Source organism: Hevea brasiliensis, chromosome 8, assembly GCF_030052815.1.
Source record: "Hevea brasiliensis isolate MT/VB/25A 57/8 chromosome 8, ASM3005281v1, whole genome shotgun sequence".
NCBI classification, from domain to species: domain Eukaryota; kingdom Viridiplantae; phylum Streptophyta; class Magnoliopsida; order Malpighiales; family Euphorbiaceae; genus Hevea; species Hevea brasiliensis.
In genome coordinates, this window is record NC_079500.1 from 16,269,507 (window position 1) to 16,413,685 (window position 144,179).

At 33.4% G+C, this 144,179-nt stretch overlaps 3 protein-coding genes, 1 long non-coding RNA gene, 1 other non-coding gene and 1 pseudogene across 9 annotated transcripts; 4 read left to right on the forward strand and 2 right to left on the reverse strand.

The window, feature by feature from the left end:
- The first annotated feature begins 9,975 nt into the window (after positions 1 to 9,975).
- Positions 9,976 to 26,952, forward strand: LOC110652518 (nucleobase-ascorbate transporter 4). Of its 2 annotated transcripts, XM_058151391.1 has the most exons (15): positions 9,976 to 10,485; positions 11,084 to 11,187; positions 11,272 to 11,454; positions 12,282 to 12,382; positions 12,486 to 12,561; positions 12,857 to 12,916; positions 13,866 to 14,053; positions 15,112 to 15,208; positions 21,176 to 21,262; positions 23,036 to 23,143; positions 24,367 to 24,425; positions 25,539 to 25,630; positions 25,762 to 25,839; positions 26,290 to 26,450; positions 26,548 to 26,952. In XM_058151391.1, exons 1-15 carry the CDS (start codon positions 10,053 to 10,055, stop codon positions 26,797 to 26,799), a joined length of 2,079 nt encoding a protein of 692 aa, XP_058007374.1. In that variant the 5' UTR covers positions 9,976 to 10,052; the 3' UTR covers positions 26,800 to 26,952. The 2 variants fall into 2 exon arrangements, with proteins under 2 accessions (XP_058007374.1, XP_058007375.1); XM_058151392.1 differs by lacking the exons at positions 12,282 to 12,382; positions 12,486 to 12,561.
- LOC110652519 (uncharacterized) lies at positions 16,337 to 20,681 on the forward strand. The gene is made up of 2 exons (XR_002494440.2): positions 16,337 to 17,103; positions 18,910 to 20,681. It is a non-coding gene; the product is annotated as an uncharacterized LOC110652519 (long non-coding RNA).
- A 7,402-nt stretch (positions 26,953 to 34,354) lies between the features above and the next one.
- On the reverse strand, positions 34,355 to 35,591 carry LOC131182076 (classical arabinogalactan protein 9-like). Its single transcript, XM_058150713.1, has 2 exons — positions 35,366 to 35,591; positions 34,355 to 34,560 (listed from the first exon to the last, which is right to left on the reverse strand). Exons 1-2 carry the CDS (start codon positions 35,589 to 35,591, stop codon positions 34,355 to 34,357), a joined length of 432 nt encoding a protein of 143 aa, XP_058006696.1.
- Positions 35,592 to 42,427: 6,836 nt separating this feature from the next.
- Positions 42,428 to 42,534, forward strand: LOC131182618 (small nucleolar RNA R71). The gene has a single exon (XR_009150881.1). It is a non-coding gene; the product is annotated as a small nucleolar RNA R71 (small nucleolar RNA).
- An 8,449-nt stretch (positions 42,535 to 50,983) lies between these two features.
- On the reverse strand, positions 50,984 to 61,412 carry LOC131169094 (nucleobase-ascorbate transporter 4-like). Of its 4 annotated transcripts, none has more exons than XM_058151393.1 (14): positions 61,055 to 61,412; positions 60,714 to 60,817; positions 60,446 to 60,625; positions 59,667 to 59,767; positions 59,505 to 59,580; positions 59,274 to 59,333; positions 53,107 to 53,291; positions 52,862 to 52,958; positions 52,642 to 52,728; positions 52,486 to 52,544; positions 52,114 to 52,205; positions 51,826 to 51,903; positions 51,442 to 51,602; positions 50,984 to 51,331 (listed from the first exon to the last, which is right to left on the reverse strand). In XM_058151393.1, exons 1-14 carry the CDS (start codon positions 61,401 to 61,403, stop codon positions 51,128 to 51,130), a joined length of 1,833 nt encoding a protein of 610 aa, XP_058007376.1. In that variant the 5' UTR covers positions 61,404 to 61,412; the 3' UTR covers positions 50,984 to 51,127. The 4 variants fall into 4 exon arrangements, 2 of the variants coding, with proteins under 2 accessions (XP_058007376.1, XP_058007377.1); XR_009150615.1 differs by having other exon boundaries at positions 51,184 to 51,331; positions 52,114 to 52,194; XR_009150614.1 differs by having other exon boundaries at positions 51,184 to 51,331; positions 51,442 to 51,648; positions 52,114 to 52,194.
- A 36,952-nt stretch (positions 61,413 to 98,364) lies between these two features.
- On the forward strand, positions 98,365 to 132,565 carry LOC131182314 (nucleobase-ascorbate transporter 4-like; annotated as a pseudogene).
- Positions 132,566 to 144,179: the final 11,614 nt, after the last annotated feature.

The window sequence follows — 144,179 nt, forward strand, 5'->3', positions numbered from 1 at the left end:
GACCATAACTTGAGTTATACAAATCCAAATGATATGATTCAAAAAGAAAAATAAAGAAATGATATAGAGGAACAACTTCCATTGAGGAAATGTAGCCAAATAATAACCAAAAATTGCTTAATTTGATACGTAAAGACAAGACGGTAAAGCTAAAGCTAAAGAAAAGTTCTTGAAATAAATTATTGACTTATCCCTAATAAGTCACTGCATGCTAAATTACATGAAACAGATATGTGGGACCCACTTTTCCCACTTTGCACTACAATGTGACATGAAATCAGTTGATACATAAAACGTAAATTACCTAAATGGTTTGTTAAACATATAAGTCATATAAAAATACACTTGAAACCTATGTTTCCATCATATATGAAATAACAATACTATGAATATGTATAGTATATGACATTACAGATGCCACTGTGCCTAATTGTATTTACGGCTTTAATGACCGCTCGGCCTTGTGCTCGATGACGGTTGTATACAGGATATTATATGCCTGCCCACTGGCCTTGTGCCTGACAGACAATTGTATACAGGATATTATATGCCTGCTCGCTGGCCTAGTGCCTGATATGACAGTTGTATACAGGATAGAATATTCCCGTATATCCAATCTTTATAAACTGTTATAGGTTAGTTGGGCACAAATATGAGTAATGATTCTTAAATTTAATTTAGTATCGAAAGATCACAAATATGAGTAATAGGCTGTAAAAATCAATTGATTATATTAAGTGATCCCAGTAAATTAATATGCTCTTATGGAGCAGCTAAAGTTATGAAACGACTTATAAGTAATAAGCTTTAAAAATTAAATAATTACATGAAGAGACCACTGATATGACTTTAAAGACAGAGAAAGAAATAAATGCACAGATAAGATACTGATAATTAAATTATTTCCAAAGTACAATTGAAATATATAATTGACCTAGAATTATGAAATTTCATATATTATTGTAATTTTAAATCATTTAGTTATTCTACCTTAAGATTATGCACTACTAAGCAATTTGCTTAGCGTGTTGGATTTTCCATCGCATAGGTACTAGAGACCAATAACCGCCACAGTAGTGCTCTGTCTACTTTTTGATGGCATCTGCTACAGTCCATAGTCACCTTAGCAGTGTTTATTTTGGTAGGGTCCATATGTAATTAGGTTTTGCATTTTGGTTTATGTATAATGAAATGTATATTAATTTTGAACATTGTAATTAAATGAATTTATATTTTAGATTGTAAATAAAGCTTGTAATTTTTGTATATAAATTTTCATATGAATGAATTGAATTTTATTTTCTTGAAATGATATGATATGGTACATGGAAAAATGATACAGCTATGAAATTGTTTTTAACAGGTAACTATTGAAACCCACCAGATGCATATAAATCAGAGGAGGCTTTGCCCGAATTTCCATATAAATAAATTGTGATAAAAAAAAATATTACCAAATGTTTTCTACAAAGTTTAAAAATTAACAATGGACACGACAGGATAAGATAGGGTGCTCTGACACCGAATGTGTACTTCTTGCTCGGCTTTACTGTAGACGGGTGAGGGGTGTTACAATACTTACATTTTAATGCTTTTTAATAAATTATCAAATTTTCTTAAAAAAGATTAAGAGTAATATATTAATTTTAGTCAAATATAAATTTGATTGAAAGAAAATTTTGATTTCACATTTTAATAAATACAAATATAATACATACAAATATAATACAATAGAAATATATATGTATGTGTATTACATGTTTAATTTTTTAAAAAACACTTTTAATATTTAACTCTTTATAATTTATATACACTGAACACTTTATATAGTTTAATTACTTATTAATAGCAATATAATTGAGAATTAAAATGTGTATAATAGAGAAGGACAAAGATAGATAGTGAGAAATAATAATTGTCGGTTCAAAATCTTAATATTAAGGATGTTTTTGTTAGTAGGTAAAAAAATTAAGGATTAAATATTATTTTATAAATTTTAACTTTTAAAAAAGTAATTATTAAATTTGTCTCCCAAACATCTCAAAAAACGGTATAAATATTTTTTCGTTTTGATAAGTGAAAGTTTTATTAAAAGCCAAAAAGTGAGTAAAGGAGACTGAGATAAACAAAAGGTAGAATGAGATAAACAACTGCGAACCAAAACCAAAACTTGTCAGACCTAAAAAAACAAAGAGAAAGAAAGCAGGAAAGAATAGGCTGCTCCAAAAAACTCCCTAGAATAAAGGAAAACTACCAGAAGAGATCAAAACTAGAAATATTGTCGTACCTGTGAGATAACCAAAACCAAGACTACAATGGAAAGAAAACAAACTATTAGCTCAAGGAGTAATAAGGACGAGTCCGCCTCTCAGGAGAAATAAGGATGCCGTGTTTTTAGGCTTGAGTAAAGGAGTGATAAGGTGAATTCTGTAAATATTGTATATTTGAATGAGTCTTTGTGGTTGAGATTCTTTGGGTAATTCGTTCCCTTCCAAGTGATAGTCTTCATTATTTTTCTCCTCCTTTTCAGCAACCTCTGTTATTATTCTTTTTATTTAAGCTGAATGTATACTGTCAATTGGATCATTGAGGTTTCACATTAATAAAATTACATCTTCTTCACTTTGTTATCTTGGTATCAGAGCCTCAACGATCTGCTCACCATGGCTTCTTCTCTGAATGTAGCCAATTTTGTTACCTTAAAGCTCAAACAATCAAACTATCCTCTGTGGAGAGAACAACTTTTGAGTTTAGCTGAAAGTCAGGAATTGTCGGATCATTTGGTTAATGGCTTTCTGAAGATCGAAATTCGTTACCCCTCCCAATCCAATTCCGTAAAACTATCAACCACAAGAATCGGACATCTTCAAGGCATGGCAAAAGTCGATAGATTACTTCGTGGGTGGATCTATGGCACCCTTAGTGAGGAATCACTCGGACTTGTCATCGGACTAGAAAAGCGATTCATACTGTTTAGAGTGCATTAAAAGATGCATATGCACAAGATTCTCAAGAGAGGGAATTTACCCTCAGACAACAATTGACCTATTTTCGCAAAGATGAAAATCGGTCCATCACTGAACATCTGCGTTTGTTTAAAGAACTCTGCGGCTTTAGCGCTATCGGGAAAAAAGTACCCGATGAAGAAAAAGTCTTTTGTCTCCTTACGATGCGGGACCCCAAGAAAGCGTTTACTACGACGATGCTTAAACCACCGCGACCCAATTTTAATGAACTGGTCTCTCAACTTAAGAATTTAGACCAGCGACGAGTGTGGTTTTCCACACAGAACGAATCTGGTCTTGATCAAATTTCGCATGTGGCTTTTTATGGAAATCAACAGAATTCATCCAGTAATTCCTCGAATCGGCGTCCTAGATTTAATTCCCAAGGGCGTGGTTTTCAAGCCCAACAAACGCATAAAACCCTTTTCCAAACAAAGAGTCGAATTCTTCCAAACGGCTACCTCACCCGGCTGGTCGTAGAAGAATGACACCAGGTGAGCAGTGTATAAGAACAAAGTGTGTCAATATCGCAATGAGAGATGGTCACATCGCGAAGATTTGTTGGTGGATTCCACAAGAAAAACAAAGCAGCCCTGCTCAAGCTCTTTCGGCACTCACATTGGATACTGATGTTGTAGATACTGACTGGGTTGCAGACTCTGGTGCATCGAATCATATGACAGGTAACAAAAATCTATTCCATAAACTTACTGACTATTATGGACCTGATTCCATAACCATCGGCGATGGAACGTTTCTATCCATCGATGGTGTTGGAATGACGTCTATAGAACAGAAGCAAAAATTATCACTTTCAAATGTCTTTTATGTTTCGCTCTAAAAAGAATTTACTTTCTATAGGCCAATTAACAGATGATTATCCTGTGAATTGTGAATTTTCTAATGTTTCTATTTCTGTTAAGGATCGACAGACGGGACAGGTACTGCTACAAGGGCCACGGAAAAATAACCTTTATATCTTGTCAGGGAATCCGAAAGCATATTTTTCCAATCGATTTAGGTCTGGAACAGCAGACATATGGCATCAACGATTAGGACACCCTCAACCTTCTGCGATTTCTATTTTGTTTAATAAGAACCTTATTGATGTTAAAGGTTCCTTGCATTCTAAATTTTTATGTGATAGCTGCCAATTAGGCAAATTGAGCAAATTTCCATTTAGTTTGTCTTCCAATACAAGTACCTATTTATTTGAAAAAGTTCATTGTGATTTATGGGGACCAGCCCCTGTTTTATCTTTTGCCAAATTTAAATATTATGCTTGCTTGGTAGATGACTATTCTAAATACTCTTGGCTTATACCACTAAAGAAAAAATCGGATTTCTTTGTTGCTTATAAAGCTTTTGAACAGTTTGTGCTAAGACAATTTGGGAAGACCATCAAGGTTTTCCATTCCGATGGAGGAGGTGAGTTTTTGAATAATGCTTTATCTTCACATTTTCTTTCACAAGGTATTAAACATCAAGTGTCGTGTCCTCAGACACCCGAGCAAACAGGTGCTGTCGAACGACGACACCGTTTTATTCGTGAATTAGGATTGACGATGATGTATCATAGTCATGTGCCATTGTCTATGTGGGTCGATGCTTTTCAAACTGCTGTTTTTTTAATAAATAGGTTGCCTACTTCTGTGCTAGGGAATGAAACACCATATTTTAAATTGCATGGAACTCATTTTGATTATAGCTCCTACGTGTCTTTGGTTCTAAGTGTTTTCCATATATATGGGACACAAGAGGTCATAAGTTTGATCCTAAGTCTTGTTTATGTGTTTTTATAGGGTATAGTGAAAAACACAAAGGTTACAAATGTTTCAATCCCAAAACTAAGAAAATAATAATATCTCGACATGTGAGCTTTGATGAAAATGTTTTTCCGTATAAATCTGCATCTCCTAATAAAATGTTTGTTGACAAGCTTATGGATTCTTGGTTACCATCTGCTGAGATTACTGATTTTCCACTAAGTTCTGAAGAAAGTGCAGGTCCAGATGTATTACCAGTTCCTATACCAGCAACACATGACAATCGGACTATAGGAGATCATGAAACAGAATCTGATCCTACAAGTGAGTCTCCACTAGCAGCTCATCATTCACACTCTCGATCTTTGTTCAAGATGACGGATGCATCTAGAAACAGGCTGAGCAGCTGTCTCCACCTCCATTGTTTTTGTCAAATAGAGTTGAAGACACAGTTCAAAATTCCTTAGCAGTAGAGGACGTTGTTGGTAAACAAGTTGTTGCAATTGAATCAGACTCGGTGTTTTTGTCATCTCCAACTAATACTCATGTACCTGGTACTTCTATGATTGATGATACTGTAATCAGTCTACCAATAGTTCATACGGATCAAGAAGAGTTGCTTCACAAGTGCATTCATCATCTTTGGCTGAAATATCACCTGAACAAGTTCAGACGAAGCATTGCGACCTCGACATTCGATGGTCACCAGTCACGATCCGAATAGTTAAGCCAAACCCAAAGTATGCTTTACATGTGTCTATATCTCCTGATATACCTCCTGAGCCTAAAACTGTTAAGAGTGCTCTTGCACATCCAGGTTGGAAACAGGCTATGATAGAGGAGTATCAAGCTTTACAGTCAAACCACACTTGGGAACTTGTTCCTAGACCAGCGCATGTAAATATAATAGGGTGTAAGTGGGTTTTTAAAGCTAAAATAAATTCTGATGGGCATTTGGATAGATTGAAAGCTAGACTAGTTGCCAAGGGGTTTCATCAACTAGATGGTGTTGATTACACGAAACCTACTCCCCTGTTATTAAACCAGGAACCATACGCTTAGTTCTTTCTGTGGCTTTAGTGAAAAATTGGCCAATTCGCCAATTAGACGTGAAAAATGCATTTTTGCATGGATTTATAACAGAAGATTTATATATGGATCAGCCACCTGGAATGAAAGATCCTAATTATCCTAATCATGTTTGCAAATTACAGCGAGCATTGTATGGTTTAAAACAGGCTCCGAGAGCCTGGTTTAATAGGTTGAGTATGTTTTTAATTGATTATGGTTTTTTTGCGCTTTAGTGATCCATCCTTGTTTGTCATGCATACATCGACAGGTGTATTGGTTTTATTAATTTACGTGGATGATATGTTGTTAACAGGATCGTCTATGGCTCTAGTTCAGAATTTTTTGCAGGTCTTAAGCAAGGAGTTTTCCATGAAAGACCTTGGGCCATTGCATCATTTTCTAGGCATTCAAATTCAATCGACTGACTCTGGGTTACAATTGAATCAAACCCGTTATGCCTATTCAATTTTGGAAAGAGCTCAGATGGTGGATTGTCAACCGATGCCCACTCCACTTGTTCAGCGACACGATGCTGTTACAGACCCGACACCAGTAGCTGATCCCACCTTCTTTCGAGGGCTTGTGGGTTCGTTACAGTATTTGACACTAACCCGACCAGATTTGTCCTATAGTGTCAACTATATTTCTCAATTCATGCACAGTCCAACTTTGTCTCACTTAAAATATGTTCGTCGTATATTACGATATCTCAAAGGAACAATACATTTTGGCTTATTTTTTAAAAAAGATACCTCACTTGTTCTTAGTGCATTTTCTGATGCAGACTGGGCCGGATGTCCAACCACACGACGGTCTACTACAGGCTACTGTACTTTTCTTGGTTGCAATATCATTTCCTGGTGTGCCAAGAAACAACACACTGTTGCGCGTTCTAGCACTGAGGCCGAGTATCGTTCCATGGCTCACACTGCAGCCGAGCTTACTTGGCTTGGATATCTCTTACAGGACTTGCAAATCTATCCCAAGCAGCCGCCTATTTTATATGGTGATAATCTTAGTGCACTACATTTAACAGTCAATCCAGTATTACATTCACGCAGTAAGCATGTTGCTCTTGACTATCACTATGTTAGAGAGCGTGTTGCTCAAGGGGTTTTGATCACAAGATACATTCCCTCAGCATATCAAATCGCTGATATATTTACGAAGTCCATGACAAAGGCTCGCCTAGCACAATTTCGACGCAAACTATGTCTCCACCCTGGACATAGTTTGAGGGGGGATATTAGCTCAAGGAGTAATAAGGACGAGTCCGCCTCTCAGGAGAAATAAGGATGCCGTGTTTTTAGGCTTGAGTAAAGGAGTGATAAGGTGAATTCTGTAAATATTGTATATTTGAATGAGTCTTTGTGGTTGAGATTCTTTGGGTAATTCGTTCCCTTCCAAGTGATAGTCTTCATTATTTTTCTCCTCCTTTTCAGCAACCTCTGTTATTATTCTTTTTATTTAAGCTGAATGTATACTGTCAATTGGATCATTGAGGTTTCACATTAATAAAATTACATCTTCTTCACTTTGTTATCTCAAACTACTGATTGATGCCTCGGAAGAGATTCATATCTTCTTGAATTTGCTTAATGAAAAACTGTGCCATTACTTCGTTAAGCTTCGAAAAGATTCAACCCAATTTCTTCCCCACAGATATTGTTCCCACGCCTCTTATTTTGGGTCCAAGATATGTTTGGCAAAACTATCCAAGCGTAACGATCTTCTATGAGCAGCATTCATCCTGCTAATATCACTATCAGATGGCCGAAGAACTTTGCTTCTTTTTTTAGCAAAATTTATTTTTCTTCCCTCCTCGAGATAATTTTAGTGACATACCAAGCAAATCAGCGACAAGTTTCTTCCGTCGCCTCTGCTTGAGGAGGCGTTATTTTTTGATGTAGCCATTGTGATTAGAAGATGAAGGATGAACCTGCTTTGAGGAACTAAAAGGGACAAGGGCTAAGTGATTGTGGGCTGAATCAGAAAAAGTACGAGAGGGTGAGGGGGATGAGTTTGTTATTGGAAGTAGCTCTAAAAGGCCAGAGCATTCTGGGGCCCCAAGTCCAAAATCACACAAAACCGAGTCCAAAGAAAAACACTTGCATTATTGCATTTCATTGCAATATACTCAATTTTCGAAAATTTTAATTATTGTATATTTTTTTAACTTGTATCGTTATTTTTAAAAATATTAACTAAATATAATTTGGAGTTTGTTTGATATTGCTATTAAAATTGTTATTAAAAAAATATTTTTCTAAATATATTAATAAAAAAATATTAAAAAATAATTTAAAATTAAATTTGATAAGATTTAATAATAAAAATATTAAAATAATAAAATATTTTTTTAAACTGTTTGATTAATAACATCTAAAATGATTTATTTTCTCAGAAAAATAATTTTGGCAGCTAGGCATAAGCGCTCTTAGAAACCACTTTAAATTCTTAGCTAATCAATGTGGGATCCTTTTCTCAAATTAAGCTAACTTCTCTCTATCTTGGGAGTTCACTCGTCGCTACTTATTCTTACAATTGGGCTTATGCAAGTCAGGATTTGGCTTTGAGTACTGTGGTTTACAATTGGCGTCAGCCGCTTTATCTTGTTTCTTGATGCCTATCCCTTCATTATAGGTTTATTAACTAATTTTACATAATTTTTAATTTAGAGTGATTCTAATGCAAATTGTAATCACTCAAGTTTAATAATCTTAATTAACTTACAAATTAGAGTCAAATCCATAGTTCAGAGCTCAGACTTAGGCCTTTATAAACTATTTCAAATTTCCTGTTGAGTGGGATTCTTCTCCAAACTAAGCTTAAGCACAGTAACACTTCTCTCTGCTATAACTACTATCACTATTCCCATTTGGTAACTATTACTGCCTATCACTGTTGCCATTTATCTATTCTATTGTCGCCACTACCATCATTTTTTGAAATTTTCTAGTTATAATTATAATCATGTTATCACTGTTAGCACTTTATCATCACCCTTGTATGTCATCATTTTCATCATGAATAAAGTAAATATTGAAATAAAAATATCTACATTATATCAATTATATGTATTTTTATTTTATAATTACATGATTGATTGATTATATTATATTATATCATATTATATTATATTTTACTAAGTCACTAAAATGAATATTATTGTAATAATTATAAAAATTAAATGAAAAAATATAAGAAGTAAATGAGTTATTAAAGATGAATGTCATAATGGAAAATAATTATAAAAACTGCATAAATTAAGTACTGAAAATTAATTAAAAAAAAAAAAAAGAAAGTAAGTGAAGCAAAGTTGCAATTTTTCATAACACTAAAACATTGACACTATTCAATTATATGCAACTTTGTACGACAGACAATCCTTTCACAATAAAATATATATATTTGAATAGACCAAATAAAGTGTTTAAAGTGGACTTATTATTTAATATGTAAATAAAGTCTATTCTATTTTAGAATTTGCCAATATTCGATACTGCACATATTTTAAAAATTAGTCTATTTGAATAATTTTATAAATACTCTCTATATTATACTTTAAATATATCAATCTAAATATTATTTTAAATTCTATTTATATAAAGAAATTTTTTACTAATTAATTTATAAAATTAATATTTAATTATTTTAAAATCCACCGTGTTGGAATTTTTTTATCGAATGAAGTGAAAAAATATTATGCAAAGTTGCAAACATTCCCTTAAATGTGTGTCCACATATATAAATTTCCATATTTAATAAGTATATATAAAAAAAAATTATTAAACTAACTTAATTTTTTTAAAACTTTCATTAATTGATTTATTAAATTTATTAAAAACCATTAATTTTATTTTTAATGACATCTTATTTTTTGAAATAATTTTTAATCATATCTTTTAGTAATAAATTAATTTTAAACTTTTAAATTTAATTTTTAGATCTGTTTTTTTTAAATAATTTTTAGATCACTATATAAAATTTTGAATTTAATTTTTCTTTTTAGTCCACCTAATAGAGACTGAGACGTGTACATTCTTTACATGTATATATATATATTTTTTTTTACATTTTTTATTATTTATTTATTTATTTTTCTGCTTGACTCCCTCAAAATCCGCATTTCGTCTTTTGGTCTCTGCCTCATGCCTCTCCTACTTCATCTAAAAGTCGCCCGTACGATACACTGATCATTAACACAAAAATGGAAGGCATCGATACCTGCATCCCAAACTGCCCTTATTGCCAGTATAGTCCAACACTTTACTACTTCTCTTTCTCTTCTTCTCCTTCTCAATGCCCTAATTGCCAAAATAATTGGTTTACATCCAACTACGGCATCCCCAGCTCTTCTACTTACGCTTATGAATCGCCACCTCCACCGCCTCTTCCACCTCCACCTCCACCTCCACCGCCTCCTCCACCTCCTCCTCCACCTCCACAACAACAACAATCATTGAAACCTCCGCCACCACCACCAACACGACCACAGCAAGGACGGCGACCACCGCGACGACCGTCCAGAACAAGAAGCCAGATAGATGCAGGTCTTGCAGAGCAATATCGAAAAAGACAGGCTCAGGCGATGCCCCGTCTAACTGAAGTTGACATTCCCATCGGAGATAATCCAGATTGGAGTAAATTTTCTCTCTCATTCTTAATAAAAAAAATTTTCTGTGTATATTTTTTTTAATCACCTGATTATTAATTTCTATACACAATGAATGCCAATACTCAACTTGATGTATTTATGAACAACAATTTGTATTTTAAAGGAAAAAAAACTCATTTGGTGGATTTGTTAATCACGTTATTAAATAGGGATGCATAATCTTAGTTATTAGTTTAATTGCTAAGTGGATATGATCTCATCTTATTATCAATTGTTGATAATAATATGTAATTATCTACATCTATTAATATGGGCAATAATTGTAATTAATTGGTGAAGGAAAATAAAATATACATATCAGCTTTATATAAATATATCAATGAGTAATACTAAAAAAAATATATCAACTATTAAAAATTATTTATTTGAATGCTGACAAACATAAAATATTTATTTATTTTTATTTTAAAAAAAATATTTACATTATTTTTACTAAAAAAAAAAAAGAAAAATATTTTTAAAGAAAAATGATGAAAAATAATATCTTTTAATTAAGAAATCATTCACTACATGTTCACTCTCACTTACAATAATACGGATCTCAACCGTTCATTTGATTGCAGGAGATCCATCACTTTATCTCATGGGATTGCAGTTTAGCATAGTGATCGTCTGGACTGCTATGATCATTCCCTCAACGCTTGCGGCGGTGATGGGTGGTGGCAATGTAAACAATATTATCATGCACGTAATTTTTGATGGGAAAGCATTGAATTACTGAAAATTGATATCTTTTTCTATTGCAAATCAGGTTGAGAAAGCTGAAGCAATCCAAAGTTCGCTCTTTACAGCAGCGATAAACACGTTCTCGCAGATTTTGTTGGGTTCTCAACTTCCGGTGGTGATGCAAATATCCGAAGCTTTCATCATCCCAGCAATCTCCATTGCTATATCAACTAATAATAAATTTAGTGCGAGACTCACTCCTCGTCAGGTTAGTTGCCTATTTTGTCAATGCTATCTATCTATATCACGTACATAGAGATGGCATTTTTTTAATCCAATTTAAGTATGTTTAATTGGAAATGATGCATAATTTGTTTAGATTTATACTAAATTAATAATGTTTTATCCATTTTAGTCAACTTGATCATCCCAACTTGAAAATTTGATCCAACTCGCTTGAATTTGATATGAATATTAAATTGATAAAATTTATATATGAAGTTTTTTTTAAGATAATAATAATAATAATAATAATAATAATAATAATAATAATAATAATAATAATAATAATAATTCATCATAACAACGGATCCCATAAATCCATTGTTAATACTTTTATCGACAAAGTGTTTAATAACATATTAAAATTTATCATTACATTTTAAAATTAACTTTAAATTAGTGAAAGATTATGATTGCCACTAATATACGTTAGATCGTTGAATTCGGTGCTAAAAATCCTTTTTTTTTTATAGTTACCTATTTACCACATTTTAACCTATAGAATATCTGTCTAATTAAAGTCCTCACTTGACTTTAAATTTTTAGGCCGAGAGATGTATGTCCACTTTTATTTAATTTGTGGCACATAGTATTGTTTTTCCCTGCAACAGAAAGAATAGTGCACATAGGATCCCTTATCAAAAGGAAATAGACTTGAATTCAAAATTTTCCACTTTGATAATAAATATATTAAAAAAAAAAATCTAACGTCAATTAGGTTATTAAGAAGCAGTGCATATGGTTTAATTAATATATATTGTTGTGCTCACATGGCGTTTGTATTTATTTTTTGTGGGTGGTCCTGTGCATTAGATGTTTAAAAGATCAATGAGACGTATACAAGGAGCAAGTATTATTGGGTCCTTCCTTCAAATCATCGTTGGTTTCTCTGGTCTAGGGGGGATTTTCGCAAGGTGGAATATTTTGTAATTTATTCAATTCATCAAATAAATTTTAGTGGAATTTGGGATTTTTTTTTTTATTAAGAGCTTTAATTTGGATTTCTTATGATGCCAGCAAGCTTACCATTCTCTCTTCTATTCCTCTCGTGACTCTCACTGGACTTGGGCTTTATGACCGTGGATTCCCGCAGGCAAGGCCTATGCTTTATTCAATTGGTTTTTTTTATAAAATAGACATAATTTTTAGGTTCCTTCCATAGTTATTTTATTTTTAATTTAATTTATTTTTTATTATTAAATTAAAATTTATCCATTCATTCAATGATAATCATTAATAAAATAAAATTTTCTTTATAAAAATTAAAGTTGTGTTTTGTTAGCTGGAATATAATATTCCATCCAATTGCATGTTAATGTTGCAGTTTGTTCCATTAATTTGAAATTATACAAGATGTGATATTTCTTCAATTGGATTGATGCTTGTAGTTGGCAAAATGTATTGAAATTGGACTCCCAGCAGTGGCTATTGTGATTTTCTCAACCCAGGTAAGTTACATGGTTTATTAATTTCTTATTTTCTAATTTCTAGGGGTGAGCATTTGGTTCAAACAGAACCAAATCGAACCGAATAGAATTAAATTATAAAAATCGAATTTTAAATTTTAGAAATCGAACCGAACCGAAATGGGTGAAAAATCAAATCGAACAAATCGCTCTATTTCGGTTAGGTTCGGTTTAAACCGATCGGTTTTATTTTTTATTGATTTTTTAATTTAGACTTGATTTTCAAGTTATTTGATCTAATTTTAACTTTAGTTTGAACCTAATAACCATTAATCAATAAAATTAAACAATTAATATATATAAAATTAAATATAATTCATAAATTTCCCATAAAAATAAATCAATTCAAAAATTGATTCGATTTAATTTAATTCGATTTGAATATATAAATTACTATTCAGTTCGGTTCGATTTAATCAATTTTTTTTCTTTTCAAAATTAAACCAAACTGAAATAATCAAAATTTTTATAATGTAAAATCGAACCGATTGAATTTTAAAACCTAACCAATTGAACCGAATTGATTCGGTTCGATTTTTCAGTTTGAACTGAATTCTGCTCAGCTCTACCAAGTTCTCTTGTAGTTGGATCTATCCTGTAATATGTAAGAATCAGATTTTTTTTTTCTTTTCACAATTTGTTTAGGCAAATTATATTATTCAGGTAAATTGTCAAAGTATATTTTTATAAGTAAAAAATTTATTAATTATAAGACTAGAAAAAAATTTAGCATAAGTTGCTGACTAAATTGGGTCGTTAGGCCATCCCATGATATTCGACTCAGATTACGACATATTAAGTGAAAAAACCTAATAAAATAAAATAAAATTTACTTGAATCCAAAACATGAATTTTCAAAATTTTTAAATTTATTTGCACAATGTAATATTTTGGGTTACTTTTCATATAGAAATTCATATTATTAATGCAGTTCCTTCCCTATATTTGGAAACCAAAAAGACCTATGCTTGTTCGATCAGTTGTGATCACGATCTCGATTGCAATTGCATGGACCTTTGCAGAAATTTTGACCGTGGCTGGTGCATATAATAATGCATCTCAAGAGAAACAAAATAATTGTCGCACTGATCGTTCAGGGCTCATTCCTGCTGCACCTTGGTGAGATCAAATTTACCAACTACAACTTGATTTTCATTCTTGCTTTATCTTCTCACTTTACATGTTGAATTATACATAAAATTGTTCCCTTCATATAATAATTTTTTACTTTGTATAAATATATAGTCGGTGTTAAAAGTAAAACAAGAGAGTTTAAACCTAGCTACTTTGTTTCCCTAAAATTTGAAGCTGCAACCATGAATTTGGCTTACCAAACTTTGACTATCAACAAGATTTCAATTAGTTAAAGCAGCATGTACTAGCATAGGCAATTATTCTTTATCAATTTTTTTTACAAAGAGAAAGCAGAGGGAGAGAGTATTAAACATTGAAAAAAAAAAATTAATTTTTACTAAATTATCTTTTAATGTAATCTTAAGTAGCCAATCAAGGGATAACTTGATTAGTCTTCCTTCATCTTTAAGGTGTAAAAATCGAAGTGAACTTGAGTTCGATTCAACAATCTATTTTGAGATTATTCACGTTTATAGTGAGAAAAAAAGTTTATCTTTCATTTGTGTCTATCAATTATTATTCAGCGTATTATTTCTTTATTAAATAAATTAAAAAATTAATTTGTAGTATGAACCATTTTACTGAGCTATTCTATGTGGAAACTTGCAATAATAACTATTATTTTTGTGACTTGAAATTTAGATATGTTTTTTATGGAAATTCGAATTGTGATTCAACCGGAAAGTTTCGCGTTGCTACCTGATTGGGATAAAAAAGTGAGATTTGTGGTGGTAGCGGAAGGCATGGGCCTATAGAGTAATATTGTAATATTCTATCGTTTGTGATAGAGTTGTAAGATATTCAGAAAACACACTGGGATTAGAGTTTGAGAGTTATGAGTGATTGTATCTTACTCTTTTCATCATAGTGAAACTTTTTTTCTCTTATCTTGCCTGTGGGTGCAGACCTTGCGGTTAAACCATATTAAATCTTGTACTATTCTTCTTCTCTTTTTATACTGTATGATTGTGCAATTTATGGGTGCGCCTTAGATTTACATGCTGATCATAATAATAACATTTTGCTACAATTAATATATACAGGATCAAGGTACCAAATCCATTTCAATGGGGCTATCCTACTTTTGAAGTTAGAGATATCTTTTTAACGATGGCTGCTTCATTTGTTGCCACCATTGAGGTTAGATATATATATTATGAGCATTTCCTTAATTTATTTTATATACATCTTATACTATGGTTTGCCAAATCACTCATTTAGAGAGAAAAAAAAAGCAAAAAAATATAGCTTTTTTCTTAAAAAAAAATTGTGTACAGTTATTGGAATTGCTCCCATAGGAGTCTATATTATTTATAAATTAATGTTAATAAAAGGTTTATTAAGAATGGATTAATAGGTAGGGGTGAGCATATTTCGGTTCAAACCGAAAAATCGAATCGAACCGAGTCAATTCGGTTCAATCAGTTCGGTTTTAAAACTTAATCATTCGGTTCGATTTTACATTATACAAATTTTGGTTATTTCGGTTTGATTCGATTTTGAAGAGAAAAAATCAGTTAAACCGAACCAAATAGTAATTTATATGTTCAAATCGAACCATATCGAATCGATTTTTGAATTGAATTATTTTTATGAAAATTTATGAATTATATTTAATTTTTTTTATATATTAATTGTTTAATTTTATTGATTAATGGTTATTAAGTTCAAACCAAAATTCAAAATTAGACCAAATAACTTGAAAATTAAGTATAAATTAAAAATCAATAAAAAATAAAACCGATCAGTTTAAATCGAATTGAACTGAAATAGAGTGGTTCGGTTCGATTTAATTTTTTACCTATTTCAATTCGATTCAATTTCTAAAATACATAATTTAATTTTTATAATTTAATTCGATTCGGTTCGAATCGAATACTCACCCCTGTTAATAGGTTTAACACTACTCATTAATGACGATGGTATTCGAATCTCACACCTCCCTCACCATTTAGTTTTCAAACTAAATATAATTAAGAAAAGGAAGAGGAAGACGAAATATGACATTGTATTTTGTTTTTCTTAGGCTTCCAATTTTTGGGTTTTTGATTTTTTTTTTTAAATTTACTTTAAAATATTTTAAATTATTGAAAATACAAAAATTATTTTTAATTAATTAAGAATAAAAATTAATGCTTTAATTTTTTTAATAAAAATTAGATTAGATTAAATTAAATTTAAAATTTTATGTTAATTAGGACGCAAAAATTAATTGAGCATTTTATCAAGCAAAGGAAGAAAAGAAGAAGATCACAAGCTGCGGTCGAGCTATTAGTTAACTATTTGTAATGTTATTTAAAATTAGTTAGCTAGTTTTAGAACTTAGTTAGCTAATTTTGTTAATCAGTTAGCTTAGCTATCAGCTGTGCTTTTCTTGTTAGCTCTCTTTCTTCTTCCTCTTTTCCTCGTGTATGAACATCAGAAGGATATTCTAATCGATGAGAAGCACATTTTCATTCTAGCACATCTTTGTAATATGGTGTCAGAGCTAGAGATCCAAATCTAGAACTATAAATAGTTATTTTCTGCCTTTCTTATTCTCAAGGCTTTACCGTTCATCAATGGCGGCAATTTCCTTTATAGCTACTGCAAGTCTATTAGAAGATGGTACTTCACTCTGTTATCTTTATCATTCAGAAAATCGGAACTCAGTAGTAGTAATTACCTGAACTCATCTCAACCAATTTTCTATCAAGGAGGAGATCTAATCAAGGGTTTCTTGATGGTACAATTTGTAAGTCTTCACAGCATCTCCCATGGATTCGTTGCAATTATCTCTTTGCAGCATGGTTTCTAAGATCTGTTTCCCTTCGTGTTGCTTCAATTTGGGGAAAATTGCATCAAAGTTTTTTAGGGAGGTTTCGGGTCTATTATTCATCAAGTCTCAGATGTTACTACGTATTCAGTTTCAAGAAATATTGAGGACATAATCTAAGATAGCTCTAGTCTTAATCCATTTAAAGATCAAGTTCACATGTTGATGCTGCTTCTGAACAATCAAATTACTTCATTTTCTTCTCAAGTGAACGTGGCAGGTATAAATTCTTCCATTTTTTCTACAGCATCTTCATCAATTTCACATAAACTTTTTCATTCTCAATCTATTGTATATCCTTGGATTGTGGATACTAGTGCCACAGATCACATAATTTTTTCCAACTCATTGTTCTTAATTCAATTCCTGTGTCTAATTCCTTTGTGTCTTTGCCTAATGGAGTAAAAGTACAAGTTACTAAAATGGGTACAGTACAATTGAACTCTTTCCTTACTCTTCATAATGTCTTGCTTATTCCATCGTTCACCTCTTCATAATGTCTTACTTATTCCATCGGTCACGTTTAGTCTATCGTTTGTGAGCAAGTTAGTTCTGTCTAAAAAGGTATGTTTCATCATTCTGTCTCACTATTGTTTTCTCCAGGCCCTTTCATCATGGGAGACAATTGGTCTAGCAAAAATCAAGGATGGGTTATTTGTCCTGTCACAAGAAAGTATTAATCAAAGTATTTGTCATTCTTTTCAGTCTAATACAGTTTCTTTTGAAACCTGGCATCACAGGTTGGGTCATCCTGCTAATGATAGACTAGTTACTTTATAGTCCTTGCTTTCCCTTTCCTCTAAAAATTCTTCCTTTCCATGTGATACTTGTCCAAAAGCAAAACAAAGAAGATTATATTTTTTCTCCCTAACATATTCCTAGTACTTCTGGTCCTTTTGAGCTTATGCATATGGACATATAGGGCCCTTATTCTCAAAAAGATATTATGGAAATCATTTCTTTTTGACTATTGTTGATGACTTTACCGAAAATGTCTGGACTTTTCTCATGAAGTCAAAATATGAAGTCTCTTTTCTTGTTCCTCAATTTCAAAAACATGTTGCCTCAGTTTCAAGCTTCCATCAAACAGATATAATTGATAATGGGATTGAATTCCTTTCACATTCATTCTTTGCCTCTAATGGCATTGTGCATCAAAGTTGTCTGTATACCCCTCATCACAATAGTATTGTTGAGAGGAAATACCAGCACATCCTTAATGTTGCCAAAGCTTTTTTTTTTTCATTCTCATCTTCCTCTCATGTTTTGCGGTTTTGCTATACTCACTTCTCCATATCTTATCAACAGAATTCCCATGGCCAAATATCAGAATAAATCACCCTTTGAACTTCTATTTCACATAACTCCATATTCTCATCTTAGAGCTTTTGGTTATCTGTGTTTTGCCTCTAATCTCATTGCTCATAGAAGTAAATTTGATGTTAAAGCCAAAAAGTGTCTCTTTGTTGGTTATCCAATTGATGTTAAGGGTTATCTTTTGTATGAACATGATTCAAAGACTTGTTTTGTTTCAAGAGATGTAGTCTTTCATGAAAGTGTCTTCCCTTTCTCAACAATCTTCTTCTCTTATGTCTCCACCTAGTTCTATTGTTCCAAATTTAGTTTTACCAACTGTTTCTATTTTTCCTTTATTAAATACATCTGTTTCTAATTCCTTTCCTCTTATTTCTCGGTCAACTTCTAGTCTACATACCATGTGTGATCATAATGTGTCTGATTTGTCTTATTTTGTCCCTACTTTAATGGAACCTTATCTACTGTTCCTGCCTTAAGAAGGTCTACTAGACAAGTTAGATTACCAGTGCATCTTCATACCTATCATTTATAATTGAAATCAGGTCAAATTCTTCCATCTTCTGTATCTTGTCATACTTCTTATCCTATTAAAAATTACATTTCCTATGATAGATTGTCTCCTCATTACAAGTCTTTTATTCTTAATTTTTCTTTCACTTTTGAGCCAACTTCATATCACCATGCTGTTCAATTTGATCATTGGAAACAGGCTATGAAGGATGAACTTGATGCTTTAGAATAGAATAGGACTTGGACTATTACTCAATTGCCTATAGGTGCCAAATCAGAGGGTTGTAAATGGGTTTACAGTGTGAAGTTTAAATCTGATGGTACCATTGATAGGTACAAGGCTAGACTTGTGGCCAAAAGGTACACATAGAGGGTTGGATTTGATTACTAAGAGAATTTTAGTCCTGTTGCTAAGCACACTACAGTTAGGACATTTCTTGCTCTTGTAGCCATTTCAGTTGGCACCTATCTTAATTGGATGTTAATAATGCTTTTCTGAATGGGGATTTCTGAATGGGAGCTTGTTGAAGAAATTTACATGGATCTTCCTCCTGGTTATATACCTTTGGAGGAGTATGGTGGTGATGGCTCAAAGTTAGTTTGCAAACTTCAGAAGTCTTTATATGGGCTGAAGCAGGCGTCAAGGCAGTGGAATATAAAATTTACCGAAAGTTTACTTAATGAATGGCTTTATCAATCTAAATTTGATTACTCATTGTTCACCAAGTAATATGGGGATGGGTTTGTTGCACTTCTTGTATATGTTGATGACGTCATTATTGGCACTGGCAATAAAGGGTTGATTGATGAATTAAGGGTTAGTTTGAGTTCATGTTGTAAGTTGAAAGATCTTGAGAACTTGCAATATTTTCTTGAAATTTCGAGATCAACTAAAAGCTTTGTAATTTCTTATAGGAAATTTATTTTAGAAATGTTGGAAGAGTATGGATTACTTGTGGCCAAGCCTATCTCAATTCCAGTAGAACTGAATATCAAACTTATGCATGTAGAAGAAAAATTACTTGTAGATCCAATTCTTTATAGACAAATAGTTGGGAAATTGATGTATGTTATATTGACAAGGCTAGATATTGCCTATGGAGTTCATGTATTATCTCAGTTTATGGATAAACCAGTTGAGATACATTTAGATGCAACACAAAAAGTTCTCAAGTATCTAAAGAATGCTCTAGGTCAAGGCTTATTCTTGTCTTTGCAGTTTGAAATAAAGTTGACAGCATATTCAAACAGTGACTGGGCAGATTGTTGTGAAACTAAGAGATCGTTGACTAGTTTTTACATTTTTCTTGGACAATCCTTGATCAGTTGGAAGCCCAAGAAGCAATCCGCAGTTTCAAGAAGCTCAGCAGAGGCAAAGTATAGATTTATGGTAGCTACAACTTCAGAAATATTATGGTTAATTGCTTTATTATCAGATTTTAGAATTCAAGTTCCTCAACCTGTGTACTTGAATTCTGATAGCATGTCTACAATACATATCTCCAAGAACCCTGTTTTTCATTAGAGAACAAAGCTTATTGAAATAGATTGTCACTTCATCAAATACAAGGTGTTGCTTGGAGTTGTTAAACCAGAGTATTTGAAGTCAAGTGAGTAGCTAGCTGATTTGTTTACAAAGCCATTGCGTCCTTTCAAATTTAGGTATCTTTTGAGCAAGTTGAACATTAGCAATATATATGCTCAACTTAAGGGAGAGTATCAAGCAAAGGATGAAAAGAAGAAGATCGCAACCTGTAGTAGAGCTATCAGTTAGTTGAAATAGTTAGCTACTTGTAATGTTATTTAAAATTAGTTGGCTAGTTTTAGAATTTAGTTAGCTAATTATGTTAATCAATTAGCTTAGTTGTCAATTGTGCTTTTCTTGTTGGTTCTCTTTCTTCTTTCTCTTTTGCTCTTGTATATAAACTTCATATGGTTATTCTAATCGATGAGAAGCACATTTTCATTCCAGCACATCCTTGTAATACATTTGATATAAATTGAAGGGGGAAAATGAACTTTATGTGTAGTTATATATTGTTTTTTTTCCCTGCATGATTTTCCAAAAATGAACTGTAGGGTCAATAAATATTTTTTTGAGAAGATTTTATAATATTTTTGAAGAACATAAATTTAGTGTTTCATGTCCTGAAAAAAATATGAATCTTCTTTGCTATGTAGATAATGGATCCATATGGTTGTAAAATAACATACATATATACTGAATGCACCATACAAAAAATTATTTCATGCACTTGAAGCACACCCTCCGGACTTAGAATCCATAATTTACAGAGTAATAAAAATTTTAAGAATGGAAGATTTACTATTTTTTAGTAAATCTGAAATATTCTATAATTAACCTAATTTTTTTTCTTCATGATTTTCTTTTATGCCTGCCATTTTGGCTATTTCTCTTTTCTTTGGCTTTTCCCTTTTATTGATAAGAGTTAATGTTAATGCAGTCCATAGGAACATTTTCCACCTCATCAAGATTAGGGGGAGAATTTCGTGCAAAACCCCCAAAACTCAATGGTCCAATTGCCATACAGGTGACTTGTCAGAACTATTATGCTTTCATCCATTATCATCATGCTCATACTTGCTATTTGTTTGTAACTAAATATTTTTCTTTCAGTTTTAATGATTTACTCTAAAAAAAATTGAAAATTTTTATTACACTCATGATATCTATATGATATATCTATAAGTTTTTTAAAAATACACTACAATAAATGTTTAAACTAACAATAAAAAATTTTGTAGCGATATTAATTTTGTTGTTATAAAGTTAACATATAGTAACAATTACCGCTAATGATACATAAAAAAAGACATGACAATAATTGTTGTTTATTATTGTTATCATTGATAAACTTTTGACAGCAATAATTATTGCTGTTAATAATTTTTTTTTTTAGCAATTATAATTTTTTAGTAGTAATATGCAATAATTTTTATATTGCTGCCATAAATTTATGGCAGTAAATTTTATACTTTTAACAGTAATATATAAATTGTTACATGTTACTACAGAAAAAAATTGTAATTGTAGATATTATACAATAAAATTATGATTGCTAAAAAAAAAATTATTGGCTGCAACAATTATTATTGTAAAAAATTTATCAATGATAACAATATTAAATAATAATAATTGTTATATTTTTTTATTTACTATTAATAATAATTTTTTACATTGCTATTATATGTTAACTATATACCAGTAAAATTAATGTTGCTGTAAAATTTTTAATTGCTAACTCTAATATTTGTTATAGTAATAGTGACTTACATGTCCTTTAAAAATACTTTATTTATTTAATTAAGTGTCAATTTATCTTTTATTTCCCTTTTATATGTTTCTCTATTTTTTTATAATTATTTTATTTATGTTTTTTAAATACAATAATTTATCAATATATAATTTTTATTTTTTAAGTTTATTTTTTAATTATTATCATATAAAATTTAATTCGCGCACACATATATTTTATATAATAAAACCAAAAAGTCATAATCAATTATAAAACTAAATTATTAAATAATTTTATTGAAAAATATACTATTATACAAACAAGTAAATATTATCGCCCACACTTGACCTTTTTTAAAATAACAAATTATCTTTTTTATTAATGTTTTATTTCAACCATTATCATAGAAACTATAATGCTTAATCTACTATTGCAAATTCAAAAAGTGTATATATAACCTAAGATATTGTATTTATAACAAAATTATTATATTGTATTAATTATTTTATTAACATAAAATTAATTTACAATATTTTTTAAAAAATAAATATTAATATCCGTGCACCATGCCAGCACCTAACCAATTTTATTTTAACCTATTACACCATTGCTGTCTATTTTTGTTAATTTTTCTCCCTATTAATTTGTCTAGCTCATTGATAGTCATGCAATAAATATTCAAGTTTCAAACACTAAAGAAAGAAAATATATTGAATGAATCCATTTATGAATTATAAAAAATGTTAAAAAGCCACCAACATATTAGGTGCAGTAGTAAGATTTACTGCACTTTTAAAAGAAAAACTCATATTTAATCTTTTGAGAAGGTATTGTTGAAAGGGATAATGAATTGTAAAACGAGCGTAGAGAGTTACATTTATATATTAAAAAAAAAGATTATAAATAATAGAAAAAAATTATAATAATTAAGTCAAAAGAAAATATTAGGATTGCAATATGGATGTTTCGTAATTAGTTTAATTTATTTACCACACCTTTTCTATTTGGAACAGTTTGATTTTGCTTGTTTTTTTCTCATTTTGTTGATAAGACTTTATGTTTTTGCAGACTACTAAAAAAGATGTTGATAAAAAATATTCGTCGATAGCAAAGAGAAAGTATAGGAGTGCACTACCTATTTCGCCTGATCTACTCCGTTATGCTATTGGCTTACAGGTACCAAGTGATCTTTTTATTTTTATTTTTTTTTCTTCCTTAAAGACTGTTTAGAATAATTGTATTTTATAAAATTTTGTGAAAAATATTTTTAAATTTAAAATTTTATATTTACAATTTAAAAAAAAATAATTTTTAATCCTGTAGAATTGAACGTTATTATTAAAATTTTCATAAAAATAGGTGAAATTATCAAACAAATTTCACAAAATTTACCACACATTTTTATAAAACTATCCATATTTTCATATTTTATTTTTTTTTTCTTTCAAAAAACTACATTTTTCACCCTCAGCTTCATATCATCATTCTTTTCACTCACGAAGCCCATTTTTTCACCGTCATCTATTTATCTTTGTATTTTGACATTTTTTCTTTTAATATGACTATGGGGTATTAATGCATTTTTTAATAATAGAGAATAAGTCATAAGGAAAAAATGTGTTATTGATAGATATTATTTTGTCATTCTAAATTATTTAATTTACAGAGTGGTAGATATTATTTTAAAGGTTATAATATATAAAATATGAGTATATTATGTATCTTAAAAAAAAAAATTATATTAAGCAAAATTAATATAATTATGAAATTATTATTTATTTTATAAGATTAATATGTCAAGAATATTTTACGAAATAAATGTAAATGAATTGAATTTTCAATTCTGTATTTATTTCAAACATGATTTTGTGGAATTCAATTCAAATATTACCTCTGTTCATTTGTTTTATAGCATTTGGACTTTGTAAGTAATTAAGAAAATAATTTAATACACTCATTTTTATAAAAACATACTTGATTAAATTATTCTTTATCTCACTTAGAAAATTATATAAATATTTATTATATTTAATATAAATAAAGAGTAAAATTAAAAAAAAAAGTTAATACTTTTTATTTTTAAATGTGATAGTGAAAAATTTAAATACGACAAATAAAATAAGAAAAATTATATATATTTTAAGTTTCAGCATATACCAAATATGAAATTCACTCATCTATTTAGAATTTTTTTGCTGCAAGTTGAATTCTAGCATGCCAAAAAGAGAGGTTAAGATAGCCTTATAAAAAAAAAATTTTTATTCAATGCTTAAACTGATTTACTGTGACTCTGAGGTAGTAATTTTTCTTTAATAATTCTCATCACTAGGCATTTTGAGATCTTTCACATTCTGTTCTCGATTCAGCATCACTTATTATAACTTCTCATGAAATTTCAGGGAATTGGAACTTTATTTGATGCAGTTTTTGGCATGGGACTTGGTTCCACTCCTTCAGTGTAAGGAATAAACTTTAAATATCCAAAATATAATGTTAATTATTATCTCCCTCAATTTTTATTTTTTATATTTAAATTTTATATAATAATTAAAAAAATAATTAAATTATTTATTTTTTTATAAAATATATTAATAATTAATTAAATTATTTTTTATTTCACTTAAAAAATTATATAAATATTTATTATAATATTAAATAAAAAGAAAGAGTAAAATTAAAAAAAATTAATACTTCTTAATTTTTTAAATGTAACAAATAATTTTAAATAAAAAAACTTAAATATGAGAAGGTAATATTTTCTAACGTGGAATCCCATTCATACTTGTAAATAGAATTGTGGATTTAAAAGTCCATCGAGATTAAATTGAGTGACAATATATATATATATTTTTTAAACAAGGTTATTTATTTATTTATTTATATGGAGGAGAGAGACTTTATTTTACTGACACGTCAATTTGATAATGAAAAATTTTTATTGGAGTGATTTAAATATGCATTAAATTAAAATTTGAAAGATTTTAAGATATATACAAATTAATGTTTATAGAAAATATTGTTATAAAATTAATGGACAATGACTGAAATTAATCTCTTTCTTGTAAGGACTCTAAAAATTTTTGGCCTATCAACTAAAAAAAAAAATTTAAATCATATCATATTTTGATAATTTTACAAATTTCTTTTAATTTTGGCAAAATTTTTAAAAATTATTGAAATTTTATTCAATTTTTACTGATTCTATTAAAATTTAAAGAGTTGAATAAAATTGGGAAAACACGATTTGATTTTTTTTTTAATTAAGAGGCCATTTTTTTTTATGAAGATGTTAGGTCATGCAATAAAATAATCTGAACCAATTGATCAAATTTATCTAAACAATTTGCACCGATCAATTCTAATTCTTTATAGAAAGGATTTATAAATAAATCAATTGATCGCTTATTTGTTTTGATTAAATCGGTTTAATTCATCAAGATCGGTCTAGTCTTACGTCTATGGTATAATTAAACCGTAGCTTTTGTAAGAGGATTTTCTATTCTAATGCTCTTATCTTAATTTGAATATTAATTAATTAGGTGATTGAATATAATTTTGATGGTGGCTGCAGTGACCATTCTGGTTTAGTGGGATTAACAAGGGTTGGCAGCGTAAGGGTCACTCTCGTATCAGCAATTTTCTTACTTCTCTTTTCCACACTAGGTGTAGTACTTCCCACCAAAGTACATATCTTGTATATTATCATTAGCTATCTCTGTTTTATACTGTTATATATTTTAATTTGTTCATACAGTACTGTTTGATCTAATTAGATGAGATAACATCTTTAACAGGAAAACTCACAGCTATTCTCGCTTCTTTACCTTTGTCAATTGTGGCATCTCTGCATATCGTCTTCTTCCCTTATGTGGGTATGTACCCCTTTCCGCGTTTTAGCCAAGACTGTAGTTGAATTTCATTTTTAATGAGTAATTAAGTAAAATAAGCTTTTATTTCATTTTTTTTTTATATATTTTGGAAACATTTAAAGGAAATAAGAATAATTAATCTTTGAACCCTTAATATCATGCATTATAAATCCTTAAATCATAATTATTTTCATAATGATTACTACTAAACTTCAATTTATATGGGTCTAATTGCTAATTTTCTTTTTTTAGAAAAATTATTTACTATTAAATTTGCACGAGAATTTCAACTACTTTTTCACATTTTAACTAAATCATGACAGTAATTTGCCACACTGTACTGGGGAACAAGTCTAGTTGCCCATGCTTTATACTTTCCTATCACATTATGTTTTTATCTTATTTTTATGTATAATTACTGAACTGAGACAGATTTGTTGGGTTAATTAACAGTTTCAACAGGGCTTGAAGATCTCTATTACTGCGAATTGGATAGGTACAGGTCAAAGTTCATTCTAGGCATTTCTCTCTTTATGGGTCTCTCTATGAATAAATACTTCAATAATTATGATTTATTTTCTGGTCAAGATCTTCCTCTTTCTAGATCCTCCTGGGTGAGTATTCAATTACAGATGCCTATTGAAGTTCATGTAACATATTAAGGGACTCGAACACTATAGATTTTTCTTTTTTTTTTTTTTTGTGTTTCAGTTCAAAGAAATAATGCAAGTAATTTTCTCATCCGCATCAACGACTGCAACTATATTAGCTTTCCTTTTTGATCTCCTAACTCCCAAAGAGAAGCTGAAGAAAGAGAGGCCAATGGCGAGGAAGGAGGAGGAGAAGAAGGAGGACGTGGTGGAGCCGTTGAGGCCGCTAAAGGAGGATTGGAAGATTTATACTGCTTCAACACGTTCAAGCTGGTCAACCTTAGGGATTCGTCGTTCTCGTATGAACGGATAGACTTTTATAGTTTGTTGTAATTCTGTTTTTGTTAGAAATTTATAGACGCTAGAAAGGCACACTTAAATGGTGTCAAAAGGTAACAATGATGCCATTAAAATCATCGCTTTGGCTGTGAGATCTTTCAAGTTTCAAATGAAACCAATTAAATCACATATGGTGTCAAAAGGTTATTACTTTCTACATTCTTAGTTACTAGTTTTCTTTACTCTTCTCTTGTATCTTCTACATTAATTACACTATCAATCATACATCTCCACCACCATAGAAGCAATTTCCTCCTCCACTGTGGCTGCCTCTAATTATTAGGAACCTCTCTCTCTGTTGACCCATCTTGTGGTGTCTCTTGACATTAAAAACTATTTCACTAATGAAAGGTGCTCACATTCACCAACTATTGGCTATGGAAATTCTTATTCCTTTTAGGTGAAGTAAAAAAGAGAAATGTAGAAATTTTGATGTTTCGGAAAAGTTTTTGAGGGTAAAACAATCTTTAATAAGTAATCATGGTTGATCAAATGCTAAATATTGTTTTGTTCTTAATGTTTTAGGTTGTATGTATTGCATTTCGCCTTTGTTTAATTTAAAATGGATAAAAAATTAATTTAATCTTTGTATTTGACATCAAACTTAATTGGTAAAATGTTCAATTTAACTTCTGTACTTATTGAAGAAGTTCAATTTAGCCCATTTTTAATTTTTTATCTAAATTTACTCAAAAATTTCAATTTTAACTCAGTTTAACCCAAAAATTAAAATTGATGGGCTAAATTTGTTGATTGCTTGATTTGAATTAAAAATTAAGAAGTTCAATTTCTTAATTTTGGAGCCAAATTTCTTGATTTCTTTATTTAAACCTAAAAATTAAGAAGCTCAATTTTTTCATTTTATTAATTTTTAAGTTAAATTGAGCTTAAATTGAAATTTCTGAGTTAACTTATGAAAAAAATTAAAAAGAACTAAATTGAATTTTTTCAATAAATACATGGGTGTAATTGAACTTTAAGCCAAACTTAATTTAACGCATAACAACTCTTATTTTTAGCAACAATTTATTAATATAAATTAGGAAAACTTAGCATAGACAAGTTCAATTACACCCTGGTCAATCGACCAACCCCATACACTCAAACCTAAAACTTAGCATGCTAAGTGCAAAAACCTTACAAAAGGAAATACAACCAAGATCAAATAGAGTTCAGCTACAAAAATGAAAATAACGTTGCAACAATAGCTCAAAACCAAAGCATAAAGAAAACCCAATCAGCATAAACAAATAAATAAAGTCCCTGGCATAAACTAGCATCAAAACTAAGCACATCAATGCCCACTATCAACAGCCATTATGTAGTATCAAAAATTCTAGAGAAAAGCCTCATCCTAGCAACATCAACCAAGGACCACTCCAAAGATGACTGGATATTTCATGAAACAAATGGTCCTGCAATCAATATATGTATAATATAAAGGAGTGGACAAACCCAATTTCAGTTTTGCTATTTTTTGGTTACCAAATTCAACCTTTACTTTACTTCTTGTACACTTAAAAGGTCCTTGATTTTGGAATAATTTTCCTTTCAAATTCTGTTTCTTTTTTCTTATATATGATCATTGGAGCCAGCAGATATCTAGTTAAAAATAGAGAGTTTGAAAATTGTATGGTCATTGCTGATTCCTTGACATATTTCATATGATTATGAAAATTCTGCAAGGAAGGTAAAGAAACTAAGACAAGCCAAGACAAACCAAAGTAGTATTAGTATTATGCTATAAATGGCTTCCACTTGTATTCGAATTTGAGACTTCACAGCATTGGAGACAACTCTAATATCACCAAGCTAAATCTCATTGATAGATATGTATTATTAGTATTATAGTATTTGGGCATCTAACTCATAGTACATGGCGTGGAGATTTAAACTTAACAATTCCAACATTTCAAAAAAAAGTAGATATTAGTTAATAAATATAATAATATTAACAAAGTGGGCTAGACTATTCGTGTAAAATAGCAAATATATAGCATTAAAGACATGAAGCTTTCTAGATATTCTTACTTTTACTAATGTTTTATTTGCAAATGACACTCTTATTCGAAAGAGCTACCTGTAGAGAAGTTCGGGCAATCCTCAATATTCTTTCTAGCTATTCTGAGGCAACAGGGCAAAGAATCAATTATCACAAATCTTGTATTTGTTGTAGAAAGCATACTAAGTCTCAGTTTAATCTAGCTATGATGAACCTAAAGTAGATGAGTGCTGAGGACAAGTGTCTTGGATTGCCATTATTTTGGGGAAGATCAAAAGTGTAAGCTTTGAATTTTATCAAAGAAAGAGTGAAGGCAAAAACTCAATCTTGGAAACAAAAGCTATTGTCTCAGGTGATGTGGCCCAACCGCAAGTGCACGGGTCGTACAAGTAATACAGTAAAGATATCGTTCCCACGAGGAGTTGAGTTAATGATTGAATTTTTGATATAAAAGTTGACTAAATCGAAGTATTTTTGAAATTAAAGTAATGAATTGATGGGTATTGAGAATGTGAAATCTATATGTGCAAAATTAATATTCTATTCATCAATGTATTAATTAAACTAAAATTGCATCAAATTGAAATAGGCAAGTTCAAATATGGCAAGATTCTAAAATGGTAAGCAATTAAATTCAATTGAAAATTAGCAATGATAAAAAGGCGATTCCGGAGTTCGGGATTTCATATTCGAGCTATTTTGGGATTTTTAATTGGTTATCCAATCTTGTGAAACTAATGGGTTTTAAGGAGATTAATTATTAAATCCTTTGAATTCCCTTTCGAGTGAGACAAAGAGTGCCTTAATCAATCTAATCCTACTTTCGTGGACTTAGAATTAATTAAGACCCATTAAGTTCTTTAATTAATCTGTGAATCCTCTTAATCCTTAGCCTATTTCTAGGTCTAAGTTAATTAAGTCCAATTTCTTGATTATCTATCACAAGGTCTTCTCCTTTCGGTGCTTCAACCATGGATTAAGAACATTACTTAATGGGATCCTACACTAAGCATGTCATTAAGCACACAAGAAATGAATAAAACTCATTAAGACCACAAAATATGGATTACCCAATCAAAATCCACAAAATATCTCAAATATTACAACCCTTACTCCAGAATCAAAGGTAAAACTACTCACTATCCATAATGCTTACAAGATATATTGAGTTTAAATGGAAATAAAGCTTTAATCTAAGCTAAGGAATAAGAAATTAAACACTAGAAATATAGAAAAATGTAAAGAAAGAAAGAAATCTGCGAATCTTGGTTGAAAATGGTGTGGAAGGTGAAAGTGACTCTTCAAATTCTGCCTCTCCTCTCCTTTCCTTTTCTGCTCCTTGTCTCATCTTTTCTAAAATGGGAAATGAGACTATTTATAGCATTTTCTGACATGGAGCCCTAAAATGGTGTGTTCTAGGAGGAATTTTCTGAGGGAATCTTCTGCCAGCTCATTAATCAAACATTTATGGGACTGCATAAGTGGACTGCATAAGTTATGCAGTCCCTTATGCGATTTTACTGGTTACAGTTCACTTATGCAAAACTGCATGACTTGGTGCATAGGTTATGCACAATTCCGTGAGAGTGCATAAGGGAGGCGTGAATGTGCATAAGCTATGCAGTCTCCTTATGCACATTTCGGCAGGTATTGGAACAGTGATTTTTCTCCTTATGCAGATCTGCATAGCTTATGCGGCAAGTTATGCACAATTTGTTCAATGCATATTTCAGCTTGAAAACTTGTTTTTGACATCTTTGGCTGTAGAAGTCACTCCTCAATGGCAAAATTTCTCTTCAGTCCTTCAAAAACACCATTTTTCCTACAAAACAAAGTAAAAATTATAAATTAATCCAAAATTGACAATTATGAAAAAAAACTAACTAAATAACTAATGAAATTAGCTAAAAATGACTAATAATCAAATAAAATGGTTATGAAATTAGACCTAAATGACTATGCAAAATGTATGCATCAAATACCCCCAAACTCAAGCTTTTGCTTGTCCTCAAGCAAACTTTAAAATGTGGTGAAAAAATTTTAGGGGTGCCTTATCCAAAGAGCTATGAAAATCACCTATTAAAGTAACTTAACACCCTTTTAGCCATACCAGCAATCCATATACCCATCCTTCAAAATGCAAAGAATTTAATGCTTATCCAAGCTTTCACCGCTTAGCCATCAAGTCAATTATCATTCAAAATCACCAAACCAACCAATCAAAAGAGAGAGTCATGCTCAAAAGGAATTCTAAGACAATCAATAGTCAAAGTGTCTCTATATGGAATGATGGAATTGAATGAATGAATGAATAGCTTTCCAATCCCATAGGCAAATTCCCTACTCCCATCTCCACTAATGTAGCAAGTACTATCAAGAGATCAAAGGTCTTTTTAGGGATGTAATGGGGCCATGGGGTTCAAAATGAGGCTAAGAAGAAGAATGGGTAAAAAGGATTCAAAGCATGAGAATATTTTCAATCTTAACAACATAAGGTACACTTTTTATTTTATTATAATTTTTTCTTTTTCTTTTTTTTTATATGGAGGAGAGAAGTACACAATGAGAATTGTCAAGTGCTAGCAAAACACATAAAAATGGAGGGACATTTTGATACTTTAAACTTGTATTTTGCATTTTCTTTTGATGATTGTCCCTAAAAATGCCACCCCCAAACTCATTTCTTTTAATACTTTGGGTGGATTTCTTTCATTTTGAATGGCAATAGTGAAAAGCACATATACTAGCACTTTTACAAGATGACAAGCACTTCTTCTCCCTTTTATTGTATATTTTTTCTTTTTTTTGTTATTTTTATTTTTATTTTTTTTAGAAAGTGTACCTAATATTCAATATTATTCTCATGAAAAGGGTTGGAGTGTTTGGTTCATTGGTTAGGTAGCAATTCGGATTTCAAGAAAAATCAGGAATAAAAAGGCTCAAAGGGGTTTGCAAGGGTCAATTTTAATTAGGAAAAGGGCCAAAGGTTTAAAATAAGAAGGTTTAAATCAAAGAATGCCTAATCATCTCTCTTTTCAAGTACAAGCTGGTATTTCGCCTTGAAAGGTTTAGAAAATTTGTTCTAGGATTGGTGAGACATCATTTGACTACCTTATATCCAATAACTCCCTCTAAGCATTCCAATCTCCAAAGGACTAGTTGGGTGGCTTTTTGGCTAAGAAGATATAGGCAAGGGATAGACACTTCAAAACCTTGCACCTCTTAGGAAACTTTCAATCCACAAACCCAACTAAAAGGTGAGTCAAATTACTCTCATAGGCACATTTTTCAATACTTAAGGGATTTGGCAAAAGATTTTAATGCATGATGCATGATTTCTAAAATGAGTAATGCATTAACTAAATGGAGGAAGTCTATTTGTCTATTTGTGTGTAATGTGTACAATTTGTCTATTTGTATATGTGCTATGTGATGTATAATGCGTATGTAAATGTGTAATGTGTGTGTAAATGTGTTATGTATATGTATATATGGATGTGTATGTAAATATTTACAATATATGTAAATGGAATGGGATGAGATGCTCTTATACTCAAAATGTGAAAAATAAAGCAAAAATCAAAATGCACCCCCAAACTCAAAATTAGACATTGTCCTCAATGTCTCAAGCAATGTAATATCAAAACTCAAAGCAAAGGGAATAACCAGGATTAGTGAAAATTAAGAGCAAGAAGAAAGAGTTACCTGGTATGGAGTAGAGGAGAATTCAAGATATAAAGGGATGCATAAGAAGCTGCACAGGTTATGCAAAGTAAAGTGCTGTCCAGAACATGTGCATAAGTAGGGTGCATAAGCCATGCGGTTCTGCATGAGTGGCAATATGGGTTGCATAGGCTATGCAGGACATTTGCATAAGAGGATTACTGTAACACCCTAGGCAAATCCCACATCGACAAAACACGGGAGAGATGATGGGTTCATAAGTTGATAGTTCGTAACCCCTATTGACGCGTTTTAAAACCGTGAGGGCTTCAGCCCAGAGCAGACAATATCACTAGTGGGCCAGGCCATTACATTTGTGGTATCAGAGCCGCTCCGCGTGCAACCTTGAACGATGGTGGGGCAAACCTCGTGAGGGCCGAGTCCCATAAGAGGTGGATTGTAACACCCTAGGCAAATCCCACATCGACAAAACACGGGAGAGATGCTGGATTCATAAGTTGACAGTTCGTAACCCCTATTGACGCATTTTAAAACCGTGAGGGCAAATGTAATGGCCCGGCCCACTAGTGATATTGTCCGCTCTGGGACGAAGCCCTCACGGTTTTAAAACGCGTCAATAGGGGTTACGAACTGTCAACTTATAAATCCAGCATCTCTCCCGTGTTTTGTCGATGTGGGATTTGCCTAGGGTGTTACAATCCACCCCCCTTATGGGACTCGTCTCGAGGTTTGCTCCACCATCGTTCAAGGTTGCACGCGGAGCGGCTCTGATACCACAAATGTAATGGCCTGGTCCACTAGTGATATTGTCCGCTCTGGGCTGAAGCCCTCACGGTTTTAAAACGCGTCAATAGGGGTTACGAACTATCAACTTATGAACCTAGCATCTCTCCCGTGTTTTGTCGATGTGGGATTTGCCTAGGGTGTTACAATCCACCCCCCTTATGGGACTCAGCGTCCTCGTTGAGGTTTGGCCCACCATCGTTCAAGGTTGCACGCGGAGCCGCTCTGATACCACAAATGTAACGGCCCGGCCCACTATTGATATTGTCCGCTCTGGGCAGAAGTCCTCACGGTTTTAAAATGCGTCAATAGGGGTTACAAACCATCAACTTATATACCCAGCATCACTCCCGTGTTTTGTCGATGTGAGATTTGCCTAGGGTGTTACAATTACAGCCTGTGCAGTTCTGCATAAGTGGCATAAAAGGGTTGCACAGGCTATGCAAAATATTTGCATAAGGAAATTCATAGCCTGTGCAGTGTATACAAAAGCTGCTGCATGATGATTAGCAAGGGGAAATGTACAACTAGCATTAGAAGCATTGAAATGTATACAGAGTATGGGCAAATATGTACAAAAGGGCAATAAGTGCAATGAAAATCAAAGAAAACTAATGTAATAGCTATCCAATAAAACTTCAAGAAAAACAGAATTTAAAACAAACTAATTCAAAACAAACAAACATAATTCAAAACAAACTATAAATGTTTGAACATATTTACAAAGGAAAAGTCCTACAAGTTTGAACAAAAGTAAAATAAAAACTAATCTAGTTCTATTGTTTTGCCCTTGTCCAAGGATGTTGCTAAGGGGCTGGTAGCTGCTGGTTGCTGTCGAAATGATGGTGCTGGAGGAGGTGATGGCGGTGGAGGTGGCATTCCCAGAAAGATCATGAGTTGCTTCACCATCTCCTTCAATTCTTTTTGCTTGTCCCTGGTTTCCATGACAAGGTCAAAGAGTTGATCATGACGATCCTTGAGTGTATCAAGACCAGTGTCAAGCTTCCTATCCACAAAGTATATATCATCACTAAGCCTTTCAAGATAGGTGAATAAGGCTTTAGTGTTGAATGCGGAGAGGGGTGGATGAGGAAGGTTCACTTGTAGGAGGTGTGGGCGAGAAGGCTGCTGGGGTCTCTGTGCATCGAGGGGTGGGGTAGGTTGTAGAGTCTTTGTGGGGTGATGGGAAAGGTTGGGCTTCTGGTTGTGCAATGGGCTCAGTTTCTGCTGCAGGTTGTGCAATATCAGAATGTGGTAAACTGAACCCTGTTTTAGATAGGTGTGCAGCATCAAAATATAAGGTGTCCACAAGTCTTTGGTATTGGGTGCTCTTGAGTTAAAACCAAAATGTTTGGCTATATGTGATTATGAGCCCACCCAAGACAATGTCACCTATGGATTTTGTGGCAATATGCAACACATGCTCACAAAAGAAATAACCGGGAGAGACTTTGACCTTGTGGAAAGCACACCATAACATGAATAATTCAGATTTCCCAAAGCACCAGAACTAGTCCCTCTGCCTAAAATAGTGCTAGCAATCAGCCTATGAATGAACCTAAGTGCAGGGTCAAGTATTTGAGAGGTTTTTGATCTGCCAGCAGAGAAAGTCTGAGGTTGGTTTGTGATGATTCTCCAAAATTGGGCAGCATTCCAAATACCCTTATTTGCTACCTCTACCCCAGTATGTGGCACTCGAAATAGCCCATCAATTGCAAACCCAAAAATGCTATGAAATTGGTCCAATGACAGCTCTCTATTTTGCCCCAAACATCTAAATTTCATAATTGGCTGAAAATCTACATCATGCAATTTCAGGTTGGCAGAGAATGAGGAAATAAATTCCAATACTAAGGCTGGGTAAACAATTTCTTGCTTGTGCACAAATTCCATCCAACCCATACTATCAAGGTAAGCAACCACATTGTCAAATAAACCAAGTGACTGGAGAGAGTCCACAGAAATATACCTAGTGGGTTGCACTTTTCTTTCCTTAAGTCTCTTAAAGGCTGCCTTTTGAACTGCATCAGGAAGAGGCCAAGGGAGTTTTGAAACTAATGAGACTGCTGACATTTGCTTTTTGCTGGAAGAGGGTGATTTGGCTTGTGTGGAGGCTGAGGTTTTGGGTTTTTGGGTGGTGGTTCTGAAAATGGGGTGGGTGGTTCTTTGCGTTTGGATAGAGGAGGGGCAGAGGATATTGGTCGCACAGATTTCGACCTAACTTTCCGCTTATAGGTGGTTGTGGGAGGTGGTGGGGGTGTCGCTTGTGGAGGGGAATCGGGATTGGGAGGTATCATTGACAATGGCGAGACCTCGAGAGGAGAAGCTGGACGGGAATGGGGAGGCGACTCCATGGTTCTTGATAGTGAAGATGAAGGAGATGAGGGCGGAAATGAGAATGCAGGGAGAAGTTAGGGTTTATCCGACGAAAATGCGAGTGGAGAAAAAGGGTATGCCGGAATTGAGGTCGTGGGGGAAAAGGGGTGAGCAGGGATATCGGGAGGTGGAGGAGGGAAGAGAAAATTGCCGAAAAGAAATTTGATTTGAATCGGGTTTGTGTAGAAACTGCATAAGTGAAAAGTGATTTATGCATAACCTGTGCACTCTTTTATACATGTTTCAGAATGATTTGAACTTCAGAGAAATAGCTCATGCATAAGTGCATAAGTCATGCACTGTCCTTATGCACTGTTCGGCAAGTTTTGAAATCTTGGGTTGGTGGTCATGCAGTTGTGCATAAGTCATGCACCTTCCTTATGCACCTCTCGGTGGGTTTTGGTGTTTGGAAAATGTGGTTATGCAGTTGTGCATAAGTTATGCACTCTGCTTATGCATGTTTCGGTGGGTTCTGATTTTTATGGAAGGTGGTTATGCAGAAGTGCATAGGTCATGCACTCTACTCATGCAGGTCTCGGCAGATTTTGGTGTTTGGGGTTGGTGGTTATGCAGAAGTGCATAAGTCATGCACTCTCCTTATGCACCTCTCGGTGGGTTTTGGACTTTAGAGAAATAGCTCATGCAGTAGTGCATAAGTTATGCACTCTGCTTATGCACCCCTCGACAAGTTTGGAGATTTTTGGGTTTCTGGTTATGCAGAAGTGCATAAGTCATGCACTCTGCTTATGCACCCCTCGGCAGGTTTGGAGATTTTTGGGTTTCTGGTTATGCAGAAGTGCATAAGTCATGCACTCTGCTTATGCACCCCTCGGCAAGTTTGGAGATTCAGAATTTTTGGTCATGCAGAAGTGCATAGGTTATGCACTCTGCTTATGCAGACTTCGGCAGAGAGAGAAAATGAAGAATTTGAAGTTATGCAAATGTGCATAAGTCATGCACTCTCTTATGCATGTTTCAAAAGATATGAATTTGAGAAAATTAGGCTATGCAGAGTTGCATAAGCTATGCACTCTCTTTATGCACTTGCAATAAAGGTGAAAAATGGCAAGAATTGTGGTTATGCAGGATTGCATAAGCTATGCAGTTGCTTATGCACAATTCAACAAGATTAGGATTGCAATGGAACATGAATTGCAAGTGTGAAAAATACCCTAAAATGAAGAAATATAATTCTATGAAGCATAAATCATGAGAAATTTTTACCAAAAACACATTAATATATACAAAGTTCATCAAAAATGCATCACACAAGCATGTAGAAATGGATCCTACATAAAAGACCTTTGAGAACCATGCCATTTTGACTCAAATTCTGCAAATCAACATTTAGCACAATAAAAACTCAATAAAATCTGCATAAAGTTGTATCTATTCACAAATGATGAAATGAACTCTCCAAGTTTTGCCAAGAAAATGCAGCATACCTACCTTGAATCCCACAACCCAAATAAGCTCAAAACTACAAAATTGACTCACTTACTACCATATTAACATTAAAAGCAGATATACTTAAAAGTTACACACCCAACCTCACCAAGAACTTAAGTAATCTGCTGCAGACATCCTCTTTGCTGCAGAATGTCATTTTTTGCTCTGCATAAACCAGGTAGCAACTCCTGCACAGGTTATGCAGCAAAAACCAATCAGTTTTTGGGAGAGTTTGAAGGACAAAATTTTCAAGTTAAGAATCACTCCCCAGCAGTTCACCAACCTTCCTCCATTGAAATACATCTACAAGGGACAAGATTCATCAATGTCAAAAATTGAATTTGGGGAGATTCAAGATAAAAACAAAAGCAATGAAAATGAAAGTAAATCAGCAAAATAAAAATAAAAGGACTTGGGATGCCTCCCAAGAGGGCTAATTTATAGTCCTTAGCTGGACTCTTCATGAATTTCACTGAAAAAGAGGTGAGGGATTGGAGAGCTTGTAACAGCTTGCTCCCTTTATCGGGTCTCCAGTTATGTAATGTTTCAATCTATGCCCATTGACTTTAAAATTCCCAGATTTTTCACTCCAAATTTCAATTGCTCCATAAGGGAAAACCTTAGAAACTCTATATGGACCAGTCCACCTTGATTTAAGTTTTCCAGGGAACAATTTCAATCTTGAGTTGAACAATAAAACTGAATCACCTTCTTTGAATTCCTTTTTCCTAAGATGCTTATCATGCCATACTTTGGTTCTTTCTTTGTAAATACGGGCACTTTCATAAGCATCCATCCTGAGTTCTTCAAGCTCATTAAGTTGCAATAGTCTTTTCTCACCAGCTTGCTTAAGATTAAAATTCAAGGTCTGAATGGCCCAATATGCTCTATGTTCTAGCTCCACAGGTAAATGACAAGACTTACCATACACCAACCTAAAGGGAGTAGTTCCTATAGGGGTTTTGTAAGCTGTCCTATATGCCCATAAAGCATCATATAGTTTGATAGACCAATCTTTCAGAGAATTGTTCACTGTTTTCTCCAAAATATGCTTGAGCTCTCTGTTAGAAATTTCAACTTATTCTGAAGTTTGAGGGTGGTATGGGGTAGCTATCTTGTGCACTACACCATACTTCCTCATTAAGCTCTCAAATTGCTTATTACAAAAATGGGAACCCCCATCACTAATTATAGCCCTAGGAGCTCCGAATCTGCTCAAGACAAATTTCTTTAAGAATTTCACTACCACTCTAGCATCATTAGTTGGAGTTGCAATAGCTTCCACCCACTTTGACACATAGTCAACTCCAACTAGAATGTATTTATTACCAAATGAAGGAGGAAATGGCCCCATAAAATCTATTCCCCAGACATCAAATAATTCTACTTCAAGAATACCATATAGGGGCATTTGATCTCTTTTTGACAAATTTCCACTCCTTTGGCATTTATCACATTCTAACATAAATTTCCTCACATCCTTAAAAAGATTTGACCAAAAGAAACCAACTTGCAAAATTTTACTAGCTGTTTTAGAGATTCCAAAATGTCCTCCATAATCAGAAGCATGGCAATGATGCATAATACTCTGTGTCTCCTCATCAGGAATACATCTTCGAATTAGACCATCACAGCATCTCCTAAAGAGTAAAGGATCATCCCATCTATAAAATTTCACCTCATGCAAAAACTTTTTCTTTTGTTGCCATGTCATTCCTAGAGGTAAGACTCCATAAGATAGATAATTCACAAAGTCTGCATACCAAGGTAATTTAGCAACAAGAGAGAAAAGTTGTCCATCCAAGAAAAACTCATCAATAGGGATTTCATCCAATTCTTCATCATCCAATTTCAGCCTACTAAGATTATCAACAACTACATTTTCAGCTCCCTTCTTATCTCTAATCTCCAAGTCAAACTCTTGTAGCATCAGAATCCACCTAATGAGCCTAGGCTTAGCCTCCTTTTTACGGAGTAAATACCTGATGGCTACATGATCTGAAAATATAACCACATTTGAGTCAATAATGTAAGGTCTGAACTTTTCCAATGCAAAGACAATTGCTAGAAATTCCTTTTCAGTTGTTGCATAATTTGTTTGAGCCTCATCCAGTGTTCTACTAGCATAATAAATAGCATAAGCCTTTTTGTCCTTTCTTTGACCAAGGACAGCCCCAATTGCATAGTTGCTAGCATCACACATAATTTCAAAAGGTAGGCTCCAATCAGGTGGTTGCATGATTGGTGCAGTGATAAGAGCTTGCTTCAACCTGCAAAAGGCATCCAAACACTCTTGGTCAAATACAAATGGTGTGTCATGACTTAACAAATTAGACAAAGGTTTAGCTATTTTAGAAAAATCCTTAATAAAGCGTCTGTAGAACCCAGCATGTCCTAGAAAACTTCGAATTCCTTTGACATTGGTAGGAGGAGCCATCTTCTCTATCACTACAACTTTGGCTTTATCAACCTCTATTCCTCTGTTGGACACTAAATGTCCAAGCACTATCCCTTCCTGAACCATGAAATGACACTTCTCCCAGTTTAACACAAGGTCAGTATCTGCACATCTCTGCAAAACTTTAGAAAGGTTAGCCAAGCATATATCAAATGAAGATCCATAAACAGAAAAATCGTCCATAAAAACCTCCATTATGTCTTCAATGAAATCTGAGAAGATTGCCATCATGCACCTTTGAAAAGTGGCTGGTGCATTACACAACCCAAATGGCATCCTTCTATAAGCAAAGGTTCCATATGGACAAGTGAAAGTGGTTTTCTCTTGATCATTTGGATGGATAGGGATTTGAAAAAAACCTGAGTATCCATCTAAATAGCAAAAGTAAGAATGCCTAGCCAATCTTTCTAACATCTGATCAATGAAGGGAAGTGGAAAATGATCTTTTCTAGTGGCAACATTTAATTTTCTGTAATCTATGCACATTCGCCAACTAGTCACTGTTCTGGTGGGAATTAATTCATTATTTTCATTTTTGACCACTGTCATTCCACCCTTTTTTGGAACAACATGTACTGGGCTTACCTGGCATCATGCGAGATAGGATATATGATCCCTGCATCAAGCAACTTCAAAATTTCCTTTTTAACAACTTCTTTCATATTTGGGTTCAACTTTCTCTGATGTTTAATAGATGGCTTACAATTTTCTTCCAAACTGATTCTGTGCATGCAAGAGTGTGGGCTTATTCCCTTAATGTCATCTATGGTGTATCCCAAAACTTTCCTAAATTGCCTCAACACTCTTAACAACTTATCAGCCTCTAAAGTACTCAAGTTTGCATTTACAATTACTGGATAAGTGTTATTAGTGCCAAGAAATTCATACCTGAGCTGAGAAGGAAGTTGCTTAAGTTCTACCTTAGGTGCATCTTCTTCCTTGAATGATGATTGCTTAGATTCTACTTTTTCCTTTTGTGTGAGTTGAAAGACTAGAGCAGAAATGAATGGTGGACTTCCCTCTAGATGTTGAGCATATGCAGCCACATGAGGGTTGTCATAGTCTATGCCTCCTCCATGAACCAAACAATTTTCAAGTGGATCTTCCGGATATCTTTTTCTGAAGTGTTCTTTAACCAGCTCATCAATGATATCAACTCTCAAGCAAGTATCAGCTTCAGAATGATGCTTCTTCATAGTGTTATTAATATTGAAAACCAATTGCTCTTCACCAACTCTAAGAGTCAATTTTTCTCCTTTGACGTCAATCAAAGCACCAGCTGTAGCCAGGAAAGGCCTTCGCAAGATAATTGGAATATTAGAATCCTCCTCCATGTCCAAGATGACAAAGTCAACAGGTATATAGAACTTCCCAACCTTTAGAGGCTCGTTCTCCAAAATCCCTTCAGGATACTTAATTGATCTGTCAGCTAACTGAAGAGAAATGTGGGTTGGCTTAAGATCTCCCATATTGAGCTTCTCATAGATGGAGAGGGGCATGAGGCTAACACTAGCCCCTAAATCACATAAAGCTTTTGTAGAACATGATTCCCCAATGTGGCATGGAATTGAAAAACTCCCTGGATCTTTGAGCTTTGGAGGAAGTTTCCTTTGGAGGATGGCACTACATTCTTCTGTCAAAGCTACAGTTTCATGGTCTTCAAGTCTCCTCTTATTTGAGAGAATCTCTTTTAAGAATTTTGCATAAGAGGGCATTTGTGAAAGAGCATCAACAAAAGGTACATTGATATAAAACTTCTTCAAGACCTCTAAAAACTTTCCAAATTGCTTATCAAGCTTGGCTTTTTGAAATCTCTGTGGAAAGGGAAGTTGTGGCTTGTAGGGTTCAGGAGGTATATACTTCTCTTTCTTCTCTTCAATTTTCTCTTTACATTTTTCTGCACTCTCTTGTTTTTCACTCTCATCAGTTTTTTTCTCATTTTCTCTCTTCTCATCATTTTCACTCTTCTCGTGTTTTTCACTCTCCTCATTATTTACAACTTTCCCACTTCTTAAAGTAATAGCTTGACATTGCTCTCTTGGGTTTTCTGGTTGACTTGGTAGTTTTCCAAAAGATTTAGTACTTGAGGAAGACGCTTGTTGTGCAATCTGATTTTCCAGCATTCTGTTATGTGTTTGCATCTGTTCTAGCCTTGCTTTCATCTCTCTCATCTCCTCATCATGCTTATTTTGATTAGCAAGAATCTGTTGCAATAAAGCTTCTGTGGTGGAACTTTGTTCTTGCTGTTTTGGTGGAGGATTCATAGTTTTCTACTGAAAATTAGGCAATGGTTGCCTATTTTGCTGATATGGAATTCCTTGTTGCTGTTGTGGTTGAAAATTCTGATTTGGAACTTGACTTTGCTGATTTCCCCATGAAAAGTTGGGATGATTCCTCCAAGTTGGATTGTAAGTTTGAGAGTAAGAATTTCCCATTTGCTTGTTTCCATAATTACCTACATATGCAACTTGCTCTCCATAATCTACTCCACAGCTGGTAGTTCCCTCTGCATAAGCCACTTGTTATGAACTTCCAGATGATGATGATGAACTAACCAACATACTTAAGTCTTCCATCTTCTTAGCCAAGACATTTGTAAGTGCATCAAACTTTGCATTAATCATGTTGAATGGATCAAGGTCATACATTCCAGCAGCTTGCCTCTTTTGAGTTGGAGCTGGTCCTCTTGGACTACTCCAAAGATGAGTGTTCTTTGCAATTTTCTCCAATAGCTCATAAGCTTCATCTTCATGCTTTATAATAAATTCTCCTCCTGTTTGAGCATCAATTATCCCTCTGATTGCAGGAGTAACATTTGTGTAAAAATTCTGATTTATCATCCATTTCGGAATGGCATGATGTGGGCATTATCTCTCTAATTCCTTCCATCTCATCCATGACTCATAGAGAGTTTCATCTTCTCTTGGTCTGAAAGCTGTCATTTGATTCCTCAATTCTTGAGTTTTTCCAGGTGGAAAATATTGTGCAAGAAATGCATCAGTAAGTTGCTCCCAATTTGTAATGGAGTTGTGAGGTAAAGAATCAAGCCAATCCAATGCTCTATCTTTCAAAGAGAATGGGAATAGCTTTAATCTTGCTGTATCATCAGACACTCCAAGTTGTTTTTGCATGTCACAGATCATAGCAAACTTCTTCAGATGTGTGTGTGGATTTTCAGAAGGATGTCCTCCAAATTGAGAATTCTGAATCATTTGAAGAACTCCAAAATCCATCTTGTAGCTATTTGCATCAATTCTTGGTCTTGCTATGCTCTCTCTCAAGTCATCAAAACGAGGAAAAGCATGATCCATCATATTTCCCCTAGGCACATTAGCATTAACAACTTCTTCACCTTGGGCTGCATTTTCATTGTTTTGATCATTTCCAGCATTAACACCAATTCTCATTCTTTCATCAGCCATGACTTCTTCTAATTCAGTTTCTCTCAAGGCTTCTTTTCTTTTTCTGGTTTCTTTCTTGTTGGCCTTACAAAATTTTTCAATTTCAAGATCAAACAATAAGGATGTGTCACTTGTGCTTCTAGCTCTTCTCATAAAAGATTAAAAGTACCTGAAAAAGAACAAACAAACACAAAATGAAAATATAACAAAATAAAACTAAAAACAACTAAAATAATCAAGAATTCAATCTTAAACAAACAACTCCCCGGCAACGGCGCCAAAAACTTGATGTGGCCCAACCGCAAGTGCACGGGTCGTACAAGTAATACAGTAAAGATATCGTTCCCACGAGGAGTTGAGTTAATGATTGAATTTTTGATATAAAAGTTGACTAAATCGAAGTATTTTTGAAATTAAAGTAATGACTTGATGGGTATTGATAATGTGAAATCTATATGTGCAAAATTAATATTCTATTCATCAATGTATTAATTAAACTAAAATTGCATCAAATTGAAATAGGCAAGTTCAAATATGGCAAGATTCTAAAATGGCAAGCAATTAAATTCAATTGAAAATTAGCAATGATAAAAAGGCGATTCCGGAGTTCGGGATTTCATATTCGAGCTATTTTGGGATTTTTAATTGGTTATCCAATCTTATGAAACTAATGGGTTTTAAGGAGATTAATTCTTAAATCCTTTGAATTCCCTTTCAAGTGAGACAAAGAGTGCCTTAATCAATCTAATCCTACTTTCGTGGACTTAGAATTAATTAAGACCCATTAAGTTCTTTAATTAATCTGTGAATCCTCTTAATCCTTAGCCTATTTCTAGGTCTAAGTTAATTAAGTCCAATTTCTTGATTATCTATCACAAGGTCTTCTCCTTTCGGTGCTTCAACCATGGATTAAGAACATTACTTAATGGGATCCTACACTAAGCATGTCATTAAGCACACAAGAAATGAATAAAACTCATTAAGACCACAAAATATGGATTATCCAATCAAAATCCACAAAATATCTCAAATATTACAACCCTTACTCCAGAATCAAAGGTAAAACTACTCACTATCCATAATGCTTACAAGATATATTGAGTTTAAATGGAAATAAAGCTTTAATCTAAGCTAAGGAATAAGAAATTAAACACTAGAAATATAGAAAAATGTAAGGAAAGAAAGAAATCTGCGAATCTTGGTTGAAAATGGTGTGGAAGGTGAAAGTGACTCTTCAAATTCTGCCTCTCCTCTCCTTTCCTTTTCTGCTCCTTGTCTCCTCTTTTCTAAAATGGGAAATGAGACTATTTATAGCATTTTCTGACATGGAGCCCTAAAATGGTGTGTTCTAGGAGGAATTTTCTGAGGGAATCTTCTGCCAGCTCATTAATCAAACCTTTATGGGACTGCATAAGTGGACTGCATAAGTTATGCAGTCCCTTATGCAGTTTTCGGCTGGTTCTGGTTCACTTATGCAAAACTGCATAACTTGGTGCATAAGTTATGCACAATTCCGTGAGAGTGCATAAGGGAGGCGTGAATGTGCATAAGCTATGCAGTCTCCTTATGCACATTTCGGCAGGTATTGGAACAGTGATTTTTCTCCTTATGCAGATCTGCATAGCTTATGCGGCAAGTTATGCACAATTTGTTCAATGCATATTTCAGCTTGAAAACTTGTTTTTGACATCTTTGGCTGTAGAAGTCACTCCTCAATGGCAAAATTTCTCTTCAGTCCTTCAAAAATACCATTTTTCCTACAAAACAAAGTAAAAATTACAAATTAATCCAAAATTAACAATTATGAAAAAAAACTAACTAAATAACTAATGAAATTAGCTAAAAATGACTAATAATCAAATAAAATGGTTATGAAATTAGACCTAAATGACTATGCAAAATGTATGCATCATCAGGTAAGAAGGGAAATGCTCATCAAGTTAGTTTAAGTGTAATTCCCACATACTCTATGACTATTCTGAAATATCCCCAAAGTTTCCGTAATAAATTGAATTGTAACACTCCTTACCCGTCTACAGTGTAGCCGAGTAAGGCATGTCATACTCGGTGCCAGAACACCCTATCTTATCTTACTTTATTCCTTTAATAGTTTTGTTCTCGTTATATTTTAATATAAATTAAATTCATAAGAGAAACTGATGGAGTTTCCCCTATTTTATATCCAGTTAGCATATTTCATTATTCACCTGCTTGAAATTTTTAATAATATTTTACAATAAAAATATCATCTATGCTCATCATAATCATTTCACATTCAACTCTTGCAACTCATTTCATGTTCAATTCATATATCAAAAATTTCAAATCTTCATTAATTACACAATATACAAACTAATTATATAAATTTATAAATTACATGATATACAAATTAATTACAATTCTATAATTTACATTTCAACATAATAACTAATTATAAAATACAAAATACATAATATGACTTATATGGGCTCTATCTACATGTATTGCTGAAGAGGTGACAACCTTATACACTTCTGATACTTTTGTAGATCTGGACTCCAAAAATCTCAATCACATGTCCACTGGGTTTTAGCTTCAGTACCAGCGCGAAGGAAACAAATCCATCGCTCTAAGCATTTCTGCTTAGTGGTGCAATAATATAAGAAAGAAAATAATATGCAAAATATAGGTGGAAATAAAACATAGTTCATTGTAACATTTATTTAAATTATAATTCTATTACTAATTTTTTGTATCATTTAATTCAATACTTTCTAGGTTATCTTTGATTATTTTATAATAACTAAGGCTCTCAGAGTCATTTTATAATAGATAAATTTTTAACATCAGTCCAGTTCATTTCAATTCTTTCTGCTAAATAACTAATCTAATTTATTTTAAGTTTTCTTACTCATTTATTTAATTTCTAATATTTTTAATTGTTAATATTCTTAACTTATTTTAATAAATTTTACTGTCCAAGTAACCTATGACAGGTTGACTAAACTGGATAACGGGTCGTTGGCACTGGACACCGTAGTGTCTCGAGTCATCATACCATGGGACATGAAATACAGAACGTCAACCACGTATGCAATCAGTATGGCTAAAAGTCATGATAACAGATCAGTATGGCTAAAAGCCATGATAACAAGTAATCGGGCATAAAAGCCATAAGTGTGGCCATAAAATCATAAATACAGGCATAAAGTCTTAGGCAGTACTGCTCAAATAATACCCTATTGGCATGTCAATCTATCTAATCTGACACACGTGTCTAGGCAATACATGGGTGCATAAATACAATTAAATGTTAATATATTTTGTTTTATTATTTCATTATTTCATTACAAGTTCTAATTATAATTTAGAACAATTCAATTTTTATTCCTAGCTGAAGTGTAAATGTTTAAAACATAATTCTACCTAAATTATGCATTCATCATTTTATTCATTCATTATATCATTCATATTGATAACAATTTATAACAATTATTTTCATGTGTAATTGTACTCAAAGCATTTTTCCTTATCCTTTTTCCAATAATGAGAACTAAAGTCTCATTCATATATTTATTTATTCATTACACTATGTATACAAATTATCAATCATATTTCAAGTAATCCATGAACATTTCATGGATTTCAAATTTAACTAAATTTTTCTTAAATCCTAGAGTCACTTAACTTTAAGAATTTAAATTCATTAATCACATTATCTATATTAATCATCCTAACAGTTTTTCTAATTTAGTATACCATTTCCTATATCATTGGGGTTACTATTCACTTAACCATTTCCCTTCAAAGGTTGATTTTTTAATTTATAATAGATTTGTTAAACCTAAGTTCAGTAAGATACCATATTTTGCATTTTATTTTTGTTGGCATTGATTGCCAAACTCAATTCCTAGCCTCCCAGGTTTTATTTCAAATTTTTAGAATTTGAGGTCCAAATTCACTGTTCCATTGGACTTGGCTGCAGTAAAAATTTGATAAAATTTTCTTCATGAAAGTTGTTCCTTATTATGTCTTCTTTAATTCCCTTTTTGAATCATTCCATTTTGGAGTTTTGTAGCTCAAGTTATGGCCATTTTACCATAATTGGCCGGATTGACTTGTACCCAGAATTCTGGACAAAATTGGTTCTACTAGATTTGGTGTCCTTACTTTGGTGGACAATTCCATTAGGTTAAGTCCAGAATTTGAGTTTATGTTCTCCATGAAGGTTGTTCTAAATTGTCTAAGCTTTCCATTGATATAAAATTCAGGTCAATTGGATATTTCTACACTGAGTTATGGCTAAATGAACAAACACTGTTTATTTGGTCACTTTTACCAGGTCCAGAATTGGTTACCCGGATTTGGTCAATTTTTAGGGTATTCTAAGTTTATTTTCTGGGCAAGGTTTCTTCATCAAAGTTGTGCCATTATGTGTCTAGTTTCATGTCCAATTAGCCTTGCACCAATTGAACCTATACCTCTCAAGTTACAGCTACCCAAACTTGTTGGACTCACATCCAGCTCTGTAGGTCACCTAAGGCAGCATACCTAACCTCAATTCCATTGGCATAATCACTTCAATTCCTCATCAAATATAGCCAAATGGTCACTAATTGACCATTAGGACTTCCATTCACCAATATATGAGCAAAACCCTAAGTTTACCCCCAACCCTAACTCCAAAATTTCAATTTACTCAAACAACATGCAATCAAATGTTCTAATCATCAATTTCATGTTCAATTGCATCAATTCACACAATAATTGTAACACCCCTATTTGCATGGCCTGATATATTTTAATGTTCTGATGATCGGTGTCGGTCCGAACAATTAAGGGGATTAGAACTACATCTAAGACACCTAGATAAGCCTTGAATGAAAATAAATAGTGACTACTTGATAGGTAAGTATAAATAAGAAAAATAGAACATAAAAAGTTAAATGAGCTGGGAGTCACAGTGATGGGTGACCTTCCCGGGAAGTGACTGCGAAGGCCATCGTAACCCGAATTTTGAACCGGAAAATGTGACGCCAAGGTCCTTAGTGCTATTGCGAACACAGTGGAAAAGAGAAAATCATAGAAGAGAATTTTTAAGCAGGTCAAATAATTAGGTTAGGAATATGAAAGAAATATAGAATTACTTACAAATCGAATCAGACCGGTGAGGGGCAAATTAGTCAATTCACCCCTAGAGGTGACTCCTGACCTAACTGTCTAATAAAATCGGAGAAATGAAAATTTTGGAATCAAGAATTAAATTAAAGAACTAATGAAAAATTAAGGGAAATAGAAAAAAGAAAAGAAAAAGGTTTATTGCATCATGTGGATGACATCATTTGTGATGTCAAAAATTTATTTTATTTTCCCCACCATAATTGACCAAGTCAACAACATATAATAAGACATAAAATAACCAAAAAAATAAAAAAAAAATTATTTACTTCTTCCTCACAAAATCGACAGCCCACTCGTCTCTCTCTCCACCATTGCTCCACCTCTATTAAAGCTTATGTCAAGCTTGTAAACTCCCACTTAACCCTACTTTGCCCTTAAATTGTTCCACTAAAACTTGTTAACTTCACTTGAGGAGACATTTGAAGAAGAAAAGAAAAGGAAAAAGGGAGGGAAGTGAAGAATTGAAGTTTAAAGTAAAGGTAAGCAATTGAATTGAAAATTTTGGTTTAATTACTTGTGTTTTTAGCTCAAGTAACCTAGAAATCAACTTAAAAATCAAAAGAAAATAAATATGGGCTATTAATATGGCATTCGGCCAGCCTATGGGAGATTAGAAATTGAATGAAATTGATGCAATTGAATGGTTGTTTAGGTTGAATTATGTATGTAGACCATGGATATATACTTTGATTTCACTATATTTTAAATTTGTGTAATTAGGGTTCTTGAACATTTTGAAAATTGGAAAAAATTTGGGGAATTGATCAATTGATGCAATTGACCTTAATTGAGTCGAGAAATAGTCAATTGGGACCATTTGTGGTGTGTGTGAATTGGTAGAATGAGATTTCAATTCGGATTGGTTAGGGTTCATATTCTGACAGCTTGACCTAGGTCCCTTTCAGGGACCAAAACTAAAAATTTACCAACCCAATTAGTGTGAGGCCAATTAGGAATGAAAAAAAACACATAATGGCACATTTTTCATTCAGGAATCATGCCCAAAAAATGACCATAACATAGTGAACAATTAGGTCAAACCCGGGTGTAGTGCACTGCTACTGTACCAAAATGACTAAATAAACAGTGTTTGTTCATTTAACCATAACCTGGGTTACAAAACTCCAAATGGAGTGATTCAAAAAGGGAATTAAAGCTAAGACAATAAGGAACAAGTTTTATGAAGAACTCTTTGCCAAATTTTCACAGCAACATAACTAATGGAATAGTAAAATACAGGACATCAAATCTGGAAATTTTGAAATTGTACATAAGAGACCTAAAATTTGAAGAAACAATCAAAACCAACAAATTAGGCACCCAAAATGTGGTATGTGGGTATAATTGGAATTCCCATACCTATTAAGTATAGGAAAGTCAATATTTTGACTTGAATAGTATCATGAATAGTAACCCCGAAATAAAAATTTTCAAAAGCATTAGTTTAAGCTTATTGGGGCTAAAATTGAGTATATATATGAATTAATTATTGGATTTATTATGAGATAAGGTACTGAAACACTGTCAATTGTGTGTTTCGGCTAAAAAAGACTCGGAAGGGACAAAGAACTGAGTCAAGGCCTAGAGGTGACTCATATCAGGTCTGTGCACAATAATTCTTGTTTAAATATTTTATTCTTGAAAATTTGACTTCTGTGTTAATTATGAATTGTGTTGCCATTTTATGATCGCAAATATGACTTTGGGAATTGATCAGATTTCTCAAAAAATTATTTGAGTAAATTATTTTGAATTGATTTTGTGTTCACACTTAGCATGACAGTACTACATTATTCGTCCTCCATTTATAGGGTTGAGATCGTTTATTTTCCTCCCTCTCTGGCTTACCAGTTGAGGTCGAGATCGGATGAGTACTCATTAGCTAGCTAGCCACCTCCCTCATTGATTTCGATTAGTGAGGTTATAGATCGCTTTGTCGTGGTGTACAACACAGCATTGATAAGAAATTTTGTGTCATGGCTTAAGTTGTGCATGGATTGGCAATACTATGTTTATTAAATTGTTTGACCAAAATTGTGCCATAATGAGTTTTGAAAAATTGTGAAATATTTGAACTGTGAATTGATAATAAATATTTATATTATGCATTTTATATTTTAGTATGCACCATTGAGTATTTTTATACTCAGCGATAGCTTCTTTTGCTGTCGCAGATAGAGGCAAGGAAAAAGCAGCATAGTGAGCTGCTGATTTTGGGGACTACTCAGATACTTTTGTAAGGGTATTTAATTATACCCTTGTAATTAGTTGATGTAAATAATTTTGTAGTCATATGTACTTTTGTAACTGAGCAGTTGTAAAGTTATATGTAATAATATGGTCTTTTGGCTTTTTATGTTTATGAACTAACTTTTGAATGTAATCAAATATTTTGAATGCAATGGGAATGAATTTATTTAACTGTTTTGAAAATGTTATGAACTGTGGAGATTGAATGGAAATTGTATGGTCACTGCTGATTCCTTGGCATATTTCAGATGATCATGAAAATTTTGCAAGAGACTAAGACACGCCAAGACAAAACGAAGCAGCATTAGCACTAAGGTACGGTTGACTCTGACTAGAATTTGATTTGGAGGCTTTATAGTATTGGAGACAACACCCACTACCACCGAGCTAAAGTTCACGGGTTGATATGTATTGGTATTGTAGCTAGTATCCGGGCATCTATCTCATAGTACATGACATAGAGATTTAAACTTGACAATTCCAACATTTTAAAAAAAAAAAAAAATGATTAGTTATTAGTTAATAAATATACTACTACTAACAAAGTGGGATAGATTATTCATGTAAAATACCAAATATATAGGGCTGATCCAAAGCTAAAAATCAACATTTGAACATTTATTATATGTCAATTGCCACAACTTGTCAAAAAGAAAGCAACAAGATAGACTCCTTGGTAAGAGAAAATATGAATAATTGTAACCATTGTTTCATGTATAGTGGACACAGCGTGTTAGAATTAAGAGCACATATCACCAAGTGAAATAATGAAATCATAGATTTCTTTAGTCTTTTCCGACTCATCTGATTTGTCCTTCAAATACCTGCCACTGTCTTTCCAGGTCGAGCAGGCCCCAGGAGTATGAGTCCGATCCAAAAAGAAAGCAACTATAAGCGCAACAGTTGGCGGGGATGAGAAAATCACTTGCACTATGTCATTGAACTGGAAGCAAAGAAATCACAAGAGCTTCATCATTGAATTATGAATCTGAAATTGTTTAATGAGCTATATTTTACACAATTAACAGAAAGCTACATTTGAAACACACGTACCCAGGTGGTTCCTGTGTTAACAGGTCCATGACCAGAAAGAAAAACGTATTCCTTGAAGTATTGAGGCACAGAGAGGCCCATGAAGAGAGAAAAGCCTAGAATGAGCTTTGATCTGAAGCTATTCACGTTACAGAACTCGAGATATTGAAGCCCAGCTGAAGCTGCAATAAGTGCTCATTACGTTGATTTTCAGCAATATTCAGTGTTCTAAATGATCAAGTTGAAAGAGATTGTTAGGAAATTCATCATCACTTTCACTTGTTTCTATTCTCTTGTAAAAATCCATCAGATTATCACAGTAAACATTACTTTGCAACTATTTAATTAATGAAAATGCAAAATTCAAATATATCTTTGACTGAGAAATAGAAAGGAGAGACATACCCACATAGGGGAAGAGGACAGTGTGGAGGGCTCCCACAATTGGCAGTGGTATTGAAGCGAAAAAAGCCCCAACTTTTCCTGTTAGAGACAGATTATGACCCCATCAGATATTACATCGAGTGAACAAAATTTTATAGTACCAAGGACCCTATGTGCAACATTGTTTCAGCAGAAATGAGATTAAAAAAAGAAACTTAAAGCTCAATAGAAGTACAAATGTAAGTAGATTGATCCAGACTAGATAAAGCTGAAAAAATGTAAAATATTGCAGTATGAGGAATACTACACCTAAAACGGAAAGGAAAACCATAAAGATTGCTGATACTATAACGACCCTCCGACTTCCTACTTGTGTTAATCCCAAAAGACCTGCATCTTCCCTATAAGTACCAAAAAATAATAATAATAATAACAACAATAATAATTAGCTCATAGCAGTAGTAGAAGAAAGACTGCTACTGCTATAAGTGTAGGACATTCACCAACTCAATACCCCCTGCAATTTTTATGTCAGCAATTGTGGATGGACAGCCATATATAGCACCAAATCCAAATCAATCTAGATGTTATAAAAACTTGTATGTAAAAAGTAAAAACACTTTTCTCCAACAAAAACAAAAACATAATACATAAGATTTTTTGAAAGTTTAAAGTCATTACACTGAAGCAGTGGAGCCATTTCCTGCGCCAAATACTGCATCTATCATAGTTCCAATTCCCTGGATGTTGATAAAAGTTGAATCAAGAGATGCAGAATTACAGAATGTTAAAGGGGTCTTAAGAGAAAATAATACAGCATCACAGGATCACTTCCACCTGAATGCCAATACCACGAGTCAGGGCATAGGGAGGTATAGGAGGAGCACCGCTTAATTTTGATGATGCATAAAATGTACCAGAAGACTGGAAAAAACATAAAATAAAATCAAATCAAGAAGATAAAGCGGTGGCCTCATGGATAGAGGATCTTTTTCAACGAACTATTGAAAAGGATCAATGAATTTCGAAGAAATACTTATATGAAAAAAAAAAAAACCTCAATAACAGCTACAAGGGAAGCAGCCATCATTGAAAGAGCATCGCCAGCTTCAAAAATGGGAGTTCCCCATTGAAATGGATGTGGATTCTTTATCCTGCATAGAGTGAAGCAAAAATATAACTGATAGTTTTACTGAATCTGGAGCTCCCCACTTGACTGAAGCATAACTTTCAAACAAGTACTAAACCAGCAAAATCACAGTAGAGATGAATTAAAATTAGTTGGTGGAATTTAAGCTTTACCAAGGAGCAGCACCAATGAGCCCAGAACTATCAGTACGACAATTCATTTGTGTTTCTTGAGTTGTATTATCATATGCACCAGCCACAGTCAAAATCTCTGCATAGGTCCATACAATTGCAACAGAAAGTATGATTGCTACTTGACCAGCTATCTCTTTTTTCGCTTTCCATATACGGGGAAGAAACTGCAATAAACGTTGATTACCAACAAGATAGAACACCAAGAGCATTAGGTAAAACCATTCTGAAAATTAAACATACATTTCAATATGTGTTATGTGCTCTCAAGCTAACTTCTTGTAATTTTTCCCTTCTCATTTATGATATATCTCATCCAACTAGGTAACAAACCACATCAGGCTTTCATCAAAGTCACTTAATTTATATTGGATTTCAAGGTAATCGCTGAACTTTAATTTGCATCGTTTGTGAACTTGAATTCATATTTTAAGTGAAACATAATGTCAAATTCCTATACCTCATTACTTGGAATCCATATCTACCTAATTAATCTAATATATACTTTTCTTTTTTTATATTGGCAATTAGAGTGTAATAACCTTAATTTAAAATTATAAATTTTATAATTTTTAATTGGATTATTTATTTTTCATTTCTGTTTTTGATTGTTGATTTCGGGGTGTGTTTAATTTAGATGTTCATTTCAAAAAAATTTTAATTTTATATTCTATTGAAAGTAATTCAATATATTTATTTAAATTCTTAATTAGAAATAAATTAAAATGTATTATAATTTTATTTGTGTCAATACTTTGAGTACATTAGTAATTTAATTTAAAGGATTATTATTTGAAATTGAATTTTAAATGTATTAGATTAGAATTGTACTAATTGAAAAGATTTTGGATTTAATTCAAAATTGGGAAATCAAAAGTTAAAAAGGGAAAATTTTTAATTTTTCGAAACAGCAATAGTAGTCCCTCTTCCCTCGAAGTTCCTTTCGCCCTTTACCCTCCCTCTAATAATCTGAAAAATTTTTAAAAATAGATAATCTATAAATTAGTCTATTATAATATTATTTTATTAAATAAATATATTTCATGAGATTATTTTTTTTTAGTTTTAAAATTTAATTTTTGAATTTTTAATTAAAATTTCTATGATTGTGAAATTCTAAAATTTTATGTTTTAGATATTTTAAAATTATTATTATTATTATTATTATTATTATTATTTAATTTTAAATATATTAAATTAAAATTGAACCTTGTTGAAAAAATTTTTTAGACTTGTTTAAAAGATCTAGAAAGTTTATGGATCAATTTATAATTTTATTTTTAAATTTAAAAAAAAAAAACTAAAGTTTAAAACGATCAACCCCCCAATCTCTCTCTCTCTCTCTCTCTCCTCTTTTGTCCACAGCCATAGCTTTCTTCTTCGGTCACTGTTTCCGACATTCTTACTATCAAAATGCTCATCTCTTCATGGGCATCATGTAAATACTAAGTTTGCATGATATCATTTCTCGATTTGTGCGAATTAAGTTTCAGAAGTTTTAGCATATTTTGTCTTTTGGGCAAGATTTCTATCAAACAATAAATCCTATCAAAAATCCTAGACTACCAGCTTGTCCTATTCATCGAGAGCTTTGCAACTACACCAATGTAGAATTTTCTTGATATCAAAAATTTGATAGGTCCCATGAGCTTGCCAGTGATTTTTCTGATCTTTAATGAGTCTTTTTAATTAAATAAAAATTATATTCTAGCTCTTGGTATTGTGAGCTTCGCATAGGTGCTTTCATTTTGAAGAAATTCCACCGGTGATCAGGACTGCAATTTTGGGTCAGACACACGGGCTGCTGGCAAAGTGGGTCAATATTGTAGTGCTTCCCACCATTTTCAGACGTCTTGGACGCATTCCAAGTATCAAAATTAGTGTAGGCAAACCCGAACTTCAAATTCTCCTTTTTACCTAATGTTGAGTTTAGAATAAAAATCCATAAAATATTCGTGGGTAGCTAGAAAATTATATTTTCAATTGCAATAGTAGAATGGCCTTGTTAAGGACTGCAGAAAATAATTATAGAATTTTTGAGGTTAATTTAGATAATTTTTGCAAAATGTTAGTTTTAAGCTAAATAGCTAAAATGTGTAATTATGTGAGAATTGTTTGGTTTGGTAGGCTCAGGAGGGGCATTGTATCGTTGTTGTGTTGTGAGCCTGAGGCCTTTGGATTAAGAAGTGTTAATTGGGTTGTTTTGCAAGTTAGGTAGGTCCTAAGTACAAGAGAAATTATGCCGGATTTCTGGCATAAATTTAGGATATATTTGATTCTTTAGTTCTTTGCTTTATTCATTATTGATAAATTCTTGAACATAAATGTTTAGGTGATCCGAGTTAACCTTTTTCTTTTTCTCAGCCACCCTAGCAATACTTAGATAATCTATGAGTTTGATATTGATTTTATTTGTAATTTTAATATTATTAATTTATATTCAAGGCTTGCTCATGCATTCACTTATGTGTATGTATATATTAGTTAAATGCTAGGCACGATCTTTTACTGCTTATGTTATTGAATTTGTTTGTGAATGTTGCCTTAAAATAACTTGGAGCCTTGTGTGTATGTTGATGTGAGTATGATGTAGATATGGATATGGGTAGGACGGACAGTCACGGCTAGAGCTTGACTCGTTAGGACCCAATCCTTATATATAGATAAGTCGAAGAGAGCACAACTTTGAGTTGATCTCGCTGGCCCCCGCACTTGGATTATTAAGTAAAAGTTATGCTTGAGTTAACCTCACTGGCAGGTATTAAATTAAGAAAGTTGTATAGGGGATCAGCTCCCATATATGTATTGATGTGACACATGGGTACGTGCTCTAAATTATCTTTTGTGCGAATATTGGTTAAATTGTTTGAACTACATGAACGTGTGCATTTCATACATATGAATGCATTAGATTATATAGTTATAGAAATTATATTTATAATCAATATCTTACTCTCTGAGTCAAACGCTCATCCCTGTTTAACTATTTTTCCTCAGGTAATAGTGGCTTATTTTGTGATTAGCCTGCTTTCTTTCCCCACAGGTTTAAGCATATATATTTTGATTTACTGTTATTGTCCTTTAATTAAATCTAGAACTCCACATAGACCAATAATTGTATTTTTCTATTTGGGGTTGTAATAAATTAAATTCTAGAGTTGTAAGATTAATTATGTGAGATTACATAGATGTATATAATGTTTATTATTATTGATGGAGGGAGCTCAGCTCCCAAATGTTGATTTATTTGTTCTGGAGGATAGTGAGGGTGAGCTGAGCTTTTCAAATTATTGATTATATTTTGTTTACAAGTCAGGTGAGTTAATGCTCCCTATTGAATAGTCCAGTTTAAGGCTGAACTCTGTCTATTTATTTTTTTTGAAATTGGGCTATCTGAATGGGCTTTATGAATGGATTAGAAATAGTTAGGCTTATTGCAGGCTTCGGAGGCCTTAAACTGACCTAAGTCCTAGTGCCAGTCTGGTCTAAAAATCAAGTCATGACACCCTAATCGTCACACCATTCTTCCCTTTCTTGGCGTGACCCCTTAGATGATGAGGCTTTTGGCATCTCCATCAATCTCTGACAACTTCCCTTAGGCCATGAATGATGGCTAAAAGCAGCAGTAACTACGACAGGAATCAAGGAGAGAGAGAGAGAGACAGATGTGCCTGTGAGATAACAACTTCATGATGTGATTTCATTGTCATCTAGTGGTCTTTTCTAGTGATTCCAAGTGCTATGAACTCCTAGGATCACAAGCTTTCAAATGAGACCAGTGGTGCTTGATTTGGTGACTGGAGGAGGGAGAAAATGAGTATTTTGTGGCTTTCCAACTAAATTATAGCCAGTCGGCAATGAGTTTGGATGATTGGACCCAGGGAGTATGATCTACACTTTGCAAGCTTCGATTTGACACAACCATGCCTTGATCGGAGATAAGATGAAGTAGATGCTTAATAGACAGTTTAAACTAAATTGACCGATGTAGGGTAATTAAAGTAGAGTTTCGATGAATTGTTTGCAGATCAGTCACTAATAGCTCATTAGCATTCCAAATGTATACTCAAATTGGCAATAGCTCACTAGTGCCCGAGATCAAGTTTTGGCCCGATCTGGCAGCCTGTCTAGGAATATAGTCAATATTACGGTCGATTCTAGTATTTTTAGATGTTCCAAAGCGTTCCAGGTGACATAATTTACAAAAGTAAACCTGAACTCGAGTTGTGTGATTTTAACCTAATTTTAGACTAGCTGATTAATTTATAAAATATTTATAGTTTAGTGAAATTAATTAAAATAAATTTAATTAATACAATAATGATGTAGAGGACCATCGAGAATATTTTTATAATTTTTGATGTACTGAATTATTTAATTGGACCATAAAGTAGTTAAGGACTCAAACTAGATATTGGACAACTGGATGTAGAATTAGGATTCTTATCGGCCCTAGATGGGTATTGTGAGCTTATTGTGGGCCTAAGGTCAATTTTTTTTATTGTTGTTGCTACTTGTGTTGTATTTGCTTCATAGGGGGTGAGATCTAGTTATAGAGGAAATTCTATCGAAATATCGGCAAAACCTAGGATTTATTATTATTGCCTTGGATGTATTTAATTACTTTTAATTGATAGATGTTAGTCTCTTTGTATAAGTGATCAGAACTTACTATCTTTTTATTTTTTTTTCCAGCCAGACCAGCTGCAATCAAATTGACCAGCTAGTGAGTTGGTTATTGACTATTTTTATATAATTTTAATATTATTCATATTTTACATTTTCTAACATGTTCATGCATTCACTTATACATATGTAAATAGTAATTATATCAGGAGCATCGCCTATTTGTTACATTATAATTTTCTATGCTGTACCGCCTTGGGAATAAGTTGGTGCTTATTTATGTATTATGGATGTGGAATACTAGGGTACGTACGGCTTGAATAATTCGCTAACTCTTATGAATATGGATAGGTAGGGTAGGTATTCACCGACTCTTGTCACTATGAGGTAGGCATGATACTATATTTTACTGACTCTCGCAGAATAGAATAAGAGAACATGTTGGATTTCAGAGAGCCAGGGTATGGGGTTACCTCTTAAAATGTATTATGATATATAGCGCCAACTCATCTTATCATGTGAGGATTGGGTGATTTATTTGTTTAGTACATTTACATTCATATGACTGCATTAACAATAGATAGTTATAGAAATTATAATTATAATTAATATCTTAACTATCTTAGTCAAACACTCATTACTGTTTAATATTGTTTCTTAGGTTGCAAGATAAGCATTGTTCTTTTATCATCTAACTTGCATTTTTCTCCATAAGTTGTGATAATGCTTGGTAGTTTTTATTGTGTTTATTTATTTAATTAATTATTTATCCATTCTAATCTTAGTACTCTATTGTGACACTAGTGCATAATAATATCTCATATTAATTAATAGTAATAAATTATATTAAATGGATTATATATGTTGTGTATCAGGATTGAGTTGAGCTTTTGTAGTTGCGCATGTATAATAGGTATTGGGCTGAATTGGCCCAAATTGATTTATATTGTTCTTTATGTTGCTCTTTGAATGTAGGCTTAGTTATGAATTTAGAGAACAATGAGATTTACTACAAAATTAAAAAATTTTATACTAGTCTAAATCCTAATGCCAGTTTAACACGTAGAGTTGGATCATGACAATAGAGTGTTATATAACTCTATAAACAAAACAGCCTAATAAAATGTTTATTTTACATAACTAGCATACAAAAAATTTAGCTAAATCTTTATAATAGATTAGATGTCAGTGAAATCCATTTCTCCTATTCGGAATTTAGAATTTTATATGAATTTAATTTAATTTAATTAATTTTAAAATGAAAAAATTTAATTTATTTAACTTAAAAAATTATTTTTAAGGAAATAAAAATCAAACATAATTTTGTAAAAATTTAATTATATTATTTTCTTATAAAGGATTTAATTCAAACGAAACCTCTAAAAGAAAATTAGTCTTTATACGTTGATTGAAGTTCATCAACTATATTGAAATTCACTGATAAGTTCAATTAGGTTTGATGCCATTGAATCCTTCTAATGAAGTTACCACTTGGAACAAAAATGATGAAGCATGTTACTCACCTGAGTTAAGAAAACCAGAATAGCCAAAGCTGGGAGTCCAATTTCAGCACACTTGGCCACCTACAAGCAATAAACCAACCAGTGGAAGATCACAATAATAATAATAATAATAATAATAATAATAATAATAATAATAATAATAATAATAATAATAATAATAATAATAATAATAATAATAATAATAATAATAAAATGAAAGGTAGTTGAATTGGGCTTTTTAGATGCCTTTACCAATGGAAATCCACGAACGTAGAGCCCAAGTCCCGTGAGAGTTACTAGAGGAACAGAAGCGAGAGGGCTAAGGTGTCTGCCATAAAAAAACATATAGAAACCAAAGCCAATTGAGGAAGTAAACAATGAAAGAACATCCCAAATCTAGTAATTAATTTATACCTTGCAAAATATTTCGCCAAACCAGAGAAACCAATCACCATTTGAAAGATAGACGAAATGAGACTTGCCCCTTGTACACGTCTCATGAATTGTTCAAACCTCTAATCACAGCAAATCAACTCAATAAAAGCTGATCAAAATATATTCAATAGTGGGAGGACAAGCGCTCGATTATTGTTAGGCTAATAATAAAAATACATGTATTGCAATACGGGCAATGTTTAAAAGAAATATATTGTGATTTGACTAAAATAAATATCCATTAATTGTCAAAGTATGAAATTTTGATATATATATATATATATATATATATATATTTTAACTTTGCCCATATTTTATTAAAAAAAATTAAAAATTCAATAAAATTAATGGTGATTTTATTTAATTTAAATTGAAAACTCACGAGATTTTATTTAATTTAAATTGATATATATATATATATTAAAAAAATGTGAGATTTTGAACTTTTTATGATATTAATTCATTTGTTGTGCTATTGGTAATTGGTGATGGTAACAGGTCATGCATTTTGAATTGGTTGCATTTAATATAGGCTAGAGTTGAAATTTATATAAAAATGAGTTTAAAAATTGTTAAATTAAATATTTATATGAAGATTTGTAAAATATTAATGAATTGTCTCTTCTAATAATGTCTTTTCCTAGCAATCTCTCCATAATCTTTAGTAGTTCAATGATGCCAAAGTTGTTAAAGATTGTGATTTCTTAATTTTAAATTTCAAATTAAAATTAAATTAAAAACAAAAAAAGCCAACCGACCTGATGGGGATCGAGTGAGTTATTAAAATTACTGTAAGTTGATAAAGCAATGGAAATTATAGGGATAGTGTAAGCTTGGGATGTTTCCATCGACACAGAAAGCCGAGTACCAAAACAAATCTGCAAAAGTGTATTTCCCATTACAAACAGCGACGCCTGTATCGCCCTCGCTTTCTCTACCTGGTAGGTAGATATCCAATCAGTTCAATTCAATTCCATCATATGGGTCAATGCAAATAAAAATATTCAACTATTTAACTATTCTTACATTGCCACCTCCGCCCACACTGACCATCACAGACGGAACGATCACTGTACTCCCCACATTAACTACAAAGTGCTGGAATCCCCAACCATAAAGTTTTGGATTACCTGATGAATTAATTCAATTCAATTCACCCAAAATTTCCATTAGACTATCTCGTATGTGCACTCCATATTAAATTTTTGTCACAATTAAAATAATTAGATGAAGTTTAGGCAACTTAATGCAAATAATGTGAATGGTGTTAACTATATTTTTTATTATAAAAAAAGTTGCATGTATAGGTGATTCGACGGAAATATGTTTTGCACTTGAAGAGAAAAAGGGAGAGTGAGAGAGATTACTCCAGGAAGGATTTTCCGGAATGGGAAATTGGATAATTTCTTCTGTCCCACGTTCGGCGGGTCCTCCTCCGCTTCTTCCAGTTGTTCTGCTGCTGCCTGTCTCAGTTCTGCTGCTGCCTGATTCGGTTGTTCCGCCACTGCCTGATTCAATTTTTGGTCCACGTTCAGTTGGCAGAACTGGGCAAGTGGAACAGGAAGGGACGCAGTAACCAAATGCAAGTTTATTTTGTTGGCAAAAATGGCAGCTAGGGACGCACTGGCAACAATGGAATGGATGGGAAGGAGGACATGTTGGGAAGTAGTCCAGAGGAGGTATATGTTGGCAACAACTGCAGTTGCTGACCAACATTTCCACACTCCTAATCTCTTCCCCTATTGCAACCCATCACTCTCTCACTCTCCCTATATATCCATAAAAAATGTTAGATAAAATCTTTTGCTTTTTATGTTCTTATGATGAGACTAATTAAAATTAATATTAGTAATAAAATTGAAGTGAATTTAATATATCGTAGACTACATATATAAAATATCAAATTTACATATAGATTTTACAAATTACAACTATTATTTATAATAAGTGATAACACTCAATAAATTTTCAATTGAATTGGCCTGATTCGTAGACTAAAAGTAAATATTATTAATTTCCATGCATCACATGCACGTTGACAGCTCATATTATTTTAGAATTTATTAATATTTAATATTTTTGGACACCTTATTCTCCTACAATAAAGTTTGCTGAAGGGTATGATCTTGGAGAACTGCTAAATTTTTAATAAATTTCCTTTTGACATGCTTGCATGTTATCCTTTCCACCTTAAATTTTATAATTTTCCTTCTTTAAGCCTAATGTTTCTCTGAAAATATTTTTCATATTTTTTATTATTTGAGTTAGAGCCTAAGTAATGAGTTGAGCAAACATTATATATAAAATGACTTAAGAGTTGACTATAAAATGAGCCCAATGAAGTTGTGGTGATTCCTTAGGGAACATTAATTTTGTTGGTTGTGGTATAATTTGAAGCATGTGCTTAATTACTTTGCGTTATTGACGTAACATAATACTTGGTTGTTAATGTACAATGGTAGATGAGTTGGCCAACTACTTTCTTAATTGGACTTCAACCACACTCATCAATATTGAGTCATTTACAGAGTTAATTGTTACTTCACTCAGATCTGTTTAGTTTAAAGTATTTATAATTCATTTTATTTTTATAATACAAAATTTTAAATAATTTAAATTTAAATAACTCATTAAATTGAAATTTTTATTGGTATTATTAAATTGAAAATTTCAGTTAGAAAAGATTAAACGTTTTCGCTAATTCATTCTAATTTTAAATTACATATTATAATTTTTAAAGTTACGAGCAATTACAACCAAATTGTTTGAATATAATTTTAAAGGTTTAAATATAATTACTTTTAATTTTAAAAATTAAAATACATAATTCAAAATTAGAACATTTAAATATAATTACCGATTAACAATAAATGTTTCACTTTTCTGTTCAATAGCATACGTTGTAGTCAATTAATAGATTTGTTTTCTCACCTAACAAGTTAGGCCTATTTTATTAAATTGAGTGTTTCTCGTACATTTACAATTAGTTACGAGTTCGTAAAGTCTATAACTTTCCTTTATTATTAGTCACCATCATTCTTGGCCATTCCAATCTTAAGTTTGGTATACATGCACTAATGGAAAATAAAAATAATGGATTATAATATATTTAGTGCATATTGAATTGTCTAGGGTTGTTGTCCTGCTCCTGCTACTCTTCGGCCAGTGGTTCATTCTATTTTCCATCTTCTTCGATTTAATTGAAATGTTAGTGTTATTCATATTTATCAAGAAGACAATATGTATGCTCACTAGCTTGCTGGTTCGATTTCGTCTCTACCTGTTGGTGTCCATATTTTGGATGATCCTCCGCCAAAAATCTGCTCATTGTTATTGCATGATGTTGTGGGTGTTGCCCACGAGAGGGCTGTTTAACTTGTTTTGTTCCTGAGCTCTGCTCTCATTTTCAATAAAAAAAAAAAAATTCAAATTATTCCTCCAATGGATCAATTTATGAAAAAGAGGATGACCTTGCTAAAACTATTCACAAGCTAATGAGCACCAATTTAATTGAAGCACACACAACATCGATGCCCTCTAGTTTCTGCTTGTATTGCCATCAAAAGATTCTTCTCCCCAAATGCTAAAAACTCACAAGTTACGGCTTAGTCACTAGCAATATTGCCTATAATGCAGCCTAGATAAGATGAAGTTATCCCCATATGTTCAACCATGCATTTGGGGAGCCAACATCTAAGCATCCAACTTCCCTCTTTTTTTTTTCCAAAAAAAAATATAACCAATATAAATATATGGTCTGAGTTGACACATATGAAGGGATTAACTCGCTCTTCTCCATAATTGTAATATTCATAATAATAAAAGATAATAAATACTTAGGAAAAGATAATTAATATTCAATAAAAGATGATAAATACTTAGGCAAAAATAATAAATATATACTTTGGCTCAATTTATTTGTAGAAGTATTTTTTATTTTTTACGAAAACTAAGACTAACATGAAAAATACACTCACATGTTAATAGCCAAAAAATTTTTAATTAAAAAATAGAAAATTATTCATATTTTTCATAATAGAAAAAATAATAATTATTAAATATATTTAAAAACTTATTTTAGTTTTAATTCTTTTAATATATATTGTTCATTTATTTATAATAGTACAATTAATTTTTTTATCATTAAAGTTAAGTAGTTATTTAATTTTAATTAAGAAATTATATTTTAATTTTATTATAAATAAAAATTATTATTTTTCATTTTAAAGTAGTTGGAAAGCTAACTTTTTATTTTAATGGAAAAAGTGAAGTTGCTTTTTAAATTTTAGTTAAATTTTAAAAATTGAAAATTAATTATTTTTCGGTTCATTTAAAAACTGATACATGTGAAGATCAAACTTAATAAAATGCATAAATTTTTAAAGTGCTTCAAGATGAGTTTTTTCATGTCTAGAAATTATATAGTATCATCGTAATTTTATGTCAACATTTAACATGAAATTGTAAATAAATAATAATTAGATAAAATATTCAGTGATTATGAATTTTTGAGATCTATCCATGTACATGGATATATTCACTTATTAAAATCTACCCACATACATGTTCACTCATTGAAATCCATACATATATACATATTCACCTGCTATCATATTACTGTTTTATGTAATATATCCTACATGGAATCCTTACACCGTAAGGAGTTGGCAAATAATTTTCTTATAATTTGGGTTGCAACAACGTCACAGAGTCTTCGTGTTGGTCAACTGAAAAAAAGCTGAAATAGAAAAATATTTTTTTTGAAATTAAAATAGAAATATATTAGGAATATTCTTCGCATGACGTTGCATTATTGGATTTCAGTATGTTCAAAATGGAATAAGAGCAGCTGGCTTAATGGATTAAATTGAACCAACTTGCAATTTAATTAATCTACTTTTTCAATTAAAAATGACCAAATTGAATTAATATTTCTATTTTTTTAGGCAAATTATTGGTCTGATGATGACAACAATAATAACATTTTATTATTTCCTTTTAAATATATTCATTTTATTATGTCTTTTTCAGATCGTTAGTTAGAAAGAAAATTTTTAAATGTGTGAATTAATTTCTCTAAATATTAAAATTAATTAAATTAAATTAAATATAAAATTTGAATGAGTGGTCGATAACGTACGTGATTATAGAAAATAAATAAAGTATGATTATAAAATTTAAATAATTAAAAGTAATAATCAATAACAAAAGAACGAACAATACAAAAGTTTTATAATTTAATACGATATTGTACACAATATATTTGAGCCATTCTATTTGCAAAGTTAAAATTTTCCATCATTGACGGCATTAATTTTTTGCAATAAAATATAAATTTTTTAGTAGAGACTTATTTAATATTTAAAGGGCTATTATATTTTAGATTTTGTCAGTGTTCAATAATTTTGGATGTGACTGTTCTCCCACCATTGTCCCAAGTCAGCAGCCGGTGAGGTGGCTATTTATTACTATTTTATCTAAAAAAATTTAAATTTTGGTAAAATAAATTAATTAAAGTATTTGTTTAAAAAATATTAAGGACAAAAATTTCTTTGTTTTTTTCATTTGTCTCCCTCAAAATTCCCTTGTACTCTCTCCATCCACTCTTTTTTTTCTCCTCTCCTCTACAATAACCTAATATATATATATATATATATATATATATATATATATATATATATATATATATATATATATATATTTATTTGATTGATTTTTTTTATATGTTTTAAAATTTATTATTATATATCTAATTAATTATAATTTTTAATTATTAATACTTATTAATTCATTAATTAACAATAATATAATCTAATAAACACAAATAGGCTATAGTATTTAAAATACAATGTGAATCATTAACTCATTTTAGTTGGAGACTTTGAATATTCAAATATGAGTGATGATCTTCTATCAATAGAGTTTGGTAAGCGTATTCGTTTTTCGAAATTTGATGATTTAAACTCTTTTGCGGGATACAGAGATAATAAATTTCCGAAATAAAAGTATTATAGATGGTTTCTTTTGTCATCTAAAATGAAAAAGGACCAGTTACTACCTGACAAATTATTCTTCTTGTAACACCCGTCATTTTCTGACGTCAGAATTTTTATCCTTGATGGAATATTCTGACGAATTCGAAGATTCCACAGGCAAGGGAATGGTGGTAAGAAGTGCATGTATTTGTATGTATGATGTTTTCAAAATGTATTTAAAAATAAAAATATTTTAATAGTTTTGCTCAAAGAAAAGTTTTAAGCAACTTCTGGGCAGAAGAAACTTCAGCAGTTGAAATATAGACTTTTAACAGTTGAAATCTTTTTTATTGTTCAAATTCATTTTTTTGGGTAGAATGAACTTCGACAGCTGAAATTATTACTTCTGGCAGTTGAAAATTCCTTAACAGTAAGGGCATAAATAACCAACAGATTGTTTTCTGATACAAAAGTAACTTGAACTCTCACTTTTCTTTCTCTCTCAACTTGGTAGACATGCAAAAGACTTTTCAAGGAGATTTTATTAGAGATTGCAAATGGTAAAGCTTGATTTCTTCTTTAGGAAAGCTTGGTGAACATGGATTGAAGTTAGAATTGTCAATTCACTTCTTTCTCCATTTCAAGGGAAGAGATAATTTCTCTTTCTTTTGGGTTTTAAGAAGAATTCACCTAGTGTATGAGATTGTTTTGATTTTGAATTTCATGTGATTTTTACATGGTTTTAAGTCTTCGATTTTGGAAAAAGAGTTGCATGTTGAGTTTTTGAATGAAATTATGTTTTCTTTGATGTATTTTGGATGTGGAATGAAGTATTGTTTTTGTTTATGTCAAGTCCAAGTGTTTTTGGACCTAGAATGGTTAATTCCTTAGTTAAGCCTAAGAATTTTGTATTTTTATGTTGATGGAAGTTTGTTTTAACCTTGAATTCAAACTCCAAATGGTTGCATGTGAGATTTGAGCAAGAATTCAAGTTGTTCTAGGCCTTAGGAAGGTGTTTATATGTTTGGATTGTGCTTTGGAGCTTTGGGGTATGTTTTGGAAGATGATTTTGCTAGTTTTCGGCTTGGGAGTGCTAGTGTAACACCTCTAATTTTTAAATTTATTATTTTGTTGGTAAATATTAATATTTTATTTTATTTAAATTTTAGAAAATTATTTGAAATTTTTCGGATTTTAAAAATCGGGTTTGATTTTTCGAAAATATAAAACTTTGATGATTTTTAAAAATTAATTTAAAGGCCACGTGGCAAAACTAAAAATATATTTGGACTCTACGAATTTTTCTGAGTTTTCTAGAATTTTTTCGAAATTTTTGGGCCTTGTTTTCGGTTCCAAGGCAAAGTAAAATTTAAAATTTTGTATCCTGAATCGGACCGGCCGAATCGAACAGGACCGGATCAGACCAATCGAATTGGATCGGCCTTCTTCTTGTTTTTCCTTTCTCCCCGCACGTTCCTGTCCCTCTTTCTCTCTCTCCTATTTTCTCTCTCCTCCCTCCTCCCCACGCCGGCCAGTCGCCACCCAGCCCTCCTCCCCTCGCCAGCGCACCACCTCAGCTCCTCCCTGTCGCCTGCCATCGCCTAAAACGCCGGAAAAGGAGCGCGAAAATCACCCAGTGCGCAGCGCACCGTTTTAGCTTCCAGGCTAAAATTCGACCGATCCGGCCACCATTTGGACCGGGTCTTGTGCCAAAACACATCTACACCTCGAGAGCTTTCCATAGACACCAAGAACACCAAATTCATCCAGCGGTTTGCCCAATTTTTGTCCGGGAAGTTTTAGCCAATTTCGACTTTTGGGCTAGATTTCTCACAAACCATGAACCCCACGAGAAAACCAAGAGTACCGGAGCGCTCCACTCGTCAAGAGCTTCGCGGCAATATAAATTTCAAAATTTTCCGACATCATTTTTCGGTGGGTCTCATAAAACTTCGTAGTATTTTTTCGAGTACTAAATGAGCTTAGAAAATTTCGTAAAAATTATGTACTAACCCCCGTGTTGTGGGCTTAGTGTAGGTACCTTCAATTCGCAGAAATTCAACGGTTACTTGGGTCTGTAAATTTCCAGCTAAACAGACAGGCTACCAAAAAAGTCTTGGAATTGGGTTGAGATTTTGGCTATTCCACTATTGTCAGACGTCCCGAGCGCGTTTCCGAGGTCAGAATCGGCATAGGTAAGCCCGAACCTTACTTTTTCTTAATTGCCTAGTGCTTGAATTAGATTAAAAATTTATAAAATATTCATAGTAGCTTAGAAAATTATAATTCTTTTTGCATTAATTTAGTAATATTGCTAAGGACCGCGGGGCAAAGTTTAGAATTTTTAGAGCTTATTTGGGTAGTTTTTGCAAAAGGGTCAATTATGAGGACTAAACTGTAATTTTATATATTATGATTGATGACTGTTTGGATGGACCTAGGAGGGGCTATGTGATGTGATTGAGTTTGTGGATATAGAAGTGTGTTTTAAGCCCTTTTGCAGGTTAGGTAGGTTCTAGGTATAGGGGAGACTCTGCTGGATTGTCGGCCCTACTTAGGGCATCTTTAGTCTTTTCTCAGTTTGTATTGAGTAAAATGTATTAAATAATTGTAATAAAATTGTCAAATGAGCCGGGACAGCCTTCCTCCTCCGCCTAGCCACTACAGTGACTTCGGTTGAGTTTGTGAGTAAAATATTAATTTTAATTATAATTTCAATATTATTATATGTTCAGGCATGCTCATGCATTACTTATATATATTGCATTCTTAATTGATGAATTGTCATGGGTGTTATTTGTGTGACACCCCTTACCCGTGTACAGTATATCCGAGTAAGCAATGTCACATGGTGTATCGGCACACTCTATTTTACCTTAATCAATTTTTGTCATAATTTTGAATATAATTCATGAAATATAATTTATTTAAGCCATTTATCGAAATTATTATTTATTTGAGGTTCCGAAAATTTTTAAGAAAATCCGGCAGAGTACCGGCTAAAAATGGAGAAAACAGTTCTTTGGAACCTGTGAAAAACACTTCCTATATTCATATTCAATCATCTCAACTCCATTTATCAACAAAGTCTCAGAATGATTTCATCAACCTTTCCATTACTCAAACATTCCTTTCTCATGTTACTCATATACAAACAATAAATAAATACTCAAATTTTACATTCATAACCATAATTTTCATTATTTACATGAACATCAAAATACATTACATAAGTTCAAATACATATGAGAAAATAAAAAATTTGTTACAAAATATCAAAATGAAACCTAGTGTCCTACCAATGCACTGTGGAGGGTGAGGTGACACGGACACTATGCAGAGCTGCAGGATGGACTCACCCAGTCTGCGGTCTACTGGGCTCACGATCAGTATCTCTAGAACCTACGCGTGGCAAAAGCAACGCGCTAAGCAATAATGCTTAGTGGTGCAATAATAAAATAAAAGGAAATAACAAAAATAAATATGTATTGAATGTATCGATGTTTTACTTGTTTTGTACTTGTTACAATCATTTATTTCGTTAACTTTATTCACTTTCATTCTTTTGATTGCCCAAGTAACCTATACTGAACGACTGGACTGGATAACGGGTAAACTGGCACTGGGTATCTAGTACTCGGGCCGTCACACCATCGGTCACATGTGCATCTCCCGGTGTGCAACAGAACAGCTAATAAGCTGTAATGACAATAGGCACAAGGCCAAATATCAACACAAGGTCAGAATGGCTAAAAGCCATAAAATCACAGAATGGCATAATGCCATGTGCAGTACTGCTAACTGAACCCTATTGGCATGCCAAACTATCCAAATCAATCTAGTTAGGTATACTAGGGCATTTGATACTTTTGAATTCTTCAATTTTTGAATTTCAAGTTTTGGTGTCACTATTCACTTTATTAGTCAACAAAAATGTTGACTTTTGGATAGAAAATAGGTATATTAGTTTTGACACTCCCAACATACCACATTTTGCATTGAAAACTTGTTGGCATTAACCATTAATACCATTTCTAGGCTTAAACCAAGGGAAGCAGAATTTTCAGTTTTTGTAACCCAATTTTACTGTTCCATTAGGCACTGTTGCAGTGGGAATTTGAGGAAATGGTAAACATGAAAGTTGTTCCTTATTTTGTCTAGTTGAATTTCTTTTTTTGAATCACTCCATTTGGAGTTTTGTAGCTCCAGATATGGTTCAAAAACCACAGCTGGCCGGATTTCAATTCTGCAGAATTTACCAAATCTACAGTACCATGAACAGTGACTGCCACTGTCATTTTGGTTAGGTTCTGGACATAATTTGGGGTAGGTTTCTTCATGAAAGTTGTTTGTCTGTGTCTTAACTTGTTGCTGTAAAAATTTCAGGTCAATTGACCCATTCTACAGTGAGTTATGGCCTTACTGTTCATTTGGTCATTCTGCAGAATTTGCTTGCAGGGTATCCGGATTGGGACCAATTTTTGGTCCACTTGCTTTGGTCTTTTGGACATGGTTTCTTCAGAAAAATTGTGCCATTATAAGTCTAGTTTCATGTCCAATTGGCCAAACACCAATTGAACCTGCACAACCAAAGTTATGGCTGTCCAAGTGGGCTGGAATCACAGCCTCATTGCTGCTGTCACTACGCAGCCTACACATTTCACTTTGCCATGCTATATTTCAGTCCAAATTATGGTCAACTTACCTCAAATGGTCACTAATTGACCATTAGAGTGTTCTTTAACAATTTCATAAGCCAAGTCAAATTTTCACCCCCAAACCCTAGCCCAAATTCAAGGTTCACTCATATTACCTTAGTTTAACTCACTAATTCATTATCCACATGTATATATTCTTTAATCATGATCTTTAGTCCACTTTAAGTCCATCAAAACAATCACTCTTATCCCTTCCTTAGGGCTGCCAAAATTCAGGGCATGCATACACATAAATTTCATTCATTTGGCTTTCAAATTCTTACTCCTTTTTAAGTCTTTAACATGAAAATAAAGAGTTCTAAGTATATATGTGCACTAACCTCTTGTAGGGCAGAATTTTCCCAAGCTTAACTTCACTTTCTTTCCTTTTCTTGGCTGCCAAACACTTCCCAAGAGGTATAGACAAGTTTTTAGTGAAAGGTGTCTAGGGTTTAAGGTGAAATAAAGAGGGAAATTGAGCTTTGATTGAAAAATCAATGGAGGTTGGTCTAGGGCATGTTTCGGCTGGTATGGGAGGAAGAAGATGGCTGCTGTTTTTTTTTTAATTCTTTGGTCTTTATTTATCTCTTTTATTAGTTAGTTAAATGGTTGTTTGAATACAATTGGTGGGGACTTGTAAATGACATCATAAAGATGTCATAATTTGCATTATTTGATTTTTCTTTTCTTTTCATCTCTACTCATTTTTAATTTAATTTTTAGTAATGTTTATTCACATTTTATGTCATAATAATTATTTACTCAACTGGACAAGTCGGCCAAAAATCGTCTCTGAAGGCGAAATGACCAAAATGCCCTCCGTTTGGCTTAACGGGTCAAAATTGTTTGTACCGATTGAAAAATTTTTCTAAATATTTTCTTGGCATTTTAATGCCATAGGAACCTCAATGACCCTTCTCTGGAGTCCCAAAAATTATTTTACGAATTTTTCCCTGGGTCTAGGGCTCCTAGTTGCGAGAACCGCAACTTACCTCTGGTTACTCATCGCTTGGGCACCGGCTCATTTGACTTGGTTATATTTTATTTCTAAAATTTTTACTAAATTTTTCTTATTAATATTTGAGTTAATCATGGTTCCTGACTTTAGTTTAAATATTTTTTCCCGGACGTTCTAGCTGTCCGGACCGACACCGGTCACCGGAATAGTAGAATGTACAGAGTTGCTACCGGGAGGGTGTTACAACTCTTCCCCTCTAATTTAAATTTCGTCCTCGAAATTTACGATCTGTCAGTTGAGGGAACTGTTGCCTCATCGTCTCTTCACTTTCCCAAGTTGCCTCCTCGGTGTTGTGGTGCCTCCAAAGCACTTTCACCAGTGGAATCTGCTTGTTCCTCAACTCTTTCACTTCCCGAGCTAGGATCCGTAGAGGTTCTTCTTCATATGTCAAATCCGGTTGTATTTCAATTTCTTCCCTGGAGATAACATGTGAAGGATCTGAGCGGTATCTTCTGAGCATGGACACGTGGAACACATTGTGGATCTTGTCCAGCTCTGGTGGTAAAGCTAGCCTATAGGCCACTGGACTCACACGTTCAATGATTTCATATGGGCCAATGAACCTAGGGCTTAACTTACCTTTTCTTCCAAACCTCAGTACTTTCTTCCACGGTGACACCTTGAGGAACACTTTATCGCCAACCGCATATTCTATTTCTTTTCTCTTCAAGTCGGCATAGGATTTACATGCATGCGAGGCAACCTTGATTGGCTTTGATTAGCTTTACTTTCTCCTCGATCTGTTTCACAGTGCGGCCCTACCACTTGTCTTCGCCCAATTCAGTCCAAAGACTGCTGGAGTTCTACATTTTCTCCCATACAGTGCTTCATACGGGGCCATTTGGATGCTAGCTTGGTAGCTATTGTTGTATGCAAATTCTGCCAGTGGGAGGTATCTATCCCAACTTCTCTCAAATTCAATGACACAACTCCTCAGCATATCCTCAAGGACCTGACATATATTTCATGTTATTATTATCATTTTAATTCAATATTTTTATCAATTCCATTGGTTTCAATTGTTTACCTGGATTACTCTTTCTGATTGCCCATCTGTCTGAGGATGGAAAGCTGTGCTAAAGTGGAGTTGTGTACCCAAGGACTCATGCAATTTCTTCCAAAATCTCGATGTAAACCTTGGGTCTCGATCAGATATGATGGAAAGTGGAATTCCATGCAATCTAACTATCTCACTGATATACAATTCTGCTAACTTCTCCAGTGAGTAGTCGATGAATCGGCGAGAAAGTGTGCTGACTTTGTCAATCTATCAACTATCACCCATACTGCATCATGTTTCTTCTGGGTGAGAGGTAGACCACTTACAAAATCCATGGTGACCCGATCCCATTTCCATTCAGGTATGCGTATAGGCTGTAGCAAACCTGATGGAACTTGATGTTCTGCCTTGACTTGCTGACATGTCAAGCATTTAGTCACATAGTCAGCTATGTTCTTCTTCATACCAGGCCACCAATACTGAAGCTTCAAATCATGATACATCTTTGTACTTCCTGGGAGCATAGCATATACACTGGTGTGTGCCTCCTTTAGAATACTGGCCTTCAATCCCCCATCATCTGGTACACACAGTCTTCCTTTGTAATACAGACACCCATCTGCTTTCACCTCATAGTCAGTTGCTTTTCCCTCTGAGATTTTGCTCATAATAGCCATCAGCTTCTCATCTACCTTCTGCCCATCTAAAATCTGTATGTGAGTTTGGCCTCACTTGCAACTCAGCCAAAATAGCTCCATCTCGAACCAAAGATAGACGGGCATTCAATGATCTCAAAGCTGTCATGGATTTTCTGCTCAAAGCATCAGCAACTACATTTGCCTTCCCAGGATGGTAGTCAATTACACAATCATAGTCCTTCAAGAACTCAATCCACCGTCTCTGTCTAAGGTTGAGCTCCTTTTGGGTTGGCAAGTATTTCAGGCTTTTGTGGTCTGTGTAAATGTAGGACTTTTCACCATACAAGTAATGCCTCCATATCTTCAGTGCGAAGATAATTGCTGCAAGCTCTAGATCATGGGTAGGGTAATTCTGTTCATGTGGCCTTAGCTGTCTAGAAGCATAAGCGACCACCTTCCCCTCTTGCATCAATACACACCCTAACCCATTATGAGAGGCATCACTGTAGACCACAAAGTCCTTTCCTGACACTGGCGGTGTTAACACTGGTGCCTCTGTCAACATAGCCTTCAACTTCTCAAAACTGGTCTGACATTTATCATTCCAGTCAAATATGACATTCTTGTGTAACAACTTGGTCATTGGGGCAGCTATTAGGGAAAATCCCTTCACAAATCTTCTGTAATACCCAGCTAGCCCCAAGAAACTTCTGACCTCAGTTGTATTCCTGGGAGGCTTCTATTCCATCACTGCTTCTATTTTCTTGGGATCCACCCTAATCCCATCAGCTGACACTATGTGTCCAAGGAATGCAATCTCATCCAACCAAAAGTCACACTTGGACAACTTAGCATACAGCTTCTTTTCTCTCAGGGTTTGCAGAACAATCCTCAAATGCTCATCATGTTCTTCCCTGGTCTTGGAATACACCAAAATATCATCAATAAAGACCACTACGAACCGATCTAAGTATGGATGGAAGATACAGTTCATAAGGTCCATGAATGCTGCTAGTGCATTTGTTAGGCCAAAGGGCATCACTAGAAACTCATAATGCCCATATCGGGTCCTGAATGCAGTCTTTGGCACATCTGCATCCTTCACCCTCAACTGATGATACCCTGATCTGAGATCAATTTTGGAAAATACTCATGCTCCCTTTAACTGATCAAACAGATCATCAATTTTAGGCAACAGATATTTGTTCTTCACAGTCACTTTATTCAACTGTCGGTAATCAATGCATAGCCTCAAAGTCCCATCCTTCTTCTTTACAAACAGCACTGGAGCTCCCCATGGTGACACACTGGGGCGTATGAACCCCTTATCAAGCAACTCTTGCAACTGAGTTTTCAACTCCCTCAATTCAGTGGGTGCCATCCTATAAGGAGCAATGGAAATGGGTGTTGTACCCGGCAGTGTCTCAATAGCAAATTCAACTTCCCTTTCTGGTGGCAAACCAGGCAACTCTTCAGGGAACACATCTGGGAAGTCTCTTACTGTGGGTATATCACTCAGGTTTGGCTTAGCCTGCCTAGTATCCACCACATGTGCTAGGTAGGCTTCACAGCCTTTTCTCATCATTCTTCTTGCAACTGTGGCTGAGATAACATTGGACAGGAAATCTGTCCTTTCACCCACAACAGTGATCTCATTACCCTCAGAAGTTTTCAGAGAAATTCTCTTCAATTTGCAATCAACTATTACCTGATGACGTGACAATCAATCCATTCCCAAAATCACGTCAAACTCATGAAAAGGCAACTCAATTAAGTCTGCCAAGAATTCATACCCCTGAATCTTTAATGGGCAACCCTTGTACACTTTGTTCACCACTACACTGTGGCCCAATGGATTAGTGACCAGAATGTCTTGGTCACTCTCCCCTACTAGTATCCCCCTTTCTACGGGTAGGTTGATGCAGATGTATGAATGAGTGGATCCTGGATCCACCAATGCATGCACAGATGTATTGTAGAGGGAGAACGTACCCCTGATGACGTCCGGGGCATCTTGCTCCTCCTGAGCTCTCATGGCATAGGCTCGCGGGTGGTGCATTATCGAGCCTCTCTGCGGCTCGGATGCGAGCCTCGAGATGATCCCACCGCCTCGGATTTGCCGGATTTCCTATCCTCTGCGTAGTGCGGGAGTAGGTGCATGCACTGTGTTGGAGCAAGCTGTAGTAGTTATGCGTGGACAGTTCTTCAGCGATGCTCTGTTGACCCACACCTTAGCGAGCACAGTCACTCTCCAACACTCCCTTTATGCCATTTCAAGCGGTGTGGACATGCGAGAAGATCTTTGGGGCTGGTCTCCTGAACCCCATCCTGGAGAGCCTTGCCCGATGGTGTGGGTGGCCTCTCCTAGAGGTAAGCGTGGCTGGGCCTGAGGCCGACTACGACCTTGTGGTTGCCACGAACTCGTGCGGTGGACCCTTGAACTTCTTCCCAAATGCAGGAGATGAACTAGACTGACCTGGGCCCCTCTTCTGCTGTCTCTCTCTTCTGGTCTGCTCACTTATTCTAACCTTTTCAACCTTTATTGCAGCTTCCACTAACTTGGTGAAGTCAGTGATTCCCAAGGCAGTGATCATGATCTTTATATTGTCATTCAATCCCTCTTAAAATCTCTTGCACCTTTCAGCTTCATTAGGGACTATCTCCCTTCCATAGCGGCTCAATCTAACGAATTCCTTCTCATACTCGGCCACTGACAGCTGTCTCTGCCTCAGATTAATGAACTCTCTTCTTCTCTCTTCCAGGTATACACTACCCACATATTTCTTCTTAAATTCGGAGAGAAAGAAGTCCCAAGTTACTATCTCTGGCTGTACTTCACTGGACACAGTATCCCACCATTCATATGCATCATCTTGCAATAGAGATATGGCAGCTTCTAAATTTTGCTCTGGAGTGCAATGGAGTTGTTTTAAAACTCTGCCTGTTCTATTCAACCAATTTCGGCTGCAACAGAATCATCTTCTCTCTTGCCACAGAAGTCCACTGCTCCAAACTTTCTCAATTTTTCCAGGTGTGATTTTGGTTGTGGAGGTGGTGGTGGTGGCGCATTACTCCAGCCATTTGTTTGAAGAATTTGACCATTTGCTGGAACATGGCCTGTGGAGGCTGAGCAGGCTCTGCTTGAGCTGGCAGAGCAGGTTCTCCCATACCCCCAGTCTCAGCTGCTGCAGGTGGAGCATGACTCTCCACTTCCTCCTCAACTGCTCTCTGTGATGTAGGGTCCATATCCTATTCAAAATAAGAAAAACAAACAGATCTGCATTAGTGTCACCTCGACTCTTACAAATGCAATGCATGGTATGGACTCAATCTAGGCCCAGAAACGCCTAAATCGTGCTCTGATACCACTAAATGTGACACCCCTTACCCGTGTACAGTATATCCGAGTAAGCAATGTCACACGGTGTATCGGCACACTCTATTTTACCTTAATCAATTTTTGTCATAGTTTTGAATATAATTTATGAAATATAATTTATTTAAGCCATTTATCGAAATTATTATTTATTTGAGGTTCCGAAAATTTTTAAGAAAATCCGGCAGAGTACCGGCTAAAAATGGAGAAAACAGTTCTTCGGAACCTGTGAAAAACACTTCCTATATTCATATTCAATCATCTCAACTCCATTTATCAACAAAGTCTCAGAATGATTTCATCAACCTTTCCATTACTCAAACATTCTTTTCTCATGTTACTCATATACAAACAATAAATAAATACTCAAATTTTACATTCATAACCATAATTTTCATTACTTACATGAACATCAAAATACATTACATAAGTTCAAATACATATGAGAAAATAAAAAATTTGTTACAAAATATCAAAATGAAACCTAGTGTCCTACCAATGCACTGTGGAGGGTGAGGTGACACGGACACTATCTGAGTGCAGGATGGACTCACCCAGTCTGCGGTCTACTGGGCTCACGATCAGTATCTCCAGAACCTACGCGTGGCAAAAGCAACGCGCTAAGCAATAATGCTTAGTGGTGCAATAATAAAATAAAAGGAAATAACAAAAATAAATATGTATTGAATGTATCGATGTTTTACTTGTTTTGTACTTGTTACAATAATTTATTTCGTTAACTTTATTCACTTTCATTCTTTTGATTGCCCAAGTAACCTATCTTGAGCATCGGATGGATAACAGATGGCGCCTTTGGGTATCTAGTACCTCGGGCCGTCACACCATCGGTCACATGTGCATCTCGGTGTGCAGTGAGCAGCTAATAAGCTGTAATGACAATAGGCACAAGGCCAAATATCAACACAAGGTCAGAATGGCTAAAAGCCATAAAATCACAGAATGGCATAATGCCATGTGCAGTACTGCTAACTGAACCCTATTGGCATGCCAAACTATCCAAACCAATCTAGTTAGGTATACTAGGGCATTTGATACTTTTGAATTCTTCAATTTTTGAATTTCAAGTTTTGGTGTCACTATTCACTTTATTAGTCAACAAAAATGTTGACTTTTGGATAGAAAATAGGTATATTAGTTTTGACACTCCCAACATACCACATTTTGCATTGAAAACTTGTTGGCATTAAGCATTAATACCATTTCTAGGCTTAAACCAAGGGAAGCAGAATTTTCAGTTTTTGTAACCCAACTTTACTGTTCCATTAGGCACTGTTGCAGTGGGAATTTGAGGAAATGGTAAACATGAAAGTTGTTCCTTATTTTGTCTAGTTGAATTTCTTTTTTTGAATCACTCCATTTGGAGTTTTGTAGCTCCAGATATGGTCCAAAAACCACAGCTGGCCGGATTTCAATTCTGCAAAATTTACCAAATCTACAGTACCATGAACAGTGACTGCCATTGCCATTTTGGTTAGGTTCTGGACATAATTTGGGGTAGGTTTCTTCATGAAAGTTGTTTTTCTGTGTCTTAACTTGTTGCTGTAAAAATTTCAGGTCAATTGACCCATTCTACAGTGAGTTATGGCCAAATGAACAGTTACTGTTTATTTGGTCATTCTGCAGAATTTGCTTGCAGGGTATCCGGATTGGGACCAATTTTTGGTCCACTTGCTTTGGTCTTTTGGACATGGTTTCTTCAGAAAAATTGTGCCATTATAAGTCTAGTTTCATGTCCAATTGGCCAAACACCAATTGAACCTACACAGCCAAAGTTATGGCTGTCCAAGTGGGCTGGAATCACAGCCTCATTGCTGCTGTCACTAGGCAGCCTACACATTTCACTTTGCCATGCTATATTTCAGTCCAAATTATGGTCAACTTACCTCAAATGGTCACTAATTGACCATTAGAGTGTTCTTTAACAATTTCATAAGCCAAGTCAAATTTTCACCCCCAAACCCTAGCCCAAATTCAAGGTTCACTCATATTACCTTAGTTTAACTCACTAATTCATTATCCACATGTATATATTCTTTAATCATGATCTTTAGTCCACTTTAAGTCCATCAAAACAATCACTCTTATCCCTTCCTTAGGGCTGCCGAAATTCAGGGCATGCATACACATAAATTTCATTCATTTGGCTTTCAAATTCTTACTCCTTTTTAAGTCTTTAACATGAAAATAAAGAGTTCTAAGTATATATGTGCACTAACCTCTTGTAGGGCAGAATTTTCCCAAGCTTAACTTCACTTTCTTTCCTTCTCTTGGCTGCCAAACACTTCCCAAGAGGTATAGACAAGTTTTTAGTGAAAGGTGTCTAGGGTTTAAGGTGAAATAAAGAGGGAAATTGAGCTTTGATTGAAAAATCAATGGAGGTTGGTCTAGGGCATGTTTCGGCTGGTATGGGAGGAAGAAGATGGCTGCTATTTTTTTTTAATTCTTTGGTCTTTATTTATCTCTTTTATTAGTTAGTTAAATGGTTGTTTGAATACAATTGGTGGGGACTTGTAAATGACATCATAAAGATGTCATAATTTGCATTATTTGATTTTTCTTTTCTTTTCATCTCTACTCATTTTCAATTTAATTTTTAGTAATGTTTATTCACATTTTATGTCATAATAATTATTTACTCAACTGGACAAGTCGGCCAAAAATCGTCTCTGAAGGCAAAATGACCAAAATGCCCTCCGTTTGGCTTAACGGGTCAAAATTGTCTGTACCGATTGAAAAATTTTTCTAAATATTTTCTTGGCATTTTAATGCCATAGGAACCTCAATGACCCTTCTCTGGAGTCCCAAAAATTATTTTACGAATTTTTCCCCGGGTCTAGGGCTCCTAGTTGCGAGAACCGCAACTTACCTCTGGTTACCCATCGCTTGGGCACTGGCTCATTTGACTTGGTTGTATTTTATTTCTAAAATTTTTACTAAATTTTTCTTATTAATATTTGAGTTAATCATGGTTCCTGACTTTAGTTTAAATATTTTTTCCCGGACGTTCTAGCTGTCCGGACCGACACCGGTCACCGGAACAGTAGAACGTACGGAGTTGCTACCGGGAGGGTGTTACAACTTGTGATAATTTGCAGCAGTGTGCGTGCGTTGGCGTACGTGTGGTATGGTGTTGGATATGGACAGGACGGGTAGACACGGCCTGAGGGATACTTGCTGGGACTCAGTCCTTCGAGGTAAACACGGCTTGAGAGATTCGCTGGGACCCCGTAATTGGTTTATTAAGTGAAAGTCCAGCTTGAGATCTTCGCTAGAAGAGGTTGGATTAAGAGGGCTGTATAGGGGATCAGCTCCCGTATATGTATTGTTTGACGTTATCGGGTGTGTGAGTGCTCCAAATTACCTTTTTGCTGTTATGATGTGAAAATAATGATGATGTTGCATTTCACTCCACAAGGTGCATTAGCTTTAGATAGCTATAGAGATTATGGTTAAAATTGATATTTTACTTTTTGAGTCGAACGCTCACTCCTGTTCACCTTTTTTTTTCAGGATACAAGAGATTTCTTGTTGAGTTCTAATCTGCCTCTCTCCCTCATATGTCGTCTATTAATGTCTGTAATGTTTGTATAATTCTGTTAACTCCTAGAATTCCGCATGTGTTAGAAATATTTATTTGATTTGGGTCTGTAATATATTTGCCATGTTGGACCTGTAAACTTATTAAAAGCATTTATGTTGGACTAGATGAGGAAGCCGAGCTCCCATTTATTTTTATGGCATCATGATTATATGAAGGGTGAGCTAAGCTCCCCAGATGATTATATATTGTGTTTACAGGTCGAGTGAGTCAAAAACTCCCCATTGTATGGTCCATTTTATGGCCAGACTCTGTCCGGTTGAATTCTTGAAATTGGGCCCAAATGGGCTTTAGAGTTGGGTTGAGGAATAGTTAGGCTTACTACGGGCCTCGGGGGCTTTAGGCTGGCCCAGGTCCTAGTGCCGGTCCAGCCCATAGGTTGGATCGTGACAAATGTGGTATCAGAGCTTAGGCTCCAGATTCATAGGGAATATTTGTCTAAAGTGTTGGGAAGAGTTTACTAGGAGTCACATGCGGAGAATAGGGTCCACATTCTTCTTGCATTGTCATCTTTGCTTTTAGTTTCTACCTTATATAATTGTGTGTAAATATAAGTCTATAGAGTTGTGTAATATGCCGTTTTGAATTTTTGTGGGCTAATGCTGCTGAATTTCAGGAAAAATGTGTAGAAGCAGAAGAGCTGCTGCTGCACCAGAACCAGATGTGCCTGACAAGGTGTCGGCACAGGATGAGGCGCCTGCCCCGAGGAGGTGAGGTAGGAGGCCTAGAGCTGCTCACGTAGAAGAGCAGCTACCACCAGTTCAGGATCAGTCTTTTATGGCTTAGGGTCCCATGGACCCAATAGCAATTACCTTAGCCGAATTGCAGAGAACCATCGATATGATGGCACAGTATATGGTCCACCCTCCCCAACAGCAGCAATCTACCACACCAAGAGGGAAACCTTACAAACAAATAATTAATTTCAAGAAGTTGGTGCCTGATACTTATGATGTGTCAGACAATGCCTATCGATTTTTGGATTCCTGCAAATAGGCAAGAATGGAGTTGCAGTTGACTAATAGGAGGCTTATAGAGTGTGTGCAGCATGTCATGGGGCTTGTGCCTAGGCAATGGATGAATGATTACATATTACCTCAGATTGAAGGGTTGTCTTGGACTTAGTTTGTGGAACCATTTATTAACAGATTTGTGCCAGAAAGTTTCAGAGATCAAAAGCAGTAGGCCTTTGAGGCCTTAAGATAGAATGGCAGATCTGTAGATGAAAATGCTACAGAATTTCTAGAACTGAGCAGGTATGCCCCTACGTCAGTGGCTACGGAAAGTATGAAGGTAAAAAGGTTCCTAAAGGGGCTGGACATGAGGTATGCAAACCTGGTCATGATGTTGGATCAGTCTTTTGATATGGTAGTTGATCGAGCCTGATAGATTGAGATTAGCTATATAGGAAATGACAGGGGAAGGGCAAGAAAAATAGAGCAGAGGGTTCTTCAGGTGTTCTCTACATGGGTACTACGGATAGTGGAGGCCAAAGTCATTACAGAGAAAGAAGTATGAACAAGAAGGGTGGTTTTAGACACAAGTCTCGAGGATTGGACAGTGCGGATCCAGTGTTGTCACGATTCGGGATACAGTGCAGTGCAGTTCAGGATCCTCCTTTGCACCTTGCACATAATGTGGAAGAGGACATTTAGGACCTTGTATGATAGGTTCAGGAGTATGTTTCCGACATGGCTAGCAGGGTCACTTTGCTAGAGAATGTCCAGTGTTCAGCGAGCCATAGATGGGGTCACAGGGTTCTGTTGCAAATGTTCCTCGTTAGTTGTATCCTGGTGCTTCCAACATGGCAGGCAGTCAGTTCAGTGGCCAACAGGGCCGAGGACAAGGAGGACGTGGATTTGGAGGCAGATCAGGACATAGAAGTTAATATCAGGGTTTTACAAAGCAGGGTAGGGTTCAAGCTCGGGTTTTTACCCTGACCCACCAGGATGCTCAGGCTTTCAATGCAATTATAGCAAGTATTCTTCTAGTCTGTTCCTATGAGGCTCTTGTTTTGATAGATCCGGGTGCTACGCACTCATTTGTCTCCCCAGTGTTTGCCATGAGATTGGGTAGGAACCCTACAACTTTAGAATGCCCTTTATCTGTAGCTACCCTGCTTAGTGACAACATAGATATAGACATGGTTTTTTTGGGTAGCCTAGTAGTAGTGGATGGAAGAATCCTCCCAACAGACTTGGCTCCTCTACCAGTAATGAATTTTGATGTAATTTTGGGAATGGATTGGTTAGCAACTCATTATGCCACTTTAGACTGCAGGAACAAAAAGGTGTATTTCCACATACCTGGTGTGGAAGAATTTAGCTTTGATGGTGACAGGAGCGTGGCTTCATATAATTTGGTGTCAGCAATTAGTGCTAGAAAAATGTTGAGGCGTGGATGTCAAGGGTATTTGGCATTGGTGAGAGATACGTCTGTAGAAGTTGTCAACATGGAAAATGTTCCTATTGTCAGAGAATTCATTGATGTCTTTCCTGAGGAGCTTCCAGGGTTGCCACTAGGAAGGGAAATAGAGTTCTGCATTGATGTTGTGCCACGTACAAACCCCATATCAATGCCTCCATACAGGATGATACCAGCAGAATTGAAAGAGTTAAAGGAGCAACTATAGGAGCTTTTGGACAAGGGTTTCATACGTTCGAGCACTTCACCCTGGGGTGCTCCTATTCTATTCATGAGAAAGAAAGATGGATCCTTGAGGTTGTGTATTGATTATAGACGGCTGAATAAGGTGACTATGAAGATCAAGTATCCATTTCCTCGGATCGATGATCTGTTTGATCAGCTCCAAGGGGCTAGATTCTTTTCCAAGATAGACCTACGATCAGGCTACCATCAGTTGAGAATCAGGAATGAGGATGTGTCCAAAACAACATTCATGACAAGATATGGTCATTATGAGTTCTTGGTGATGTCTTTTGGACTCACTAATGCACCAGCAACCTTCATGGACTTGATGAACAGGGTGTTCAGGCCATTCCTAGACCGTTTTGTCATCGTATTCATAGATGACATTTTGGTATACTCTCAGACCGAGGAAGAACACGTGTGGCACTTGAGGATGGTGTTGCAGACTTTGAGGGAGCACCAGCTATATGCCAAATTTTCAAAATGTGAATTTTGGCTAGAAAGCATCTCATTCTTGGGACACTTAGTTTCTAGTGAAGGCATTCAAGTGGATCCCAAGGAAATTGAGGTTGTAACTGATTAGCTTAGGCCTACAACAGTCACCGAGGTGCGAAGTTTTCTGGGCTTAGCTGGCTACTGTAGGCGTTTTGTGTAGGATTTTTCCAGGATAGCAGCTCCCCTAACTAAGTTAACTCGGAAGAATGTTCCATTCATTTGGACATATGATTGTGAGGAGAGTTTCCAGAAGCTTAAGGAGTGTCTAACCACCGCCACTGTGTTGACATTACCGATGAGTGATGAAGGATATACCGTGTGTTGTAATGCCTACAGAGTTGGCGTAGGGTGTGTTTTGATGCAGAATGGAAAAGTAGTGGCTTATGCTTTGAGGCAGCTAAAGAGGCATGAACAGAACTACCCCACCCATGATTTGGAAATGGTGGCTGTAGTCTTTGCACTAAAGATCTGGAGACATTACCTATATGGTGAAGTGTGCAAGATATACACCGACCACAAGAGTTTGAAGTACATCTTCCAACAAAGGGATTTAAATTTGAGACAAAAGAGATGGATGGAGCTTCTGAAGGACTATGATTGTACCATCCAGTACCACCCTGGGAAGGCCAATGTAGTAGCAGATGCTTTGAGCAGAAAATCTTCTGGCAGCTTGGCGCACATATCAACGGAGAAGAGACCATTGATTCAGGAAGTACATGAGCTGATGGATCAAGGTCTGATTTTAGATCTTTCTGATGAGGGGGCATTGTTGGCCCATTTTTCAGTGAGACTAGACCTGCAAGATATATTCAGAGTTTCCCAGTATAGAGACCAGCAATTGATGAAGATCATAGAAAGAGTATAGCAAGGTGAAGGTGGTGAGTTTGGATTTGCTAATGATGGTGCCCTTATGCAAGGTTCCAGGATATGTTTGCCCGACGTGGACAATCTCAGAAATGAAATCATGCGAGAGGCACACTATACACTGTACAATGTCCACCCAGGCTCCACCAAGATGTACCATGATGTAAAAGATAGCTACTGGTGGAATGGCATGAAGAGAGACATAGCAGACTTTGTGTCCAAGTGCTTGACTTGTCAGAAGGTGAAGTTTGAACACCAGAGGCCGTTAGGGAAGCTGCAAGAGCTCCCTATCCCAGAATGGAAGTGGGAAATGATTACTATGGATTTTGTGACTGGGTTGCCTCGTACCACACCGGGATATGATTCGATATGCATAATTGTAGATCGTCTGACTAAATCAGCTTATTTCTTGCCTGTGAAGACCACATATTCTATTGCACAGTACGCCTGGCTCTATATTCCAGAAATAGTCAGATTGCATGGAGTTCCTGCTTCCATAATATCTGACAGAGGGCCCCAGTTCACTTCTCGATTTTGGAGGAAGTTGCAGGAGGCACTTAGCACATAGTTGAACTTTAGTACCGCTTTCCACCCTCAGATAGACGGACAATCTGAAAGGACAATCCAAACACTGAAAGACATGCTTCGCATGTGTGTTTTGGATTTTGGAGGTCAATGGGATGATCAGTTACCCTTGGTGGAGTTTGCCTATAACAACAGTTATCATTCCAGCATAGGGATGGCACCCTATGAGGCATTATATGGCAGAAAGTGTAAGTCTCCTCTGTGTTGGATGGAAATGGGAGAAGCAAGGGTGCATGATACAGACCCAGTGCAGTACACTTCAGAGATAGTTCCTTTAATCAGGGAACGATTGAAAACAGCTTTCAGTAGGCAGAAAAGTTATACAGATCCCAAACGGAGGGATGTGAAGTTTGCAGTAGGCAATTACATATTCCTAAAGTTTTCTCCGATCAAGGGAGTCATGAGATTTGGGAAGAAGGACAAGTTGGCACCTCGGTATATTAGAACTTTTGAGGTTACTAATAGAGTTGGGGCAGTTGCCTATCGGTTGGAGTTACCACCCAACCTTTCTCATGTTCATCCTGTATTTCACATCTCCATGCTCAGGAAATACATACCTGATCCTTCTCATGTGCTATAGTCGGAGGTAGTAGAGCTGAAAGAAAACTTAACATTTGAGGAGCAACCTGTAGCCATAGTGGACTACCAAGTGATGCAGCTAAGATCAAAACAGATCCCTATGGTTAAGGTTTTGTGGAGGAGCCAGTCAGTAGAAGAGTGCACTTGGGAGTCAGAGCGGGACATGCGTAGCAAGTACCCTTATCTATTCAGTGTGTAATTCTGTACTTTATTCTGCCTTGTGTAAAATTCGAGAACGAATTTTCTGTAAGGGGGAAAGAATGTAACACCCCTAATTTTTAAATTTATTATTTTGTGAGTAAATATTGATATTTTATTTTATTTAAATTTTAGAAAATTATTTAAAATTTTTCAGATTTTAGAAATCGGGTTCGATTTTTCGAAAATATAAAACTTTGATGATTTTTAAAAATTAATTTAAAGACCACGTGGTAAAACTAAAAATATATTTGGACTCTGTGAATTTTTCTGAGTTTTCTAGAATTTTTTCAAAATTTTTGGTCCTCATTTTTGGTCCCACGGTAGAGTAAAAATTCAAAATTTTGTATCATGAATCGGACTAGTTCAAACGAACCGGATCGGATCGGACCAATCGAATCGGATCGGCCTTCTTCTTCTTTTTCCTTTCTCCCCACGCGTTCCCGTCCCTCTTTCTCTCTGTCCCGTTTTCTCTCTCCTCCCTTCTGCTCACGCCGGCCAGCCCTCCTCTCCTAGCTGGCGCACCACCTCAGCTCCTCCCCCTCGCCGGCCACCGCCTGAAACGCCGGAAAAGGCGCTCGAAAACCACCTAGCATGCAGCACCCAATTTCGGCTTCCCGGCTAAAATTCGGCCGATCTGACTATCGTTTGGGTCGGGTCTTATGCCAAAACACATCTACACCTCGAGAGCTTTCCATAGACACCAAGAACACCAAAATCCATTGAGCGGTTTGCCCAATTTTTGTCTGGGAAGTTTTAGCCCATTTCGACTTTTGGGCTAGATTTCTCGCAAACCATGAACCCCATGAGAAAACCGAGAGTACTGGAGCGCTCCACTTGTCGAGAGCTTCGCGGCAATATAAATTTCAAAATTTTTCGACATCATTTTTCGGTGAGTCCCACGAAACTTCTTAGTGTTTTTCCTAGTACTAAATGAGCTTAGAAAATTCCATAAACCCCCGTGTTGTGGGCTTCGTGTAAGTACCTTCAATTCGAGGAAATTCAACAGTTGCCAGGGTCTATAAATTTTCGACTAGACAGACAGGCCACCGAAAAAGTCTTGGAATTGGGTCGAGATTTTGGCTACCCCATCATTGTCAGACGTCCCGAGCGCGTTCCAGAGGTCGGAATCGGCATAGGTAAACCCAAACCTTACTTTTTCTTAATTGCCTAGTGCTTGAATTGGATTAAAAATTTATAAAATATTCGTGGTAGCTTAGAAAATTATAATTCCTTTTGCATTAGTTTAGTAATATTGCTAAGGACTGTGGGACAAAGTTTTAGAATTTTTAGAGCTTATTTGGGTAGTTTTTGCAAAAGGGTCAATTATAAGGACTAAACTGTGATTTTACATATTGTGATTGATGACTATTTGGATAGGACTAGGAGGGGTTGTGTGATGTGATTGAGTTGTGGGTGTATGATTTGTGGATATAGAAGTGCGTTTTAAGCCTTTTTGCAGGTTGGATAGGTCCTAGGTATAGGGGAGACTCTGCCGGATTTTCGACACGACTTAGGGCATCTTTGGTCTTTTCTCAGTTTGTATTGAGTAAAATGTATTAAATAATTATAATAAAATTGTCAGGTGAGCCGAGACAGTCTTCCTCCTCTGCCCAGCCGCCACAGTGACTTCGGTTGAGTCTGTGAGTAAAATATTAATTTTAATTATAATTTCAATATTATTATATGTTCAGGCATGCTCATGCATTACTTATATGTATATATCTATTTAGTTAAACACTAGGCACGTTGTAAATTGTATTCTTAATTGATGAATTGCCATGGGTGTTGTTTGTGATAATTTAGAGCAGTGTGCGTGCGTTGGCGTGAATGTGGTATGGTGTTGGATGTGGACAGGACGGGTAGACACGGCTTGAGGGATACTCACTGGGACCCGGTCCTTCAGGGTAGACACGGCTTGAGAGATTCGCTGGGACCCTGTATTTAGTTTATTAGGCGAAAGTCCAACTTGAGATTTTCGCTGGCAGAGGTTGGATTAAGAGGGCTGTATAAGGGATCTGCTCCCGTATATGTATTGTTTGACGTTATCGGGTGTGTGAGTGCTCCAAATTGCCTTTTTGCTGTTATGATGGGAAAATAATGACGATGTTGCATTTCACTCCACATGGTGCATTAGCTTTAGATAGCTATAGAGATTATGGTTAAAATTGATATTTTACTCTTTAAGTCGAACGCTCACTCCTGTTCACCTTATTTTTCCAGGATACAGGAGATTTCTTGTTGAGTTCTAACCTGCCTCTCTCCCTCGCAGGTCGTCTATTAATGTCTGTAATGTTTGTATAATTCTGTTAACTCCTAAAATTTCGCATGTGTTAGAAATATTTATTTGATTTGGGTCTGTAATATATTTGCCATGTTGGACCTGCAAACTTATTAAAAGCACATATGTTGGACTGGATGAGGGAGCCGAGCTCCCATTTATTTTTATGGCATCATGATTATATGGAGAGTGAGCTGAGCTCCCCAGATGATTATATATTGTGTTTACAGGTCGAGTGAGTCAAAAACTCCCCGTTGTATGATCCATTTTATGGCAGGACTCTATCCGGTTGAATTCTTGAAATTGGGCCCAAATGGGCCTTAGAGTTGGGTTGAGGAATAGTTAGGCTTACTACAGGCCTCGAGGAATTTAGGCTGGCCCAGGTCCTAGTGCCGGTCCGGCCCATAGGTTGGGTCGTGACAGCTAGAAATTCCTAGGTTCTGCTATCGAAAGCTATTATTTTGGCAGCCAAAGCATGTAATTTCTCAGGAAAATGTGGAGAAATTCTAAGTTTGGCAGCTGAAGTCTAAGCCTTTGGTAGCCGAAATGGTTACTACCCAAAAAGGGCACCCGATGATCAAAGGTTTAGCAACCAAAGTCCAAGACCCCAGCAGCCGAACTTGGTTTTGTCAGCTTTATTTCTCATTCGATTCCAAGATTTCAAAACATGATTTTATGGTTCATAAGGGCCTAGAATAAGATGTTTGCTATGTGTATAGAGTTTTAGAGCTTTGAATAGCTCATTAGGTTTTGATGGTTATAGGATCGGACTTGAGGGATTTAGGAAACTAAGGATCCGAGGTTAGCTATCGTTCGTATTAGGTAGTTGATAGGCTAAAAGAGGTGACTAATTCTAACCTTAATAAATGTAAATACTTTAAATTTAAATTATGATCATCCTCAAGCATCATTTCATTTTTATTTAGGGTGTGTATATCTAGAACATGAATATGTTGCATAATTGCATAATTGTTGTTGGTGCATGATGGATTATGAATGACCCACTGACTCCTCCCATGTTTATGACTATGTTATGTTATATATGTTATGGATCCATAAAATCCAAGAGGAGATCTTACGATGCCTCTTGGTGCATGACACATGTAATGTTATAAATGAAAGTCCTTAGAAGCCTCTGTATGAGCCAAGTACATTGGATATATGTTAAGCAGAAGTCCTAAAGAACCTCTGTATAATCTGGGCACATTGAATTTGGGAAGTCACTAGTGACAAGTCTATCTTATGTGAAATGTTTATGATGTGAAACCCATATAAATGATGCATTACATATGTATGAAATGAAGATTTTAATTAAATATTTTTGGTTAGTTTACTCACTGAGTTTGTATAAGCTCACCCCTTTTCCCTAACCCTAGGTGTAGGAGTGTAGGAATAGAAGCATCCTTTGGAGCTTGAGCAATAGGAATAGCTATGGAGTGTTTGTATGTATGTTGTATAATTAGTGGACATGTAATATATAAAAGAATAGTTATTGTGCTGGTATTCAAGTTTGATAGATGTTTTATCTTAACACAAATGATGTCATTATGAATGCTTTAAATCTAATCTAACTCCTTATTTGAGAATGTGTGCATGCACTATTTACACTCTAGTGATTTTTATATATGTAACCAAGTGTAATGGTTTAGAGTATGTTTGGATTGTGAAATATAGGATTATGTTCATGTTCAACAAGTTTTTATGTTTGTTATGAGTTTCGGTAGCCTTAAATTGACCCGATACCTAGTGCCAGTAATGGCCCACTAGTTGGGTTGTTACACTCCTTTGCCCAAATCATCTCTGAATAGAAGTTTTCAATTATCTATATTTATATATTTATTTTTCTCTTATAAGAACATTATGATATACTTGTAACACCCTCACCGTAGGTAGTTCGTACGTTCTATTGATCCAACGACTAATGTCTGTCCGGATAGCTAGGATGTTTGGAACATACTTAAATGATAATGAGGAGACATAAAATGATGGAATGCATGGTAAGAAAATAAAAGAAAAATTAAGAGAAAATAAAAGAAAGGAAATGCAACTAGGTTAAACGAGCCGGAATTGTAGCGATGGATGACCGTACCGGGAAGTCATTGCGTGGACAGTTGACGACCCCAGACCCTTGAGGAACCCCGAGAAATAATTTTCAGGACATAATTAAAGGTCTACTGAGATACAAATGACATTAAAAATGTCAAAGAAAATTTAGTGAATCGGTACAGATGACAACAAAAATTAAAGGAACCGACGAATTAGGGATTTAATCGGTATTACCGAAAAAGTGGGACTATAACCCGAAGAGGGGCATTTTAGTCATTTGGTGCCTAGAGTTGACTTTTGACCTAAATGTCCATTAAAAATGAGTAGTAAAAATCACATGAAAAATGAAATTATATATGAAATGTAATTAAGGAAAAATGAGGAGGGGAATATTTAAAATATCAAAACTTGAAATATAATAATAATTAAACAAATATTAGTGGAGGTATTAAAAGCCATTAGATGACAAATATCACCACTTCAACTTCATCTTCTTTCTAGAGTTCTTCCATGGCCGAATTGCAATTCCAAGTTCCTCCATGAGAGCTCTTCATGCAAGCTTCCATTTTCCATGTTCATGCCATATTTCTTGCAACTCCCTTTATGAAAAGTGATCCTCACACCTTGGGAAATATATAGGTAGCAAAAAGAAAGGAAAATTTCAAAGATTTAGAAGCCTAGAAAATTTTGAATTCAAGGTTAGTGCTTATCTCCCCACCTCTCTTCCTTAATTCTTGCTTTAAGCCTAGGATGAGTTGATATGCTAAGAAAATTGATGAAAATTGATAAGTATTTAGGAGTCTTCAATTCGGCAGCCATGGAAATTAAAGGAGTTTGGTTTATTTTTACATGTAATTGATGGGTAATGATGTTAATTAAGGTAATTAGATATTCTAACAATTTGATTTCATGTGTATGTTGAGATTGAGAATTTGAATTAGGGTTTTGATAGAAGTATTGAAGTCTTGTGCAATTGTCATTTTGGTAGCCTTAGTTTCTTTGATAATTTGATGAATTTCCTATTTATAATGATGATTGGTGATGTTGTTTAAGGTGATCATGTGTATTAGACCTCAATGGCATGAGTATATTTGAAGTTGATAATGTAAATTAGGGTTTGTGTTAATTGTTGGAGACTTATGTATTATGTCTAGTTTTAGCAGCCTTGAAAGCATGAACAATTGATAATTTCATGTATGAAAAAGGAATTGTAAGGTTGATGAATAAGTTATAGGTTGAGGGTTGAAGTTCAATGTGATAGAAATGTGATTTAATGTGAATTGTTGACTTTGACAATTTGCATTAGGATTCTGAATTAATCAATTGAGACTTGATTAATGTTGCTATAAATTAATTGTGCTGAGATTGATTGATGATATTAGAAGTGCCATGAATGCAAATTTGAAGTTTGGGAGATGGAGAAATCAAATTGATGGCAGTGTATGTTTTAAGCCATAAGTGAAATTGTGTGACCCTAATTGGTATAAGGCCAATTGAAGGTAAAAATAGACCTAAAATGGTCCATTTTTAATGCAGAAACCATGCCAAAATTTTGCCTAAAAAGTGACAAAAAATATGACCTAATCCGGATTACCAAATTGTGAACTCATAATTTTGACCAAATAAACAGTGTTCATTCATTTAGCCATATCTCACTCTAGACAGGTCCAAATGACCTAAAATTTATACCATTGGAATGCTTAGACATAGGACTACAACTTTTGTGAAGACACTAGAGCCCAGATGTAACACCCTTACTTTAGCAATTCCGTACATTCTACTGTTCCGGTGACCGGTGTTGGTCTGGACAGCTAGAACGTCTGGAAAAATATTTAGACTAAAGTGAGGAGCCATAATTAACTCAAATAATAATAAGAAAAATTTAGAAAAAATTTTAGAAATAAAATACAACCAAGTTAAATGAGCCGGTGCCCTAGTGATGGGTAACCCAATGGGAAGTTGCAGTCCTCGCAACTAGGAGCCCTAAACCCAGGTGAAAATTCATAAAATAATTTTTGGGACTCCAGAGAAGAGTCATTGAGGTTTCTATGGCATTAGAATGCCAAGAAAAGGCTTAGAAAAATTTTTCGATCAGTACAGACAATTTTGGCTCAATAAGCCAAACGAAGGGCATTTTGGTCATTTCGTCTTCGGAGATGATTTTTGACCAACTTGTCTAGTTAAGTAAATAATTATTATGACATAAAATGTGAATAAATATTGTTAAAAATTGAATTGAAAATGAGTAGAAAAGAAAAGAAAAGAAAATGAAAGAAAATAGGAAATATGACATCACATGATGTCATTGTTAGGTCTCCACCAATCACAACTCAACAAGCCAATTAAAAGGAGATAAATTAGACAAAAATTGACTAAAAATCTATATCTTCAACCTTTGGGCAGCCAAAAACATAGAGAGAGAGAGAGAGAGAGAGAGAGAGGAAAGAAAACTCTATGGAAGCTTGATCAAGCTTGAGCTAACCCACCCAAATCACCCCAAAACCCTAGCTTCCCTTCACAAATATTTACCCTTACACCTAGAGCAAGTCTTGGCCAGCAAAAAGAAAGAAAAAAAGAAGAGTTCTCAAGCTTTGGAAATTAGCTAAATCAAGGTTAGTGCGTATACTCACTTCCCTATCTTTTTAATCCTTGTTAGGAAGACAAATTAAATGTGAATTTGTTGTAAAAGTGAACAAAACAATTATATTGAAGTATGTATAAAAATTTCAAGCAGGTGAATAGTAAAATATGTTAAACGATAATAAAATAGGGGAAACTCCGTTAGTTTCTCCGTCGAAAAATAATCGATATTAAATATAACGAGAACAAAATTTTTAAAGAAATAAAGTAAGTTAAGTTGGGGTGCTCCGGTATCGAATGTAGCACACCTCGCTTGGTTACACTGTAGCTGGGTGAGAGATGTTACACCAGAAATACCATTAACCAAATGAAACTGCTTGCCCAAATTGGGGTACCAAAACTGTCCGGAACCAAAATAGTCCAGAATTTTTGGACATACGCAACTTGACCAGTTTTGGCAAGGAGGCCATAACTTGGTCCACAGAAATCCGAATGCCCCGAAACTAGTGCTAAAATTTCAATAAGACATAGACCTACAAGATTGGTATTTTGACCAAAACCTAGAAATCAAGAGAAATAGGTCCATTGGCTAGGTCAATTTAGTGCATAAATTCTGAAAATGTGTATAAGTAACCATTGATTCCAGCATAGTCTTTTAGGTATATCTCCCACTAGAAATATTCAATTGAAACGAACCATACCATTCTAGAAACCTAAGAAATAAGGTTTTAACTTTATTTTAGACACCTTCCTCAAATTGTGAATGTATGAAATTTAAATTTAGGATCAAAGTTACTGACCTAAATGGAAATTAAGTTAGTATAGGACATTTGAGTTCAAGCCAATAATGTGGCTATAATTAATTCTACAAGACTTAAAAAATTGCAATTAAAATTTCTAAGTGACCATAAGACATAGGGCAACAAATCCTATGAAGAACACTAGGCCTAAATATTACTACAAGCTGTCCAAATAAATTGGTTAAATTCAATACTAAAATTGCCTAGTAAGGAAACCAGAATTCAGAATTGACTTAGTTATGGTTATTTGATCATAACTTGAGTTATACAAATCCAAATGACATGATTCAAAAAGAAAAATAAAGAAAAGACATAGAGGAACAACTTCCATTGAGGAAATGTGGCCAAACAATAGCCACAAATTGCTCAATTTGATATGCAAAGACAAGACAGTAAAGCTGAAGCTAAAGAAAGGTTCTTGAAATAAATTATTGACTTATCCCTAATAAGTCACTACATGCTAAATTACATGAAACAGATATGTGAGACCCACTTTTCTCACTTTGCACTATAATGTGACATGAAATCAGTTGATAAATAAAACGTACATTACCTAAATGATTTGTTAAACATGTAAGTCATATGAAAATATACTTGGAACCTATGTTTCCATCATATATGAAATAACAATACTATGAATATGTATAGTACATGACATGACAGATGCCACTGTGCCTAATTGTATTTCTGGCTTTAACAGCCTGCCCGCTGGCCTTGTGCCTGACAGACAGTTGTATACAGGATATTATATGCCTGCCCACCGGCCTTGTACCTGACATACAATTGTATATATGATATTATATGCCTGCTCCCTAGCCTAGTGCCTGAAAGGACAGTTGTATACATGATAGAATATTCCCGTATATCCAGTCTTTATAGACTGTTATAGGTTACTTGGGCACAAATATGAATAATGAGTCTTAAATTTAATTAAGTACCGAAAAGATCACAGATATGAGTAATAGGCTATAAAAATCAATTGATTATATGAAGTAATCCCAGTAAATTAATATGCTCCTATGGAGCAGCTAAAGTTATGAAACGACTCATAAGTAATAAGTTTTAAAAATTAAATAATTACATGAAGAGACCATTGATATGACTTTAAAAGACAAAGAAAGAAATAAATGCACAAATAAGATACTGATAATTAAATTATTCCCAAAGTGCAATTGAAATATACAATTGACCTAGAATTATGAAATTTCACATATTATTGTCATTTTAAATCATTTAGTTATTCTACCTTAAGATTATGCACCACTAAGCAATTTGCTTAGCGTGTTGGATTTTCCATCGCATAGGTACTTGAGACCAACAGCCGCTGCAGCAGCAGCCGCCATAGTAGTGCTCTGTCTACATGTTGACCGGATCTGCTACAGTACAGAGTCACCTTAGCAGTGTTTATTTTGGTAGGGCCCATATGTAATTAAGTTTTGCATTTTGGTTTATGTATAATGAAATGTATATTAATTTTGAACAATATAATTAAATGAATTTATATTTTAGACTGTAAATAAAGCTTGTAATTTTTGTATATAAATTTTCATATGAATGAATTAAATTTTATTTTCTTGAAATGATATGATATAGTACATGGAAAAATGATGTAGATATGAAATTATTTTTAACAGGTAACTATTGGAACCCGCCAGATGCCAATAAATCAGAGGAGGCTTTGCTCGAATTTTCATAGAAATAAATTGTGATAAAAAAAATATTACCACATGTTTTCTACAAAGTTTAAAAATTAACAATGGACACGACAGGATAAGATAAGATGCTCCGACACTGAATGTGCACTTCTTGCTCGGCTACACTGTAGACGGCTGAGGGGGTGTTACAATACTTATATTTTAATGCTTTTTAATAAATTATCAAATTTTCTTGAAAAAGATTAAGATTAATATATTAATTTTAGTCAAATATAAATTTGATTGAAAGAAAATTTTGATTTCACATTTTAATAGATACCAATATAATACATACAAATATAATACAATAGAAATATGTATGTATGTGTATTACATGTTTAATTTTTTAAAAAACACATTTAATATTTAACTCTTTATAATTTATACACACTTAACACTTTATATAGTTTAATTACTTATTAATAGCAATATAATTGAGAATTAAAATGTGTATGATAGAGAAGGACAAAATGTGTATGATAGAGAAGGACAAAGATAGATAGTGAGAAATAATAATTGTCAATTCAAAATCTTAATATTTAGGATGTGTTTGTTAGAAGATTAAAAAATTAAAAATTAAATATTATTTTTATAAATTTTAACTTTTAAAAAAGTAATTATTAAATTTGCCTCCCAAACATCTCAAAAAACGGTATAAATATTTTTTCGTTTTGATAAGCGAAAGTTTTATTAAAAGCCAAAAAGCTGGCAGAAAGGGAGACTGAGATAAACAAAAGGTAGAATGAGAACAACTGCGAACCAAAACCAAAACTTGTCAGACCTAAAAAAAGAAAGAGAAAGAAAGCAGGAAAGAATAGGCTGCTCCAAAAAACTCCCTAGAATAAAGGAAAACTACCAGAAGAGATCAAAACTAGAAATAGTGTAGTACCTGTGAGATAACCAAAACCAAGACTACAATGGAAAGAAAACAAACTACTGATTGATGCCTTGGAAGAGATTCATATCTTCTTGAATTTGCTTAATGAATAAACCCAATTTCTTCCCCACAGATATTGTTCCCACGCCTCTTATTTTGGGTCCAAGATATGTTTGGCAGAACTATCCAAGCGTAACGATCTTCTATGAGCAGCATTCATCCTGCTAATATCACTATCAGATGGCCGAAGAACTTTGCTTCTTTTTTTAGCAAAATTTCTTTTTCTTCCCTCGTCGAGATAATTTTAGTGACATACCAAGCAAATCAGCAACAAGTTTATTCCGTGGCCTCTGCTTAAGGAGGCGTGATATTTTGATGTGGCCATTGTGATTAGAAGATGAAGGATGAACCTGCTTTGAGGAACTAAAAGGGACAAGGGCTAAGTGATTGTGGGCTGAATCAGAAAAAGTACTAGAGGGTGAGGGGGATGAGTTTGTTATTGGAAGTAGCTCTAAAAGGCCAGAGCATTCTGGGGCCCCAAGTCCAAAATCACACAAAACCGAGTCCAAAGAAAAACACTTGCATTATTGCATTTCATTGCAATATACTCAATTTTCGAAAATTTTAATTATTGTATTTTTTTTTAACTTGTATCGCTATTTTTAAAAATATTAACTAAATATAATTTAGAGTTTGTTTGATATTGCTATTAAAATTGTTATTAAAAAAATATTTTTTTAAATATATTAATAAAAAAATATTAAAAAATAATTTAAAATTAAATTTTATAAGATTTAATAATAAAAATATTAAAATAATAAAATATTTTTTTAAACTGTTTGATTAATAACATCTAAAATGATTTATTTTCTCAGAAAAATAATTTTGGCAGCTAGGCATAAGCGCTCTTAGAAACCATTTTAAATTCTTAGCTAATCAATGTGGGATCCTTTTCTCAAATTAAGCTAACTTCTCTCTAGCTTGGGAGTTCACTCGTCGCTGCCTATTCTTACAATTGGGCTTGTGCAAGTCAGGATTTGGCTTTGAGTACTGTGGTTTACAATTGGCGTCAGCCGTTTTATCTTCTTTCTTGATGCCTATCCCTTATTATAGGTTTATTAACTAATTTTACATAATTTTTTAATTTAGAGTGATTCTAATGCAAATTGTAATTACCCAAGTTTAATAATCTTAATTAACTTACAAATTAGAGTCAAATCCATAGTTCAGAGCTCAGACTTAGCCCTTTATAAACTATTTCAAATTTCCTGTTGAGTGGGATTCTTCTCCAAACTAAGCTTAAGCACATTAGCACTTCTCTCAGCTATAACTACTATCACTATTCCCATTTGGTAACTATTACTACCTATCACTGTCGCCGTTTACCCATCTCTATTATTGTGGCCACCGCCATTATTTTTTAAAATTTTCTAATTATAATTATAATCATGCTATCACTATTAGCACTTTATCATTATCGTTTTGTGTCATTATTTTTATCATAAATAAAGTAAATATTGAAATAAAAATACCTACATTATATCAATTATATGTATTTTTATTTTATAATTACATGATTGATCGATTATATTATATTATATTATATTTTATTAAATACAGTGAGTCACTAAAATGAATATTATTATAATAATTATAAAAATTAAATGAAAAAATATAAGAAGTAAATGAGTTATTAAAGATGAATGTCATAATGGAAAATAATTATAAAAACTGCACAAATTAAGTACTGAAAATTAATTAAAAAAAAATAGAAAGTAAGTGAAGCAAAGTTGCAATTTTTCGTAACACTATAACATGACACTATTTAATTGTATGCAACTTTGTACGACAGACAATCCTTTCACAATAAAATAAATATATTTGAATAGACCAAATAAAGAGTTTAAAGTGGACTTATTATTTAATATGTAAATAAAGTGTATTCTATTTTAGAATTTGCCAATGTTCAATACTTTTCGACTTCATTTTTCACGCAGCCAACCACCATGTCCCCACCCCAGCAGCCTTATTAGAAGAAGAAGAAGAAAGTTTGCAGAATATTTGATAATGCACATATTTTAAAAATTAGTCTATTTGAATAATTTTATAAATACTCTCTATATTATACTTTCGATATATCAATTTAAATATTATTTTAAATTCTATTTATATAAAGAAATTTTTTACTAATTAATTTATAAAATTAATATTTAATTATTTTAAAATCCACCGTGTTGGAATTTTTTTATTGAATGAAGTGAAAAAATATTATGCAAAGTTGCAAACATTCCCTTAAATGTGTGTCCACATATATAAATTTCCATATTTAATAAGTATATATAAAAAAATTTATTAAACTAACTTAATTTTTTTAAAACTTTCATTAATTGATTTATTAAATTTATTAAAAACCATTAATTTTATTTTTAATGACATCTTATTTTTTGAAATAATTTTTAATAATATCTTTTAGTAATAAATTAATTTTAAACTTTTAAATTTAATTTTTAGATCTGTTTTTTTTAAATAATTTTTAGATCACTATATAAAATTTTGAATTTAATTTTTCTTATTAGTCCACCTAATAGAGACTGAGACGTGTACATTCTTTACATATTTTTTTTTTCCATTTTTTATTATTTATTTATTTATTTTTCTGCTTGACTCCCTCAAAATTCCGCATTTCATCTTTTGGTCTCTTCTCCTACTTCATCTAAAAGTCGCCCGTACGATACAGTGATCAAGAACACAAAAATGGAAGGCATCGATACCTGCATCCCAAACTGCCCTTATTGCCAGTATAGTCCAACACTTAACTACTTCTCTTTCGCTTCTTCTCCTTCTCAATGCCCTAATTGCCAAAATAATTGGTTTACATCCAACTACGGCATCCCCAGCTCTTCTACTTACGTTTATGAATCGCCACCTCCACCTCCACCTCCACCGCCTCCTCCACCTCCTCCTCCACCGCCTCCTCCACCTCCTTCTCCACCTCCACAACAACAACAATCATTGAAACCTCCGCCACCACCACCAACACGACCACAGCAAGGACGGCGACCACCACGACGACCGTCCAGAACAAGAAGCCAGATAGATGCAGGTCTTGCAGAGCAATATCGAAAAAGACAGGCTCAGGCGATGCCCCGTCTAACTGAAGTTGACATTCCCATCGGAGATAATCCAGATTGGAGTAAATTTTCTCTCTCATTCTTAATAAAAAAAATTTTCTGTGTATATTTTTTTTAATCACCTGATTATTAATTTCTATACACAATGAATGCCAATACTAAAATTGATGTATTTATGAACAACAATTTGTATTTTAAAGGAAAAAAAAAACACATTTGGTGGATTTGTTAATCACGTTATTAAATAGGGATGCATAATCTTAGGTATTAGTTTAATTGCTAAGTGGATGTGATCTCATCTTATTATCAATTGTTGATAATAATATGTAATTATCCACATCTATTAATATGGACAATAATTGTAATTAATTGGTGAAGGAAAATAAAATATACATATCAGCTTTATATAAATATATCAATGAGTAATACTAAAAAAAAATATATCAACTATTAAAAATTATTTATTTGAATGTTGACAAACATAAAATATTTATTTATTTTTATTTTAAAAAAATATTTACATTATTTTTACTAAAAGAAAAAAAAGAAAAATATTTTTAAAGAAAAATGATGAAAAATAATATCTTTTAATTAAGAAATCATTCACTACATGTTCACTCTCACTTACAATAATACGGATCTCAACCGTTCATTTGATTGCAGGAGATCCATCTCTTTATCTCATGGGATTGCAGTTTAGCATAGTGATCGTCTGGACTGCTATGATCATTCCCTCAACGCTTGCGGCGGTGATGGGTGGTGGCAATGTAAACAATATTATCATGCACGTAATTTTTTATGGGAAAGCATTGAATTACTGAAAATTGATATCTTTTTCTATTGCAAATCAGGTTGAGAAAGCTGAAGCAATCCAAAGTTCGCTCTTTACAGCAGCGATAAACACGTTCTCGCAGATTTTGTTGGGTTCTCAACTTCCGGTGGTGATGCAAATATCCGAAGCTTTCATCATCCCAGCCATCTCCATTGCTATATCAACTAATAATAAATTTAGTGCGACACTGACTCCTCGTCAGGTTAGTTGCCTATTTTGTCAATGCTATCTATCTATATCACGTACATAGAGATGGCATTTTTTTTATCCAATTTAAGTATGTTTAATTCGAAATGATGCATAATTTGTTTAGATTTATACTAAATTAATAATGTTTTATCCTTTTAGTCAACTTGATCATCCCAACTTGAAAATTTGATCCAACTCACTTGAATTTGATATGAATATTAAATTGATAAAATTTATATATGAAGTTTTTTTTAAGATAATAATAATAATAATAATAATAATAATAATAATAATAATTCATCATAACAACGGATCCCATAAATTCATTGTTAATACTTTTATTGACAAAGTGTTTAATAGCATATTAAAATTTATCATTAAATTTTAAAATTAACTTTAAATTAGTGAAAGATTATGATTGCCACTAACATATGTTAGATCGTTGAATTCGGTGCTAAAAATCCCTTTTTTTTTTTTTTTTTGTAGTTACCTATTTGACACATTTTAACCTATAGAATATCTGTCTAATTAAAGTCCTCACTTGACTTTAAATTTTTAGGCCGAGAGATGTATGTCCACTTTTATTTAATTTGTGGCACATAGTATTGTTTTTCCCTGCAACAGAAAGAATCGTGCACATAGGATCCCTTATCAAAAGGAAATAGACTTGAATTCAAAATTTTCCACTTTGATAATAAATATATTAAAAAAAAAAAATCTAACGTCAATTAGGTTATTAAGAAGCGGTGCATATGGTTTAATTAATGTATATTGTTGTGCTCACATGGCGTTTGTATTTATTTTTTGTGGGTGGTCCTCCACATTAGATGTTTAAAAGATCAATGAGACGTATGCAAGGAGCAAGTATTGTTGGGTCCTTCAAATCATCGTTGGTTTCTCTGGTCTAGGGGGGATTTTCGCAAGGTGGAATATTTTGTAATTTATTCAATATATCAAATAAATTTTAGTGGAATTTGGGATTTTTTTTTAATTAAGAGCTTTAATTTGGATTTCTTATGATGCCAGCAAGCTTACCATTCTCTCTTCTATTCCTCTTGTGACTCTCACTGGACTTGGGCTTTATGCCCGTGGATTCCCGCAGGCAAGGCCTATGCTTTATTCAATTGGTTTTTTTATAAAATAGACATAATTTGTAGGTTCCTTCCATAGTTATTTTATTTTTAATTTAATTTATTTTCTATTATTAAATTAAAATTTATCCATTCATTCAATGATAATCATTAATAAAATAAAATTTTCTTTATAAAAATTAAAGTTATGTTTTGTTAGCTGGAATATAATATTCCATCCAATTGCATGTTAATGTTGCAGTTTGTTCCATTAATTTGAAATTATACGTGATGTGATATTTCTTCAATTGGATTGATGCTTGTAGTTGGCAAAATGTATTGAAATTGGACTCCCAGCAGTGGCTATTGTGATTTTCTCAACCCAGGTAAGTTACATGGTTTATTAATTACTTATTTTCCAAGTTCTCTTGTAGTTGGATCTATCCTGTAATATGTAAGAATCAGATTTTTTTTTTTCTTTTTACAATTTGTTTAGGCAAATTATATTATTCAGGTAAATTGTCAAAGTATTTTTTTATAAGTAAAAATTTGATTAATTATAAGACTAGAAAAAATTTAGCATAAATCGCTAACTAAATTGGATCGTTAGGCCATCCCATGATATTCTATTCAGATTACACCGAAGAAAAAAAATAAAATATACTTGAATCCAAAACATGAATTTTCAAAATTTTTAAATTTATATGCACAATGTAATATTTTGGGTTACTTTTCATATAGAAATTCATATTATTAATGCAGTTCCTTCCCTATATTTGGAAAACAAAAAGACCTATGCTTTTTCGATCAGTTGTGATCACGATCTCGATTGCAATTGCATGGACCTTTGCAGAAATTTTGACCGTGGCTGGTTCATATAATAATGCATCTCAAGAGAAACAAAATAATTGTCGCACTGATCGTTCAGGGCTCATCCCTGCTGCACCTTGGTGAGATCAAATTTACCAACTACAACTTGATTTTCATTCTTGCTTTATCTTCTCACTTTACATGTTGAATTACACATAAAATTGTTCTCTTCATATAATAATTTTTTACTTTGTATAAATATATAGTCGGTGTTAAAAGTGAAACAAGGTAGTTTAAACCTAGCTACTTTGTTTCCCTAAAATTTGAAGCTGCAACCATGAATTTGGCTTGCCAAACTTTGACTATCAACAAGATTTCAATTAGTTAAAGCAGCATGTACTAGCATAGGCAATTATTCTTTATCAATTTTTTTTACAAAGAGAAAGCAGAGGGAGAGAGTATTAAACATTAAAAAAAAAATTAATTTTTACTAAATTATCTTTTAATGTAATCTTAAGTAGCCAATCAAGGGATAACTTGATTAGTCTTTCTTCATCTTTAAGTTGTAAAAATCGAAGTGAACTTGAGTTCAATTCAAATATCTATTTTGAGATTATTCACATTTATAGTGAGAAAAGAAGAAGCCTATCTTTCATTTGTGTCTATCAATTATTATTCAGCACATTATTTCTTTATTAAATAAATTAAAAAAATAATTTGTAGTATGGACCATTTTACTGCTCTATTCCATGTGATGACATATAAAATTAATTGGTGAAACTTGCAATAATAACTATTATTTTTGTGACTTAAAATTTAAATATATTTTTTATAGAAACTCAAATTGTGACCCGACGGGAAAGTCTCGCGCTGCTATCCGATTGGGATAAAAAAGTGAGATTTGTGGTGGTAGCGGAGGGCATGGGCCTATAGAGTAATGTTGTAATATTCTATGCTTTCCGGTAGAGTTGTAAAATATTCGGAAAACATATTGGAGTTAGGGTTTAAGAGTTATGAGTGATTGTATCTTACTCTTTTCATCATAGTGAAACTTTTTTTCTCTTATATTGCCCGTGGACGTAAACCTTACTGTTGAACTATGTTAAATCCTGTGCTATTCTTTCTCTTTCTCTTTTTATACTGTGTGATTGTGCGATTTGTGTATGCGCCTTAAATTTGTATGCTGGTCATAATAATAACATTTTGCTACAATTAATATATGCAGGATCAAGGTACCAAATCCATTTCAATGGGGCTATCCTACTTTTGAAGTTAGAGATATCTTTTTAACGATGGCTGCTTCATTTGTTGCCACTATTGAGGTTAGATATATATACATTATGAGTATTTCCTTAATTTATTTTATATACATCTTATACTATGGTTTGCCAAATCACTCATTTAGAGAGAAAAAAAAAGCAAAAAAATAAAAAAAAATATAGCTTTTTTCTTAAAAAAAAAATTGTGTACAGTTATTGGAATTGCTCCCATAGGAGTCTATATTATTTATAAATTAATGTTAATAAAAGGTTTATTAAGAATGGATTAATAGGTAAGGGTGAGCTGATTTCGGTTCAAACTGAAAAATCGAACCGAACCGAGTCAATTCAGTTCAATCGGTTCGGTTTTAAAACTTAATCAGTTCGGTTCGGTTTTACATTATACAAATTTTAGTTATTTCGGTTTGATTCGATTTTGAAGAGAAAAAATCAGTTAAACCGAACCAAATAGTAATTTATATGTTCAAATCGAACCAAATCGAATCGAATCGATTTTTGAATTGATTTATTTTTATGAAAAATTTATGAATTATATTTAATTTTTTATATATTAATTGTTTAATTTCATTGATTAATAGTTATTAAGTTCAAACCAAAGTCAAAATTAGACCAAATAACTTGAAAATCAAGTATAAATTAAAAATCAATAAAAAATAAAACCGACCGGTTTAAATCGAACCGAACCAAAATAAAGTGATTCGATTCGATTCAATTTTTTATCTATTTCGGTTCGATTTGATTTCTCAAATACATAATCCAATTTTTATAATTTAATTTGGCTCGGTTCGAACCGAATACTCACCTCTATTAATAGGTTTAACACTACTCATTAATGACGATGGTATTCGAATCTCACACCTCCCTCACCATTTATTTTTCAAACTAAATATAATTAAGAAAAGGAAGAGGAAGACGAAATATGACTTTGTATTTTGTTTTTCTTAGGCTTCCAATTTTTGGGTTTTTGATTTTTTTTTTTTTTAAATTTACTTTCAAATATTTTAAATTATTGAAAATACAAAAATTATTTTTAATTAATTAAGAATAAAAATTAATGCTTTAATTTGTTTAATAAAAATTAGATTAGATTAAATTAAATTTAAAATTTTATGTTAATTAGGACGCAAAAATTAATTGAGCATTTTATCAAGCAAAGGAAGAAGAGAAGAAGATCACAAGCTGCGGTCGAGCTATTAGTTAACTATTTGTAATGTTATTTAAAATTAGTTAGCTAGTTTTAGAACTTAGTTAGCTAATTTTGTTAATCAGTTAGCTTAGCTATCAGCTGTGCTTTTCTTGTTAGCTCTCTTTCTTCTTCCTCTTTTCCTCTTGTATATGAACATCAGAAGGATATTCTAATCGATGAGAAGCACATTTTCATTCTAGCACATCTTTGTAATATGTTGTCAGAGCTAGAGATCCAAATCTAGATCTAGAGATAGTTATTTTCTTCCTTTCTTATTCTCAAGGCTTTACCGTTCATCAATGGCGGCAATGTCCTTTATAGCTACTGCAAGTCTATTAGAAGATGGTACTTCACTCTGTTATCTTTATCATTCAGAAAATCGGAACTCAGTAGTAGTAATTACCTGAACTCATCTCAACCAATTTTCTATCAAGGAGGAGATCTAATCAAGGGTTTCTTGATGGTACAATTTGTAAGTCTTCACAGCATCTCCCTTGGATTCGTTGCAATTATCTCTTTGCAGCATGGTTTCTAAGATCTGTTTCCCTTCGTGTTGCTTCAATTTGGGGAAAATTGCATCAAAGTTTTTTAGGGAGGTTTCGGGTCTATTATTCATCGAGTCTCAGATGTTACTACGGATTCAGTTTCAAGAAATATTGAGGACATAATCTAAGATAGCTAATCCATTTAAAGATCAAGTTCACAAGTTGATGCCGCTTCTGAACAATCAAATTACTTCATTTTCTTCTCAAGTGAACATGGCAGGAATAAATTCTTCCATTTTTTCTACAGCATCTTCATCAATTTCACATAAACTTTTTCATTCTCAATCTATTGTATATCCTTGGATTGTGGATACTAGTGCCACAGATCACATAATTTGTTCCAAGTCATTGTTTCTTAATTCAATTCCTGTGTCTAATTCCTTTGTGTCTTTGCCTAATGGAGTAAAAGTACAAGTTACTAAAATGGGTACAGTACAACTGAACTCTTTCCTTACTCTTCATAATGTCTTGCTTATTCCATCGTTCTCCTCTTCATAATGTCTTGCTTATTCCATCGTTCACCTTTAGTCTATCGTTAGTGAGCAAGTTAGTTCTGTCTAAAAAGGTATGTTTCATCATTCTGTCTCACTATTGTTTTCTCCAGGCCCTTTCATCATGGGAGACAATTGGTCTAGCAAAAATCAAGGATGGGTTATTTGTCCTGTCACAAGAAAGTATTAATCAAAGTATTTGTCATTCTTTTCAGTCTAATACAGTTTCTTTTGAAACCTGGCATCACAGGTTGGGTCATCCTGCTAATGATAGACTAGTTACTTTATAGTCCTAGCTTTCCCTTTCCTCTAAAAATTCTTCCTTTCCATGTGATACTTGTCCAAAAGCAAAACAAAGAAGATTATTTTTTCTCCCTAACATATTCCTAATACTTCTGGTCCTTTTGAGCTTATGCATATGGACATATAGGGCCCTTATTCTCAAAAAGATATTATGGAAATCATTTCTTTTTGACTATTGTTGATGACTTTACCGAAAATGTCTGGACTTTTCTCATGAAGTCAAAATATGAAGTCTCTTTTCTTGTTCCTCAATTTCAAAAACATGTTCCCTCAGTTTCTAGCTTCCATCAAACAGATTAGAATTGATAATGGGATTGAATTCCTTTCGCATTCATTCTTTGCCTCTAATGGCATTGTGCATCAAACAAGTTGTCTGTATACCCCCCAGCACAATAGTATTGTTGAGAGGAAATACCAGCACATCCTTAATGTTGCCAAAGCTTTTTTGTTTCATTCTCATCTTCCTCTCATGTTTTGCGGTTTTGCTATACTCACTTCTCCATATCTTATCAACAGAATTCCCATGGCCAAATATCAGAATAAATCACCCTTTGAACTTCTATTTCACAAAACTCCTTCATATTCTCATCTTAGAGCTTTTGGTTATCTGTGTTTTGCCTCTAATCTCATTGCTCATAGAAGTAAATTTGATGTTAAAGCCAAAAAGTGTCTCTTTGTTGGTTATCCAATTGATGTTAAGGGTTATCTTTTGTATGATCATGATTCAAAGACTTGTTTTGTTTCAAGAGATGTAGTCTTTCATGAAAGTGTCTTCCCTTTCTCAACAATCTTCTTCTCTTATCTCTCCACCTAGTTCTATTGTTCCAAATTTAGTTTTACCAACTGTTTCTATTTTTCCTTTATTAAATACATCTGTTTCTAATTCCTTTCCTCTTATTTCTCGGTCAACTTCTAGTCTACATACCATGTGCGATCATAATGTGTCTGATTTGTCTAATTTTGTCCCTACTTTAATGGAACCTTATCTACTGTTCCTGCCTTAAGAAGGTGTACTAGACAAGTTAGATTACCAGTGCATCTTCATACCTATCATTTATAATTGAAATCAGGTCAAATTCTTCCATCTTCTGTATCTTGTCATACTTCTTATCCTATTAAAAATTACATTTCCTATGATAGATTGTCTCCTCATTACAAGTCTTTTATTCTTAATTTTTCTTTCACTTTTGAGCCAACTTCATATCACCATGCTGTTCAATTTGATCATTGGAAACAGGCTATGAAGGATGAACTTGATGCTTTAGAATAGAATAGGACTTGGACTATTACTCAGTTGCCTATAGGTGCCAAATCAGAGGGTTGTAAATGGGTTTACAGGGTGAAGTTTAAATCTGATGGTACCATTGATAGGTACAAGGCTGGAGTTGTGGCCAAAAGGTACACATAGAGGGTTGGATTTGATTACTAAGAGAATTTTAGTCCTGTTGCTAAGCACACTACAGTTAGGACATTTCTTGCTCTTGTAGCCATTGACAGTTGGCAACTATCTTAATTGGACATTTCTTGTTTTTTTTTCGCTGCATGATTTTCCGAAAATGAACTGTAGGGTTAATAAATATTTTTTTGAGAAGATTTTATAATATTTTTGAAGAACATAATTTAGTGTTTCATGTCCTGAAAAAAATATGAATCTTCTTTATTATGTAGATAATGGATCCATATGATTGTAAAATAACATACATATCTACTGAATGCACCATACGAAAAATTATTTCATGCACTTGAAGCACACCCTCCGGACTTAGAATCCATAATTTACAGGGTAATAAAAATTTTAAGAATGGAAGATTTACTATTTTTTAGTAAATCTGAAATATTCTATAATTAACCTAATTTTTTTTCTTCGTGATTTTCTTTTATGCCTGCCATTTTGGCTATTTCTCTTTTCTTTGGCTTTTCCCTTTTATTGATAAGAGTTAATGTTAATGCAGTCCATAGGAACATTTTCCACCTCATCAAGATTAGGGGGAGAATTTCGTGCAAAACCCCCAAAACTCAATGGTCCAATTGCCAGACAGGTGACTTGTCAGAACTATATACTTTTATCCATTATCATCATGCTCATACTTGCTATTTGTTTGTAACTAAATATTTTTCTTTCAGTTTTAATGATTTCCTCTAAAAAAAATTGAAAATTTTTTATTACACTCATGATATCTATATAATATATCTATAAGTTTTTTAAAAATACACTACAATAAATGTTTAAACTAACAATAAAAAATTTTGTAGCCATATTAAATTTGTTTTTATAAAGTTAACATATAGTAGCAATATGAACAATTACTGCAAATGATACATAAAAAAAGATATGGCAATAATTGTTGTTTATTATTGTTATCATTGATAAACTTTTGACAGCAATAATTATTGCTGTTAATAATTTTTTTTTTGTAGCAATCATAATTTTTTAGTAGCAATATGCAGTAATTCTTATATTGCTGCCATAAATTTATGGCAGTAAATTTTATACTTTTAGCAGTAATATATAAATTGTTACATGTTGCTACAAAAAAAATTGTGATTGTAGATATTATACAATAAAATTATGATTGCTAAAAAAAAATTATTGGCTGCAACAATTATTGCTGTAAAAAATTTATCAATGATAACAATATTAAATAATAATTATTGTCATATTTTTTTATTGACTATTAACAATAATTTTTTATATTGCTGTTATATGTTAACTTTATAGCAGCAAAATTAATGTTGCTGTAAAATTTTTCACTTCTAACTCTAATATTTGTTATAGTAACAGTGAATTACATGTCCTTTAAAAATACTTTATTTATTTAATTAAGTGTCAATTAATCTTTTATTTCCCTTTTATATGTTTCTCTATTTTTTTTTATAATTATTTTATTTATGTTTTTTAAATACAATAATTTATCAATATATAATTTTTATTTTTTAAGCTTATTTTTTAATTATTATCATATAAAATTTAATTTGCGCACACATATATTTTATATAATAAAACCAAAAAGTCATAATCAATTATAAAACTAAATTATTAAATAATTTTATTGAAAAATATACTATTATACAAGCAAGTAAATATTATCGCCCACACTTGACCTTTTTTAAAATAACAAATTATCTTTTTTATTAATGTTTTATTTCAACCATTATCATAGAAACTATAATGCTTAATCTACTATTGCAAATTCAAAAAATGTATATATAACCTAAGATATTGTATTTATAACAAAATTATTGTATTGTATTAATTATTTTATTAACATAAAATTAATTTACAATATTTTTTTAAAAATAAATATTAATATACGTGCACCATGCCAGCACCTAACCAATTTTATTTTAACCTATTACACCATTGCTGTCTATTTTTGTTAATTTTTCTCCCTATTAATTTGTCTAGCTCATTGATAGTCATGCAATAAATATTCAAGTTTCAAACACTAAACAAAGAAAATATATTGAATGAATCCATTTATGAATTATAAAAAATGTTAAAAAGCCACCAACATATTAAGTGCAGTAGTAAGATCTACTGCACTTTTAAAAGAAAAACTCAGATTTAATCTTTTGAGAAGGTATTGTTGAAAGGGATAATGAATTGTAAAACGAGCGTAAAGAGTTACCTTTATATATTAAAAAAAAAAGATTATAAATAATAGAAAAAAATTATAATAATTAAGTCAAAAGAAAATATTAGGATTGCAATATGGATGTTTAATTCGTAATTAGTTTAATTTATTTACCACACCTTTTCTATTTGGAACAATTTGATTTTGCTTGTTTTTTCTCATTTTGTTGATAAGACTTTATGTTTTTGCAGACTACTGAAAAATCTGGTGATAAAAAATATTCGTCAATGGCAAAGAGAAAGTATAGGAGTGCACTACCTATTTCGCCTGATCTACTCCGTTATGCTATTGGCTTACAGGTACCAAGTGATCTTTTTATTTTTATTTTTTTTCTTCCTAAAAGACTGTTTAGAATAATTGTATTTTATAAAATTTTGTGAAAATTATTTTTAAATTTAAAATTTTATATTTAGAATTAAAAAAAAATAATTTTTAATCCTGTAGAATTGAACATTATTATTAAAAATTTCATAAAAATAGGTGAAATTATCACATAAATTTCACAAAATTTACCGCACATTTTTATAAAACTATCCATATTTTCATACTTTATTTTTTTTTTCTCTCAAAAAACTCCATTTTTCACCCTCATCTTCATATCATCATTCTTTTCACTCACGAAGCCCATTTTTTCACCCTCATCTATTTATCTTTGTATTTTGACATTTTTTTTTAATATGACTATGGGGTATTAATGCATTTTTTAATAATAGAGAATAAGTCATAAGGAAAAGATGTGTTATTGATAGATATTATTTTGTCATTCTAAATTATTTAATTTACATAGTGGTAGATATTATTTTAAAGGTTATAATATATAAAATGTGAGTATATTATGTATCTTAAAAAAACAAAATTATATTAAGCAAAATAAATATAATTATGAAATTATTATTTATTTTATAAGATTAATATGTCAAGAATATTTTACGAAATAAATGTAAATGAATTGAATTTTCAATTCTGCATTTATTTCAAACATGATTTTGTGGAATTCAATTTAAATATTACCTCTGTTCATTTGTTTTATAGCATTTGGGCTTTGCACAGTAATTAAGAAAATAATCAAATACACTCATTTTTATAAAAACATACTTGAATAAATTATTCTTTATCTCACTTAGAAAATTATATAAATATTTATTATATTTAATATAAATAAAAAGTAAAATTAAAAAAAAAAGTTAATACTTTTTATTTTTAAATGTGATAGTGAAAAATTTAAATACCACAAATAAAATAAGAAAAATTATATATATTTTAATTTTCAGCATATACTAAATATGAAATTCACTCATCTATTTAGAATTTTTTTGCTGCAAGTTGAATTCTAGCATGCCAAAAAGAGAGGTTAAGATAGCCTTATAAATAAAAAATTTTTATTCAATGCTATTTACTGTGACTCTGAGGTAGTAATTTTTCTTTAATAATTCTCACCATTAGGCATTTTGAGATCTTTCACGTTCTGTTCTCGATTCAGCATCACTTATTATAACTTCTCTGAAATTTCAGGGAATTGGAACTTTATTTGATGCAGTTTTTGGCATGGGACTTGGTTCCACTGCTTCAGTGTAAGGAATAAACTTTAAATATCCAAAATATAATGTTAATTATTATCTCCCTCAATTTTTATTTTTTATATTTAAATTTTATATAATAATTAAAAAAATAATTAAATTATTTATTTTTTATAAAATATATTAATAATTAATTAAATTATTTTTTATTTCACTTAAAAAATTATATAAATATTTATTATAATATTAAATAAAAAGAAAGAGTAAAATTAAAAAAATTAATACTTCTTAATTTTTTAAATGTAATAAATAATTTTAAATAAAAAAAATTAAATATGAACAATAAAAATAGATGAAGGTAATATTTTTTAACGTGGAATCTCATTCATACTTGTAAATAGAATTGTGGATTTAAAAGTCTATCGAGATTAAATTGAGTGACAATTTAATGTTTTGTTCTTAATGTTTTAGGTTGTATATATTGCATTTCGCCTTTGTTTAATTTAAAATGGATAAAAAATTAATTTGATCTTTGTATTTGACACCATTGGCAAAATATTCAATTTATACTCTGTACTTATCGGAAAAGTTCAATTTAGCCCATTTTTAATTTTTTTTTTATCTAAAATAACTTAAAAATTTCAATTTTAACTCAATTTAACTCAAAAATTAAAATTGTTGGGCTAAATTTGTTGATTTCTTGATTTGAATTAAAAATCAAGAAATTTAATTTCTTAATTTTGGAGTCAAATTTCTTGATTTCTTTATTTAAACTTAAAAATAAAAGGCTCAATTTTTTCATTTTATTAATTTTTAGGTTAAATTAAACTTAAATTGAAATTTCTGAAAAAAATTAAAAAGAATTAAATTGAACTTTTTCAATAAGTACAGGGGTGTAATTGAACTTTAAGCCAAACTTAATTTAACACATAACAACTCTTATTTTTAGCAACAATTTATTAATATAAATTAGGAAAACTTAGCATAGACAAGTTCAATTACACCCTGGTCAATCGACCAACCCGATACACTCAAACCTAAAACTTAGCATGCTAAGTGCAAAAACCTTACAAAAGGAAATACAACCAAGATCAAATAGAGTTCAGCTACAAAAATGAAAATAACGTTGCAACAATAGCTCAAAACCAAAGCATAAAGAAAACCCAATCAGCATAAACAAATAAATAAGGTCCCTGGCATAAACTAGCATCAAAACTAAGCACATAAATGCCCACTATCAACAGCCATTATGTAGTATCAAAAATTCTAGAGAAAAGCCTCATCCTAGCAACATCAACCAAGGACCACTCCAAAGATGACTGGATATTTCATGAAACAAATGGTCCTGCAATCAATACATGTATAATAAAAAGGAGTGGACAAACCCAATTTCAGTTTTGCTATTTTTTGGTTACCAAATTCAACCTTTACTTTACTTTCTTGTACACTTGAAAGGCCCTTGATTTTGGAATAATTTTCCTTTCAAATTCTGTTTCTTTTTTCTTATTTATGATCATTGGAGCCAGCAGATATCTAGTTAAAAATAGAGAGTTCGAAAATTGTATGGTCATTGCTGATTCCTTGACATATTTCATATGATTATGAAAATTCTGCAAGGAAAGTAAAGAAACTAAGACAAGCCAAGACAAAGCAAAGTCGTATTAGTATTATGCTATAAATGGCTTCCACTTGTATTTGAATTTGAGACTTCACAACATTGGAGACAACTCTAATATCACCAAGCTAAATCTCATTGATAGATATGTATTATTAGTATTATAGTATTTGGGCATCTAACTCATAGTACATGGCGTGGAGATTTAAACTTCACAATTCCAACATTTCAAAAAACAAAGTAGATATTAGTTAATAAATATAATAATATTAACAAAGTGGGCTAGATTATTCGTGTAAAATAGCAAATATAAAGCATTAAAGACATGAAGCTTTCTAGATATTCTTACTTTTACTAATGTTTTATTTGCAAATGACACTCTTATTGGAAAGAGCTGCCTGTAGCGAAGTTCGGGCAATCCTCAATATTCTTTCTAGCTATTCTGAGGCAACAGGGCAAAGAATCAATTATCACAAATCTTGTATTTGTTGTAGAAAGCATACTAAGTCTCAGTTTAATCTAGCTATGATGAACCTAAAGTAGATGAGTGCTGAGGACAAGTGTCTTGGATTGCCATTATTTTGGGGAAGATCAAAAGTGCAAGCTTTGAATTTTATCAAAGAAAGAGTGAAGGCAAAAACTCAATCTTGGAAACAAAAGCTATTGTCTCAGGCAAGAAGGGAAATGCTCATCAAGTTAGTTTAAGTGTAATTCCCACATACTCTATGACTATTCTGAAATATCTCCAAAGTTTCTGTAATAAATTGAATTGTAACACTCCTGACCCGTTTACAGTGTAGCCGAGTAAGGCATGTCACACTCGGTGCCAGAATATCCTATCTTATCTTACTTTATTCCTTTAATAGTTTTGTTCTCGTTATATTTTAATATCAATTAAATTCATAGAAGAAACTGACGGAGTTTTCCCTATTTTATATCTAGTTAGCATATTTCATTATTCACCTGCTTGAAATTTTCAATAATATTTTACAATAAAAATATCATCTATGCTCATCATAATCATTTCACATTCAACTCTTGCAACTCATTCCATGCTCAATTCATATATCAAAATTTTCAAATCTTCATTAATTACACAATGTACAAACTAATTACATAAATTCATAAACTACATGATATACAAATTAATTACAATTTTATAATTTACATTTCAATATAATAACTAATTATAAAATACAAAATATAGAATATGATTTATATGGGCCCTATCTACATGTATTGCTGAGGAGGTGACAACCTTATACACTTCTGATACTTCTGTAGATCTGGACTCCAAAAATTTCAATCAAATGTCCACTGGGTTTTAGCTTCAGTACCAGCGCGAAGGAAACAAATCCATCGCGCTAAGCATTTCTGCTTAGTGGTACAATAATATAAGAAAAAAAATAATATACAAAATACATATGGAAATAAAACATGGTTCATTGTAACATTTATTTAAATTATAATTCTATTACTAATCTTTTGTATCGTTTAATTCAATACTTTCTAGGTTATCTTTGATTATTAATCATTTAATTCAATACTTTCTAGGTTATCTTTGATTATTTCATAATAACTAAGGCTCTCAGAGTCATTTCATAATAGATAAATTTTTAACATCAGTCCAGTTCATTTCAATTCTTTCTGCTAAATAACTAATCTAATTTATTTTAAGTCTTTTTACTCATTTATTTAATTTCTAATATTTTTAATTGTTAATATTCTTAACTTATTTTAATAAATTTTACTGTCCAAGTAACTTATGACAGGTTGACTAAACTGGATAACGGTTCGTTGGCACTGGACACGGCAGTGTCTCGGGTCATCATACCATGGGACGTGAAATACGGAACGTCAACCACGTATGCAATCAGTATGGCTAAAAGCCATGATAACAGATCAGTATGGCTAAAAGCCGTGATAACAAGTAATCGGGCATAAAAGCCATAAGTGTGGGTATAAAGCCATAAATACAGACATAAAGCCTTACGCAGTACTGCTAAAATAATACCCTATTGGCATGCCAATCTATCTAATCTGACACACTTGTCTAGGCAATACATGGGCACATAAATACAATTAAATGTTAATATATTTTGTTTTATTATTTCATTATTTCATTACAAGTTTCAATTATAATTTAGAACATTTCAATTTTTATTCCTAGCTGAAGTGTAAATGTCTAAAATACAATTCTACCTAAATTATGCATGCATCATTTTATTCATTCATTATATCATTCATATTGATCACAATTTATAACAATTATTTTCATGTGTAATTGTACTCAAAGCATTATTCCTTATCTTTTTTCCAATAATGAGGACTAAAGTCTCATTCATATATTTATTTATTCATTACACTATGTATACAAATTATCATTCATATTCCAAGTAATCCATGAACATTTCATGGATTTCAAATTTAACTAAATTTTCCTTAAATGCTGGAGTCACTCAACTTCAAGAATTTAAATTTATTAATCACATTATCTATATTAATCATCCTAATAGTTTTTCTAATTTAGTATACCATTTCCTATATCATTGGGGTTACTATTCACTTTACTATTTCCCTTCAAAGGTTGACTTTTTAATTTATAATAGATTTGTTAAGCTTAAGTTCAGTAAGATACCACATTTTGCATTTTATTTTTGTTGGCATTGATTGCAAAACTCAATTCCTAGCTTCCTAGGTTTTATTTCAAATTTTTAAAATTTGAGGTCCAAATTCACTGTTCCATTGGACCTAGCTGCAGTAAAAATTTGATAAAATTTTCTTCATGAAAGTTGTTCGTTATTGTGTCTTCTTTAATTCCCTTTTTGAATCACTCCATTTGGAGTTTTGTAGCTCAAGTTATGACCATTTTACCATAGTTGGCCGGATTGACTTATACCCAGAATTCTGGACAGAATTGGTTTTACCAGATTTGGTGTCCTTAATTTGGTGGACAATTCCATTAGGTTAAGTCCAGAATTTGAGTTTGTGTTCTACATGAAGGTTGTTCTAAATTGTCTAAGCTTTCCATTGATATAAAATTCAAGTCAATTGGATATTTCTACACTGAGTTATGGCCAAATAAACAAAAACTATTTATTTGGTCACTTTTACCAGGTCCAGAATTGGTTACCCGGATTTGGTCAATTTTTAGGGTATTCTAAGTTTGTTTTCTGGGTAAGGTTTCTTCATCAAAGTTGTGCCATTATGTGTCTAGTTTCATGTCCAATTGGCCTTGCACCAATTGAACCTACACCTCTCAAGTTACAGCTATCCAAACTTGCTGGACTCACATCCAGCTCTGTAGGTCACCTAAGACAGCATACCTAACCTCAATTCCATTGGCATAAATCACTTCAATTCCTCATCAAATATAGCCAAATGGTCACTAATTGACCATTAGGACTTCCATTCACCAACACATGAGCAAAACCCTAAGTTTACCCCAAACCCTAACTCCAAAATTTCAATTTACTCAAACAACATGCAATCAAATGTTCTAATCATCAATTTCATGTTCAATTGCATCAATTCACACTATAATTGTAATACCCCTATTTGCATGGCCTGATATATTTTAATATTCCGGTGATCGGTGTCAGTCCGGACAATTAAGGGGATTAGAACCACATCTAAGATACCTAGATAAGCCTTGAATGAAAATAAATAGTGACTACCTGATAGGCAAGTATAAATAAGAAAAATAGAACATAAAAAGTTAAATGAGCCGGGAGTCACAGCGATGGGTGACCTTCCCGGGAAGTGACTACGAAGGCCATCGTAACCCAAATTTTGAACCGAAAAATATGATGCCACGGTCCTTAGGACTATTGTGAACACAGTGAAAAAGAGAAAATCACAGAAGAGAATTCTTAAGTAGGTCAAATAATTAGGTCAGGAATATGAAAGAAATATAGAATTACTTACAAACCGAATCAGACCGGCGAGGGGCAAATTGGTCAATTCACCCCCTAGATGTGACTTCTGACCTAACTGTCTAATAAAATCAGAGAAAGAAAAATTTCAGAATCGAGAATTAAATTAAAAAACTAATGAAAAATTAAGGAAAATAGAAAAAAGAAAAGAAAAAGATTTATTGCATCATATGGATGACATCATTTGTGATGTCAAAAATTTATTTTATTTTCCCACCATAATTGACCAAGTAAACAACATATAATAAGACATAAAATAACCAAAAAAATAATAAAAAATTATTTACTTCTTCCTCACAAAATCGGCTGCCCACTCCTCTCTCTCTCCACCATTGTTCCACCTCTATTAAAGCTTATGTCAAGCTTGTAAACTCACACTTAACCCTACTTTGCCCTCAAATTATTCCACTAAAACTTGTTAACTTCACTTGAGGAGACATTTGAAGAAGAAAAGAAAAGGAAAAAGGGAGTGAAGTGAAGAATTGAAGTTCAAAGTAAAGGTAAGCAATTGAATTGAAAATTTTGGTTTAATTACTTGTGTTTTTAGCTCAAGTAACCTAGAAATCAACTTAAAAATCAAAAGAAAATAAATATGGGGGATTAATATGGAATTCAGCCAGCCTATGGGAGATTAGAAATTGAATGAAATTGATGCAATTGAATGGTTGTTTAGGTTGAATTATGTATGTAGACCATGGATATATACTTTGATTTCACTATATTTTAAATTGGTGTAATTAGGGTTCTTGAACATTTTGAAAATTGGGAAAAATTTGGAGAATTGATCAATTGATGCAATTGACCTTAATTGAGTCGAGAAATAGTCAATTGGGACCATTTGTGGTGTGTGTGAATTGGTAGAATGAGATTTCAATTCGGATTGGTTAGGGTTCATATTCTGACCGCTTGACCTAGGTCTCTTTCAAGGACCAAAACTAAAAATTTACTAACCCAATTGGTGTGAGGCCAATTGGGAATGAAAACAAACACATAATGGCACATTTTTCATTCAGGAATTATGCTCAGAAAATGACCATAACATAGTGAACAATCAGGTCAAACCCGGGTGTAGTGCACTGCCACTGTACCAAAATGACTAAATAAACAGTGTTTGTTCATTTGGCTATAACCTGGGCTACAAAACTCCAAATGGAGTGATTCAAAAGGGAATTATAGCTAAGACAATAAGGAACAAGTTTTATGAAGAACACTTTGCCAAATTTCCACAGCAACATAACCAATGGAATAGTACAAAATAGGACATCAAATCTGGAAATTTTGAAATTGTATATAAGAGACCTAAAATTTGAAGAAACAATCAAAACCAACAAATTAGGCACCCAAAATGTGGTATGTGGGTATAATTGGAATTCCCATACCTATTAAGTATAGGAAAGTCAATATTTTGACTTGAATAGTACTATAAATAGTAACCCCAAAATGAAAATTTTCAAGAGCGTTAGTTTAAGCCTATTAGGGCTAGAATTGAGTATATATATGAATTAATTATTGGATTTTTTATGAGATAAGGTACTGTAACACTATCAATTGTGTGTTTCAGCTAAAAAAGACCCGGAAGAGACAAAGAACTGAGTTAAGGTTTAGAGGCGACTCATATCAGGTCTGTACACAATAATTCTTGTTTAAATATTTTATTCTTGAAAATTTAACTTCTGTGTTAATTATAAATTGTGTTGTCATTTTATGATCGCAAATATGACTATGGGAATTGATCAGATTTCTCACAAATTATTTGACTAAATTGTTTTGAATTGATTTTGTGTTCACACTTAGCATGACAGTACTACATTATTCCTCCTCCATTTATGGGGTTGAGATCGTTTATTTTCCTCCCTTTCCTCCCTCTCTGGCTTACCAGTTGAGGCCGAGATCAGATGAGTACTCATTAGCTAGCTAGCCACCTCCCTCATTGATTTCGATTAGTGAGGTTGTAGATCGCTCTGTCATGGTGTACAACAAGGCATTGATTGGAAACTTTGTGTCATGGCTTAAGTTGTGTATGGATTGGCAATATTGTGTTTATTAAATTGTTTGACTAAAATTGTGCCATAATGAGTTTTGAAAAATTGTGAAATGTGATTGTGAAATATTTGAACTGTAAATTGATAATAAATATTTTATATTATGCATTTTATATTTTATTATACACTACTGAGTATTTTTATACTCAAGATAGCTTCTTTTGCTATCGCAGATAAAGGCAAGGAAAAAGCAGCAGAGTGAGTTGCTGATTTTGGGGACTACTCAGATACTTTTGTAAGGGTATTTAATTATACCCTTGTAATTAGTTGATGTAAATAATTTTATAGTCATATGTACTTTTGTAACTGAGCAGTTGTACAGTCATATGTAATAATATGGTCTTTTGGCTCTTTATATCTGTGAACTAACTTGTGAATGTAATCAAATATTTTGAATGCAATGGGAATGAATTTATTTAACTGTTTTAAAAATGTTATGAACTGTGGAGTGATTCAAAAAGGGAATTAAAGCTTAAGACAATAAGGAACAAGTTTTATGAAGAACACTTTGCTAAATTTCCATAGAAACATGACCAATGAAATAGTACAATACAGGACATCAAATCTAGAAAATTTGAAATTGTACCTAAGAGACCTAAAATTTGAAGAAACAATCAAAACCAACAAATTAGGCACCCAAAATGTGGTATGTGGGTATAATTGGAATTCCCATACCTATTAAGCATAAGAAAGTCTATATTTTGACTTGAATAGTACCATGAATAGTAACCCAAAAATGAAAATTTTAAGAGCGTTAGTTTAAGCTTATTAGGGCTAGAATTGAGTATATATATGAATTAATTATTGGATTTATTGTGAGATAAGGTACTGAAATACTGTCAATTGTGTGTTTCAGCTGAAAAGACCCGAAAGGGACAAAGAACTGAGTCAAGACCTAGAGGCAACTCATATCAGGTCTGTACACAATAATTCTTGTTTAAATATTTTATTCTTGAAAATTTGACTTCTGTGTTAATTGTCGCAAGGCATTTTGCGGTCGCCTAGACAAAAGCTCTTCACTGAAGTGGGAAAAGTGAGGAGTTGCCACTTTAATTTTGAGAGAAATTAAAGAAAACCATTAAAAGGAAACCACTTCAAAAGAGAAAAAGAGATTCTAGGTTCGGGATCTGTATACGAGCGGGGAAGGTGTTAGGCACCCCGCCTCGTCCCTCAATGAGGGTAAATAGATTTAATGTTATGCTCTTTATAAATTAAAAAGATAATTAGAGGGTTGGGATAGGGATGATGTTAATCCTTTGTGCATAATAAAGGAGTGTTTGATATTTCACTTATTTTGGATTGGCTAGGAACACGAGTTCGTGAGATAGCCCTTTAGTGAATAGGTGTCAAATAAAATTATCTTGTATATTGGGGTTGTGTTATTTTAATTTTGATTTCGTTAAGAGAGCTCAGATAAGAAGTTTCTACCGATCTCTTGATATGTTTTATTAAGAGTTTTAGGCGGGAGATTTCAGATGAGAACTCTTCTCCGATCTCCACATATTTTATAGAGGTTTTGGTTGAGAAACAGGTAAGAACTCTCTCCCACTCTCTTAGAGTGTTCAGTTTAAAAATTTAAATGAAGGATCTCGGATAAGAACTCTCCTTCGATCTCCGTTCTTTTTTCTTATTTGAATGAGGATTAGGTAAGAACTCTCCCCCGACCTCTTTAAGTGTTTGGTTCAAAATTTTAAATGGAGAATCTCGGATAAGAACTCTCCTCCGATCTCCGTGTTTTTTTTGAATGAGGATCGGGTAAGGACTCTCCCCCGACCTCTTAAAGTGTTTAATTCAAAATTTTAAAGGAGGATAGGATAAGAACTCTCTTCCGATCTTCGAGTTTTAATTTGAATGAGGATCGGGTAAGGACCCTCCCCCGACCTCTTAAAGTGTTCGTGATATAAGACCGAACTTTTCATCGATCTCGTATATGACTATCTTGTTCGAACTCTTTGGCTAGCTATATCCGATCTCTTTTGGCTATTAGTCCGAGGTCCAATCTTATCTCGATTCCCGCTCTATTATGCTATTTCCTAGACTCGCTTAGTAGCCCGACCTCATAACTTTTCCTCTGATTCCCTATTCATTCTTTGATTATTTTTATTTATTCAAAAGAAGCTTTCACGTTGGGATACTGCTACCAATATTTTATTAAATTACCTACAAGTTACCCGCAACCGAAACACCTATATTCGAAGGAAATAAAAACTAAGAACAAATAAATAACGTGAACTATTGAATAGGAAAAGTAAACTCAAGAGAATAACTATCGGCCTGAAGGATCTATGTGGGGGTCTTTAGTATAACTGAACTTAATGAAGAGTTCAAAAATAAAAGCAGAGAAAGTAAAACGAGAGCGTTTGGTAAAGTGACAGTCTAGACACTTACCTGTGTGAGGTTGAGGCTATCAAACTGACTCAAGAGATCACAAATATTATAGAATTGAAAGCTGGTGGTATAGGGACCAATGCTTACTTCGAGATTGCGAGAACCAGGTTAAAATGTAGTTGAGCCGAAGCGACGGAAACCGGGTCAGAATGAGATCAAGCTGAGAGAATAATATGTTGATGTTGGGGTGATGAAGACGAGACTGAACGGAAATGGTATAGCAGAGTGATGAAAAGATTGAAAATAAAGGATTTCAGGGTTCGAAAACTCTATCAATGGAGATACTCAAGAAAACTAGTTTCTAAATTTTCTCAATTTTATGCAAGCTCAGAATGGCAAAGTAGCAAGACTGAATTAGATTTCAGAGCCTTTCAACTATAATCACCACCACCCTTTTTTTTGCCCGTCCCCTCTACAGTATTGCATGCAGGTATTTATAGGGAACGGGTATTACTAACGAAGGGTCAAGATCTCCCCTTGGGGAGACGAAAGGTTTGGATTTAAAAGGACATAATTCGACGTCTGAAAATTAAAGGGAATCAAAACGGACGGCTGGGATCCTATTCAGAATATCTGTCCTTTCTCTTCTTAATCCAACGGCTCAGGGTCTTGCCTGTCAGGACAGATCCAAAGGCTGGGAATAAAAGGCGCCGGACCTGTCGTCTGCCTTTTGATCCAAGGGCTCCGGGTTCATCCTTACAAGTATGATCAATGGTGGAGATTGAGATGTATAGAACTACCATAATTGTTTTTGCGTCTGTCAGCAATGTGGGTGATTCTGCAAATGGGGCGTGTGGTGAAGATTTGATCATGCCTGCAACGCTTTAACTACCTTGGCCCTAATTATGTAGAGAGTTATTGAGAGTCATCTCGTCCTCTTCGTGCTTTTCGATCTCTATTCCTTCCGATCTCTTTATTATGACCCTCTTCTTTTCCGATCTGTCTCATATCGGGCCCCTCATCACTTCCCAATCTCTCCCATTCCAGAACCTTCCTCTTTATCTGATCTGCCTTAGTCAAAGCAATTAATTCTTCAGTTACCGATGCATCCGCTTCGGTTTCTGTATGCAATAAATGCTCAGGCCCTATATATATGTACCAGCAAGAAAACTCCTCCACACTTCATTTCTCCTCCTTCCATTTCTCCATTTCTCCTGTTCTAGCTTCTCTGGTGACAATTCTGATTATGATGACTGTTTTTTATTTTTTTTTCTGACTATTTTCTTTGCTCCTCGACTGAAAATTTACGACCCCTACTATCGAAGAAACACGAGAACAATATCTGATGACAGTGAAGGAACCGGACTAATTTACCGATCAGGATAAAAAACGACGATCATTCCGATCTCGAATCAGTCTACTAGTATAATTGGTGTGCCGATCTCGAGCAAGAGTACTGCTAATTTCAATCTTAATATCGATGACCGCCTCTTGAATTTCATTTGGCTCCTCAGCACATCGGGCGTCTCGACTGCAGCTCGGTTCTGGTAAATGACATCGACGATGACTCCACTCACCATTATGAGAGTCATAGTCACTCCATCTGAGCTACACATCTATCCAATGTCTGTGGCTGGCTTTCTGATCAAACGCATCTTTTGATTCAGCCACAAGACTAGGCTTTGACATAGGTCCTTACTAGGTAGGATGTAGAGCTGATCTTTAGAGATCGCCCAAATGATATAATCTGACCTTTAAAGGTTCTCTTAATGATGTAATCCGATCTCTTGAGAATGCCCAAATGATGTAATCTGACCTTTTGGAAATGAAATGAAATTTTATTTGAAGGTTATTATTTAATTATTGCATTGGTTATTTTTCGATCTATGATGTGCATATCTGATCTGATCTCTAACTAAATCATCATTAGCCGATCTGCGATTCTGAAAATTCACACAATCTAATAACCCCAGCTAGCCGATCTCATTTTATTCAATTTTATTATTGTGTTTTTGGAACTTTCCCACGACGTGTCAAGAAAACGGGTCAATTCCGCTAACCGAAGCGCCGCTTGGGACTTCGTGAGCATTAAATGCTCAGACGGGTATAAATAGGGGGAGGGTCAGTCAGTTGCTCTCTTATGTCACTTTCAGCACTTTGCTAGCAACTTCAAAATTCTCTCGTTTCTTCAAGTTTTTCCAGCACCGATCACATTCCGATAAGGGTTTTAATCCTTCTCTTAGTTAAACTTCTTTTATTTCTTTGAAAATGAGCGGCGCCGAGGGTCAGAGAGCGGCGAGCCCCCCTTTCGTCCATATTTCTTGGACGCCGGACGAAGTTGAGGTGGTCAGGCCAAGTCGGCGACCTGAGCCTCCTACGACCTCTGCTTCAGCCCACGGTCAAGCGGCACAATCAAGACGGACACCTTCCTCTGGGAGGGAAAATCTTCCTATGGATGAGTTGCCGTCAGTCCTCCAAGAAACCGATCTGCAACTCATTAGTCAAGAATAGAACCTTCGAACCGACTCGTATGAGCTTATCAGATGCCATGGCAATCTCCGAGCCGATCACTTCTTTGAAGAAAATGATGTGATCATGATATATGAAGAGCAATTAAAAGCCGGGCTCCGATTTTCTCTTGACAACTTCTTCAAGGACGTTCTGAAGTTCCACCACGTATGTATAGCCCAAGTACATCCGAACTCATGGCGAATTCCGATGGCTTTTAGAGGCTTATGTCGAGCCAAGAAGCTCGAGCATACAGAGAAGGTTTTTGCCGAGCTGCATAGACTTACTCGTCGAAAGGACGGCGAGTATTGGTTCTTCCAAGCTAAATCGCATTGTGGGCTTTTTATCGATCTCCCCTCTTCACTGAAGAATTGGAAGACTCACTTCTTTATGTTGAGGAGCAAGATTCCGAATGGTTTTGAAGGTTTCCCACGTAGCTGGCAATATCTGGGCTCATTAATTCCAAAGAAGGTCGCCCTGAGTAGGGACGAGGGTGCCATGGTAATGGAATTGAAGGATCAAGCGGCCACTCACAAGTATTCGTGCTTATACACTGTTATGGCCGAACTGAGATGGTGGCTAATGCGGATGACGCCATTGAAGACTATGAACTACATCTTTCTGACCTCGGACCCGGGACCGGTATAACCTAAATCTTTAGTCTTTTGATTTAGGTAATCTCACTAACTATTTTTCTATGCAGAAATGGTTGGAGGCGAAGGCGCAAAGGAGAGCCGCAAGCTGAAAAGAGAAGTCTCCCGGAAGGTACGAGAAATGAAAATCGTCGTGGCATCACAAACGCTAAGGCGGGATTCAGGAGAAGTACCGGGAGACTCGTCCCGACCTTTGAGACAACCGGTCCCAGAAGTAGAGATAGCTCCTTCTCCCCCTCGACAAGAAGAGCCACCACCTCCACTTGTTACTTTGAGTGCAGAAGGGGGGTCTTCCCAACCTACCGTGAGGACCCTTTCTCGTGGTGCCCAAGTCCTCATTCATTCTCTGGAGAAGAACCGATCCGTTTGGGAGAATCCGGGCTTGGCCAAAGTTCTGGGTGCTACCATATACCTCCAGGAGGACCAGAACAGGCTGACCTCAGGTAGCATTGACGATCTCCTGGCTTAGATGATGAGTTTGAGAGTAGAGAGCCTGGTGAATCAGCACATAATCTCATCTTCTGAGGCAGGAGATTCTGAAAGCGGTCCAGGACGCGGCTTCCGCCTGAGCCCAACTTTCATCCGCCCAAGACTACATTGCTAAAATCGAAGTTCGGATGAAATCCTATAAGGATAAGCTGGCCGAACAAGCTTGTAAACTTGGGGAAGCTCGGTCGCTCCGAACCGCCGACGTCACCCGCCTTACTGAGGAGCTCAAAGCGAAGGAAGAAGAGGTTGTGATGAGGGAAGCTGGTGCTTATGTGAATGCACACAGCGATCTTCTGGCCGAGCTCAAGAGGCGTTATCCTAGGGAAGACTTCTCCTGGATGGTGGATCTTGCTCCCAGAGACAAACAGGGGAGCGAGGAGGAAACTGAGAGAGAGAGAGAGAGAGAGAGAGAGAGAGAGAGAGAGAGAGAGGATGAGCGAAATGTTAATGTAGAACAGGTTGGGGGTGATCCTCCAGCCGAATGACTTATACTTTTATTTTGAGATGAAATGAAATCCCTTTTGTTCAATTTCTTGATGAGATCGGAAAGTATCCAAATTGTATGAGTGCTTGATTGTTTGAACATATTAGGACATCAAACTTAAACGCGATTATTAATATAAGTATAAGAGGTCGGAAAAACATTGTAACCATGAGATCGGCCTAAGCCGAGACCAAACACCGAATAGAACTTTAGATCATTAAAATTGGAAACTTGATTTGAATACTTAAGATCGGAAACACCATTAAGTCGGACTGAAACCTTAACTTTATTAAACGATTTTCCACAATATTTACAAGGAGAGATCGGAAATAAGACTGGATGGCATGGAGACCTGATATTGGTTTGATCTCCTTTGACGAGAGATCGGAAATGAGATTGGATGGCATGGAGACCTGATATTAGTGTGATCTCCTTTGTCGAGAGATCGGAAAGCATTCGACTAGATGCGGGATCAGTTTATTTCCTGATCGAGTCACTTGCAACCGAAGAATGTCGGTTGGGGATCGATTTTCAAAGTTCATTGACTTCCGTGATCGGCCAAAATATGGTGTCGACATTAATTCTGAATTGTGTTGCCATTTTATGATTGCAAATATGACTTTTGGAATTGATCAGATTTCTCACAAATTATTTGAGTAAATTGTTTTAAATTGATTTTGTGTTCACACTTAGCATGACAGTACCACATTATTCCTCCTCCATTTATGGGGTTGAGACCATTTATTTTCCTCCCTCTCTGGCTTACCAGTTGAGGTCGAGATCGGATGAGTACTCATTACCTAGCTAGCCACCTCCCTCATTGATTTCGATTAGTGAGGTTATAGATCGTTTTGTCATGGTGTACAACACGGCATTGATCGAAAATTTTGTGTCATGGCTTAAGTTGTGTATGGATTGGCAACATTGTGTTTATTAAATTGTTTGGCCAAAATTGTGTCATAATAAGTTTTGAAAAATTATGAAATGTGATTGTGAAATATTTGAACTGTGAATTGATAACAAATGTTTTATATTATGCATTTTATATTTTATTATGCACCACTGAGTATTTTCATACTCAGCGATAGCTTCTTTTGCTATCGCAGATAGAGGCAAGGAAAAAGCAGCAGAGTGAGCTACTGATTTTGGGGACTACTCAGATACTTTTGTAAGGGTATTTAACTATACCCTTGTAATTAGTTGATACAAATAATTTTGTAGTCATATGTACTTTTATAACTGAGCAGTTATACAGTCATATGTAATAATATAGTCTTTTAGCTTTTTATGTCTGTGAACTAACTTGTGAATGTAATCAAATATTTTGAATGCAATGGAAATGAATGTATTTAACTGTTTTGAAAATGTTATGAATTGTGGAGATTGAATGGATTGTATTGATTGAATGATTTGGTGGTTGAGATTTGGTGAAGTGCATTATTGGAAGTGTTTTTCTAAAGGTAAAAAAAATTTTTAGTTTTTGCAAATACTGCCGGCATTCTGTCGAAATTTTTTCAAAATTTACGAAAAAATAAAAATGGACTAAAATTTTAACTAGCTTTTAATTTTCAACAAAATATTTTTAATTCCCACCAAAAAATGCTCACCACTTCTAAAAGGTAAGTAAATAGTTTTAAAATCCCTTGTAGTATACTTAGTAAGTTATCGGTAAGTGAAGTTCGGTAGTTCATTAGGTATTCTATGGGATCATGTTATGCCTTACAGAGGGACAAGGTGTGACAATAATTCACTTGAATCATTGAAACCCTAAAGTACCCTAGGCCGCCGAAATTGAGGGTTTTTTATACATACATAATTTGTTTTCTTTCTTCCAAACTAACACTCAATTCATAGTCTACACAAAAGTAAACTCAAGGATTTATGGAAGAATTAGCACTAACCTTGAACTAGCCAATTCCTAAGGCTTGATAACTTCTTGTTTTCTTCTCCTTCTTGCTGCCTAGAGATTGTTCAAGGGACAAGGATAAGCTTTAGTGAAAGGAGCAAGTGATTTTAAGAGTTGTTTATAAGGGAATTTTAGTGAGAAGGAAGAGCCTTAATGGAGTTCTCTCTCTCTCTATGGGTTTCGGCCAAGGGGTGAATGAAGAAGAAGATGCATTTTTCTTTTCTTTTAATCATTTTTGACTTCTTCCTTAAGTAGTTGTCTAATGCCCATTGGATAGAAATTATAATTAGTGAATTATGACATCATAATTAGAATTTATTTTTCTTTTCTTTTTATTTTCTTTCTTCTCTTTTTTGTTTATTTTTTTAATTAATTTTCCATAAATATTTGTTCATATTTTTGAACAAAATCTTCACTCACTTAATTGAACAAGTTGGTCAAAAATCATCTCTCAAGTTGAAATGATCAAAATGCCCTCTGTTTGGCGTAAAGAGCCAAAACTGTCTATACCGATCTTAAAAATTCTTTTAACCTTTTCTTGGCATTCTAATGCTTCCTAGGGTGCTGTAACTCTTCTCTGGCATCCCAGAAATTATTTCATGGAATTTTCGTTGGGTTTAGGGCTACTAGCTATAAAGACAGTAACTTCCCATTTGGTCACCCATCGCTAGGGCACTGGCTAATTTAACTTTATTGTATTTTATTTTTAAAATTTTTTCCTTGATTTATCTTACCATTATTTGAGTTATTTATGACTTTTCACTCTAGTCTAAATATAGTTCCAAACATTCTAGCTGTTCGGACAGACATTGGTCACCGGAACAGTAGAATGTACAGACTATCTAAAGTGAGGGCGTTACATGAATAGGTTAGTGTCTAACTTTTGGTGGGGAAGGAGAGATAAGGAAAAGAAGATGCATTAGATTAGTTGGAGTAGAACTTCCTACCCAAAGTATCAAGGGGGTATGGGTTTTAGAGATTTCAATCTCTTTAGTTTTGGCTGATTTAGCCAACCAATGTTGGAGGCTTATCTTGAATCCGATAAGTCTATGGGCTAGAATTTTGAAAGGTCAGTATTTCCCACATACATCATTTTGGCAGGCTACTTCTCATCATAAAGGATCTTGGATATGGTAAACTCTTCTTGCTAGTAGGGATGTGTTGAAGGAGGGATTTCACTCTAATATTGGAGATGGGAATAATACTCTCATATGGCATGATGCTTAGATCCCCCATATTCCAAATTTTAGAGTGACCAAGCCATGAAATTGCTTGCTCCATGTCAATTTTAGAGAATTTCGTGCAAAACCCCCAAAACTCAATGGTCCAATTGCCATACAGGTGACTTGTCAGAACTATTATGCTTTCATCCATTATCATCATGCTCATACTTGCTATTTGTTTGTAACTAAATATTTTTCTTTCAGTTTTAATGATTTACTCTAAAAAAAATTGAAAATTTTTTATTACACTCATGATATCTATATGATATATCTATAAGTTTTTTAAAAATACACTACAATAAATGTTTAAACTAACAATAAAAAATTTTGTAGCGATATTAATTTTGTTGTTATAAAGTTAACATATAGTAACAATTAATGCTAATGATACATAAAAAAAGATATGACAATAATTGTTGTTTATTATTGTTATCGTTGATAAACTTTTGACATCAATAATTATTGCTGTTAATAATTTTTTTTTTAGCAATTATAATTTTTTAGTAGTAATATGCAATAATTTTTATATTGCTGCCATAAATTTATGGCAGTAAATTTTATACTTTTAACAGTAATATATAAATTATTACATGTTGCTATAAAAAAATTGTGATTGTAGATATTATACAATAAAATTATGATTGCTAAAAAAAAAAATTTTTTTTGTTGCAATAATTATTGCTGTAAAAAATTTATCAATGATAATAATATTAAATAATAATTATATCATATTTTTTTATTTACTATTAACAATAATTTTTTATATTGCTGTTATATGTTAACTTTATAGCAGCAAAATTAATGTTGCTGTAAAATTTTTCACTGTTAACTCTAATATTTGTTATAGTGACAGTGAATTACATGTCCTTTAAAAATACTTTATTTATTTAATTAAGTGTCAATTTATCTTTTATTTCCGTTCTATATGTTTCTCTATTTTTTTATAATTATTTTATTTATGTTTTTTAAATACAATAATTTATCAATATATAATTTTTATTTTTTAAGCTTATTTTTTAATTATTATCATATAAAATTTAATTCGCGCACACATATATTTTATATAATAAAACCAAAAAGTCATAATCAATTATAAAACTAAATTATTAAATAATTTTATTGAAAAATATACTATTATACAAGCAAGTAAATATTATCGCCCACACTTGACCTTTTTTAAAATAACAAATTATCTTTTTTATTAATGTTTTATTTCAACCATTATCATAGAAACTATAATGCTTAATCTACTATTGCAAATTCAAAAAATGTATATATAACCTAAGATATTGTATTTATAACAAAATTATTATATTGTATTAATTATTTTATTAACATAAAATTAATTTACAATATTTTTTTAAAAATAAATATTAATATCCGTGCACCATGCCAGCACCTAACCAATTTTATTTTAACCTATTACACCATTGCTGTCTATTTTTGTTAATTTTTCTCCCTATTAATTTGTGTAGCTCATTGATAGTCATGCAATAAATATTCAAGTTTCAAACACTAAAGAAAGAAAATATATTGAATGAATCCATTTATGAATTATAAAAAATGTTAAAAAGCCACTAACATATTAGGTGCAGTAGTAAGATCTACTGCACTTTTAAAAGAAAAACTCAGATTTAATCTTTTGAGAAGATATTGTTGAAATGGAGAATGAATTGTAAAATGAGCGTAGAGAGTTACCTTTATATATTAAAAAAAAAAAGATTATAAATAATAGAAAAAAATTATAATAATTAAGTCAAAAGAAAATATTAGGATTGCAATATGGATGTTTCGTAATTAGTTTAATTTATTTACCACACCTTTTCTATTTGGAACAGTTTGGTTTTGCTTGTTTTTTCTCATTTTGTTGATAAGACTTTATGTTTTTGCAGACTACTAAAAAATCTGATGATAAAAAATATTCGTCGATGGCAAAGAGAAAGTATAGGAGTGCACTACCTATTTCGCCTGATCTACTCCGTTATGCTATTGGCTTACAGGTACCAAGTGATCTTTTTATTTTTATTTTTTTTCTTCCTAAAGGACTGTTTAGGATAATTGTATTTTATAAAATTTTGTGAAAATTATTTTTAAATTTAAAATTTTATATTTACAATTTACAAAAAATAATTTTTAATCCTGTAGAATTGAACATTATTATTAAAAATTTCATAAAAATAGGTGAAATTATCAAATAAATTTCACAAAATTTACCGCACATTTTTATAAAACTATCCATATTTTCATATTTTATTTTTTTTTCTCTCAAAAAACTCCAATTTTCACCCTCAGCTTCATATCATCATTCTTTTCACTCACGAAGCCCATTTTTTCACCCTCATCTATTTATCTTTGTATTTTGACATTTTTTTTTTAATATGACTATGGGGTATTAATGGATTTTTTAATAATAGAGAATAAGTCATAAGGAAAAGATGTGTTATTGATAGATATTATTTTGTCATTCTAAATTATTTAATTTACATAGTGGTAGATATTATTTTAAAGGTTATAATATATAAAATAAGAGTATATTATGTATATATATATATATATTTAAACAAGGTTATTTATTTATTTATTTATATGGAGGAGAGAGACTTTATTTTACTGACACTTCAATTTGATAATGAAAAATTTTTATTGGAGTGATTTAAATATGCATTAAATTAAAATTTGAAAGATTTTAAGATATATACAAATTAATGTCTATAGAAAATATTGTTATAAAATTAATGGACAATGACTGAAATTAATCTCTTTCTTGTAAGGACTCTAAAAATTTTTGGCCTATCAACTAAAAAAAAAGATTTAAATCACATCGTATTTTGATAATTTTACAAAGTTCTTTTAATTTGGGCAAAATTTTTAAAAATTATTGAAATTTTATTCAATTTTTACTGATTCTATTAAAATTTAAAGAGTTGAATAAATTTGGGAAAACACGATTTGATTTTTTTTTAATTAATAGGCCAATTTTTTTTTTTATGAAGATGTCAGGTCATGCAATAAAATAATCAGAACGAATTGATCTAATTTATCTAAACAATTTGCACCGATCAATTCTAATTCTTTATAGAACGGATTTAAAAATAAATCAATTGATCGCTTATTTGTTTTGATTAAAATTGGTTTAATTCATCAAGATCGGTCTAGTCTTACGACTATGGTATAATTAAACCCGTAGCTTTTGCAAGAGGATTTTCTATTCTAATGCTCTTATCTTAACTTGAATATTAATTAATTAGGTGATTGAATATAATTTTGATGGTCGCTGCAGTGACCATTCTGGATTAGTGGGATTAACAAGGGTTGGCAGCCTGAGGATCGCTTTCGTATCAGCAATTTTCTTGCTTCTCTTTTCCACACTAGGTGTAGTATTTCCCACCAAAGTACATATCTTGTATATTATCATTAGCTATCTCTGTTTTATACTGTTATATATTTTAATTTGTTCATACAGTACTGTTTGATCTAATTAGATGAGATAACATCTTTAACAGGAAAACTCACAGCTATTCTCGCTTCTGTACCTTTGTCAATTGTGGCATCTCTGCATATCGTCTTCTTCCCTTATGTGGGTATGTACCCCTTTCCGCGTTTTAGCCAAGATTGCAGTTGAATTTCATTTTTAATGAGTAATTAAGTAAATTAAGCTTTTATTTCATTTTTTTTTATATATTTTGGAAACATTTAAAGGAAATAAGAATAATTAATCTTTGAACCCTTAATATCATGCATTATAAATCCTTAAATCATAATTATTTTCATAATGATTACTGCTAAACTTCAATTTATATGGGTCTAATTGCTAAATTTTATTTTTTTTTAGAAAAATTATTTACTATTAAATTTGCACAAGAATTTCAAATATTTTTTCAGATTTCAACTAAATCATGACAGTAATTTGCCACACTGTACTGGGGAACAAGTCTAGATGCCCATGCTTTATACTTTCCTATCACATTATGTTTTTATCTTATTTTTATGTATAATTACTGAACTGAGACAGATTTGTTGGGTTAATTAACAGTTTCAACAGGGCTTGAAGATCTCTATTACTGCGAATTGGATAGGTTCAGGTCAAAGTTCATTCTAGGCATTTCTCTCTTTATGGGTCTCTCTATGAATAAATACTTCAATAATTATGATTTATTTTCTGGTCAAGATCTTCCTCTTTCTAGATCCTCCTGGGTGAGTATTCAATTACAGATGCCTATTGAAGTTCCTGTAACATATTAAGGGACTCGTACACTATAGATTTTTCCTTTCTTTTTTTGGGTTTCAGTTCAAAGAAATAATGCAAGTAATTTTCTCATCCGCATCAACGACTGCAACTGTATTAGCTTTCCTTTTTGATCTCGTAACTCCCAGACCCCCCAGGAGAGAGCCAAAGAAAGAGGAGAAGAAAGAGGAGCCAAAGATAGCGAAGCCGCCGATGATGGCAGAGAAGGAGGAGGAGAAGAAGAAGGACGAGGTGGAGCCGTTGAGGCCGCTGAAGGAGGATTGGAAGATTTATACTGCTTCAAGACGTTCAGCCGGGTCTACCTTAGGGATTCGTCGTTCTCGTATGAACGGATAGACTTTTATAGTTTGTTGTAATTCTGTTTTTGTTAGAAATTTATAGACGCTGGAAAGGCACACTTAAATGGTGTCAAAAGGTAACAATGATGCCATTAAAATCATCGCTTTGGCTGTGAGATCTTTCAAGTTTCAAATGAAACCGATTAAATCACATATGGTGTCAAAAGGTTATTACTTCCTACATTCTTAGTTATTAGTTTTCTTTACTCTTCTCTTGTATCTTCTACATTAATTACACTATCAATCATACATCCCCACCACCATAGAAGCAATTTCCTCCTCCACTGTGGCTGCCTCTAATTATTAGGAACCTCTCTCTCTGTTGACCCATCTTGTGGTGTCTCTTGACATTAAAAACTATTTCACTAATGAAAGGTGCTCACATTCACCAACTATTGGCTATGGAAATTCTTATTCCTTTTAGGTGAAGTAAAAAAGAAAAATGTAGAAATTTTGATGTTTCGGAAAAGTTTTTGAGGGTAAAACAATCTTTAATAAGTAATCATGGTTGATCAAATGCTAAATATTGTTTTGTTCTTAATGTTTTAGGTTGTATGTATTGCATTTCGCCTTTGTTTAATTTAAAATGGATAAAAAATTAATTTGATCTTTGTATTTGACATCAAACTTAATTGGTAAAATGTTCAATTTAACCTTTGTACTTATTGAAGAAGTTCAATTTAGCATATTTTTAATTTTTTGTCCAAAATAACTCAGAAATTTCAATTTTAACTTAGTTTAACCCAAAAATTAAAATTGATGGGCTAAATTTGTTGATTGCTTGATTTGAATTAAAAATTAAGAAGTTCAATTTCTTAATTTTAGAGCCTAATTTCTTGATTTCTTTATTTAAACCTAAAAATTAAGAAGCTCAATTTTTTCATTTTATTAATTTTTAAGTTAAATTGAGCTTAAATTGAAATTTCTGAGTTAACTTGTGAAAAAAATAAAAAAGAATTAAATTAAACTTTTTCAATAAATACAGGGGTGTAATTGAACTTTAAGCCAAACTTAATTTAACACATAACAACTCTTATTTTTAGCAACAATTTATTAATATAAATTAGGAAAACTTAGCATAGACAAGTTCAATTACACCCTGGTCAATCGACCAACCCCATACACTCAAACCTAAAACTTAGCATGCTAAGTGCAAAAACCTTAAAAAAGGAAATACAGCCAAGATCAAATAGAGTTCAGCTACAAAAATGAAAATAACGTTGCAACAATAGCTCAAAACCAATGCATAAAGAAAACCCAATCAGCATAAACAAATAAATAAAGTCCCTGGCATAAACTAGCATCAAAACTAAGCACATCAATGCCCACTATCAACAGCCATTATGTAGTATGAAAAATTCTAGAGAAAAGCCTCATCCTAGCAACATCAACCAAGGACCACTCCAAAGATGACTGGATATTTCATGAAACAAATGGTCCTGCAATCAATACATGTATAATATAAAGGAGTGGACAAACCCAATTTCAGTTTTGCTATTTTTTGGTTACCAAATTCAACCTTTACTTTACTTTCTTGTACACTTAAAAGGCCCTTGATTTTGGAATAATTTTCCTTTCAAATTCTGTTTCTTTTTTCTTATATATGATCATTGGAGCCAGCAGATATCTAGTTAAAAATAGAGAGTTTGAAAATTGTATGGTCATTGCTGATTCCTTGACATATTTCATATGATTATGAAAATTCTGCAAGGAAGGTAAAGAAACTAAGACAAGCCAAGACAAAGCAAAGTAGTATTAGTATTATGCTATAAATGGCTTCCACTTGTATTTGAGTTTGAGACTTCACAGCATTGGAGACAACTCTAATATCACCAAGCTAAATCTCATCGATAGATATGTATTATTAGTATTATAGTATTTGGGCATCTAACTCATAGTACATGGCGTGGAGATTTAAACTTCACAATTCCAACATTTCAAAAAAAAGTAGATATTAGTTAATAAATATAATAATATTAACAAAGTGGGCTAGACTATTCGTGTAAAATAGCAAATATATAGCATTAAAGACATGAAGCTTTCTAGATATTCTTACTTTTACTAATGTTTTATTTGCAAATGACAATCTTATTCGAAAGAGCTACCTGTAGAGAAGTTCGGGCAATCCTCAATATTCTTTCTAGCTTTTCTGAGGCAACAGGGCAAAGAATCAATTATCACAAATCTTGTATTTGTTGTAGAAAGCATACTAAGTCTCAGTTTAATCTAGCTATGATGAACCTAAAGTAGATGAGTGCTGAGGACAAGTGTCTTGGATTGCCATTATTTTGGGGAAGATCAAAAGTGTAAGCTTTGAATTTTATCAAAGAAAGAGTGAAGGCAAAAACTCAATCTTGGAAACAAAAGCTATTGTCTCAGGCAAGAAGGGAAATGCTCATCAAGTTAGTTTAAGTGTAATTTCCACATACTCTATGACTATTCTGAAATATCCCCAAAGTTTCTGTAATAAATTGAATTGTAGCACTCCTCACCCGTCTACAGTGTAGCCGAGTAAGGCATGTCACAGTCGGTGCCAGAATACCCTATCTTATCTTACTTTATTCCTTTAATAGTTTTGTTCTCGTTATATTTTAATATAAATTAAATTCATAAGAGAAACTGATGGAGTTTCCCCTATTTTATATCCAGTTAGCATATTTCATTATTCACCTGTTTGAAATTTTTAATAATATTTTAAAATAAAAATATCATCTATGCTCATCATAATCATTTCACATTCAACTCTTACAACTCATTCCATGCTCAATTCATATATCAAAATTTTCAAATCTTCATTAATTACACAATGTATAAACTAATTACATAAATTCATAAATTACATGATATACAAATTAATTACAATTCTATAATTTACATTTCAACATAATAACTAATTATAAAATATAAAATACATAGTATGACTTATATGGGCCCTATCTATATGTATTGCTGAGGAGGTGACAACCTTATACACTTCTGATACTTCTGTAGATCTGGACTCCAAAAATTTCAGTCAAATGTCCACTGAGTTTTAGCTTCAGTACCAGTGCGAAGGAAACAAATCCATCGCGCTAAGCATTTCTGCTTAGTGGTGCAATAATATAAGAAAGAAAATAATATATAAAATACAGATGGAAATAAAATATAGTTCATTGTAACATTTATTTAAATTATAATTCTATTACTAATTTTTTGAATCATTTAATTCAATACTTTCTAGGTTATTTTTGATTATTAATCATTTAATTCAATACTTTCTAGGTTATCTTTGATTATTTTATAATAACTAAGGCTCTCAGAGTCATTTTATAATAGATAAATTTTTAACATCAGTCCAGTTCATTTCAATTCTTTCTGCTAAATAACTAATCTAATTTATTTTAAGTTTTCTTACTCATTTATTTAATTTTTAATATTTTTAATTGTTAATATTCTTAACTTATTTTAATAAATTTTACTGTTCAAGTAACTGATGCGTCCCTACCGCAAGTGCACGGTTCGTACAAGTAGTATAGAAAAGATATCGATCCCACGAAGAGTTGTGTTAATGATTGAATTTTTGATATAAAATATTGAGTAAATTGAAATATTTTTGAAATTAAAGTATTGAATTGATGGGTAATGGAGTTTGAAATCTAAATATGTAAAATTAATATTCTATTCAACAATGTATTAATTAAACTAAAATTGCATCAAATTGAAATAAGCAAGTTCAAATATGGCAATATTTAAAATGGCAAGTGATTAAATTCGATTAGAAATTAACAATGGTAAATAGGCGATTCCGGAGTTCGGGATTTCATATTCGAGCTATTTTGGGATTTTAAATTGGTTATCCAATCTTATGAAACTTATGGGTTTTAAGGAGATTAATTCTTAAATCCTTTGAATTCCCTTTCGAGTGAGACAAAGAGTGCCTTAATCAAACTAATCCTACTTTCGTGGAGTTAGAATTAATTAAGACCCATTAAGTTCTTTAATTAATCTGTGAATCCTCTTAATCCTTAGCCTATTTCTAGGTCTAAGTTAATTAAGTCCAATTTCTTGATTATCTATCACAAGGCCTTCTCCTTTCGGTGCTTCAACCGTGGATTAAGAACATCACTTAATGGGATCCTACACTAAGCATGTCATTAAGCATACAAGAAATGAATAAAACTCATTAAGACCACAAAATATCGATTACCCAATCAAAATCCACAAAATATCTCAAATATTACAACCCTTACTCCAGAATCAAAAGTAAACTACTCACTATCCATAATGCTTACAAGATATATTGAGTTTAAATGGAAATAAAGCTTTAATCTAAGCTAAGGAATAAGAGATTAAACACTAGAATTATAGGAAAATGTAAGGAAAGAAAGAAATCTGCAAATCTTGGTTGAAAATGGTGTGGAAGGTGAAAGTGACTCCTCAAATTCTGCTCAGCCCCTCCTTTTCTTTTCTGCTCCTTGTCTCCCTCTAAAAATGGGAAAATGAGACTATATAGCATTTTTCTGAAATGGAGCCCTAAAATGGTATGTTCTAGGAGGAATTATTTTAGGGAATCTCCTGCCAGCTCATTAATGAACTCTTTATGGGACTGCATAAGTGGACTGCATAAGTTATGCACCCCTTATGCGCTGATCGGTTCTGAGTCACTTATGCGAAACTGCATGACTTGGTGCATAGGTTATGCACAATTCCGTGAAGGTGCATAAGGGAGGCGAGAATGTGCATAAGCTATGCAATCTCCTTATGCACATTTCGGTTGGTTCTGGAACAGTGATTTTTTTCTCCTTATGCAGATCTGCATAGCTTATGCGACAAGTTATGCACAATTTGATCAATGCATATTTCAGCTTGAAAACTTGTTTTTGACATCTTTGGCTGTAGAAGACACTCCTCAATGGCAAAATTCTCTTCAGTCCTTCAAAAACACCATTTTTCCTACAAAACAAAGTAAAAATTACAAATTAATGCAAAATTGACAACTATGAAAAACTAACTAATTAACTAATGAAATTAGCTAAAAATGACTAATAATCAATTAAAAATGGTTATAAAATTAGACCTAAATGACTATGCAAAATGTATGCATCAAATACCCCCAAACTCAAGCTTTTGCTTGTCCTCAAGCAAACTTTAAAATGAAATGCAAAAAATTTTTAGGGGTGCCTTATCCAAAGAGCTATGAAAATTACCTACTAAAGTAACTAAACACACCTTTAGCCATACCAACAATCCATATACCCATCCTTCAAAATGCAAAGAATCTAATGCTTATCCAAGCTTTCACCGCTTAGCCATCAAGTCAATTATCATTCAAAATCCCCAAACCAACAAATCAAAAGAGATAGTCATGCTCAAAAAGAATTCTAGGACAATTGATAACCAAAGTATCTCAACATGGAATGATAGAATTGAATGAATAGATGAATAGTTTTCCAATCCCATAGGCAAATTCCCTACTCCCATCTCCACTAATGTAGCAAGTACTATCAAGAGATCAAAGGTCTTTTTAGGGATGTAATGGGGCCATGGGGTTCAAAATGAGGCTAAGAAGAAAAATGGGTAAAAAGGGTTCAAAGCATGAGAATATTTTCAATTTTGACAACATAAGGTACACCTTTTTATTTTATTACATTTTTTTCTTTTTCTCTTCTTTTTTTATATATAAGTGGAGGAGAGAAATACACAATGAGAATTGTCAAGTGCTAGCATAGTTTACAAAACACATAAAAATGAGGGACATTTGATTTTTAAACTTGCATTTTGTATTTTCTTTTGATGATTGTCCCTAAAATTTGCCACCCCCAAACTCATTTCTTTTAATACTTTGGGTGGATTTCTTTCATTTTGAATGGCAATAGTGAAAAGCACATATACTAGCACTTTTACAAGATGACAAGCACTTCTTCTCCCTTTTATTGTATATTTTTTCTTCTTTTTTTTATTTTTATTTCTATTATTTTTAGAAAGTGTACCTAATATTCAATATTATTCTCATGAAAAGGGTTGGAGTGTTTGGTTCATTGGCTAGGTAGCAATAAGGGTTTCAAGAAAAATTAGGAATAAAAAGGTTCAAAGGGGTTTGCAAGGGTTAATTTTAATTAGGAAAAAGGCCAAAGGTTTAAAATGAGAGGGTTTAAATCAAAGAATGCCTAATCATTTCTCTTTTCAAGTATAAGCTGGTATTTCGCCTTGAAAGGTTTAGAAAATTTGTTCTAGGATTGGTGAGACATCATTTGACTACCTTATATCCAATAACTCCCTCTAAACACTTCCATCTCCAAATGACTAGTTGGGTGGCTTTTTGGCTAAGAAGATATAGGCAAGGGATAACACTTCAAAACTTTGCACCTCTTAGGAAACTTTCAATCCACAAACCCAACTAAAGGTAAGTCAAATCACTCTCATAGGCAACTTTTCAATACTCAAGGGATTTGGCAAAAGAATTTAATGCATGATGCATGATTCCTAAAATGAGTAATGCATTAACTAAATGGAGGGAGTCTATTTGTATGCAATGTGTACAATTTCTAAATGATGTATAATGTGTGTGTAAATGTGTTATGTATATGTATGTGTGGAAATATATGTAAAATATTTACAATATATGAAAATGAAATGGGATGAGATGTTCCTATACTCAAAATGTGAAAAATGAAGCAAAAATAAAGCAAAAATCAGAATGTGCACCCCCAAACTCAAAATTGGACATTGTCCTCAATGTCTCATGCAATGTGTTATCAAAAGTCAAAGCAAATGGTAATTACCAGGAATTGTAAAGATTAAGAGCAAAAAGAAAGAGTTACCTGGTATGTAGCAGATGAGAATTCAAGATAAAGGGATGCATAAGAAACTGCACAGGTTATGCAGAGTTAAGTGCTGTCCAGAGCATGTGCATAAGTAAGGTGCATAAGCCGTGCGGTGCTGCATAAGAGGCAATATATGTTGCATAGGCTATGCAGGACAGTTGCATAAGGGAAATACAACCTGTGCAGTGTATACAAAAGCTGCTGCATGGGAATTGGCAAGGGAAATGTACAACCAGCAGTAGAAGTATGGAAATATATACAGAGTATGGGCAAATATGCACAAAAGGGCAATAAGTGCAATGAAAATTAAAGAAGACTAATGTAATAGCAATTCAATAAAACTTCAAGAAAAAACAGAATTTAAAACAAACTAATTCAAAACAAACAAACATAATTTGAAACAAATTATAAATGTTTGAACATATTTACAAAGAAAAGGTCCTACAAGATTGAACAAAAGTAAAACAGAAGCTAATCTATGTCTATTGTTTTGCCTTTGTCCAAGGATGTTGCTATAATGGTGGTCACTTTGGCCATCAAAATGATGGTGCTGGAGGAGGTGATGGAGGTGGGGGTGGCATGCCCAAAAAGATCATGAGTTGCTTCACCATTTCCTTCAATTCTTTCTGCTTGTCCCTGGTTTCCATGACAAGGTCAAATAGGTGATCATGACGATCCTTGAGTGTATCAAGACCAGTGTCAAGCTTCCTATCCACAAAGTAGATATCATCACTAAGCCTGTCAAGGTAAGTGAATAAGGCTTTAGTGTTGAATGCAGAGGGGCTGTGGATGAGGTAGGTTCAGCTGTAGGAGGAATGGGCTGAGCAGAGGCTGCTGGGGTGTCCTGATCAGGCTGAGGGGGTGGGGTAGGTGTAGTAGGGTGTTGTGGGACTGATGTGAAAGGTTGGGTTTCTGGTTGTGCAATAGGCTCAGTTTCTACTGCAGGGTGGGCAGTATCAAAATATGACAAATTGAACCCTGTTTTGGTTAAGTGTGCAGTATCAAAATATAAAGTGTCCACAAGTGCTGGTATTGAGTGCTCTGTAGGATTAAAACCAAAATGCTTGGCTATGACAGTGATGAGGCCACCCAAAACAATGTCACCTATGGATTTGGTGGCAATATGCAGCACATGCTCACAAAAGAAATAACCAGGAGAAACCTTAACCTTGTGAAATGCACACCATAACATAAAGAGTTCAGACTTTCCTACAGCACCAGAACTAGTCCCTCTGCCCAATATTGTGCTAGCAATCAGCCTATGAATAAACCTAAGTGCAGGGTCAAGTATTTGGGATGTTTTTGATCTTCCAGCAGAGAAAGTTTGAGGTTGGTTTGTGATGATTCTCCAAAATTGGGCAGCATTCCAAATGCCCTTGTTGGCTACCTCTACTCCAGTATGTGGTACTCTAAATAACCCATCAATTGCAAAACCAAAAATGCTATGAAATTGGTCCAATGACAGCTCTCTATTTTGCCCCAAGCATCTAAATTTCATAATTGGTTTATGGTCTACATCATGCAATTTAAGGGTAGCAGAAAATGAAGAAATAAACTCCAAAACTAGAGTTGGATAAACTATCTCCTGTTTATGCACAAATTCCATCCAATTCATCCCATCAAGATATGCAACTACATTGTCAAATAAACCAAGGGATTGTAGAGAATCGGCAGATATATACCTAGTGGGTTGGACCCTCCTATCCTTGAGTCGCTTAAAAGCTGCTTTTTGAATTGTATCAGGAAGAGGCCAGGGTAGCTTTGATACATGTGAGGCTGCCGAAGTTGTCTTTTTGGTGGAAGAGGGTGTAGAGGCTGGAGCTTTTGGCTTTTTGGGTGGCGGTTCCGACAATGGGGTGGGTGGGTCTTTGAGTTTGGACAGAGGGGGTGCAGAGGACATGGGTCGCACAGATTTGGACCGGATTTTACGTTTGTATGTGGTTGGGGGAGGTGGTGGGGGTGTCGCTTGTGGAGGAGAATTGGGATTAGGGGGTATCGATGATAATGGTGAAATCTGGAGAGGAGAAGCTGGACGAGAATGGGAAGGAGACTCCATTGCCGATGGAGAGGATGGAGAGATAAGGGCGGAAATGAAAATGTAGGGGGAAATTTAGGGTTTACGTGATGAAAGTGCTAGTGGAGAAGACGGGAGAGAGACGGTGAGAATGCCGGAAGGAATGGAGGTTGAAGGACGGTCGTGGGGAGAAGAGTCGGGAAGTGGAGGTGGGAATTTTGTTTGCCGAAAATGAATTTGAATCGGGTTTGTAAGAGACTGCATAAGTGAAAAAATGATTTATGCATAACCTGTGCACTCTTTTATACATGTTTCAGAATGATTTAAACTTCATAGAAATGGCTTATGCACAAGTGCATAGGTCATGCACTGTACTTATGCACTGTTCGGCAGGTATTGAAATCCTGGGTTGGTGGTCATGCAGTTGTGCATAAGTCATGCACTTTCCTTATGCATGTTTCGGTGACTTTGAAATTTTGAGGAGTGAAGTCATGCGGGAGTGCATAAGTCATGCACTCCCCTTATGCATCTCTCGGCAGAATTGGTTTTTCAGAAAATCGGGTCATGCAGAAGTGCATAGGTCATGCACTCTGCTCATGCACTCTTCGGCAATTTTTGGAATTTGGGTTGGTGGTCATGCAGATGTGCATAAGCTATGCACTCTGCTTATGCACCCCTCAGCAGGTTTGGTTTTTCTGGGTTTCTGGTCATGCAGAAGTGCATAAGCTATGCACTCTGCTTATGCAAACTTCGGCAGAGAGAGAAAATGAAGAATTTGAGGTTATGCAAATGTGCATAGGTCATGCACTCTGCTTATGCAAGTTTCTAAAGATGTGAAATTTGACAAAATTAGGCTATGCAGAGTTGCATAAGCTATGCACTCTGCCTATGCACTTGCAATAAAGGTGAAAAATGGCAAGAATTGTGGTTATGCAGGATTGCATAAGCTATGCAGTTACTTATGCACAATTTAACAAGATCAAGAATGCAATAGAACATGAATTGCAAGTGTGAAAAATACCCTAGAATGAGGAAATATAATTTTGTGAAGCATAAACCATGAGAATTTTCACCAAAAACACATCAATATATACAAAGTGTATCAAAAAGGCATCACACAAGCTTGTAGACATTGATCCTACATAAAAGACTTTTGAGAACTATGCCATTTTAACTCAAATTTTGCAAATCAACATTTAGCACATTAAAACTCAAATAAATCTGCATAAAGTTGCATCTAACTACAAATGAGAAATGAACTCTCCAAGTTTTGCCAAGAAAATGCAGCATTTCTACCTTGAATTTTACAACCCAAAGAAGCTCAAAACTGCAAAAATGACTCACTTACCACCATATTAACATTATAAGCACAAGTATTAAAAAGTTACACACCCAACCTCACCAAAAACACAAGCCATTTGCTGCAGACACCCTTTTTGCTGTAGAATGTACTTTTCCTCTGCATAAACCAGATTGCAGCTCCTGCAAAGGTTATGCAGCAAAAACCAATCAGTTCTTTTGAAGGACAAAATTTTCAAGTTAAGAATTACTTCCCCAACAGTTCATCAGCCTTTCTTCATGGAATTACATCTACAAGGGACAAGATTTAACAATGTCAAAATTGAATTTAGGGAGATTTAAGATAAAAACTAAATCAACGAAAATGAAAGTAAATTAGCAAAAGCAAAATAAAAGGACTTGGGATGCCTCCCAAGAGGGCTAATTTATAGTCCTTAGCTGGACTCTTCATGAATTTCACTGAAAAGAAGTTAGGGATTGGAGAGCTTGTAACAGCTTGCTCCTATTATTGGGTCTCCAGTTATGTAATGTTTCAATCTATGCCCATTGACCTTAAAATTCCCAGATTTTTCACTCCAAATTTCTATTGCTCCATAAGGGAAAACCTTAGAAACTCTATATGGACCAGTCCACCTTGACTTAAGTTTTCCAGGGAACAATTTCAATCTTGAGTTGAACAACAAAACTAAATCACCTTCTTTGAATTCCTTTTTCCTCAGATGCTTATCATGCCAAACTTTAGTTCTTTCTTTGTAAATACGGGCACTTTCATAAGCATCCATCCTCAATTCCTCAAGCTCATTAAGTTGTAACAACCTTTTCTCACCAGCTTGCTTAAGATCAAAATTCAAGGTTTGAATGGCCCAATATGCTCTATGTTCTAGCTCCACAGGTAAATGACAAGACTTACCATACACCAACCTAAAGGGAGTAGTTCCTATAGGGGTTTTGTAGGCAGTCCTATATGCCCATAAAGCATCATCTAGTTTGATAGACCAATCTTTCCGAGAATTGTTCACTGTTTTCTCCAAAATATGCGTGAGCTCTCTGTTAGAAATTTCAACTTGTCCTGAAGTTTGAGGGTGGTATGGGGTAGCTATCTTGTGCACTACACCATACTTCCTCATTAAGCTCTCAAATTGCTTATTACAAAAATGGGAACCCCCATCACTAATTATAGCCCTAGGAGCTCCAAATCTGCTCAAGACAAATTTCTTCAAGAATTTCACTACCACTCTAGCATCATTAGTTGGAGTTGCAATAGCTTCCACCCACTTTGACACATAGTCAACTCCAACTAAGATGTATCTATTACCATATGAAGGAGGGAATGGCCCCATAAAATCTATTCCCCAAACATCAAATAATTCCACTTCAAGAATATTATTTAGGGGCATTTGATCTCTTTTTGACAAATTTCCACTCCTTTGACATTTATCACAATCCAACACAAATTTCCTCACATCCTTAAAAAGATTTGGCCAAAAGAAACCAGCTTGCAAAATTTTACTAGCTGTTTTAGAGATTCCAAAATGTCCTCCATAATCAGAAGCATGGCAATGATGCATAATACTCTGTATCTCCTCTTCAGGAATACACCTCCTTATTAAACCATCACAACATCTCCTAAAGAGTAAAGGATCATCACA

Bases quoted from the DNA above. Each gene is read 5' to 3' on its own strand.
- LOC110652518 (XM_058151391.1), top strand. From the start codon at position 10,053: ATGGAAGGCATCGATACCTGCATCCCAAACTGCCCTTATTGCCAGTAT. The intron at 11,188-11,271 runs GTAAACAATATT...ATTGCAAATCAG, and splicing joins CGGTGATGGGTGGTGGCAAT to GTTGAGAAAGCTGAAGCAAT. The intron at 14,054-15,111 runs GTGAGATCAAAT...TAATATATACAG, and splicing joins CTCATTCCTGCTGCACCTTG to GATCAAGGTACCAAATCCAT.
- LOC131182076 (XM_058150713.1), bottom strand. From the start codon at position 35,591: ATGATACCTCCCAATCCCGATTCCCCTCCACAAGCGACACCCCCACCA. The intron at 34,561-35,365 runs GTCAGCAGTCTC...TATCTAAAACAG, and splicing joins TCTTCCAGCAAAAAGCAAAT to GGTTCAGTTTACCACATTCT.
- LOC131169094 (XM_058151393.1), bottom strand. From the start codon at position 61,403: ATGTTGGTCAGCAACTGCAGTTGTTGCCAACATATACCTCCTCTGGAC. The intron at 59,581-59,666 runs GTATAAATTAAT...TTTTTATGGCAG, and splicing joins TTGGCGAAATATTTTGCAAG to ACACCTTAGCCCTCTCGCTT. The intron at 52,959-53,106 runs GTAAAGCTTAAA...CACTCTATGCAG, and splicing joins CTCATTGGTGCTGCTCCTTG to GATAAAGAATCCACATCCAT.